Source organism: Sminthopsis crassicaudata, chromosome 4 (assembly GCF_048593235.1).
Source record: "Sminthopsis crassicaudata isolate SCR6 chromosome 4, ASM4859323v1, whole genome shotgun sequence".
Classification (NCBI taxonomy): domain Eukaryota; kingdom Metazoa; phylum Chordata; class Mammalia; order Dasyuromorphia; family Dasyuridae; genus Sminthopsis; species Sminthopsis crassicaudata.
In genome coordinates, this window is record NC_133620.1 from 253,451,604 (window position 1) to 253,595,782 (window position 144,179).

General features: G+C 33.1%; 1 protein-coding gene across 4 annotated transcripts; it reads right to left on the reverse strand.

Moving 5' to 3' along the window:
- Positions 1-4,062: 4,062 nt before the first annotated feature.
- On the reverse strand, positions 4,063-110,816 carry PHF3 (PHD finger protein 3). 4 transcript variants are annotated; one of them, XM_074310590.1, is made up of 16 exons: positions 110,421-110,816; positions 84,502-84,770; positions 55,712-55,873; positions 52,326-54,063; positions 45,476-45,785; positions 41,042-41,204; positions 31,535-31,685; positions 31,301-31,457; positions 19,645-19,761; positions 17,963-18,094; positions 17,305-17,434; positions 15,003-15,198; positions 14,407-14,554; positions 11,457-11,546; positions 7,145-7,340; positions 4,063-6,918 (listed from the first exon to the last, which is right to left on the reverse strand). In XM_074310590.1, the coding sequence occupies exons 2-16, from the start codon at positions 84,743-84,745 to the stop codon at positions 4,793-4,795; spliced, it is 6,060 nt and encodes a 2,019-aa protein (XP_074166691.1). In that variant the 5' UTR covers positions 84,746-84,770; positions 110,421-110,816; the 3' UTR covers positions 4,063-4,792. The 4 variants fall into 4 exon arrangements, with proteins under 4 accessions (XP_074166691.1, XP_074166690.1, XP_074166693.1 ...); XM_074310589.1 differs by having other exon boundaries at positions 41,021-41,204; XM_074310592.1 differs by lacking the exon at positions 84,502-84,770 and having other exon boundaries at positions 110,421-110,801.
- Positions 110,817-144,179: the final 33,363 nt, after the last annotated feature.

The window sequence follows — 144,179 nt, forward strand, 5'->3', positions numbered from 1 at the left end:
TGACACTAGCAATATTACTATAGGTAAGTTTCTTGAATTCTCTAGTCCTGATTATCCTTAAAAATGGCTAAGTTTCCACAATTTATCTTACTAAGTTTTATAATAAATTATACATTTTATAAATCTTAAAATGTTACATGTGAGATACCATTGCAATAATAGATCAGATTCCCAGGTGACAATGACATACAGTATTAAAATCTTGTTCAGGACACACAAATCTCTTGTTCCAGCTCTGGTGTAAATTCCAGCTGGAGTTTTCTGATAAACTTCTTACTTAACTCGCTTTAATATAATTATAATCCTATACTATTCCAAATTCAACTACAGTGGCCATTTCCTTGGCCTACAATCACTATCTATTTAGAAGATCTAATTGTAAAGGGAAATTCAATTGTAGAATTTCCAAGAAACTATTCTGAAAGGTTATAAATATCCAGATGTGAGAGCAGAAAATTCAGGGCTGTTAAATGGAAATCATTTTTAAGTGTATTTTGCCCCATTCAACTTTCAAAATTTGGTAAAAAGTACTACAGCCTCTTCTATGAAGCTATGCCAATGTACAGCTTGTTTCCCAACTCACTTTCCTGAAAATATGCCTGTATCTATAAGGATGCTTAGCTATCTATTTTTAGTTATATAATTAAACTAACTTTACTCTTTAGTCACTAGTACAAAATGAAATACAACCAGGAATACAGATATTCACTTCCCTTCTCTTAACAGAGATCTGCAACTATATGAACTGTATTCTTTCAAGCTACTTCACTTTGTCATTCACTTTACAAACCTATAAAATGGGAAGGTCAGATTCCTTCCAGCTCTAAATCTATGATCTCATGAGGTTCATTTATCTCTGTGATGCTATATAAAGTACAGATTTCATAGGGCCTTAAGTCTCTAGCTCTAGAGACCTAGAGATTTCCAAGTATTCTGTAGATAGTTTTGTTTTGCCAAAGTACAGTGCTTAAACACCTAACAGGCCCTCAATAAATATTAAGTGATTGTTGATGTTCCATTTCTTTTAACTCCATCCCCAATCAATTTCACCAGCACTGAATACTGGTTACAAGGGAGACAAGGGAGAGAACTCATGGCTAGATGAAAGAAAATTGGTCACTACACCTATGGAAAAATGCTCAATGTACTTTGCTTGATTAGCTACTCAATTTTTTCAGTGGTTTTAAATGATTTGTTGTCATTTTCTGAAAAGATTTTCTCTCTTCAATCTTACACAAGATTCATCAAGTGCCAGAAATAAAAAGCTGCATACAATTAATTACAAGGAAAAACTACAAGGGTCAAAAAGAAAAAGACCCCTACAGAAGGAAGACTTGAGCTGAAGTCATTCACATTCCCAGTTCTATCATTTTAAGTCATTTCAATTCTGAGCTTCTATCCTCAAATGCAAAAGTGGGGATAATAATGTATGTTGTGACCTACCTCACAGGGGTAGTAGAAAAGTGAACTTTTAAAAAGCATTGGAACTGGAGTCATGAAAATCCAAGTTCAAATTCAGCCTCAGGCAGTATTGCTATGACTCTGGAAGTCAAATGTTGCCTGTTTCTTCACCTAAGATGGGGGTGATAATATTAGCACCTACTTCACAAGAATTTTAGGAGATTAAAATGAGGTACTTGTAAAATGCTTTTCAAATATGTCTAGAAAGGACCTTAAAAATTATCTACTACAATCCTTTTATATTGTAATTGAGAATACAAAGACAAAAAGAAAAAGTGATAGGAAGTTTTTTCTCTCCCCAACCCCTTTATATTAGTGAGTTAGGGGATAAGAGCTGCACGATGCAGTATACACTGCAACTTGTCCAAAAAAGGGTTCATGACTATTAAGTTGTAGTGAAGTTCTGTTTCCAAATCCAGTGGTCTTTAAAGGCAAAATATAGCAAAAAAAAGAAAAAAAAATAGTAGCATAAGAAAATTATAAAAATCGGGAGCTTAATACTTTTTAAGACTCACAATAGGGCTCCTTTAAAGGGCAATTTCTCCTGGTCAATTTATATTTTTCAGCAGCACTCTTACTACTTAAGGCTTAGAAAAAATATCTTCTTAAGTATTTATGCCCAAATATATATTACAACACACAAATATTAAGTGAAATATTCAACTATGGTGGTTTTAATACCAAACAGAACCTTCTCTCCCTCCCCCAGGTACTTTGTACTGCCTTTTTTCTTTGGATATAATCCTTTTAATCTACATATAGAAGCATTTTCCTATCAAAAAATAAAAACAAAAATAAAAATAAACTCAACACAATTTACCCACTGATATTCCAACTTGCTGAACAAAATGATAATAGACATACTTGTTTGGATAGTTTTTGCTGCGGGAAAAAGTCACCACATAGAGGTCCCAAAAAAGGGGGTAATTTAAAGAAAATCCCAGTATAAGGAGTTGGCACTGAAAGCAGTTGAAGCAAGAATTAAAGTCCAAAATTAGAAGAAATCAGTGGAACTAGAATGGAGACATAGAAGTTAAAGGATACATTAAAGTTATGGGCAAAACGACCATGCCTCCTGTTCTACGAATGTAAAATGTTGAAAACAAAATGAGAACTTAAAAAAAAATACACACACACATACACAGAGTTCTTTCATTTAAAAAGTATAAGTGGTTACCAAAAATTAGCTTTCCTTCTCAATCATTTTGCCCAAGATTAGTCCTACATACTATCTTTCTTACATTAAAAATGAGTGAGGAAAAGGGGAAGTGAAGACAAGACCTGTCAAGAAGTTGCCACCCTTCCCATAAACTTCCAGATACCCATACACTAAAAGAGCTTAATGTCTTGTTTCAATTCCAACTCAAGAAATGGCTAGAAACCTGGCTTTTCTCCATCACTAAGTTTTACTTTTTTTGCCTAGACATCATAAAGGCCAAAAAACAAGAAATCTTTCTTGCAAACAATGAGATTATTGCCTGCTCAGTCAGCCAGAACCAGGTTAAGTCAAGCTATTCCTGATTTCAAATGGCTTCATTTGCTAGAGGTTTTTTTTAAAAAATGAGCTACTTACTCTTATTTGGGAGTGGCTATTTTTTTCAAGATGATAACACCAATTATTCCTCTTAATTAAATTACACAATTTAAATTATTTTTCTTAAAAGTTTAATTTTTTAAATGAGTCTTTTTCAAAGAAAAAAGTAAAGTTAAACCAAGTTTAAACATGTGAATGAGAACTGTTTTATTTCAGGTAATTTTCTGATGATTAATCTAAGAATAAACAGTGTTGTAGAGGTTCTTGTGGAAAAGGCAATCTCCTCCATTCGCCAAATTGAAATAATGAAATTCAAAAATGTTCTTTTACCCTGTCATCATTACCAGTGCTATTAAACAATTACACTGATGGCTTAAGTTTTATCTTTGTAATTTATTATAAAAAAATGAGGATGTCCCAGCCCTGTATCTATGCTCCTTTGTGTGCAACTGCTTTTAATTTATATTATTCTTGTGAACATAAACAAGTAAATTCCATTCTCTTTTAGCTTCAAATTCTGCATTATGTGTATCATGAAGAAACGTTCAATTATAGCAATCCCACAATGTGTATTTTAGATTCTGCATTTGTCAACAATGCTAAATAGTGTCACAGTTTATGTAGTACATCTGTGCACCTTATTAAGTCATTATATATTAAAATTCAGATTTACACTAAAAATGAATTGGGAGTAATTATTAATAAATATTCACTATGGAAGGAGTCACAATGATTCCTTTAAAGAGAAAGCTACTGTTGCGATTTAAAATTATTTAATTTACACAAATTTGATTTACACACAACTTTTTAGGAATACAAGTATTATGTAGAGTGAAGTATATCTATATACTGGTAATATACAACTCTGACATTCATTCAGGGAAATGCTGCTTTTTAAAATGTCAGTTGGGTATGAAAAAGGAAAAAAAAAAACTACTCCTGGTTTTCCTTCTCCTTAATCAATGGAGATGTATAATCAGCTCTATGTATCTGTTAAAAGTATGTTTTAAGTGTAATTAAAACCTAGAAAAACATCCTTTTACTGTTTTGAAATCAAACACACAAGATAAGTGAGAAAACTTTATCAGATTAAGAATCAAAATATCCCTTAAAATATTTACATTTTACAGTAAAAAGGATAGCAAAACACAAGATCATGTACAAGCTTAAGTATTCAAGTTTCTGAAGAGCCAAAAGGGAAAATAATGGTCTACTACAAAGCTGTAGTTTATGGCATTAAAAATGTCTTATTAAACAAGTGCAGTTTAAAGCAATAAATGTACTGCTTGGGCTTCCAAAGGCTTGTCAAAATGCTCAGCTAAATTATTAGTATCTGATTAATAAAATTCAGTTTGGACTTTTAAACTCTTCTACAATCTTCCTTTAAAAACAGTGCAATTTTAAAACAAACTTACAGTGAACTTTGCCCTAAAGAATTAATCATCTTGAAGGACATTCATATGAGGCAGTATATTCCATATATAACCAAATTTGCCAATTATGGAAAAAAACTAAAATTTCTAAGCCTTTATTGCATATTAATAAAAGAAATCTTTGAATATACAGCAATGTAAAACTTTTGAAAAATATTAAACTCCTACACTTAGGAACAGTTGGTATGCTGTAAAGGATGATAAGCATTGGTACATAGAGCTTGTACCAAAACACGGACATTTCTCCAAAACACCAACACTGAATTTTAAAAAGATGGCACAATCCTAGCAGGCATTCTTACAAAATCTTTAGACGAACCATACAACAGTTATTTAAATGCGATTTTGAAATAGCCTGCATCTTTTACCTTTTGCTTTTAGCTCTGTCAATGTGGTCCCTATCTTTGTGGTGTCTGTCCCTGTCTTTTTCACTATGCCTACTTTTCTCCCGTTCTTTGTCCTTTTCATGGTCTTCATTTTTAGGTTTATCTGGTTTCTTCTCTACATTCCTATTATCTCTATTTGATTTTCCATCTGATCCTCGATCTCCGTGTGATAACCGTGACCTCTCTTGGTCTTTGTGCCCTTCTTCCCTGCTTTTCCTGTCTCTCTCTTTATCTTGGTTTCTGTCTCTACGTCTGTGTCTTTCAGAGTCCTGTTCCCATTCTTTTTCATGTCTCTCTCTCTTTAGGTGGTGTGAGTCACCATAAAATCTCTGCTGGTCACCTTTTCCCCTGCTAAATGGTCTATCCAACTGCTGTTGATCTTGTCTGCCCCAGGGATCACTATGACGCCTCTCCGGTCTCCGACTATCTTTAACAGGGTAAAAGTTTTGTGGACCTGAAAACCTTGATGCTTGTGCATGAGGGCCCATGAAATGTTGAGGTTGACCTGGTAAATGAACAATAGGTGGCCAAGGCATCATAGGATTCTGAGCAAAACCAAAGCCTGGAGGAGGAAGCAATGGAGGTGGCAAATGTGGTGGATATCCAAACATACTTTGTGGAGGAAAAGCAGGAGGTCCTGGAAATGGAAAGCCAGGGGGACTAGATTTAGGATGAAAGTTGTGTTGCTGGAGCCTAACAGGTGAAAAGTTTCCACTTGATCCAGGGCTCATACTTTTTGAAGTGAAGTTGGTGGCTTTAGAATTAAATTCAGGTTGAGATGTGTTTCCTGCTTCAAAATGAGATGAAGCTGTTGCTGCTGGCCCCCTTCGAAATGTATGTACAGTTTCAATATTTTGCATTGAAGACTCATCCTGTAAATGTTTTGTGTCCTCTGCTTGAGTAGTATGTGCATTTTCTAATGAAGGTGTTATCTGCTGATCCTCACACTTTGAATCATTGCTCTGCTGAAAATGTGAGTCTTTTTCTACAGAAGTCTGTTTTTCCTCTAGATCTGTGGGCTGGATTAATATCATTCCAGTATGTTCTTTGTCATATGACTGACTAGGTATGTTTTTTTTTTCTTCATTTCTGCTACTATCCCCTTCTTTGTTGTCCAAAGTTATCTGCTGATTTCGTCCAGCTGCCTGTCTAGGATCCCTTTTAAGATTAATGAATTGTGGGGACCTGGATGTATTAGCAGTCATATTTTCAGGGCTTATACCAATGTTATCTCCATTTCCTTTTCCTCCATTAGATGCAGTGGGAGAACTGGTATTTAAAGTCTTGTTTTCTTGTAAAGCATTTTCTTGATCCTGTTTTTTTGATACTCGTTCTTTACCCTCTTCAGTTTCTTCAATCTGTGATTGAATAGATAAATTTGTTAAAAATGCTTCAGTAGAAACATCTGGTGGTTTTCCTTTAAGAGTGAGACCTGGCAAAGTTCCTGATAATTGCACAGAGGTTCCCACTACTGGCATATCTTCTACCATTACTGAATTTTCTGCAGATTTTGGTGGGTCATTCACTTTTATCTTTGTATCATCTACTTCACCAGCAGCTATGTCCAACCCATCTACTTTTTCTTCTTTTGAGCTCATTTGTTCAATCATTAAAGGTATTTCTTCAGAAGCACTTGGTTCCACTGCTGACTTAGTCTGTTCCTGTACTTGACTAGTGGTACCTAAAAGGCTTTGAAGTATGTCATCCACCGGTAGTGGTTTATTTGCTAAGTCAATAGTGGAAGGTTGATTTTCCCAGCCTATCAACACACCAGGAAGAAATCTTAGAGGTTTGGGAGGTTCTTGTTTAAGCAACTCTACTATAGGTTCCATTGTAGCTGGAATTTCTTCCTGAGAAGCCTGCTGAGGCTTGTTTCTCTGTTTATGTAATACAGTTGTAAAAGAATTAAAAAAATCATTTTCTTCCTCTGGCTCTTCCTCATTAGAAATTTCTATTTTAATTTTTTTATCAGGGGGCAAGGTCATTGGGATACTTTCAGGAGTCTCATCTACATGACTAGTACTACTACTAGCAGTAAACTGCCTCTTCATTTTCTGACGGATAATCAAGCCCAATAACAGATTAGGTCTATGTAGTTCAAGGCCTGTAAAAAAATGAAAACATAAATCAGTATAAACATTTTAATAAATATTTCATTTCAGATAAAAAATTAACACCTTGTTTGTTTTTGCATTTAATCTTTTTAAAACTTGTCTTAAGTTAGCTTTAGGTACAGAGATTTACAGAAAGAAAAGATACTATAAGAAAGTAGTCTGACCAAAAGATAACCTTAATTTTAATTATAACTAATTATTAATCTGTATACCTACCAGGTCCATCAAAAGGCACAAGAGGGTGTGGAATTTTATCAGAGGCACCCAAAGGAATAAGGTACATATCTTTAACCTGCTTCATGTTATTAGCAGCTACACCATAGCGCTTTCTGCTACTGAAGTATGCAAACAATAATGTGTAAGAAATTTGATCTTCTTCAGTCACTGGTGTAAAACGAACCACACAAATTTCCTGGTTAAAAAACAAAAACAAAAACAAAAAACAAATGTTTACCCCTATATAAAAGCAATATTTAAAACAATTTCATTTCATAAAGATTTTGTAAATCTCATTTATTCTTTAAACATATATTTTAACTAGTACAAATTCCTTCCATATCCCTGTAGAGAGTTAATGTTTAAGAATTATATTAATGTTTAATTTATCAAGCATTTGTCAAGGAATTAGGTGCTACACATAAATGAAATTTTCTAGATAATTAAAATGTATATACTTCAGCTACTTAGAAAACTTTAACACATTTTAATTAGGTAGAGATTATTTAAATGTGTTTATGCACATACTTTTCACATGTTCTATACTTTTTATAGGGCATAGTAAAGGAGAGAACTGGCTTCAGGATCAGAAAAATTTGGGGCAAATCACAATCACTTTAAGCTTCAATTTCTTTATCTGTAAAATGTGGATTTAAATGGCTTCTTGTGGTTCCTTCTAGCTCTAAATTTGTGATCTCAGTCCCACCTCAAATATATAAAGATTCTTTCTAGGTAGAAAAGTCGCAAAACAAAAATTAAATCACAGGTCCTGATCCCTTCAACTGACCAATGAAGCATATTTTACCTAATCCTGAAAACACAAAGTCATCACTATAAATCACAGTTTTAGTGGTGGAAAGAACTTTTTAGAAATCATCATACAGTCACACATTCAGAGACAAAAGGGACCTTTAGCTATTTATTCCAATACAACACCCTCAATTTTACAGATGAGTAAATTGAGACTCAAGAAGAACAAGTATGTCCAAGGCTATAAAAGTAGGATTCAAAATTGGTTTTTGTATGTATAATGAAGAAAAAACACTACAGTCCTAAGGAATCACTAAATTATAACGGGATTAATTCTTTTTGTACCACTAGTCAAGCTTTTGAATTCTTTGTAACTGACAGGTCTCAATGCATGGATAAGTTTCTTCTCTTTTGCCAAAAAACTGTACATATGTAAGAGATCTTATAAATTATCTAGGTCATTATCTTATACACATAAGCAAAATGACCCATAGAGATAAGGTTACTAAAATCAGAGGACAAGACTAAAATCCAAGTCACCTAAAGGCCAGTTTGGTAGGATTTCTGCATTGAAGGGATGCTAACTTAATACTATTCCTTACTTTTAGCTCTATCACAATGTGTTTTCATTATCTTTTTCCCTCCCCTACAACCAAATTAATTTGCTGGCTATAATCCATCATGATTTGTAAAGTTAGGCAAGCGCTATGAACATAGTATAATGACTGTGAAATCTATTCTGGCTACTCAGATTTCTTTCTTCCTAAGTTCTCAACCATGGTTCAGAAAGAGAAGTGTTACTTTGAATGGTAGTATAGTAATTATATGACAATTTCATATAGGTTCTTTTGCATATAATTTGTCATTACAATTTGGGAGAACCAAATTTAATATATGAATTATAATATATACCCAAAAGTTGTATGTTAAAATTTTTATACCAAATTATGAACACTTTCAAAGTTTAAGATTTGCAAGCAAGACACAACTGAGCCATCATTCAAATATTCATAGGAAAATAAGTATCATTAATCTGATTTATCAATTTATTAACTTAGAATCATAAATTCTGAGAGTCAACTAGTCCAAAATTTTGGGGGCTGCTAGATGGTGCAGTGGATAGAGGATCAGCCCTGAAGTCAGGAGGACCTAAATTTAAATGTGGCCTCAGACATTTAACATTTCCCAGATGTGTGACCCTGGGAAAGTCACTTATCTCCAATTGCCTCAGAAAAAAAAAGAAAAGAAAAGAAAAGCAGTAATTTTTTTCCTCGAGATAAAAAGTCATCTAGTATTTTTTAGAAGACATCAAAATAAGGGGACCCTAATATTTCATGATATGGACTCATTTTTATATACTACTTATTAGCAAGTTTATCTTATATCAACCCTAAATTCACTTCTTGATAAGACAATCCTTCAAAAACATGACAGTTATATCCCCAGAGTTCTTTTTTTTTTTTCTTTCAGGTTAAAACATCCCAAATGGCTTTAATTGATTGATACTCATTTATTATGTCCATAAGGAATCCTGGTTATCACTCTCCGGTTTAAACATGTGCTTTCTAAAATGTGGAAACAAAACATTCTAGATAATAAAAGAACACAAAATCATTCTCTCTAGCTTTGAATGCTATACCAATTTAGCTTTTTATTGGCTGTTCTAGTGTACTGTAACTAAAGATTTGTACCAAAAATCTCAAGATCTTTCTTTCATACCTTTATCATCATATACTTACAGATATGTTTTATAGAATCCAAGTTTAGGATTTTCATTTTCCTCCATTAAATTTCATGTGACCAGTTCAATATTCTCTTAGCTCTTGTTTCAAACTGCAATACTTTTCAAGACCTTTTATTTTTCTAATGTTATCAGAAGCCCATTTCAGCTAATTTATATTTTTCTCCATTAATAATACAACGTATTTATGATATTATCAATGTGGGTTCTTTCTCAAACTACGGAGATCATACCACCTCAATACTTTCTTATTCCATGTAACTTTAGCCCAATTCTTTCCATAAACTTTCCATTCTGGGAGGTGCTTCTTAATCTTTTGATAAACCAGATGGATTGTGTGGATAGTAATGGTGTTTATGGGCTTTCTCATGATAGATTATCAGCCCCTATTACAGTCATATACCTATCTGATAAAATCCTTCATAACTGTTTGCTGGTAATATTTTCATGCCTACCCAAGTCTACATGTACCCATGATTTTATATCTTCAGGGACAATGGAATTCCATGATGAAACCATTTTATGATAAATACAAATGATCAAAAAATAAGTCTGTTGCTTGGAGATGTGTGGTAGAGTTAGAAAAAAAATCCATGAATTCAACCCATCCTTATACAAATACTCCCATTCAGTTTCTCTTGGTACATAGTAAGACTAAATTCCTTTGAGTAATTATGGAACTCAACTAAGAGCCTCTGAAACATTCTTGATTTCAATGTGATCTCCATATCATCTAGCAACAGGAACATCTGGAAGACCCAAATATCTATAAGGAATTGCTCTTCCATCTTTACCAAGAGTTCTTAACCTTTTTTATATTTCAGGCACTTCTTTGGCAGTCTGGTCTCTATTGCCTCCTTAGGATAAAATTTTTAGTTGTTTTTTTTTTTTAATTTTTTAAATTAAATTTAAATTCAAATCAGAGGACAGCAAGTTTCATTAAGAAGTTAACAGAGATGTGTTTTTTATCTTCCAAGTTTACATATCTTTATAATAAACCTCTCATTTGAATATACCATGCCAAAAATTCTTGTGAGCATACATTTGCCAGTTTTACACCAGTAAATGTTGCTGACATATGTAAAAAATACCTTGATAGATAAGAGCACTTAAGGAACCATTTTGATAGACTGAATCAAAATCTTTTTTATCCTCTAGCCTTGTTTTCTTAAGTTCCATTTATATTTCCTTATGTAGTATCCAGAGGAATGTTAAGAATCCAAGCTGTTTTATAATTTAATGAAGTCATAAGAAGTTATGAAAAAATTTACAATAGGCATCAAGACAGGTGTTTTCTGGTTTTGTCTGTAAATGCCCTCAGAATAATTTGTTTTCAATGAGTATCTTGCCAGATTTGAACAAACTTTGTTTTTTTTCCCCTTTTATTGCTTATCACAGGTTTATAAAACATTCTACTCATAATCTTCCATTGCCGTTTTCTGTTAGATTATACAAATTTTATATTCTAAATTTGTGATACTTTGGCTGTCATCTCTCTCTACCTGACAAGGAAATGAAGTATTTGCTGGCTGAGGTGGTTTCTTGGCTCTTTTGGTCTCTTCACTGTGACAGCTTAACTCTTAACACATATCAAAAATTTGATGATATCTTTACAACAGCATTCTCTACTCAGCTGTTCGCCAAAATGGAGTGGTAGTATGGCTCTAGACAAGAGTAGAATTGCTGTTATTCATCTTTCAACCCCACAAATGCAGAGTCACTTTTTCACCTGACACATACATAGGTATCATGTAGTTCCATATTTTATTTCCATAGTTGACAACATTAAAATATATCTTACCTTAGTAAAGTATACCTTACCTTAGTTCCTGAGGCTTTTATTTTCTCCACATAATCCCAAACAGTTTGAGGTGATATCCTACCACCTACTTGAATACTATCTGGTAGATCCTGTTGTAAAGAAATCAGGTAATCAATTCTTCTTCCAATGAGATTTATTTGTGCAAAGCAAATTCTAAATCAAGATATTTACATGTATCTTAAATTATATATTAATCATATAATTAATTAGTATAATGGTAAATCTAGTTAATAGAAGTTCTCCCCTCTCCCAGTTGAAAGAAAGAGGAGTAATATAAAGCAACCACATGGAAATAATATCTCAGGAAAAAGGCAAAAAAAAAAAAAAAACTTTCCAAAATCAAAAGAGCCTTATAAATTAATCTGGAAAGGAAACCTATTTAATATGTCCTGGATTGAAGGTTAACTTTCTAATAAACACAACTTTCCTGAGAGATGCAGTAGGATGGCACATAGAATCTTTATTAATAAACATGAGGGCATTTAACCTGATATACAATTAATAGATATCCTTTCATACATAGAAAGTACAAAAAGCCATCAAAAAATTTTAATTTTCATATATCATATTCTGCAATGATTTGTTTCTTTCCTATACCCTTCATATATTTAATCTGATTGCCACAGCAACTGTAGTTTCTTTAGTGCATTTTATGTGACTGCTCTAGGTTGGGTATCCTCAACTCTCCAAGGTTTCTCCTTGTGAGTAAGGCAAATACAGCCCACAACACAAACTCAGTGTGCTCTAGATTTATATCTATCTAGGCAGATAACTAAATTAAACAAAGTAAATATGGAAAAAATGAAGTATTGAGGAATTAAGCAATATAATATACAAATTTTTAAAAGAGGTGAAAATGAAATCTGACAAATCTCACTTTCAATTCACAACTTTTAAATAACATACTTTTTGGGTAGTTCTAATGAAGAAAATAATCAGCTTCTCTTGTACTTATTCTCTTTTCAGTATCTGAAAAATAGAACTGCCATTTCCTTCCATTTGATCAATTCTAATAAATCTTGATTTTAAGTCCTTTTGCAATTTTAAATACTTTAAACTTTTAAGCAAAATCTTTCAACTAAATTTCTTTCCATGCCCCTCTTTGTTTCTGCCCATTATCTTCTCCTAATTCTGTGAAAACTAGCCTTGAGTTCTGTATATATGTAAAAGTCACAGCAGATATCAGATATTCAAAGAAAATCCCCAGTTCTCTTCACTTAGTACCAACTGAATATGAGAAAGAAAATTTGGCTTGTTGACACAGAATTTTTACTTAAATTTGAAGTTGAGCTATAATGCATTTCTAATTTTTTAAAAAAATTCTGTTCTAAAGAAAAGCACGTTATTTCAAACCAAAATCTGAGTGCCTTTAAAACTTGTGGCACTATCCTCTGAGATGTCAGAAATAGTTTCTTATTGCCAATGCCAAGTACTTTTAATCTCCCAGCACAATTAGTCTCTCTCTTCCTCTTTAATTTCTTGTTTTCTTTATACTCAACTCTATTTTTCCTACATTGAGGCTCAAGACTTCTTTTAGCCTAAAAACTATCTCCTTTGCCGTTCCACCTCCTTAAATTACTGCTCTTCACTACCAAAAACTCAAGAAAGAGTTACTTAATTTCTCTGGAGTCAATCTACAACATTTTAAACTGCCTTCTAATGTCCCTCCTCCAATTAATCCCATTTGTTTTTTTGTTGTGGTTTAGTCAGTTCATGTGCAACTTTCATGACCCCATTTGGGGTTTCCTTTGCAAAGATAATGGAATGGTTTTCCATTTCCTTCAAATCCAGCTGGGGTATTACCTCCCTCCAGAACCTTTTTTCCTATTTCTGTACCCAGCCTCCTCCTCCTCCTCAAAATTTTTGATAGAACTATATTTTACTTACTACATTATACATTTCATCATACTCAAATGCATTTCATATTCCCTGTCAGGCAGCTCCTTGAAGATTAGGTCTGTATCATTTTTCATCTTTTCTCCTTACTGTCTTGTACAATGTCTTCTGAACTGATTTGCTCCTCTACTAATGGAAATATTTTTTAAAAGCTATCCATTACTATCTCTTTTTGGTCTCAATCTAAGACATAAATAATGATGCTTTATTAATACATATATGTGTGTGTGTGTATATATATATATATATATATATATATATATGTATATATATATATATATATATATATATATATATATATATGTATATCTGAAGATATATTATGCATATAAACAAAAATTAAATCACAGGTTATGTAACTTTTGTTCACATGCACACACAAAAATCTGTATGATAATCTCAAGGACAAAAAAATGACTCAAGCAATATATTTTCTAGTTTCTTGAACAAACCTTTGAAAATATACCTAATTACGGGGCAGCTAGGTGGCACAGTGGATAGAGCACCAGCCTTGAATTCAGGAGGACCAGAGTTTAAATCCGGTCTCAGACACTTAACACTTCCTAGCTGTATGAACCTGGGCAAGTCACTTAACCCCAGCCTCAGGAAGAAAAAAAGAAAATATACTTAATTACAATTAATTTTTGCACAAGAAAATAAAGAGTTTCTCCAAATATGTTCTAGCAAGATCCCTAGTTTCTCAGACAATCAAGAGATACAGTGAAAACAGCAACCTGAATGACCTTGGACAAGTGGCTTCAATTTCCTTATCTTTAAAATGAGAAAAATAAATTAGGTGATGTCTAGACAAGTAAGTCTTTAGATTACTTTAATAGGAAAAAGTACTTCAGAATGATATGCATATTATATTAATGTTATTTTAATCTAACATTTTACCACACAGTATTTATTATAATTCTGCTCCATTTCTCTAAGTAATATTAAGTGTCCTACTTCCAAATTTGCAATATAATTAAGTTTTTTAAAAATGAATTTTGCTTTCCTTAAAATATATAGACTCTGAACAATAACATAACCCAAAATTTACAATACCTCTGTTAAATATTCAGGTGATCCAGACACAGGATAGGCTTTGATAACAAACTTTGCTACAGAAGGCATGTTGATAAAACCTTTCCAAATAAAGTTCAATCGAGCCAAGAAAGTAGATTCAACTTCAACAGCACCAGGCATCTCAGGACTAGGGGAGGGGGGGAGGGGGGAAAAAAAAAAATCACATCAAGAAAAGGAGTCCGATATTAAGCAAAATTTCTTTTTGATCATCTGAGATCATTATTTGAATACAGGGAAAAAAAGGTTATTTCTTTAATTCTTTATGTATCCTTTTGATTAAGCATTATAAATTTTCATTTTACAAACTGAGACCAGTAACACTTTAGTAATTTTCTTTTTTTACCTTTTATGACTCCAAGAAAGCAAGCAGCTTTTAAGTGACCTGTCACTTTTAGACCATCATGCAATTATTCATTTAAAATTTATGGCTCTGTTTACTCCTATATGCAAATATCTTCTCAAAGAGTGTTGTTTTCTCCCAATTGTGTTTATGGCCCAAAAAATTCTAAATTCATTTTCCTGTCTGCAAAACGACTTAAAACTTCATGATTCAGTTTTTCAACAAAGAAATTTACCGAGGAGCAGGAGAAAATGTTGATTTTGGGGATTCTTGCTTCTCTTCATCAAAGAATTCTGAACCCAAAATATTTGATGTTGAAGACAATGCATCAGCTATGTTTTCTGCTTCATTGTCTGAATGTTTCCTAGCTACACCAACAGCCACCTTCACCTTTTTGGGAGAAAGGTCATCAGCTGGTGGTGCCATTCGACCTAGAGAAATATAAAAAGTTAAAAATTTACTTCTGAAACAATTTTTATTAATTCTATTAATTAATTTTATTCATTCTGAAAAAAAAAAAAAGATAATTAAAGGATCGACACCTACTTCCTCAATGGGACATAATACTAAGAATAAAGAATAAATGCTACTATATGAAGAAGTGAGAGAGAAGGAAATGAGCCAATAGTCCTGGCAGGCTTCTTAAGAACTCAATCTTCCACTCTTTACAGCTGCTGAAAGCCTAAATATTTTAATACTGGAACATGCACTATTGCTACAGAGTCCTCACTACAATTGTCAAATTGTCAAATAAACACAATCTTGAGAAAATTTTAAAAAGAAATAGATCCTATAACCTTTATTATATTTTAAAGTGAATTGGCTTTATCATTAACATACTTTAAAAATAATTAACAATTTTATATCATAAATATTTTATATATGCAGAAAATTCAAGAAAGACAAGCAATGAATTCACTCATTCTGGGGACTATAGAACTATGTAACAAAATTGCATCACTTTTTGAAATAATTTTAAAGATATATTAGAAAGAATACATTTAAGATGTTCTGAGTTACAAGGGGGCTTGGAGATCAATGAGTCCAATTCCTTCATTTTATGAAAGGAAATTGAGAACCACAGAGGTTTAGAGATTAGTTCCAAAAAATGCAGTAAGTCGCTGAAGCCAATCCACTCTAGTACACTTTCCAATAGATCACAATGCCTATTAGATATAACAAAGATACCAAAAATAAAATTTTAAAAGTTATGAAAAGTATATTAATTTATGCTTCAATGTTAATTATTAAATATTGTCAAACTTGAAAATTATAATTCTCATCATTTTATTATTTGTCTTCTCATCTATTCACTTTTACTCTTTCTGAAATTCCAAGAATATTCTAAAATAGCAAATAAATTTTTTTCCATAAATTCCCCAAAACTATATTCCTACTATATGATTCTGAATAAAGCACTTTAAAAACTGTATTAACACAATACTAGCTATAATTACTGCTGCTTAAGAATTTTTCTAAATATCTAAAATACTAGGTAAGCCCTTCACCCATATTAGTTTTTCCATAGTCAAAAATCTACTCATTGCTTTAATACTAACAAAACAATAGTTTTCTTTGTATTTGTTCACAATTCCTAATGGCGCATTCAATCTGTAACAACTTTTTTATGTTCCCTAATAAAGCCCAAAATTATCAACAAACAAATTCAATATAGATAAGGCAAGGCTATCAAACAGATTATTTTTGCCTCAAATAAGATAGAAAATGTAAAGAAATAATACAATAATAATACAACATAGCATTAATAAACACACAAGCATCTCATTCTAATTTATTTAATCATGATGCTGATAACTGCCTACACTACCAGTTGTCTTAAGAGTGTGACAGCAATACTAAAGCCTTAAGATCAATTCTTATTTTAGTAATTAGTTGCCTCTCAAAAACTTTCTACAAATTACACTTTTAAGTCTATTTATAGATAGGCATTTGCCTCTGACCCCTAGGTAAGATTTCCAAATCTGCAATTTACTATTTGACTATGAAAAAGTTACAACCCCAGGTTCTGTTTTTCATCCATAAAATGAGAATAAAGCTGCTTAGCACTAAATCAATCAACAAATCTATTAAGCCAAGAAATATACTAGGTACTGGGGATAGCAAAGAGTTTACTTCTATGATGGGGGGAGGAGGAGAAGCGCATATTTAAAAGTATATATAGAGAATAAATACAAAAGTATATAGAGAACAAATATAAGTACATAGAGAATAAATATAAATAAATGCAGAGTAATTAAATTAAAAATTAGGAAACTAGCAAATATTTAATGTATACAGTGGTACTTGAGTTACATCTTGAAGGAAGAGAAAAACAAAGTTTAAGTTTCCAAAGAAAAGATGAATTTAAAGCATAATGTAAATTATAAGACACTATAAATAGTGGCTGTAAGTCATTTTTATTTTGTATGGCTCAGAGCAATGCAATACCAGCAAAGCAAGGACTCTACTATTCTTCCAACAGTGATTCAACATCATAATCTTCACATAGAGAAGACATTTCATATTTTCAAATTTACCTATACATATCTTGCAGTTAAGATCAAAAAGATGATTTTTATGTTGGCTTGTGGTATCTTTAGACAAAGAGTCAGCCTCTTCTTTTTCTAAATCTTCTACTTTCTCGACAGACTTCATAGTAGTGGATTCCTAAGAAAAGTGAAAGCAAAACCAGCTTCATTCCATACCACTGCCTTCAGATATTAAAATCATGCAGAACTTCTAACTCAGTACTTCTTCCTAAAAGATGTTTTCTTCTAGCCTTGTCCATGCTGCCCCAAATTTATAGAAATAGTCAAGGAACATTTTGAATATTTTATTCAGAAAATAAAAAGATTTTGTCATCCACAATTATAACTACAAAATATGACTTTAAAAAAATATAAATGAAGCAGAGTTCCTAATCTGAATTAGTAGAGGGAATTTTCTGAAGAAATACCAAATGTTGTGTGGGGGGGAAATGTAGCAAAAATCTAAACTTCTCTTGAAACTAACTTGAAGAAATTAAAAAAGAATCTATGTGCAAAAATAAATAAAAACACTAAGCTCTCAAAATGGCTCATATATTGTTGGAATATAAAAAGTTAGATTTCTTCCTATTCCAAATATAATCACATGATCTATTTTAAAATTAATTACTATGTCATATATTAGAAAGTATGATATATTTGTTATTACCTGCATTTCCAGCGTTTCTTCTTGTTCTTTCATTGGAGCATCACTTTCAATTTCTATTTCACCTTTGTGAGTAATTTTTGTGATTGGACGCCTTTCTACTTCCCTCTGTTCCTTTTCAATCATCTCAATGGTCTGCAAATTAAGTGTTTTTTCTATTTAAATACTATGCTATATAAATTCATGTATAAATTATGAAATTTATCAACTTAGACAAAATAGATAAAGGAAGATTAATGATGGAAATGATTTATTTGCTTTTCAAGGGTACATGGAAAGAGATTCCAGAACAAATGATTATTTTCTGTTATGCATCATTCAGAATTTTTAGAAGGAAAAAAACCCAGAAACTCAAATGTGAGTTCCATCATGTTTTTAAGTGAATGGCCAAGGAATAAGGCAGTATATATAATGATAATCAAACTGAAATGGTGATTTTAATTTAAGACTAGTTTTCAAGTTTCAAATTTGGGGCTAGAAGACATAGTAGATACAATTTCAGCTGAACATTATCAGTATCCCAGCAAAGTTAGAAATTCATTCAATTCTCAAAAATTGAACACATTTTCTCTAAATAAAACTGCTTAGTACAAGTCAAAATTAACTGTAGACCAAACTTGGATAGAGATGAAAAGGCATTAGAAGGGAGACAGAAGTCACTGAGAATCCCCAGCTATCAACATCCACTTCTCCCTGCCATGATATTACACAGGATGGGGAAAAGGAGATGAAAATTTAAAAAGTGAATGCCAACTTTGCTCTCTCCTCTCTCCTTTGACTATACCAAAGATCAAGTAATTCCACCTACCTGTTTCTTCCAATTTACATTTACTTTGATAAGTATAACATTATTTGAAGTTCCACCTACCTGTTTTTTTCAATTTACATTTATTTTGATAAGTATAACATATTTGACTTAAAGCAAAAAATAAACAAAGCAAGTACTGGATTAAACTGAAAGGCAAGTGGAAGCTACTTTCCTGTGTAGACTGCTCTCTACTTTAGAGTGAAAGGCTAATTTGTGATCTTAAAGCAATCAAAAGGCCATTACTAGTATTTCAATGTTAAAAAATATTTTATGTATGACTGTGGGTTATTTTGGGGAAAGGAGAAGATTGAGAAGATATTTAAGGTGGAACATTATTCCTGATTTTATGCTTCAAAGATGACAGAATAACAGACAAAAAGGAAAGTATGTATACAAGCATGATGTAACAAATTAAGGTATTTTACCCTTCAAAATCGGCCCTAGGTTTATTTCTTAATACCACTATACAGATGATGACTGGGAGGAACAGACATAAATCTTTACACATCTTTACAATTCTGTTTCTACAATATTTTAGTACTTCAAGGCTTTTGTCATGGAAACATAAGAAAATTAGTATATGGGTTACAGTTGGGCAGGATCATAAGAAGAGAACAGAGGTGAAAGTATCAGTAAATTTGGTAATTGAAGAATTGGAAGAAGAATGAAAAAAAGGCAGTTAAAACTCTGAAAATCAGGAAATGAGAATAGGTGCAGTTTCGAGATGGAAGGAAATCGTTTTTAAGTAAACAGGGAAGAAGGTGGAACAGTGAGTCAAAGAACAGGAAACAGAGTCCCGCCATATTTAGTAACTAAAAAGTATAGGTGTGTGCATATTTATATATATATATACACACAACTATGCACATAATCTTACATGTCTGTTTTCTCTTCGTCTCCAGGCAGCTAATTCTTTAGAAGCTAGTTCTTCGGGACTCATTCTGATGAGATGATCAGGTGTCACCTCTCCTTTCAGTACTTTTTTAAATAAAATCTGAAAGTATTAACAATGGGAAAAAAAAAATTGAAAAGGAAATAGCAACTCCAAAAGAGAAATTCATAATAACTATCTTGTTTAATTCAACATTTAATTCGTACTTCAAAGAACATCAAAGTCTTGGACTAAGGGAATTTTACAAATTATTATGTAAGTATATACCACAAATGTTTATTTAAAATATGTTTATTTAAAAGTTAGTATAACAGGGGCAGCTAGGTGGTGTAGTGGATAGAGCACTAGCCCTGAAGTCAGGAAGACCTGGGTCCAAATTTGGCCTCAGACACTTAACACTTTTTAGCTGTGGGACCCTGGGCAAGTCACACTTAATCCCCCAAGTGCCTAGGCAAAAAACCAAAAAAGTTAGTACAGCAGCATGATAAATATGGAAATGTATGTAGAAGAAATGCACATGTTTAGCATACACTGGATTACTTTGCTGTCTGGGTAAGGGATGAGGTAAGGGAAGGAAGAAGGTTTGAAACAAGGAGTTTGGCAGGGGTAAATGTTAAACTATCTTTGCATGTTTTTTTGTTTTGTTTTTTGCTGAGGCAATTGGGATTAAGTAACTTGCCCAGGGTCACATAGCTAGGAAGTGTTAAGTGAGACCAGATTTGAACTCGGGTTCTCCTGACTTCAGGGCTGGTGTTCTATTCACTGAAGCCACCTAGCTGCCTCCTTTGCATGTATTTAGAGAGTAAAAAGCAATTTTTAAAAAATTTAGCATTAGGGGGATAAAGTCATCATATGCTTTATAAATTTGTGCTTTAATTAAAATCACAACCAATACAAAAGACAGTTATTTCAATTTGTACTCCCAGCTCAACTTTCTTCTCAAACTGTTTCCACTTTCTGATCAGCAGTCCAGCTCTTCTTGAGATATTGCCATCTCAAAATCTACTCTCATTATTCTTCTCTGGCCAGGATCACCATTTTATGAGGACCCCCAACCAGATACCCTTAATTTTCAGCTCAATTTATATTTATACCTCTTTACCAGTGGTCTTGACCACCATCCCACTCATTCCACATACGTACCTACCCGTACAGCCTCCTTTTTTGTTTTTCTTTCTACTGAATGTAAAATCCATGCGAGTAGGGGTTGTTTTCTTGCATTTATATCCCCAGGATTTAGCAAAATGCATGGCACATGGTAAAAGCTTAATAAATTGTCTCTTTTCTTCATAACCAAATTTATTTTAATAGAAATAAGTGTAACATATAACACTTTTTAAAGTGTGTAGAGTATTTTAAAAGCATAATCTCATTTGTGTCTCACAATTCCTTGTTTTATAAATTAAAGTGAGTCTCAGATTAAATGACTTGCTCCAAATTCCTTAGCTACTAAGTAGAAATTGAACTCAGATCTTCTTAATTCCAAACTGACACTATGTTTAATTAATGTCTGACTAGAAAAAACAGCAAACAAGAAGGAAATAGAAGGACTTGATAAAACTACCAAAAGACACTTAAGGATAAAGTTGTAAGCCTCAAGACAGTGACTACTTGAGACACCCCAATCAGAAAAAGAAATGTATAGGAAAAACAATAGTTTTTTGAGGACTAGAGCCATAAGAAGGCACAGTTAAACAAAAATATAGCTGGTAGGATGATATTAAGTTGAAATGATACAGGAAGACTGAAAAGAGCCAGAAGGCTAAGAAGGACTTGGGCAAATGTCTCCATTAACGTTCTCTTTACCCTCAGTACCTTGAGCCTAGAGGGTCTCTCTTTGCCTGGAACCTCGGCCTCTTTGTAGGGGGCCTAACTAATCCCATAAAAAAGGGATTAAAAGCCAGAAAGGTCTCTTCTTGCTTCTACCCCCTTTTGCTTGTACCTGGAAAAGATACCAGAGGCTGGGGGTTCTGTTTTTGACTCATCATTCTTCCTTCCAAGAATAAGTAGAGGCTAAAAAAGTTTTTTTTTTTTATTTTTTTCCCCCTGGATGAGGCAGTTTGTCATAACTTTGTCCCCAAGATATTTGAAATTGTAAGCCTTTGTGTAAGAAGAGCATAAAATTAGTTTAGTGGAATTTAGCAGGGAGCCCTGGAGATTCCATGCCAACTGCTTTTAACATTCTTGTTGGTGATTTGTAACATTTTTACTCTCCTGAAATGCTTTTTAATTAATTTCAGAATTGCTTCTACTGAAGTATATATACACTATATTTTTACTAAAAAGGACTATTTGAACCTTGAGATCTGATTAATTGCAGCAGAAGGTACAGGATTCTTTTGAAGTCTTTTGGCTTGCATTTTCTGTTTCTATCCTTTGATTATTTATACCTGATAAAAATCCCAGAGGATAAATTCTATGCATCTGCTCTGGCTTCCTTTTAAAGACAGTTCTCTTTTTAGAGAAAGAAAAGGGGAAAAAAAGGTCCTAGAGATATGTGATACTACTACTATATTGATGGTCCTAAGTACGACTGAGGGACTAGAAGAAGCCTAGCATCTAAGGCCCTTTAGGATCTTAACTGTCCTCAGAACCCCAAGAGGTAGAGTACAAGCTGAATCTAATAGTTGGGGCCTTTTTAAGCTTTCAGTTTTATCTGAGAAAAAATAGCAGTAATAGCCCTGAAGTTCTTATCTTCCTTTGATCCTTTTCCTTTCTACATATTGATGAGTTTTGATTTAGGCATTCCCCGATTTTGCTTATTTATTTTTTTTGGTTCTCAGATTTATTCCAATTCTTCCCCTGCACAAGCATGGCTTCTAAAGCTAAAGAGTAAAAGTGAAAGTAAGTAACTCAATGGAGTTAAACAGAACAATGGATAAAGCTTTGTCTTCTATCACCATCCTAAGAAAGGAACAGCAAGCTAGGACTGTCTAGGCTTTCCAGTCTACAGGTTGATGAGCAAAGTAGAGCCCCCCCAAAAAAGAAAAGATTATCTATGGAAGACAACAACATATAACTAGTATTTGTTGAATTCAATTGTTCAACTGAATATATTATAAATAATGATGAAAACAAAACACAAGAATTATACAAATAATAGATGCCTAGCATAAGTAAAGCATGATGCTTTGCACTAAGAGAAACAAACAAAAAAAGATGTCACTTCTAGGATCTTGAGAGGAAGGGAAGGTAGGAGAAAGGATCTGCTCCAAAACTTTGTTTTAATGTTTTCTTGAAATCCATATTTGATCTCTTAATAACAAGGATTTAGCCAATTACAAGGATTCAGCCAAATGCTGTAAGAAAATTTCCTCATTCACCCCACCTAACTTTTATCATTCATGCTCCTTTAGCAGTTATACATTCATCATCCCCTTTCTAATTAATGTATATGACACTGGCATCACCATTCTCTCAAGCTTTGCAATTACCTTCAAGTTTCATCACTTTCTTATATCCCTTCTACATTTAAAGACAAAAATCTTACCGAATATATTGTTCACTGGTACATGTCAAAATCTTATCCTGTGTTAATTTCACCCGTGTCTTCCCAGGGATCCTCTACAAGAAACCTTGTAACAGAGTAAGGGGCTTTCCTTGAGGTCTCAACATTATATAGGTAGCAATGGACATGAATGTTCATTACCTGACACATTAAAAAGCCCTTCAACTTTTGTATTATATATCACTTTGCTTTTAAACACCTTTTCTTGTGTGCAGTTTATTATCATGATTGTGCAACTGTTTTAGACCCACATTATCACTCTATTGGCTTCTTGGAAAATCCAAGATTTTGAATCCTGGAAAATAGGGATGGTTCCAAAATTTAATGGTCTAGGACATCAAAGAAAGAATACTGGCAATGCAAAGATATTTCCCCTAGAGTAAGTCATCAAAAGCACTAAATAAATTTCCAAAGGGCATCCAGCCTGTTCACTTCTTATTCAATCCTGGCTCCAGTTTATTGTCCACCTGCAGGGTTTGTCTAGAATGTATACTGGGAGATGACATAGTACTGAATTAAAAACATTAGCTTCAAAAAGCTTCAAAACACTTACTATCCAAAGAATTTTGAGTATCCCTGAGCATCAATTTCTTATTTTATGAAATAAGATGATTAGATTCATGATATTTTTGACTAGGATTTCTCAGGTTTTTCTTTGTATAACACAACAGTATTCCATCATTATTATATAACCACAACTTATTCAGCCATATCCTAATTGATGGGTATCCTCTCAATTTCAATTCTTTGACCCCACAAAAAATCCCTATAAATACTTGTGTACATATAGTTTTTTCATTTTTAAAAATCACTTTGGGATACAGACTTAGTACTGTTATTGCTGGGTCAAAGGATATACAAAGTTTTATGGCCCTTTTGACATAATTCCAAATTGCTCCTCCTGAATGGATTAGTTCACAATTCTACCAAACAATAAATCAGTAGCCCAATTTTTCTGTATCACCTTCAGCAAGTCATTTTCCTTTTCTATCATATTAGCCAATATAAGAAGCGTGATGTGGTACCTCAGTGTTTTAATATGCATTTTTCTTATAATGATTTAAAATAATTTTTTCATCACTATAGATAATCTTTGATTTCTTCATATCAATTGGACAGTGACTTGTATTTATATAAATTTGCCTCATTTCTTTACACATTTGAAAAATAAGGCCTTTATCAGAAAGAACTTCTGGCAAAATTTTATCCACTTTTCTGTTTTCTTTCTAATCTTGGCCACATTAGTTTTGTTTATGCAAAAACTTTTAAATTTATTGTAATCAATATTATTTATATCCTGTAATGCTTTCTCTCTTCTTTGGTTACAAATTCTTTTATCCATAGTCCTGACACACTATTCTGTGTTTTTCTAAATGTCTACATCATATGTCCATTTTGACCATTACCTTAGCATACAGTGTTAGATGCTGATCTAGCCCTAGTTTCTGCCAAACTGCTTTTCAGTTTTCTGAGGAATTACTGTAAAATACTGAGTTCTTATCGCTCAAATGGGGATCTTTACATATTTAACCCAATCTATTCCACTGATCTTAACCAGTACTAAACTGTTTTGATGATTACCACTTTGTAATAGACAGATCTTTTTTTCATGCATTCCTTCCTTTAATGTTTTTATTCTTCCAGATGAATTATGATTTTTTAAAATACAAAATAGTACTTTGATTGACATGACACTGAATAAGTAAATTAGTTGAGGCAGAATTGTCAATTTTATTATATCGAGTTGGCCTATCCACGAGTAATATTTTTTCCATTGTTAGGTTGAACTTTATTTGTGTTTTGTAATTGTATTCATATAGTTCCTATGTTTGTCTTAGTAGGTAGGCTCCCAAGCATTTTATATTGTCTTATAGAAATTCCATTTAGAATAACCAATCTCTTACTGCTGAACTTTATTGGTTATATATAAAAATGATGGTTTATGTGCATTTATTTTACATTCTGTAATTTTGCTAGCTATTATTTTAACTACTTTCTTAGTTGATTCTCTAGGATTCTATACTTTCTGCAAAAAGTCGGGAGTTTTTTCCTTATTGCCTAAATAGCTTCAATTTATTTTTCTTCTCTTGTTGCTACAGGTAGCATTTCTATAGAAGTAAAATAATACTGAATTAACAGTAAATAAGGCATCCTGACTTTATCCTTGATATTATTTGCAAAGTTTTTAGCTTATGCCTAGTGCAGAAAATACTTGCTGATAGTTTTAAATAGATGTCACTATTTAGGCTTTCTAGAGTTTCCAAAGAAATGTTATTTTGTTAAAAGCTTTTTCTATGTCTATTTAGCTAATCATAAGATTTCTGTTGATTTTCCTATTGATACAGTGAATTAAATCCTACCTGGTCATAATTTGACTTTTGTGATAAATTGTTATTATTATACTGTAAATTTTTGCATTAAGATTCATTAAAGTGGTCTGTGCTTTACTTCTTGATTTATGAATTACATGAATGTCATATAAGAAATTTGGTAGGATTCTTTCCTTGCCTATTTTTCCTTTCCTAATAGTATTATATAGATAGATAGATAGATAGATAGATAGATAGATAGATAGATAGATAGATATAGATATACACACACACACACACATATGTATACATATATATACATATCATTTATGTAGTGTTGGGATTAAATGCTGTCCTTTTGTTCTGGGCAATATGGCATGGGGCAGCTAAATGCACAATGGATATGTCAGCTTGAAGTGAGTTATACTCATCTTTCTGAATTCAAATCTGGCCTAAGAGATTTACTAGCTATGTGATCCTGGCCAACTCACTTAACCCTGTTTGCTTGTTTCCTCATCTATAAAACCAATGAGAAAAGGAAATAGCAAACCACTCAAGTATCTTTGCAACTAAAACCCTAAATGAGGTCACAAAGAATTTGACATGACCAAAACAAATGAACAACAAAAATTCATCTATTTCACTTATATTATCATATATAGATTGGCATATATTTAGGCAAAATAGGTACTAATTCTTCTAATTTCATTGATGGTGAATTCATCCATTGTAAGGGGCCTTTAAATGGGTGCCACAGCCCATCGGGAGATTGAGGCCCCGGAAGTAATTTCTGTGGATATTAGGACTGCCCTTGGGCGGGATCCTGGCCATATTGAGATAGCTTCGTAATGGGTGACTCTCTCGCTGATTGGCTGTGTGTGACCTCACAGGCCCTATGTAAGCCCACTGCAGGCAGCAGGCAGTCCTCTTTAACCTCGTGCTCTTCACCCTGGCTCCCCAGCCTGGGTGGCCAAGCCAAGATGGATAGCCAAGAGAGGTAAGGGTTTTGGTAGTGAACACGTGGGTCTTCTGACCAGGTGTTCACTCAGGAACCAACAAGTCAGGGCATCAGTTAGGGCATTATGTGAGTAGGTATAATAAAGGCTTTTAAGATTACACGTGGTTGTTCTTGAGTGCGCTACCGGTTATTAAGCTAGTAATTGTAACTGCCAGGAGAGCACGTTACAATCCTTTTCATACCGGCAATATGGTTTTCTTTTATTAAAATCAAATTAAACCAATGATTTATCTATTAGCTGCTTTTTAAAAAATAATAAAATCTATTTCTATTTTTTCTTAATAAGTTCAATGGTATTTTTACTTGCAACAACTTTAATACTCTTGATTTTCAAGATTTCCAATTTGATATTTCATTGGGAATTTTAATATTATTCTTTTTAGTTTATTAGTTGTATGCCTAATTCACTGACCTGCTCTTTCCCTAAGTAATAAGTTGATTTTTGTGTAAGTCATGTAACACTAAAAAAAAAAAAAAAAAAAAAAAAAAAAAGATATTCTTTTTTCCATTCCCACCCAATTTTCTCTAGAGGTTTATCATACCTAACTTTCTCTTTAACTTCTTGTCTATTGTTTGGCTAAATTTTATCTAGTCCTGAGAGAAAACTGAGATTTCCCCACTAATGTAGTTTTACAATGTTTCCTCCTAAAATTTAACTTTTCCTTTAAAAATTTGAAGGCTATATTACTTTTTTGCATATGTTTAAGTAGGATTGTCTATGGTATCTTTTAGCAAGATGTAATTCCCTTGCTTCTCTAGATTAGATCTATTTTTGCTTTGTCTGAGTTCATAATTGTTACACCTGTTGTTTTTTGTTTTTTTTTAACTTCAGCTGAAACATGACATTCTGCTCTTGTCCTTTATCTTTACTTTGTGCATCTCTCTCTGCTTCAAGTGCGTTTTTTATAAATAAGATACTGTAGGATTCTGGAGTTTTTTTGCACTCTACTATCCACTTCCATTTTATGGGTGACTTCTTCCCATTCACATTCACATTTAAAATTACTATCTTTCCCTCAGCCTCCTGCTAGCTCTCTCCTTGCCTCACCTCTTATTTCCCTGAAAGGAAAGAAAGAGTTCTACATCCAAATGAGTTTGTGATTCCCTCTTTTACCCAATTCCAAAGTAACACTCAAGCATCGCCTGCCACAACCCCATAATCTGTCTGTCACACTGTAAAAGCTTTTTTCCCCCATTTTGTGTGTGATAATTTATTCTACTCCCTTTTTCTATGAATCCCCATTTTAACCCTTGTTATTTTGGGGTATTGTTTTAATTCATCCTATCACTCCTATCTGTGCCTTCTGTCTAAGTATATTCTTCTAAGTGCCCTAATAATGACAAGTTTTTAGGAGTTAACAAGTATCATTTACCCATGTAGCAATACAAATTGTTTAACTTTATTGAATTGTTTGATTTCTCTTTTCTGTTTATTTTTTATGTTTGAATATTATATTTGAAAATCAAATTTTCTGTTCAATTCTTGTCTTTTGATCAGTAATGCTTAAAAGTCCTCTATTTCACTAAATATAATATATTTCACTATATAAATGATTTTTGGTTGTAATCCTTGTTCCTTTACCCTCCAGAATACAAATTTAGAAAATCGTGTGTGTGTGTGTGTGTGTGTGTGTGTGTGTGTGTGTGTGTGTGTGTGTGTTTTCATGTAAAGCTGCTAAATCTTGTGTTATCCTGGCTATGACTTAATGGTGTATGAACTGTTTCCTTCTGGCTGCTGGCAGTATTTTTCCCTTGGTCTGGGAGCTTTGGAATTTGGCTATATTCCTGGGAGTTTTCATTTTTTTTTAATCTCTTTTAGGTAATCAGTGGATTCTTTCCATTTCTATTTTATTTTTATGCAGTGTTTCTTAATTTCTTGAGATTTGATGTCTAGGCTTTTTTTGTGATCGTGGTTTTCAGGTAGTCTAGTAATTCTTAAATTATCTCTTCTCAGTCTATTTTTCAGATCAGTTGCTTTTTTATGTTTTCTTCTACTTTTTCATTCGTTTGATATTATTTTATTGTTTCAATAAAAAGTTCCCAGTTGCCCACTCTTTCAATAAAGTCTTGTAATCCTTTTTATTTTGCCAATTTTACCTAAGTAGTTTTCTTCAGCTAATTTTGTATTTCTTTTTTTCATGATTCTCTTGCATCATTCTCATTTCTTTCCCCAGTTTTTCTTCTACCTTTTTTATTTTTAAAATTCTTTTTGAGCTCTTCCAAGTAATCTTTTGGGGTCTAAAATCAATTCACAATTTTCTTTGAGGTGTCACATCTGATCATTTTTACATTATCCTCTTCTAAGTTTGTGTTTTGAACTTACCTGTCACTATAGTAGCTTTCTATAAGTTTTTGCTGTTGTTGTTTATTCATTTTCCCAGCCTATTTCTTTTTTTTTCCCCCCTGAGACAATTGAGGTTAAGCAACTTGCCCAGGGTCACACAGTTAGGAAGTGTTAAGTGTCTTAAGACCAAATTTGAACTCAGGTCCTCCTGACTTCAGGGCTGGTGTTCTATCCACTGCGCCATCTAGCTGACCCAGCCTATTTCTTAACTTTTAATTTTATGTTTACTCTGCTCCCAGAATGGAGGGGACATTGTCCCAAGCATCAGGGTTTTTGTGCTGCTGTTTGCAGAGATAATTCTTGGAACCTATAAGTTTTTAGTTATTTCAAGATGATATGATCAAAGGAGAAGTGTGTTTACTAGTCTCCTGACCTGTGATATATTCTGTAAGCAACGACAAGTACACTTTTTCTGTCCAGAACTATGATTAGATGCATACTCTTAGTGAGCTAGTCTCCCTCTTCACTTTGGGGCTGTGATCCAAAACTCTGTATGGGCAATAGAGCAATATATCCTGAAACCATTGAAACTAGGGCTAGAAAAGTCAGTCTCTGACTAGTTGCTTGATTTCTTTACCATCTGTGAGCTGAGAGTTTCAGATGTTACCATTACTGATTCAGTGACCCCAAGGCCTATGCTGGCTTTCCAGGGTGCTCTCTATGCCAGACTGTATTCTACTTCCTTTGGGAGAAGCCTTTCCCATCCATATTCCAGAGGGAAAATAGAATGTCCCTTCAATTATTAATCTCCATCAAGGCATAAAGGTAGAATAACAAAGGCAGGGACTTGACTGAGCTCTTCCAAATTCCTTTCTAAACAACTTTAAAATAATGCCTTAAGATGAATTCTGGAGCTACAGAACCAATAGGATAATAGAATGAAACAGTCTTCTAACACAAAACACTTGGAATTCCAAGAAATGTTTTTTTACTATCAAATTCAAAACTACCTGTGTAACAGTCATATTCCTAAATGGAATACTACTCATTCTCATCTTAACTTCTCTTACTTTGCCATTTGCTTAAAAAAAAAAAAAAAAAAAAACCTTAATCTACTGTTAAGCCAACTAGCCAAGGGCTAAATCATATAATCTTCTAATAAGCCTTTTCTAACCTGTCACCCCAAGTGAAATGTTTTCTTCAACTTCTACTTTACCTATATAGCACTTTGAACGAACCAAATATATCTTAATTTCCTCAAAAGCAATACCAATACCTTATCTATCTTTATTTCTTTAAATATGATTATCTAAATTTGAACATTTTTAAAAACTAAAATCAATATATGTTGCATCATCATTTGAAGCACATTTTAAAACATCTTTTATAACATACTAATTTTTTAACTGTATTTTAAAACCATCTCAATTCAAACATAAAATTATGTCAGACAATTAAGCAAGCACCTGCTAAAAGAAACCATGCTTGTCAAAAGGAAAAAAAAAAAAAGCAAAATAATATATAAATTAGCAACAATCACATTTTTAAAATGTTATGATTCCATATTATTGTTCTGTAGGAAATGACCAACAGGATGATTTCAGAAAGGCTTGGAGAGACTTACATGAACTGATGCTGAGTGAAATGAGGAGGGCCAAGAGATCATTATATACTTCAACAACAATACTATATGATGATCAATTCTGATGGACGTGGCCATCTTCAAAAATGAGATGAACCAAAACAGTTCCAATAGAACAGTAATGAATTGAACCAGCTACACCCAAGTGAAAGAACTCTGGGAGATGACTATGAACCACTACATACAATTCCCAATCCCTCTATTTTTACCTGCCTACATTTTTTATTTCCTTCACAAGCTAACTGTACACCATTTCAAGTCCAATTCTTTTTGTACAGCAAAATAACTGTTTGGACATATCTACATATATTGTATTTAATTTATATTTTAACATATTTAATATGTATTGGTCAACCTGCCACCTGGGGGAGAGGATTGGGGGAAGGAGGGGAAAAATTGGAACAAAAGGTTTGGCAATTGCCAATGCTGAAAAATTACCCATGCATATATCTGGTGAATAAAAAGTATAATTTAAAAAAATATTATGAATTCCCTCAGTGCTTTAGTGTGAGGCAAATAATTTTCTATTGAAATATCTTTCAGTTTCAGCATCTCTCTTTGCAACTTATCCTGTGTAGTAAAACATTTTACACATTAATAAAATAAAGTTATTTGTTTAGGGACATTATTTAAAAGGAATTCATTTATTTACATCCATGTCACATTAAAAAATTCAGTATGACAGGTCAGTCTTAAATTTTAAACTACTCAAAGGACATCATTATAATGTGATATGATTTCATTACATGTTTCCATAATATGAATGGCAAAAAACAATATCATAAGAAGATTGCTACATGTTTACTTCAACCTGAAGCACCTTAAAGATTCTGAGTTGTCAAAAAATTCATTTTTGAACAAGTTAGTTGAATTTACTTACATTGTTTTTAGGATCTTTCAAATTGAACATCAAACTTCTATATTTATTCTTATATTTGGCATCAGTATCCCGAAAAAAAGAAAAAAGTTCCTTTTCAATTTTTGTTGCAACTTTGGATGCCCGTTCTTCTGGGATCTTCAAATTTGAATCTGTAAGTCTTAAAACGACAACAACATTTTTTTAAATTAACCACAGATTAGTCTATCTTCTACAATGCTACTATGACTATATTACCTTTTCATGAGAATGTCTTTGAGAGAATGTTTAACACTTTGTCTGATCTGGTCTGCAGAAGGTTTGGAAGCAGGAGTAGGGGGTACGTGTACATTAGGCAATCCCGTTTTCTCAGTTTTCTTCTTTTTAAACTCTTGCTTATCATGTATACCTTAATTGAAATAAAATGAAGAATTTATTTAAAAATAAAGTCTACATAAAGTTATTTAAGAAAAATTAATAAGTTAGGGTCTGTATGCTCATTTAAAAAAAAACAAATGTAAATTATTAAAAATAAAGTCTGAAATATGAGAACTGAATACATATATTCTCCCATCCAAATAATTATTTTCATAAATTAAGGAATACAAATGAGTCAAATAAAAGTTATATAGAAAATACATTCTCAAACACAGGTTAAGTAAGTAAATAGCTGACTGAGTTTCTTTTCCCATTATCTTTCTGTTGCACCAGAATACTCAAAGAATTAATAATGAAAAAGTTATTAATTTACCTGAAAATCAGGGTCACAATTTGGCAGCCATGAAATATAGCCTTATTTTACAGATGAGAAAATTGAGGCCTAGAGTTTAAACGGTTGATTATAGCCATAAAAATCATTAGTTATCATTAATTTATCTGAGCAATAAACTTCTCCAAAGGCCTAATTCCAAATGCATACATAATAGGCAGTATTAATAGATGACTTGTTAAAAATTCTATTTTAACTTCTAAATTTTTTTCCTCCCTTCTCCTCCAATCCATTGACAAGACAAGAAAAACGATATTCTTAAAAATATGAATAGTCAAAAGCAAAACAAATTCCCACATTAGCTATAGCTGAAGGTGGGGAAAATATGCTTCACTCTATACCCTGAGTTTATCAACTCTGCTACTTAGAGGGCAGATAACATGTGTTACCCATGTGTTTTCTGGAGCTGTGATTGATCACCAAGTTGATCTAAGTTCTTCCCATTCTTTTTTCAAAGCTGGTAATCCTTATATGCTGTATTCCTAATTCTACTCAGTACACTTTGCATGAGTTCATACTTCTTCCCAGATTTTGCTGAAATCATATCCCTTTAATTGTTTACAGCAAAACAGAGAAATGAAAACTTTATCAAAGAAACTTGCTAAGATTTTTTTTTTTTTGGGGGGGGGAAGGATCAATTTCCTGCTTGTCTTCTAATTTTGGTTTGGTTATGAAAAAATGATTAATTTTATATAATCAAATTGTCCATTTTATCTCCTGTAACCCTCTCTATCTCTTAATTGGTCATTAACTCTTCTCTTAAGACATATTTTTTCCATGCCCCTCTAATTTGCTTCACATATCAATCACCTTATGTCTAAATCATGTATCCATTTGAAGTTTGTCTTGCTACATAGTTTGAGATGAAAGTCTACACCTAACTTTGGCTAGACTATTTTACCATGTTCCCAATCATTTTTATTAACTAGTAAGTTTATGGTTCAAAGATGGGATCTTTAGGTTCATCCAAAAATGGTTACTGTAGTCATTTACTTCTGTACATTGTATATTGATTCAATGAATAACCTTGTTTTTATTCAGCAACAAAATTGTTTTGATAACAGCTTTATATTATAGTTTGAATAAATCCTATTCCTCCCCATTTTTTTCATTGATTCTCTTAATATTTTTAATCTTTTGTTCTCCTATGAATTGTTATTTTTTTCCTAGTTCTATAAAATAAGCTTTCAGAAGTTTGATTAATAGAACACTGAAATAAGTAAAGGTGCATAGTACTGCTATTTCTATCACATTGGCTCGGTCTACCACAATTAATATTTCTCCAATTATTTAGATATATATTTGAAGAATGTATTTAAATTGTTCTCATAATTTCTATGCATGTCTTGGAAAGGTAAACTTTATTCTGTCTGTTATTTTAAATAGAATTTCTGCTAGATTATATGAGTATTATATAGAAATATGGATGATTTCAGTTTATTTTATATTCTGCAACTTTGGGAAAGTTGTTGGATTAGTTTTTTAATTGACATTCTTTAATAAGCTAGATCATCTACAAATGTAATGTTTTAGTTCCTCTTAATCTGTGTTTATTCCCTTTTAGTGTTTTTACCAGGAATAAGTATTATATTTTGTCAAAAGCTTTTTCTTCATCTACTGAAATAATCATTTGATTTTTACAAAAAGTTAATTATATGACTAAATCAGTCTTGATTGCTGTTATAAATTCAGCCTGATCATAGGTCATAGAGAAACTTATCAATTTTTTTTTTGTTTTGACTGCCTAATTTTAAGTATCAAGATCATATTTAAATCATGAGAGAAAAACTGGCAGGACCCCTTTTCTATCAAATTAATAGTTCTTTAAGTGTTTGGTAGTATTTGCATAAATCCTGGGTTCTTACCCCTCACACCTTTTTGAAAATCATTTATGGCTTGTTCCAATTCTTTTTCTAAGGTAAGACTATTTTAAGTATTCTGTTTACTATTGATATTGATATGGAAAATTTTAATATATTTGTAAATATATATCATTACATTTAGATTTATCACTTTTACTGTGGTAAGAATTGAGTAAAATAGTGCCTAGTAATTGATTTTGTATCTTCTTCATCTGTTATAAGTTCACTTATTTTTAGTTTTTATGCTGAAAATTTTATCTTTCTCTTTTTAAAAATCAAATTAACTAATGGTTTGTTTATTTTATTATTTAAAAAAAAAGCTAGCTTGTTAGTTCAATTTTTCTTTACACTTATAATTTTGTTAATCTTTCCTTTCATTTTCAGGGTATCTATTTTGGGTTTTAATTTGTTGGATTTTTTTTTTTTGCATGCTTAATTCACTGATCTGTTCTCTTTTAATAATGAAAGAGTTTAAAAATGTAAAATTTCCCCTTGACTGTTTCTATAATTTATTCTTTGACCTACCTATTCTTCAGGACTGTTATTTAGTTTCCAATTAAATCTTTTACCTTCTTAAAAACACTTCTTTAAAAATATAACATATTGTATTAAGAGTGACAAAAATAAGTATTTAATACTTGTTTTCCTGCATAATTTGTCAAGGTTGTATGCCCTAATAATGGCCAATTTTTGTGATGATGTCATGCATGGTTGAGAAACAGATATACTCCTTTCTTGTCCCATTCAACATTCTCCAAGTTTATCATCACTAACATTTTTAAAAATTCTATTCTTCTAAAAATATTCTTTTTTTTTTTTTTTTTTTTAAGGACTGAAAGGGATTGAGGTGAGGTACCCACTCTTATAGTTTTAGTGTATTTACTCTTAAAACATTTGGTTGGTTGGTTGTCCTTTGTTCTTGAAGAGGACCAAAATGACACCACTATAAAGAGTCAAGTTATTCTATGTCCAACTATGCTGATCGTTTGATCAGTATATGATGAGCTCAGAATGCTCGTCCACAGGTCAGACACAAACAGAAATTAGTTTCTCTAATTTTGTGCATCTCATGTTTCTTCTTAATTAATTCATTTGTTTTGCTCATAGAGCACAGCATCTTCTCTAATGAGGGCATGCCATTCTGGGTAGGTCCTGTGCCAGTTATCTCCCATGTCACACAATCAATTCTAATGTTCTTAAGAGACACCTTAAAAGGGACTTCTACTGCTTTTTTTGACCACCTTGTGAGTGCTTGCCCCACGTTCTTCATAAAATAATCTTTTTGGCAAGTATTCATTTGGCATTTGAACAATGTGACCAGCCCTATAAAGATGCTCTCTGCAGCAGTTGGAATGCCTACAAGTTTAGTTCAAGAAAGGACCTCAGTTTCTGCTATCTTATCTTGCCAGGTGATCTTAAGAACCTTCCTAAGACAATTCAAGCATTTAACCATTCCTTTAAGAATTCAATTGCTATGCCATTAGGTGCTTATTTTAGTATCATTTCACTTTCTATTGTATCTTTTAACAAAATGGAGTTCCCCTCCCTGTTTCTCTCTTTTAATTGTCAACTTGTCTTTTGTCTAAGATTATGACGGCTAGCCCTGACTTTTAACTTCAGCTAAAGCATAATAGATCCTGCTTCAGCCCTTTAACATTATATAATTTTGCTTCTAGTATTTCTTACAAACAGACTGGATAGATTCTGGTTCCTACTAGATTGTGTTAACCTCTTCTTTCTCTCCTACCCAATAAGAGCCACTGAATTTTTTTGTTTTTATAAATAAAAAGGAAGTTCAGAAGGAAGCAAAGACAAGAATAATTTTGAAAACAATATATAGAATTATATAGTTTTCTAAAATGCAAGCATTATGAAGTAGAAATTGATTGTTTCATTTAGAATCCTTCAATAACTTGATATATATTTGGAAATACTCATTTTATTATTTAATTTTTAATATTATTTTTTTAAAAACAGTTAATAGCATAAAATTGAAATTAAGTTATTTATATGGGATAAGGTAGGGTGTATTAGCCCATTTTGACTTGAAATTCAACAAAAACTTAAGTCAACTTTCAATTACTCATGATAATAAGATATAAAAGATAATTTCAAATCACAAGTCATAAAAGTCCAACTATAGAATCATAAAGCATTTTAGACTGAATGAGGAATTATTTTGAATCAAAGAATAATATTGATTAAGCATCTATTATAAAGTCAGAAATTCCACCAGACACCTTGGGGGATGTAAGTACAAAATATGAAATAATCCTTATTTGGAATAGGCTTATTACATCCAAATGCTGACACAAGGATATAAGAAATATATAATATCCAATACCTCAACCCCTCCTAAACCTTTTTTTTTTTTGTTGTTCTTATCACAACCTCAAGTTCCTCTCTTCCTAATATCTAACCTATAGCTCAACTTTATTTTTCACATCCTTTGCCTTCTTATCCTAACATTGCCTATCTCTTATCAAAAGCCATTCTTGCACAATGCTCACCATATGCTACTTCCATCTCTCCTTGCCCGTTGGCTCAACAAAGTACACAAATTGTCTAGGCACACTACAAATTTGTCATCTAATCTCACCAGGTCCATCACTGCAGCAATTCTTTTCCAAACTCTAACTCCTCCATGGTACTCTTTTAGCCTCCCATAGCTCTTCAATCCTATCAGAGCAGAATTTTGCCTCTTACTTTCCTGAGATCACTTACTGTATTAATCACAAGGATTTTCTCTATCTAAAGTTCTGCTTATCAAAATTTATTGCATATTTTTAACTGGCAATTAAAAAATTCTATTTTCTGTTTATAAGACATTTTTAATATGCATAAGAGATTTCACACACATACACAAATTGTAGAACAGAATGCTAGAATAAGAATTAGGGAGATTTCTGCAAAGCATAGGAGTCATTTATTTGTATTTGTATTTAACTTCTTGGGGGAAAAAAACCCAAACAACTTTATCACACTCCTAAGTACACAAATTCAAAAACTGAGTATGGCATTCTTGACTTTTTCCTTTCTTTGTGGGGCCACCTAGCCCCAATTTGTTGCCAAGATCTGATGATTTTATCTTCATATTATCTCTTAAATAGTCCCTTTTCTCTCTCCTGACATAAGCATCACCTTAACATAGGCCCACATCACAAATGTAATTGAATTACTGCTAACAGCCTACTAGTTGGTGTGCCTGCCACAAATTACTCTCCAAGTCAGATATGATAAAATGCTATGGGATTCAAAGTTCTTCATAACCTTTTACAGTTTTCTTCTACCTCACCCCATTCATATACTTTGTGATCCAGTAATACTGCTTCTTTGCTATTCCCTGAACAAGACACTTCATCTTCTAACTCTGTATTTTCATTGGCTATTCCTAATACATACAATGCTGCTCTTTCCTCATTACCATGTTCTAGCTTTCTTAAAGTTCCAGCTAAAATTTTACCTTCAACAAGAAGCCTTTCCAAATCCCCTCTAATCATAGTGCCTTCCCTCTATTGATAAGTTTCAATTTACCTTGAATATAGCTTGTTTCTACAAAGTTGTGTCTCCTCCTTCAAAATGTGAACTCCTTAAGAGCAAGGTCTTTTCCTTGTCTAACTTAGCATGGCACATAAGCATTTCATAATTGTTTATTTACTGAGACATGTCAATTACCTCTTTCTGGCTACTTTGGAGATTTTCATGATGCTATGTTCTTCTAAGTGCTCTTTGTTAGTCTCCTTTGTCAGTTCTCCACCCATGTCATACCTACCCTGATTGTTCCCAAGGCACTGGAATTCTCTGGAGCTCCTTTTTCTTTTTTGTTCTATACTATATTACTTATTTGGTGATCTCATTAACTACCATGGGTTCAACTGTCAATTCCTACAGATATGAGATATAGCTTTGATTTCAATTAACTACAAAACATGTGGGTACACACATACACAGTTATATAAAATATATCTAATTAAAGGTTTCACTGTAGATGAAGTCCTTCAGAAGCACCTATTTACACAACACATTGTTCTGATTAAATTTGTCCTCAAAACTGCAAAGCCTTCTAAAGAGTACTCACAAATTCTCAAAAATCCATAAACCATTTATGTGTCAATCACTGGTAAAGGTTGGGAATATAAAGATAAAAATGTTAACAGTCCCAATCTCAATGAGTTTGCATTTTAATGGGATAGAAAACATATATATATATATATATATATATATATATATATATATATATATATATATACAAACTACAAATCAAATATAATGAAATCTTGGAGATGATTAAATTAGCATCAAGAGGTATCAGGAAAATAATCCTGTAATAAGTGGGTTAAGAGCTGAGATTTGAAGTAATCTATAGAAATAGAAGGAGAACATTCCAGAAATATGAGGAAAGAGTATTTTTTTTAAAAGTATAATCATAAGTTTAAAAAAATTAATGAGATTAAAAAATGCCTATCATCTATACCAGTATAGACAGTTGGACAATCAATGTAAAGTGCTGATTCATCAGAGTACATATCTTTAACAACTACATATATCCAATGACCAGAACTAAGTAAGAGAAGTTAACTAGACTGATTTGTTTTAATATTATGTTGAAATGGAGCTGAAAATCATGGCTTAGTAATCTCTAAAAAGTTAAAAGTTAAAGGATACTCAAAGGACAATGGAAATGGAAAGGGCATATGACATTTCTGAGTAGACTAAAATACATTAACAAAAAACTCAAGAAGAAAACTGGTATAATAGATGTCACATGAAATATATATATAACCAGAAAAGAAGATGGATCAATCACATAGTATAAATAAAACAATCTGTGCTCCACAGATAGATATCCACTCAATGACAAAGTGATCAAGAAGAAAGTACCCAAAACATAGAGTAGAGATCATTCACCTATTTCTTCCCTCTCAAAAGGATATACAAGAAGGCAAAATTGAAAATTATCACGACTGAGGGTATAGATAGATTATAATCTGCATCACTGGAAGGAATACCCATGACTACAACAAGGTTTAAAGACCAAACACTCTAGAGAAGGACAACTAGTAAATGTATAGATCAGATTTTTACTTATTGTTGATCTATTATTAAGGTTTCAATAGCCTGTTCATTTTAAACAGGATGTTTTAATTTCACTAAAAACATTTACATTGAAGAAAAATCACAAACATTTCTAAAGGTACATTTGCATTTTGCAAAAGATTCCTAGGTTAAGGCATCTTGTACAAAAACTTAAGGAATGTCATGGTCTAGCATCATTCCCTTTATACAAATATAAGCAAAAACCATGATAAATTTGCTAAAAATGTCTTGTCTCCTATAAACATTAACAGCTTGGCACCATAGTAGACAGACAACTGAACAAAATTAACCAAGAAGGTCTGGTTTCTAGGAAATTTTCTTCCATACATTAGTTGCATGATATAAAAAAATAGTTAACATCAAATGACATTGTCTACCATGAGGACTGTTAGATGTGCACACCAAAAATAGAACATTTTAATCACACTAATGAAATAATTCCTTTTTATACTAAAGATTTTAATAAACATTCTAGAACACAACCTAAATTCAAAGCAGGAGAACAAATACTTGTGGTTTTTTCTATTGTCTTAAAACAACACCTGACACTGGTGACCACCACCTTTCTGCATCTTTATAATATTGTTTTCTTGATTCTCCTACTTTTGAGAAAAATTTCTGCCTCAATTAACATCTGTATATCACTTCCCCAAACTGTGGACATATCCTGAAGCACTGGGCTCCTCTTGGGTATCCTTTCTCTTCTCTAGCTCCAATCTCTCTCTGGTGACCAGATAGCTTTAATTATCATCACAAATGGCCCCCATAACTACATATTCAGTATTAATATCATATACCCATTGGGAAAAAAAAAAAGCATGCCATTATTATCTCCACAATATCTATCATATTTATTTCCTTCTATTCAATTATACATCAAAGTTAAAGTTAAAGTCACCACCACATCTCATCTGGACCTTTGGAATAGATATCTAATTAGTCTTCCTGTCAATCTCACCCCATTCAATTTCTTTTCAAGACACCTATCAAAATGATATTCATAGAGTATAGGTTTGCCATGTCACTCTTCTTCTGAATAAACCCCAATAGTTTTATATTTTTCTCTAGGATTCAATATAAACTGCTTGGCATTTAAAATTCTTCATAATTTATCTTTCCAATCTTATTATATATTACTTCTTTTTAGGAACTCTACAATCTAATCATTTAGATATTCTTGCTAATCTTCAAAGGTAGCATTGCAATTCCCATCTCGGTATCTTTGCACTGGCTACCCTGGCTTTTACTTGTTGATTTCCTTCATCTATTCTCCATCTTTCAGAACTTAAGACTTTTTCCACCAATATACAGAAGTGATCTTCAACATGAAACCTTTCCCCCTCTTTATTCCATGCAATCCCATCTTCTAGTGCCTCAGTCACATTACTGTATCTACTTGCCCATATCAGGAATTTTTAACTTGGAAGCACATAAATGTGAATTTTTAAAATATTTTGATAATAATATTTCACCATAACTAGTTTCCTCTATAATCCTGAATTTTATGCATTAAAAACATTATTCTGAGTAAGGGTCTAGATGATGATCATGCAAGATCAGACTTGCCAAAAAAGTTCATGGCACAAAAAACTATGAATTCCTATAACATATGAATATGCCTATCCCAACAAAATAAATGTTCTTTTCAAAACAAGAACTATTTAAATTTTATCTTCATATCCTAAGCGTCTAGTACATGAAAAACAGTTAATAAATGTTTGGTGACTGAATGAAGAACAAATCTTGAGGCAAGATACCTAAAGGAGTATCAAATTTCCTTGGCTGTACTATTATTTCACAATAAATGAAGATAAGTAAACCATGAGTTAGAGCTTCAGAAAATCTTATTTAGGGGGAAAAAAAGATTTCTACTTTAACAGCTAGAGAAATACATTTCTTGTAATGGAAATGTATCGATATTTTTAAAACTAAAGAACTTCTCCAAAGGTTCTAGGCAGTAGAATATGCCATCAAATATAAATTCAACAGTAGAATAATTTCTGATACATTTCATACCCGATTTTGTAGTCTTTTCACCTGTGCAAAAAACAGTTGTAGACTCTTTTGTAATTTTTTCGTTTTTCTCTTCTGAGGATCTCCGGGGTAAAATTGTTTGTCCCATCTTTCGAAGAGGAGCCAGTTGCCATTTTTTTATCTCAGAATCTCTATATTCTGAAGGATTTTTACCATCACCAGATTCCTGAAAAAATATTTATTTTAATTAATTTAATTCCATACTATGAAAAATAAACTGAGGGCATCATAGCATAATGGATTGAGAGAGGATGTTGGAATTAGGAAATATCACTTCTAACAGGCAAGTCTCTTAAGACCATAAAGCCACATAAAAGGAAGAAAAAAAAAAAAAAAAAAAGAGTAAATTTATTCAGCAGGAGATAACTATACCAATATAAGCAATTCTAGCCAAAAAAGAAAAAAGAATTAATTTTTGAAAAGAACTACAAAGTGAAAAAGAACATTAAAATAGCAAATCTTCACCAAAAAGTTCAAGTAGTACAATCAGCTCTCTTTTCTCCATAAATAGATTTTGCTTTAAAACTTCTCATTTCTTGCGCATCCCACCCAAAATCAGCTCTCAGGTTTCACAATTTGTAAAAGAATAAAAACTATGCAGGGTGCTATGAATTGGCCTAGCAATTATGGAAAACAATTTGAAACCATCTCTCTAAAGTCAGACTGTGCACACCCTGTGATTTAACAATATCTTTGCTAGATCTAAAACCAACACAGAGCAGAAATAGAAGAAAAGGAAAAACAAAAAACAAAAAACCACCAGGTAGGTGGCAGAGTACCTAGAATACTAAGCTTGGAATCAGGAACATTCAACTTCCTAAGTTCAAATCTGCCTTCAAACACTATCATGTGACCCTGGGCAAGCCTCTTAACCCTGCTTGCCTTAGTTTTCCTATCTCTAAAGCATTGACCTGGAGGCAGAAATAAACTACTCCAATATCTTGCCAAGAAAACCCCAAATAATCATGAAGAGTCCACAAAAACAAAAAATTTTACAGTGGCAAGGAACTAGAAATTAAAGGGATACCCATAAATTGGAGAATGATTGAAGAGATTAGGAGATATGAATGTAATGGAATAATACTGAGTTGTAGAAAAGGTTGAAAGGGATGACTTCAGAGAAACTTAAAAAGCCTTATATAAAACTTTATATGAATAGTTGAAATGAGCAGCATCAGAACAATTTCAACAAGAAAAAACACAAAAACAAAAACACACTTAAGACAAATTATTCTCAGAAACTCAGAACTTTGATCAATTCAGGAGAACTGAATACAAATTATGCTTAGATTTCACAGACCTAATATGGAGAATGAGTAATACATTTCTGGACACAGACATGGTCTATTTTCATTGATTATCCATACTGATTACAAGATTTAAACAACAAAAAAAAATTCTATAGGAGAAGAGAGAAAAAAAATCCTTATTTATTGGGAAATAAAATAAAAAATAAAAAAATTTGGAAAAAATAAAAAATTACCTTAAAAAAAAATAACCACCAGGTAGAAAATTCAAACATCTATTCAATAAGGATTTGTTAAACCCCTACTGTAAGTAAAACAATGTACTAGTTATGGGGATCAAAAGGAGTCAAAGGCACTAATGTAGATAGCTTTCCTAACCCTGTAGGAGATATAGGTAACCTAACAAGTTGTATTGTGTTATCTTCTTTATAAAAACAAGCAAACTAAAACAAACATCTCGAAATTGAGCTAAAATAAGTAAAAAAATCAGTAACAAAATTCATTTGAATTTATTCATTTATTATTTTACTTGAAGGAATAAAAGTTCTAGAATTTCAATAGATATAGGGGGGAGCACAAAAGGTATACGGTATAATCGAACTTCAAAACTAGATCTTCTTTAAAAAAAAAAAAAAGAGGCACATCAAAAGACGTGATAGAAAACAAAGAAAATAAGCATAAAAATAAGATCAACCCAAGACCAAAAGTTAATGGAGGAATATATGTATATGTGTATACAGATAAAAAAAATAAGACAGATAGCATAGCAATTCAAATCTATGGAAGTGAAGGCTATAAATAAAGATTTAAGATACATTAAAATGTTTTGATAGCACTGCTTTTTGTAACAAGAAAAGTAGAAATAACTGGGTGTCCATCAATGGAGAAATAGCTCAAATAGCAAAGGGTTTATTTTAATGGAAAATTATTTTCCAATAAGAAATGCAAGGAAAATGAGATTTTTATGACTGCAAAAAAATAAATAAATAACAGCAGGCATCTCCCCATCAAAAAACATACATGCAATGACTACTACAAAAATGTAAATGAAAAGACTAAAAGAAAACTAACCTACTGAATAACTTTAAAACAAATGGTGATTCAAATGAATGATGAAAAACACCTCTTAAGACAGACACAGGCAGGGAACTACTTATACAGTATATGACATATACTAAGCACTAAATAAATGCTTACAGACTGAATGACTGGTGGGAAAACCTAGTATATGTGGTCATATAGGATCATTTTGGTCAGTTTTTGTTCGCTTTTTTTTTTTCCCATTTAAAAATTTGGGTGGGGAAAAGTGAAATAATTTATGAAGACAAAAGACATCACTAAAACAAAGAAAGGAACATCAAAGGGAATTTCATAATTACAAAATAATAATAATAAAAGGTAAATTCTCAGATAAAGGAGAAAACTTATTCTTAAAATGTAGCCACAAGGACAGAGAGGAGAAAAAAAAGGGAATTAAAACCAAGAGAGACTAAAGGATTTGCTATATTCCAGAAACAAACTTAATTATTTTCCCAGAAAAATGTGGGATTAAATTGGGAAAATACCATACAAGACTTTTTGTGCCATCACTTAAGATTTGCCATTTCTTTCTCTAGATCCTTTTATAGATGATGAAACTGAGGCAAATAGAGTTAAGTGTCATACCCAGATCACATTGCTATTAAGCGTCTGAGTGTCTTATCAAGATAAGTCTTCTAAACTCAAACCTCATGACATTATCTATTGTGCCACCTGGCTGTCCATACAATAGCACCATAGGAAAAAGACCTAAAAGCAACTTCAGACTATATATATATATATATATATATATATATATATATATATATATATATATATATATATATTCAGTGATGATGTGGAATAAAATAAAATAACAAACTTAAGTACTGAACAAGAAAATGGAGGAGGGGATTGTCAGAAATGTTTCGTACAGGATGGAAGAATCCTTTATTCAAGGATCTTTATTCAAGAGAATAAAATATAAAATACAGCATTTTAATAGGCTAAGAAGAGAGAAACAAGTCAACTAGAAACAAGAACACAAGTAAAAGTACAAAGATTATATTAATAAGTAGAATTTATACCACAGCATAAGGAGATATAATGGAAATTAACATTTCTAGAATCATAGATTTAGAAAGTGTCAACTAGTCCCCTTACATTTTGGAGATGGAGAAACTAAGAATCAAAGATGTAGAATAGTTTGCATAAATTCACACAGATATTAAGGGGCATAGCTGAGATTTGAACTGAAATCCTAACTCTAAATACACTCTCTATACACTACAGAATCTTACAAAACATAAGCCAAAACACCTCAAGTGCCACTCTTAATGTCCAGTGAGAAATATGGATTTAAACTAAGGAACTAAAATGAGTTTTTGTTGATTCTTGGTAAGGGAAGCCTTGTGATTTAAACTGTATTTTCAAAGATTAACCTGGTCATTTGTATATAATCTAGACTGAAGCAGGGAGGAGACTAGAAACAAAACCAGCCATTACAGTAGTATCCAGGTATAAGGGAAAAAATATAGACTAATTTAAGCTGATACACAAAGAGAAGAGAGAATGCCTAAGTGATATGTCAAAAGGACTATGTATATGATTGTGAGCAAAACTAAATGGACTGAAATGAATATAGGTCTTGAACCTCACTGATTTGATCCTCTAACCACACATAAAGTACATAAAACAGGCTAATTCAAAAGTTATCTGACTTTTCTTCCCTTTAGGAAGAATTTAAAAAATTGTTTTGTTTTGTTTTTTATTTTAGAGAAAATTTAACAATTAAGTCATATAGAAGGATAGGTAAGCTTAATTTAAAAATTTAATAAAAATTTTCAGGAAATGCTTTTACTCCCCATGTTTTCTATCACTAAAGTAAAATAAGAGTAGTAATCCCTTGACATTAAAAAAGTAGACATTTCTGCAAATATAAAATATCACAGTACAAAAAAAAAAAAACAATCTAAGACCAATAGTTTTAATAATTCCACTAGAGAAGCTGAAAAAATAGAATTACTTTTCCTAGGGTCACATAGCCAGGAAATATCACATTTAAACTCAGGGCCTCCTGACTTCAGTGCTCTTATCCAGTGCACCAACTAGTCCACCAAAATAAATGTTATTGAAAAAAAATGTTTTTCAATGAAATTTAAGAAAATCTTACCCGTCTTAAAATTTTGACTTTGTGCTTTGCTGTATCATCTACATGCTTGTTTTTTTCATTTGTAGGTGCTTGCTTTGATAAACCAAGTTTTTCACAATCCATTGCTTTATCTTCTCTATGAACTTCAATTTTAGCTTGGTTTTCCAAAATTTCTGAATCAACAGGTTCACTCTTTTTATCTTCTTCAGCACAACATTTCACACATACATATTCTTTGTCTTCTTCTCCCATTTGCTGGGCTTGTGAAAGGCTTAACCCTACACAATCTCCATGAAACCAGTCATCACATCTCCCACAGCCAACCATAAACCTGAAGAAAAAAAAAAATTCTTCCAATTAATAGGGTTTTAAATTTTTTCTTAAATAAATTTATAAGTTTCAAAATAATGTTACTCAAAAAAAATTATTTCCATTACATTTTATATACTATCTCAAAATTCCTTACAATGCAAAGCTCTTTACTCAAGTTGTTGGTCTACATAATTTTCTCATTTTAGAGAAATATAAAACTTAAAAATCAAATTTATAAACAGGAAGTCTACAAAGAAGTCATAATAGAACATTAATTAAAACATTAATATTGTCCCTATAAGTATGGGTGTATAACTCACTGGCATGATTAACTCACACAAAGGCATCCAAAGATCCAGACCTAAACTTAGCCACTCATCAAACTACAGGACAACCAAGTTCAAATTTATTAAGCCCCCAGATCACTCCAAAATGTAGGAAGTTTGGAAGGAGTGAAAATTCCATGATTAGTATCAAATTATCATCATGATTATAACATATTTTTGAAGCAGTAACAAGTTAAGTATTTATGATTTATTTAAAAATTATTTTGGCTTCAAAAAATGGTGCCTTTTTCCTACTTCTGAAGGCCTGAAAAAAACTGTTCCTTGATCAAGGTTCACTGTCAGAAAAAGCTGAATTCACTTAATCCACATAATAATCTGATTATCTATTTAATGAATTATATATCAGAATAATCCCAAAACTAATGGGACTAAACAAATTAAAATAATTTATTAAGTAGAATTTTTTTTTGGTGTAAACAATCTTTAGAAATTATTTGAAAATAGAATCTTTGTAGGTTTATGCACAATTGCTAATATTTTACATTATAGAAAATTTGTGCAGATATTTTTATTTTCTCCAGATCAGTAGTTAATTAGGGAAGATGTTACATGATAGTTTAGCCATATTTATTGTGGGCCTAAAATAATGCCTCTGAAATTCTCTTTGAACCTAAAGGCAGGCACTGTATTAGCAAACTGCTTACCCCTCAAAAACTTCTTTTAAGTTAGCTTACTAGCATAAAATCTTAATTAAGGATACACTAGATCCTGGGAAACCTTTCTGCTTCTAATAAACTAGACTCTGAAGTCACGTGTAGTTTAAAATGTTTTCCTCAGATATTCCTTCATCTACCAAAAGTTCCTTTCTACAATCCTGAATGCACTATCACTGTCATCCTTATTATCCAAAAGATAATCCAACCAAAACCACAATACCTTTAAGTTTAGCAATTATCTTGAAAAAGATGTATATTCAGGTGAATTTATTCTCACCTATGTAACAGTTTGTGTTGAATGGTATATTCACAAATTAAGCACATTATTTCATAACTTGTTGTAATAGCTCATCTTGAGTCTTCAGCTCACCTTCAAAGTTATTTCTCATTTGAAAACAAAGCGTGATATTCTATACAAATTAAAATTCCTTGAGATTCAGATCAAAAAGTGAAATCAGAAACTAAAAAAAATTTCCCTACATAAATTTTAGAGCATAATCCATAAAGCACTGGCTTTTCAAAAATACCAGTAAATGGATTCTAGTATTTCAATTATTTTTATCTACCACTGTATTTTGTTCTTTCAGGCCACCAAAAAAATCAAGCCAAGTAGTTTTTTGGGGGCAGTTTTTTCATTAAAGTATGTTTTCTGCCTCCAATACAGTGCCAAAAGAATTCTCACAATTTTTAGATGGATTTCTTAAAATTCTTTAACGCAATAAATTTTTGAAAGGGATCCATGAAGGTGGATCCTTTCAAATGATAAACCTATAACTAATTCATCAGTTGGTCAAAAAGATAAAATCTTTTTCCTGTCAAAAAGAAACTTATAGTCCTTAGACCAAAAATTAGATATCTAAAAAGATTTGTCATCCCTCCCCCCCAAAAAAAAAAAAATCCTTTAGCAACTACCTATCTGGATAAGATTCAAGTTCTTTGGTTCGTGGACAAGATTTCTGCTTTTCAAAATGGTTTTCAACGTAGATTATGGAAAAGAAACCTAATTGAATGGCAATGTTTCGGAAAGGTCCTGGGATCCCGCATCTTCCATGGACCTATTTATCTGTAAATTGTGTGGATTAGATTATCTCCAGTCTTTTTATGATAAAAATCCTTTAATTCAGTATTTAAAAAGATTCCATGATTTCATTGCTATGGGTATATGTCCTCTACTAGTTTAGATCACAACTCTACACCTTAGTAGATGGTTTCTTAAATAGCTGTGGGTGAAAATCTTCACTTTATGGTCAAGCCCCTGTTAATTTAGCTAAAATAATCCTTGAGTAAGTCCATCCTTAATCTTGTACTTAAAAACCTTTTATTTTCCTTATTAGGACCTACCATAAATATACTCTGCTGCCATATCCTTTGAGAATCCAGTCATTCCCATAGCATGAAGAGGACTTGAGTGTTCCATTGTGTGCTTAGTTTGAATAAGCCTTCATAACTAGGCAATTTATAAATTTGTCTTCCAGAATACTTCAGTTCTAGTTTATTTTGAAAATATTGCAAACTTGTATTTAAATAAAACAAGGATCTAGTGATCTCAATGGGAGCACCTAATTAACTTTTTTAACACTTTAGATTATGTGTAATACAGGACAGTGAGTTAGAGAACTGAAGAAAATAGACTAGCATTCTTATAGATATTTCTAAAATGTATGAGGAATTAAAGTGAAGCACATTATTCACTAACCTTAAAACTAAAATGATGGCAAATTGGATCCCATATTTAGGCCATGAATGTAGGTACAGATTTGCAATTAAAATTTAATACAAATTCATTATTGGATTAATAAAAATTCAAAGGAAAAAAGAATTTTAAGTCCATAAGCAATTTCTTTAGTCTTGTTTTCATTTTTCTCTTTTCATTGAAAATTTATGTAAGGGGCCCACATTCACTCACCTCCATCACTCCAACCCCCCCCAAATTCTTATGGTTTCAATTATCCCTCAAATCTATTCTTAAAGAGTAAATAGAAATGAATGAAATTGTTTGAAAAGGTAGCAAGGAAAACAATGAAAGAAACATAATCCATATGAAAATTATTCTTAATGTGTTGTAGAGTAAGATTCTATTTCCAAGTCAAAACACCTGGTTTACATGTACATTTTTCACTCTATTTACTGTAAGTTTAAAATGTGTACACAAAAGATAGAGTAAAGGTATACAAGGCCATTTCAAAACAAATTAAGAATCTGAATCTTAGCTTTGCTTTTTGAAATTAACTTCCTATATTACAAAGAATCAAATAAAAATTCACATTTCTTCAAAGTCCTGTATTTGAGGAATGGAGGGAGGAGTAAATTTATCATTATGCTGTCATCAAGTTCTTTTTATGTTCCAACTTTTTTTTTTAAAGGGGAAGAAGCAAAAAGAAGTGAAGAGAAGCATCTAGGATCATCATTCTAACAATAGTGCAAGTTTCACATTACAAGTTATGTCTAAGTTTAACATTAACATTGTTTTGGTACTTCTAATGCCTAATAATGCCAAATTCTGTGATATTCCAGTGTAGTCATTATTATATTCTGCACTATCTGAATTCAATTTTATAATATACTAATTTTAATATATAATGTTTACTTTTATAGAAGAAACAAAGCTTCTTTATTTTTGAAGTTACTTACTGCGCGACTCTCTAGAGAAAAATTAACTTAAGACTCTAAAAAGGAGTACTGTAAGTAATCAAAATTAACTGATTAATACCAAGTTTATCTTTTAGGTCTTAAAAAGTCTCAATTCAAAGAACTGGTTTTCCTGTTGATTTTCATAATATGACCTGAACTTTCTAAAGTACTCTCTGGATTTTATCTAATGTTCATCTTCAGCAAAAAGGGTCAAGAAATTGAAGGCAAATCATGGATAAAAAATTCTAGAAAAACAGAGGAAGAACAGGAACTAAATACAGTAAAATTTCTTTCTTCATAAACAGGCAATAATTTGTCTTAAAGATTCATGGATTACTCTAAACAAATTTGATTTTAAAATTATCTAAATTTTTCAAGATTAAACTATAATTACAAATTTAAAAACTATAAAAATGTTATATTTCAAAATAATTATGTCATGGTGTGCAAATTATGTTATTTCACTATTTTCAAATGACAAATATATGATTTGGTCAAGCTACTTACTTCACTCTTAAAAAACAAAATGTAAAAATATTTAAAATCAAATTTAAAAAAATCTCTGCTTGGGAACATTCTTCAAAAATTGTTAACTAGTACAAATTCATAATTCCATTTGTTTAACTACTATTAGATAAAATTTATCTCTAGAAGGAAGCTGTTCACCACTGCTAATGTAGGTAAAATGTTTCACATAAGCCATTCAACAGAACAAGGAATAGTAAGAAAGATTTGCCCAAACAAGGTCAATGGCTTAGATATCAATCAGAAGGGCAAGATTGATGTTGCACTAAAATTGCATTTTGATAAGTAAATTGATTATATACCAAGTAAATACATCAGAAGAGTTGATTTCTTGTGTAATCACAAAATATTAATCACCTGTTTTTTTTAATTAAAACCAAATGTTTGATATGTCCTTCCAAACTATGCTAACTCTTAGCTAACTTCTATAAATATTCATACCATAGCCTAAGTCTGTAAGTTCTTTTCACCTTTTGTAAGTCAATTTTAACACAGAGGAAATGGGAATTTGGTCATCCCATTAAAGGTGCATTTAGTTTTAATCAGCTCAACAAAATAACCAAAGAATAAAGAAGTTCCTTTTAGATGTTGTGATTATAGGTTTTACAAAAGCAAAAATTAAAATACTTAGATGCAAAATGCTAAAAACAAAACCAAAAAACCCCAAAAATAATGGAAATGATGACCTATTTTTAAAAAATTTACACTAATACTTACCATACTGTGGTAAGTTTTATTTAAGAAACTCAAAATAATATAACATTTCTAATACTCCATTCTCTAGGCAACTTTGAGGAGTTATTATGGAGAATATTTTTCCCCCTTAGACAAGAGGTTGAACAGGACTTTTAAAAGACCTTTCCAATTCTAAAGTTCTATAATAATAAAAAGTTCAAACAGTTTATTTTATCTTGTTACCCAGATATTTCAGTTCTATTTGTTTCTTTGTGACTCTATTTGGGGTTTTCTTGACAAAAGATTCTGGAGTGGTTTGCCATCTCCTTCTCCAGCTCATTTCACAGATGAAGAAATGGAGGCAAACAGTTTTAAGGAATAGGAAGTGTCTGAGGCCAGATTTGAACTTGGAAATTTAAGTTTTCCTGACACTAGGCCCAGCACACTATTCAGTGTGCCATCTAACTACCCATTAACTTATTTGCTATTATAATAAAATAAATTAGATGTGTATCACTCTTTATAGGAATCAAATTTGCCATAGTTTTCTATCAAGAGTTTCATTATACTAAGTTTCCTTTTTGGTAAAATTATATGTTGTTTAAAAGCAAAGCCTCACAAATAAAAAAGACCCAAAACAACTTGAGAAAAGTGAACAAATTTCCAACATTCTGGTATCACAAAACGAAGGTAAAAATACTGTCTTTAACATCCTTGTCACTGAATCCTGACTCTAAAAAAGGTTTACATCATGTTATTTGTGAAAACTAACTACATTACTTTAATTTCAAAGAACAGAATAATACAGAAGACTCAGAGTAGTTTCCTAGCTAAATATATAATAATTTTCTATAATGTGGTATTTGTATTAGTGTTGATGGATCTCCAAACTGCAACCTGAAATGATGAATATATTTTTCTTTCAACTTCATCCCTACCTTTTTTCTTTAAAAAAAAAAAAAAAAAAAAAAAAAAGGTTAAAGGGACAATTCTAGAAAACTGCAGAGTTCTGAATCCTAAGGATACAAGAGTATCAGTACTGTCTTAAAAGTTCAGAGAATTTACAAGAACACTTAAAATACTGCATTCAAATAAAAGTACACATTTGCCTTACTCCGTGTTACAAAGAAAATTAAGGTGACAATGAAAAGGTTGTCAAAACAGTTTTTAAGCTGCCAGGGTAATTCAAATTTTATTATAAAATTCAAATTTGGTGTTTATAAAACATGACAATTGTCCTAGGGAATAGTTATGTTTCACTTTACACAAACACTTTTTAACGATACATAATGTGTAGAATTTCCATTACATACTTTACTTTTTTGACTAGTGATTTTTGAGCCAACTAAAACAAAAATATATGTTAATGATGCCAAAAGTTGTATCATTCATATGGAGTGTCTTAAATTTGAATTTTCAGATGTCTAGAATCTAAAAAAAAAATTCCTAAGTGTTTATAAACAAAACAGTTATACATCAATTAATGTAGTAATTATTACTATTTCAAAAAACTCTCTAAAATGGCAAAACTATGTGCAATTTATACAATCAACTTGGTCTTTTTATTAACACACTCAGGTTAAATTTTTTGATTTGTCAGCAACTTCAATAATACTCCTTTGTACATAAAGGAATAAATTGTCACACAATGATTCCCCACCCAAAACATTTTTTAAATGTACACATCATACACACATACACACACACACACACACACACACACACCTGTTGCCATGTGGCTTTTTGCAAAAACCACACTGCTTGCTGGGAGCCCACATATATTTGTTTTCAGAAGAAGAGATGTGTTCTGAGCCTTCTCGTTTTACAGTAGATATGTTATCTGGAATGAACAATGGAGGTTCATCCAGAGAAAAACTTTTACTACTTCTTCTTTGGCGTGGCTGAAGGTTCTTCTCAGCTTTTTTTACTTTAAGTTTATCCTCCTCTTTGATATGTTCTAAACCTAAATAGTCTATATCTTCCTTTACATGACTATTAGTTTTCATTGTTGTTGATAACTGCTGTTGCTTATGGATTTGTTTCTGGTTGGAATGTTGCAAATGTCTAATATGGGTTGAAGTCATATGGTAAGATTCTTTAGAACAACCTGGATGACCATGCATTTTGTCACTCAAAGAATGAGCCAATAGTTTAGGGGTCGGTACTAAATTTTGAGCCTGTGACCCTTTTTTCAATGTTGTATGAGTTTGATTTTTCACAGATTTGATATTTGGACCACTACTTTGTGATTTCACATTTTTATCAACTTGTTTTTTTCTTACTTTAACTGGCTTATGAAAATTTTGCTGAGATTCCTCAGCATTCCTTTTCATACTTTTAACTCCAACTCTAGTTTTGCTATGAATTTCTTGTTTTGCTGAAACAAATTTTTTCTGAGTACTTGCAGCTATATTTTGCTTGGACTGAATCAGAGATTTAGTGTTCTTGGACTTAACATTCTTACAATCTAATGAAGAAGTATTACTAGTTTGACTGTTTCTGTCATCTTGAATTTCTGCTATTTCATGAGATACTATTTTAATATTTTCAGCATCCTGTTGTAGACTTTGGTCAGGAGGATCACAGATACTGTTTTCTAAAACACTACTTTCTGATTCATTAGCAGTAGCATCTTCACTCTTTAAATCATTTTCATTAAATTCTGTTGTATCTGAGTGTTCATCAGATACTTTAGTATCTCCTCCTTTAAGATTACTTAAAAGGTTTGTAGTTTCTTGAAGTAAGGGTACAGCTTTAACAGTAGTTTCCACAACATCCTGCAATTCTGTTTTACATTCAGAAATCTCATCCACAGAATTGGATAGAACTACATTGTTCTTTTCTGTATTGTTTGGAGTTGAACAAGTAGTAACATCAGATGAGGCAGTTGTAGTCTCTGCTATCTCCATTTGGTCAACCTCTCTGGAAAATGTTAAGGTTTCCTTTGATGTATGATCAATACTTCCATTAAAATCCTTTCCTTCAAGATTAGTTTCATCTGTTTTACTGTTAAGAGGATTATGTTCATGTTCTTCTTTATCTAAAAATACTGCATTGTCACTCTTGGTCTTATCTTCTTTTTCTTCAGGGCTACAAGTCTCTGATAGATGAGGAGCAGTTAATGAATGGGATGGTATAGCTGTTTCTCCCTTATGACATTTATGTTTAATATCTAATTTGGCTTCATCCTTAAGTTCATGACAAGGTGATGATGCTGAATGACTTGAAGAAACTGTTAACACTTCAGGTACCTCTTCTGTCAACCCAGTATGTCGACTACTTCTTCTAACTTCTGCTTTGGGTGTTGTATAAACACCTTCTTCCTTATTTTGACACCTGTCCAGTTGTCTGACGCTTGTTTTTTGTGCAGATGCATTCTTCACAGCTGTTCTCTTTGAATTAGTTAAAGGTGTTGTATTTGAACGCTTGGCTATAGTGCTTTGTCGCAAACTTCGTACTTGTTCTATCACAGGAAAAAAACAAAATAAGAATCACTTAGATATTTTAAAGTTTAATTTAATTTTTACTACAAACCTGCACTGTACATGGTACATCACTTTTCTAAATATTTGGATTTGTAATCACTTATTGATTTTCAAAACAAAAGTGTACTTTTTTGTCCTAGACAAAACAGTTTTTGTTGTGGTAGTATCATGCCTTGTTATAGGAAATTTTCCAATTTCAAAGTTCTCAGAATGACAGCTGTACAAAAATCCACAAGTTGGACTACAAGATCTGAAAACAAAGGATGGTTTTTACTCAACCTTCTATACCTTTGAAAGGTATGATAACAAGTATAACAAGTAAAATGGATATGTTACTTGACTTGAACAAAGAATCAGCAACATATTAAAAACATATTAAGTTTTAAAAAGCCATCATTTCAGTGTAAAAATTTTAAAAATTAAAACCACCAGTCAGAAGTAGACTGAGCTAACCTCTATAACCCAACTTCAATGAATTTCTATTAAATAATTAATGCATTTTTGCTTATCATTATATTAATATGTGATTTTCCCCAAGAGTTTATATCAGAAGTTTTAGAAAGGAACACATCAATAGGCAGGCTGGAATCTCCAGGGATCATATATAATGTGCAGCAATTAAAAATTGTCAAAAGAATTATGCCAGTTCTTCATGATCCATAATTGAAATGAGAAAACTACACTGAGTGAACATCAAAGATGATCTCCAAACCCAATCAAAACCTAAAGTTTCAATTTTTCCCAATATCAGAATTATTTTTTAACAAGAAAACTACATTTTCTTCCCTGCCCTCAATTGTCTTGTGTTGTAGTATAATAAACAGTGAAAAGTCCAGAAATCAGAAAAGCTTGAAAGAGGTAATTGTCAAGTTAAATATGTAGCTTTGGACAAGTACTATTTTATTGTTTATGAAGGTAAAGTTATCAAGTATATCAAGGTATAAGTTATATTACTTTTCTTTATGTTAGAAACTCATACCCCAAATTTCAGAATTTTATTTAATATTAAAATCAATAATTTGTTAATTTAAAAAATAAATTCAAAGATTTCAACTAAATAAATGAAAGTTCTATTAATTATATATACTGCAGATTTTTACTATCATGAAAATAATCCCTAATTGTTTTGTATACTTGATTTTACAAATCTAACCATATATGAAATTGTTCAATTGTTATACTAATATTATATATTGGAAACCGCATTAATTTGTTTACAGATATTAAGAAAATATTTTCAATGTTTTCACCGATTGAGTAGTTATTAAGCAAAGGTTAAAGCACGACCATTATCTTATTTTTTAACTATACTTTAACATTGCAAACCTAGACTAAGGAACTACATTATAATTGTCAGAGATTATCACTTCCCTCTTTTCTCAAAGTCACATATAGTAATTAAAATAATTTGTTTTCCTGCTCACTAAAATAAAATAAATAATTCTCATAATTGAAAAATATAAATAGGACTAAGTAAAACTAAAAACATAAGGTGACTTTATGAATTATGAGACACTGAGCAATCATTGATTCCCATAAAATTTACAACCTAATAAATTTCTCTCTTGGAAATTGTACCCATTTACTAATTCAGTCAGTCTTTGTCTCTGTCTCTCAGAAAATTACCTTGTGCCATTAAACGAGGCGATTTTCTTGGTGATCTGACTGAAGTTTCTTCCACTTTGTCCCTCAAATTTCTGTTTGGCAAAATAAGTTCTTCTTCATCAATGGTATCATTACCACTTTCTTTAACAACTCCTTCATCCATAATATCATCAAGACCAACAACTGAAAAAACAAAAACAAAAAACAAAAAAAAAAATCTCAACATGCGAATAAAATAAATATAAAAGGATTCCTAAAAAGAAATGAGGAATCAAAATAGAATTGAAAAGCATGTGAGAAAATTTAAATAAAACATTACCTCACCATAAAGTCTAAATGTATTCCCAATATGTAGAAAACATTATTTCCAAAACTGAGTTCCAAGGATCATAGCTTTGCTCTTACTTCATATATTGCAGAATGATAAATGGAATTAAATAATCAAAGAAAAATTCTAATTAACAGATCATCAACAACCACCTAATTTCTTTTTAAGCCAGACCAGCTGGTAATCAAATTCAGATCTAACAGGGCACAAATTTAAGTATTAAATTAATTTAATGGATTAAAGAAGTTGATCATTAGTCCACTAGAAATCACAGAGATGGCTTCAGCCTCATCAGAATCAAATCTGCCACAGGATTGGTGTAAGTGTCTGGTTCTGAAAAGGTACATATGGAAGTACAGGGAAGTGCTTAATATGTACATCTTGTTCTGAGAAATATTTATGAGTGGAAAAGATTGGTATCAAAAGTTAAGTTTGTTTCTTCCCAAGATGACAAGTGTTCCAAAGACTTTAATGAAAAGCTTAAAAGGATGGTCAAAACCAGCAATACTACATCATAAGTCCAAGGCCCCAAGTTCCAGAGGAATTCAGAGTAAAACTAATTTGGACTGAGATCAGCACAACATAGTAGCATTGAATTGTTCTCATTTAGTATTTATGGCAGACATACTATTTTGCCTTTATAACTAAACATATCATAAAATGCTAAAAATCAATTTTCTCTCAAACTTAAGAAAGAGGATTGCCATCCAAATGAGAAAGAAAAGGCAATAATATATGGAGCAAGCCACACTAAGAAATTAAAATACTGTGAGGCATTAAGCAAAAAGAATTGGGCAGATCAATTGAGGGAAAGGAAGAAAGGAGCTTGCTGGATGAAGAAGATTATTAATACAAGTCATTTTTTTAAAAATCACCTTTCTAAAACTTGGCTAAATGCTTGTGGAAAATATAACTTATTTATTAAGTAGCTACATTCTAAAGATTAGGAAGAGGCCTTAATAGTCATCTGGTATTGTGTTTTGTATACAAACAAAATAGGCTTATCTAGTTATTAAAACTTTTAAAGATATTGAGACCTTAAAATTCACTATGCAGTACTGGTTGTTTCCACATCTAATAAATAAGATGTGCTTCTTAACAGAGGTAAATTTTTGTATGATATTCTATTTTGCCAACTTTTGTTTTAAAATTTAAGAAATTCATTTCCTAAATTAAGCACCAACCTGAAATAAAAAAATATACAACCATAATGATCTACTTTAATAGAATATTTTTATAAATCAGTCTATATTCCCAACCTCCTAATAAGTTAATCTAATGCATAATTTTTATTATCTCTATAATTTTTCACAGCTCACATTAATACAGCTTAAAAGTACTTTATATATTACTTGACTCTTAAAATTATTAATTTCCACTTTGCAGATCAGATAAATAACTCAAAATAGTAAATGACTCTCAACAGTCAAACAGCTAGGGAAAATAAAATAAAATAACAAAAGCTTTTATTAAGTGCCTATTATGTGCCAGATTCTCTGCTAAATACTTTTTACAAATATTATCTAATTTAATCCTCACAATAACCTTACATTTGGGGAAATTGAAGCAAATTAATCACTTGCCTAGAGTCACAAAACTAGTTAAGTGTCTGGGGCCTCACCTAAACTCAGGGTTCCTAATACCAAGCCCCCATACTCTATCCAACACCTAGCTGCCTACTAAGCACTGGAAATGGATTTACAATTTTGAGTCTTTCCTGACTCCAATTTCAGAACTCTTCCTATTACACACCAAACTACCCACTTCCTGATAAGAGGTGATAGCTTCAAGGTTAAGAATGAGATACATTTCTTAGACATGGCTAATGCAGTAATTTGTTTAATTCCATTATCCATTTTTATTACCAAAGTAACATGCATGGTCATACTGAGAATGAAGTATACAGAGTATACATCTATAACAATGTTGTAGATGGAAAATCTCCCACTCCCCAAAATGAACCCTGTAGTTACAATGACCAAGAAACTTAGACCATGAGTAGAGTTGAAAAGCCGTTCCTCTTTCTTCTTTGAAGATGGTTGTACAGTATGACATATACTGTCAAACTTAGTTGACATGGTAGTTGGTTTTGCTGAACCACCTTTTATTTCTCTTTTTTTCAATACTTGCTACTCTCTGGCAGGGAAAGAAGGAAAGGATAATGGAAAGTAAATGTTCCTTCCCTTCCTTTAAAACACAATTCAAGTACCACTTTCAAAATAAAGTTGTTCCTTCCCCTTGTCCCCAGTTGCTAATGCCTTCTTCTAAAGTTGTTCCTTCCCCTTGTCCCCAGTTGCTAATGCCTTCTTCTAAATTACCTTTTTTTAAGATTTCTTTATGTACATTCCATATATATTTATACATGTGGTATCTCCCTCATTAGTTAGAATTTGTAATCCCAATTTTAGCAGCATCTAGCACACAGCATTTTAATATATGCTTGCAGATTTACTCTTTGATATAAAAACAAAAGCAATAAATAATGTTTAAGGCTATTATATGGGAAAAACCCAATCTTGACTCTTAAAAGGCAAAATTAAGAATGAATAGAGTTGTAGAATCAGATTTAAATTGAGATGGTCATACTTAGGAATGTGTTAGTGTTTTAAATCCTTCTATAGAAGGAAAAGACGTAGATATGGATTACAATTTTAAATAAACATCTAAATCCTAGAGATCAGTGGGTAAAAAGAAGCAAAATGAGTTAATAGTTTTGTAGCATAATTTTTTTCTCTCTCTTGCTCCCTTCCCCTTTACCCTCCCCCTATTCCTATCACTACTACTATGGTTGAACCATTTACTGGGTTAAAATTAACCCCTAGAAAGGTTTTGCAATTGTCAATGCTGAAAAATTACCCATGCATATATCTTGTAAATAAAAAGCTATAAAAAATTAACCCCTAGAGTTCCCATCAATCAACAAACATTTATTAAATATCAAGTTACTATTATGTTCCTAGGCCCTCTGCTAACTCCTAGATGTTAGAAATCTAAAGATAAATGGGTAATAAGTCAATGTTTTCAAGGAGCCTACATTCTTTAAAAAAAAAAAAAAAAAAAAAAAAAAAGGCAGAGGGAGTAGAGAACATTAACACAGGTATATTTCTATTAAAAAAAAATGTAGATTTAGAAGGGAAGAATTAGAAACTGAGAAAAATTCAGTTAAGCTAATCAGGAAAGGTTTCATGTAAAAAATAGTGCTTGTGCTAAGTTGTAAAGAAAAACTGGAACTCCAAAACGAGGGGAGGAGGAGAGGAAGAGGGGGAGTGGGGAGAGGGGAAATGGGGAGAAGGGGAGAGGGGGAGAGGGGGAGGGAGAATTCCAAGAACAGCCAGTGCCTTTAAAAGTTTAGGCTAGAAGACTGAATGTATGAGGAAATTCAAATAGGTTTCTACACTTGGACCACACAGTTCACAGAAGGGAGTAATAAAAGCACTAAACAAGATAGTGGCTGTGTGAGTGGAGAGAATGTGATATGCCTGAGACATGTGGAGATAGGAAGTGAAAAGATCTGGCAATAACTGAGTATAAAAGTTAAAAGTTGAGGATGACACCAATGACTAGGAGGATGGTGATTACCTCAATAATAATAACAAAATTTGAAAGAGGTAAGTTTGGGGGAAAAGACACCATTTCTGCTTTGGATATGCTGAATTTAAGATGCTATGGAACACGTACTGAAAAATGTCCCCTTATTGATTCAAGGCTCAAATTCAGGAAAGACATGGGCTACAAATATTAATTGGCATTATTGACTTAGGGAGGACAACAAAATGGAACTAAGCTAAGCCTATGCTTTTAAGAGAGCAACCTATTTAAAAATAGTCAACTAAAAATTCTTGGGCTCTGGGATTAGTGGGAATGTATATCCTAACTTGTATTACTGATGTTATTAAAGAATTCTTAGTCAGATGTGGGTTGGAATAACTGCAACTTCGTACAAAAATTCAACAAAAAAAAACCCCTGATAAACAGAAACAAGTTTATAGAAAACCTGTTAATCTTAAGGTCATTTAAAAATGAAAAAACCATGATCTTCATTACCCAAAATAAGTAGTTGGATAGTCTGGAGAGAGTGCTAAGTATGGAGTCAGATCTGAGTTCAAATTTGACAACAAAGATTTAACAACTGTGTGACCCTGGGTTAAGTTATTTAGCCTTTCATCTACCTCCATTTCTTCCATTTTAAGATGAGGATAAAAACATCACTTACCTCATAGGTGTGTTGTGAAGATTAAATAGGATATCATTTGTAAAGCATTTATAACACCTCATTCATGTGTTATATAAATGCTTATTAATTCCTTTTCATTTTCCTACTTATCTGTCCTTCACAGACACACACACAACACACTAAGAAAACAGCAGTACCAATTTATATGTCTAACCTCCCATTTCTAAACACTGTTATGAAAATCTACAAAAATACTTAATGAAGGCATGATAAAGTCCACAAAAAAAAAAAAAAAAAAAAAAAAAAAAAAAAAAAAAAAAAAAAAAAAAAAAAGGAGGCCACCTTTCATAAACCATATTCTATAGCAGATCACATTTTTACAGTCACACCATTAAGTTTCAGAGAGGGGGCAGCTAGATGGTGCAGTGGATAGGGCACCAGCCTCGAAGTCAGGAGGATCTGAGTTCAAATGTGGTCCCAGACACTTAATATTTCCTAGCTGTGTGACCCTGGGCAAGTCACTTAACCCCAAGTGCCGGGGGTGGGGGAGGGGAACTTTCAGAGAGAAGCAGTTAGATGGTGCAGTATATAGAGTACCAGCCCTAAAGTAAGAAAAACCAGAGTTCAGATTCAGCCTCAGACACTTAATACTTACTAGCTGTATGACTCTGGGCAAGTCCCTTAAACCCTATTGCAGGAGGGAGGGAGGAAGAAAAAAATTCTTTGCCCATAAGGAGTTTATATTCTACTGAGAGAAAATGGAATATAATAAAGTAAAAGACAAACTGAATGTCTTTTTGAGAAAGAGAAGATTAAAAAGAGTTTTTTTTAATGTATTGCATCTTTGGATCTTGAAAATCTGTATTTATGAATTATTAGCATAAGAACTTTTTTCTTTTTTAAATCTCTGAAACAGACAACTCACAAGGCCTCATAGATGAAATATTCCCTGAATATTTATCAGGTTATCAGATTTCTATTCCTAGGTCCTCTGCTAAGTTATTTAGTAATTTTAGACAAGTTGTTTAATATACCTCTCTTCTACTAAGTTTTTTTTTTTTTCTTTTAGCAAATCAACAAAGCATAGTAAGTAAGAAAGAATAACTGGCTCAGATTCAGACAACTTGAATTGATTGCTCTTTGTGATCTTGGCCAAACAAGTCACACTTGCCCTGAGCTTCTGTTTCTTCATTTGTAAGATAGGGGTTAAGAAATACTTCTAATACCACTTACCTCAAAATTTTTTGTAAATTTTATATATTTGTTTAGGGCTTTGTAAACTGGAAGTCTCTGTATTACTGTAAGCTATTATTACTTCCATCAGAATTCATTGTTTGGTAAAAATTGCTAGGAAAGCTAGAAGGCGGTCTGGCAGAAACTGGGCATAAACCAATCTTATACCATTTACCAAAATAAAGTTAAAATGGATACATGACCTAGATATAATGGGAGATTTCATTAAAAGTTAGGAGAGCATGAAACATGTTACTTATCAGACTTGTGGATAGGAGAACAATGATAAACAAGAGATACAAGGGCATTGTAGCGTATAAATTTTAATATTTAAAAAGCTTTAGGGGCAGCTAGATAGTACAGTGGCTAGAGCACCACAGCCCTGAAGTCAGGAGGACTTCAGAGTTATTCCAACCTCAGACACCTAAAACTAACTACCCTTGTGTGACCCTAGGAAAGTCACTTACCTCCCGACTGCCTCACCAAAAAATAAATTAATTAAAAGTTAAAATTAAAAGATTTTGTAAAACCCAATGTAACCAAGATTAAAAGGAAAACAAAAAATGGGAAGGAAGATAAAAGTTTCACATCTCAAACATAAAGAACTTTCTCAAATTTGGAAGAATACAAATAATTCCCCAATCAATAATGTCAAAGGCAGTTTTTTGATGAAGAAATCAAAACTACATAGTCATATAAAAAATGCTCTAAATCAATGAGGATTTTAAAATTGCAAAACAATTTTGAGGTATCTCATACCTATCAGTTTAGCTAAAATGATAGAAGGAGAAAAAAAAATGTTGGAGATATGGAAAAACCGGGACATTACTTCATCAGTGTTGGTAAAATTGTGATCTAATCCAACCATTCTGGAGAACAATTCAGAATTATGTCCAAAGAATTATAAAACTGTGTATATATCCTTTGACCCAGAAAGACTACTATTAGGTCTGTTTCCTAAGGAATATTAGGCGAAAAGGAAAAGAATTTACTTATCCTAAATTATTTATACAGTAGCTCTGTTTGTGGTAGTAAAGAACTATAAATTGAAATATCTGTCAACTGGGGAATGGCTCAACAGTAATACTGCACTAAAAGAAATGATGAGCTGCTTGATTTTAGAAAAACATAGACATGCAGGAAATAATGATGCGTGAAATGAGTATGACTAATAGAATGTTGTACACAGTAATAACAGCAATACTGTTCTAAGAAAAACTTTTGAATAACTGGAGTATTATGCTCAAAGATCTTTGAAGAGGCTATCCATGTCCAGAGAAAGAACTGATAAATAAATGTATATATAGTTCGGTTTTATACACACACAGTCTAATGGTCGCTGCTTCTCTAGTATGGGGAGGAAGAAAAAAAGTGCACAGCAGAAAACAAAAGAAAATTTAGGAAAAAAAAACTGAAAAGCTGGGTACTTTTGAAAATAACGTATAGTATTCAGGTTATTTTTTTTTAAGTAAACAGCATGAAATGAAAATTTCTTAACGCTTTTTTTTTGCTATTGTGCTGTATAAGTGGAAATATTTTTTTTTGTACTTAAGTTCAAAATTAATTTAAATTTTTTTTTTAAGTACAGTATTTAGGAGGTGAAAACATTACTTTAAAAGGCTCTCTCGACAAAATGTATATGTCAAAATCATACATTTCCTCAAAGGTATAGAACTTTACTTAATAAACTTGTTATTAATGTTAAATGAAGCTACAGTAGGGAGACATTTTACAGAATTTATCTAATCTATCTTCCACAGAACAGCCATTCAAATATTTGATGATTACAGGATTCCTGAAATTTATCTTCTCCAGAATAAGTATGTCCAGTTTCTTTTAAACCATATGATCTAAAGATTTTTTAATTACCCTAACCACCAATCTCACCAAGCTCTCTAGTTTAATCAAAATCTTCCCTAAAACTCATTATTATAATTTAAATTGGGAAGGGAGAATGGGGATGTGTGCTAACAATTACAATGTATTTAAAAAGAATTTGACAATGATTTATGTAAAATGTATAGAAAAAGAAATTCAGAGAGAGAGAATAAGACGTCTTTGAAACCAAAATGATGAATTTATGGTTATTATCTGAGTAAAGGAAACTTGTTTTCATGTGCAATCCTTTTTTCCTATGCATATATGGAAAATTATTTTATTCCATTAATTTTATCAAGTACAGAATAACAAAAGAAATAAAATTTAAAAACAAGGAGATGAGATTAAATAGAACAGGAGTTTTTAACCTGGGGACTATGAACTTTAAAAAAATGTTTTTGATAAATGCTTTTTATATAATTATAATTAAAGAGCTTCCTCTGTAATCTGACTTATTTTATTCATTTAACAATATTATCTAAATAGGCCTTATAGGCTTCACCAGATTGCTAATGGGATGTGTGACACAAAAAAAAAAAAAAAAAAAAAAAAGAGTTCCAGCTCTATATACTTAGAGATTTCCTCTGGCTCCTTTTTTACCTTCCAAATCCCTACCAAATTCCAATTTTCTTAAGAAAATATCAAGCAGTATATGATGAATAAAGAAGGGAATATGGAGAGTAAGAAAGGTAAAATTGCTGTTTGGTATTTAAAATCCTCCACAATAAAACCTGGAGTCAACTCCTCTCTCAGACACTTATTAGCTATGGGACCTTAGGTAAAAATTACTTAATTTTTCTGAGTCTCAATTTTCTTGGATTATTAATCATTCCTCCCTTTTATGTACACTATAGTTTAGTCAAATCATTCTTCTTGTTCTTTACACGAAAAATTCCATCTCCTAAAAATGATTATATTATACTAGCCCCATATGTGGAATGTGTTCCCTCCTCCTGACTTTTTCTATTCTTAGTTCCTTTTTCAAAAAAAAATTCCAATAGCAATTTAAATTAAAAAATTCCAATAGCAAATAAAAATTCCAATAGCAAAAATGTAGGAGGCTACAGGAGACTTCATCTGAATCCTCAAATCAGTATCCCCCAAATTACTTTGTTTTTACCTTGTATGTGCTTTGTTATTTAGTAGGATGTATGGATATGAACTTCCCCAAGAGAATGTAAGTTCTGAAGGAGGATTTCACTTTTTGTTTTGTAGTTCACAGTAATTAGGCCAGATATATGCTTATTGTCTTTAATACATGCTACTTGTCTAATTATACATTCGACTAGTACCTCTCAGAACTTCAGTTACATGTGTAAAATGAAGACAACACATCTGTAGAGTCTATTTCTGCTATTCCTTCAATCACCCCACCCCACCTTTCCCTCTTTCCACCAGGCATTTCAAATTAAACATGCTCAAACTATTTTTGCTTTTTTCCTCTAGAATGCTATGTAAATATCATAAAGTAAAGAAGGCTATTAAATTACATAATTAAGAAATTAAAAGGCATATCCCAAATGAATCCCCAAAAACAGGAATCATATTTCAAGAACAGACTGTTACTACCTACCTCCCACTACCAAACCCACCACTTCTACAAAACAGAAAAGAGTTCAATTCAAAAACTTGGCATCACATTTCTGGAAAGCATCTAGTTTCTGCTCTAGGTGTTCATTAAAAAGAGGTGTGGGTTTCCAAATATAGAAAGGTCTGCATTTTTCAGGATGTTCAGCTATGTCCTGATAAGTTACTGAATTAAGTAATACTTTCATTGTGAAAATGTTATCTTGAAAATGTCAATCCTGTGAAAAGGTCCCTTTGAGTTACCATTAATCTAAAATGCCATTTCAAGGAATGTGGGGAAAATCTGTATCTTGGTCTTTTTCAGTTTGCTAAACAGGACTTGTCTCACAAAACTTTGGAAAAACTCCATAGTTGATAAGAATGAAGTAACAAATTATATTTTTAATTTGGTGGAATAAAGGAAAAAAGAAATGAATCAACATTAATCTTCCCTTAACAAATTTAGCAAATTCAAATAACTTAGACATATAATGTTCACAATTCCAACAATTTGTATTATTCAACATAAAGAATATATTAAGTGCCTACTATGCACAAGCTACAATGTTAAGTTTCTGAGGCACAAAATTTAATAGATAATGAGTAATACATAATGAGGCAGGAGAATCAGATTAGTCTAACACATTTAAAATGTACAGAAGACAAACATAAAAAGCTATTATTCATAGTAAAAAAAAGCCATATTAGCTATGCAACTCAGAATACAGTCAAGTAATTTAAATATAGACAATTCTGATTTCTAACCCTATAACGGACCCCTGAGTATCAAGATTGAAGGAAAAAAGGGAACAAAATGCCTAATAATTTTTCAGAATAATTGTACATTAAAACTTAGTTCCCCCCCCCATACCCAAGTTACACATACCCTCCTAAAAAAAAAAAAAAAAAAAAAAAAAAAAAAAAAAAGATTTGAAATTCTAAAAAGTTTAAAGGCACATTTCTATCATTTATTATTTTTGTGACCTTGGAAAAATTATTTAACTCTCCGAGGCCTAAGTTCAGGGATAATTTTAGAATCATTAAATCACCTTATAAGATAAATGGCCTTTAACATTTAATTTAAAGTGCAATTTCTAAGTTTATTAGATTATTCCAGAAACTCTATATAAAGAGAGGCCTGAGGCCTCTCCTCTCATCATTTCCCACCAAGCAAAAAGATTGCCGAGGTATTGGTACCACCCTCCAGTTTCTAGCTTTCCTTTATGTGTTTGTCTTACCTACTTGAAGGAGGATCTGACAGTTAGACTTTTGCTAATCCTTTTATTTCTAAATTTAGTACAGCACCTGGCATACAGTAAGCATTTAATAACTGTTTATTGACTGATCTCAGGGACAAGTTATCAATACAACAAAACTAATTTGCCTGTTTTTTTAACTTTGATAGAATTTATATTATCATTTGTTAATTTTTTTATTGAACCTAAAATTCAGTTGCAAGCTTTTTAAAGGAAAGGAAATTGTTTATCATATCCACAAAGCATTTCAGTCTTAAAACAGATGAAACCTAAGTTTCAGTGAGGCTAATAAATTTGTAATTAGATTAATAGTAAGATGTAGTAAATAGCTAAACTATGAAACAAAAATGCTGTTGGGATCTAAGTAGAAGGCTGTCCTGAGCATGAGCATTAAAATGTGATCTATCATTTTAAAAAATATTTTAATAAAATAATAAAGCTTAAAATTTTGCTAAAATAGATTTCTTTATCAACAAAATCTTTAGTTTGGGAGGTACCAATAAGAGAAAAGTGAAATTCTGCTTAAGCTATCCATTTCCCTTCTTTTCAACTATACATTTCTGCAAACATACAGTTCTACAAATATGAAAATTTATCATCAGTCATCAAACCTTTCACAAATTGCTGTTTATGCCTTAAACATTTTCCTTCATCAGTAAGCAAACCACATGGACTAAAGCTTACCCACAAATCAGTTTTTGTACTACTAGAAGAAAATTTGAGTAATTTTCTTAATACAACAGAACTTTTAGCAACTGGATTTTGTCCTCCTATCTCTTCCAGAGGCCTTTCTTGTTGTACCCCAAGCTTCATTTGTTCCTCTATCCTGAGAAGAGGGCCACTGAGGTTGAGCCCTGAAGGAATCAATTTCAATGGAGTAGGGGGGAAAGGTGAAAAGGAAAAAGCCAAGTCTTACAATGCCAGCATGAGGGGACCACATGAGCAGAGTGAGAAAGGAGAAAGATTTGAGTCAGTTATCCTGTTTAGCTGGAACATTGGAATAAGAAGACAAAAGAGCTTCAGCCAAATCGGCCTTCCAATAGTTCCCTTTCCCCTTCACACATCTCCTGGTTCAAGGCCTTTGCACAGGCATATTAATTAGCCTTTCTCATAATCTAAGACACTTAGTAGTTGTATGATCCTGATGGAGACATTTAAACTGCTTCAGTTTCACCTCCCAGGGTTGTTGTGAAGATAAAATGAGATAACATTTGTAAAGTGCTTTGTGAATTTTATGAATGCTAACTAATATTATTATGCTCGCTCGGTCTTTTAGAAGCCTCGTTTCATTCAAAGCTGTATTTTCTCCTACAGATAGCTTTTGCTGATTCTCTTAGTAGTTAGTTCTCACACACTCTTCTCAAATTGTCATGAATATACAAAAACATAAGCTCACATAAGCTCCTTGAAGATAATGTTTTTGTTATTGTTTTTTGTTTTGTTTTGTTTTATCAATCTTTCACAATGCTTTAAATATAGAATCCAATTGGATTGGTTTGAGCAAGGCTGAGAGGGACCTTCAACATTAGACTAAGGAGTTTATATTTTATTTAATAAGCAATAAAAAGCAGCTTGTTATTGTAAAATACCAATCTCTGACATATATTAGCCAAATGACCCTAGGCAAATCCCTAAAGCTTTCAGTGTGCATTTCGACAACTTTCTAAGATTACAAATTGCAAAGAATGGAATGAACTAATCTGATAGAGGTGAATTACTATTCAAAAGTTCTCTTACATTAATAAAATTGCAGGTCTATTCCCTATTGCTAAAGGATAGGAAGGTAATAAAATTTGTTTTGTTTTTTAGTACTAGAAAAACGTTCCATTTGAACAAAGGGAAGCTATCTCTACTATATTTCTCTAATACAGAGTGGCAAAGTAATGTTGCTAAGAAAGAATTGGTCAAGGATTTCTTATTTCATAACAGATTTGTTTAGAACAGAATTTGCTTCAAAATTCAAGTAAATCTTAAGAGGGTTAAATTTTTTTCACCAGGGATAATCAATTGCTGTGTTATTATAATCATCTATTGTCTAATATGTTATATTCTCTATTGTCTAACTGTCATAAGATTTCTATTAAGTTTTGACTAAGGGGTAGAGCAAATAAGGGAAATTTTAAAATAGAAATCATTTCAGAGAAAGTAGGTCTTGACTGAATATGGAAGGGCTTTGGACAGACAAAAAGAAAGGCTGAAATCATGGAGTGGATTAGAGAAGATGCAGAAAAGAAAACAAAGCTTCACCCAAGGCCCTATACCAAATTTTTTTTTTCCCTAGATCTCCTTTATCACCAAACTACAGGTTGCCAATGACTACTAGCAGGATGGTAAAAGAGGGATCATCATCACCTGGGACCAAGATTCAGCTCTGGATTATTTCCAATATGCAATGACTTCTCTTCTTCACAAAATTTCGGAACGGGTCCTCTACAGTGATTCCTATGGTCTTCCATAAAGTTTTCCTGGCTTTCCCTCCACCAATTAATTCTCTTAGCTAAGAATCTTCTTGCTCCTATTTCACTGAAAAATTGAAGTTATCACTTGAGATCATGTCCATCCTGTCCCACAAGAAGAGTTAACCCTTGTTCTTAGAGAGAAAAACTTCTCTATATACACAAATGCTCACATGCTGTCTTCCCTAACAGATTCCCCTCTCTCTCTCTATTGTCCTCACTTTCTCACTTATCTTCACTCTTTCCTTTATTGGTTACATCCCTATTGCCTACATACTCACATCTCCCTCTCTGTATATCTCTCTTCTCAACTATCCACATCAATGTCTCCATATCCTTTCTTTTCATTCTCTTAGTCTGACTTTCCACATCATTCTTATCAAAATTACCAATAATCTTTTAAATTGCCAAGTCTTTAGACTTCTCAATTGTCATGCTCCTTGAGCTCTCTTCTGTCTTTAATCTGTGGGTAACTCTCTTCAACGTTTATACTCTTTTCTCACGGTTCCTTCTCAGCCTCCTAAATAATACCCAAAAACCACAGGGTATCTCCCAAGGTGCTCTTATCTTCTTCCTTAATACAATTTCTGTATGGTGAATTCTCAGACCCATTTATACAATCCTACTCTCTCACTTCACTTCCAGTCTTACATTTGCAAACTGCCTATTAGACATCTTCAATTAGATGCTGCATACACATCCTGAACTCATCTTTCCTCAACCTCCCTCCAAACTTCATTATTCCTCAAACATTAAAGCACACAATGTAGGATTTTTTTATTTTATTGCAGCGTCATCCTCAAAACTCTACTCTTTCACATGCCCCATCATATCCAAACATTGTTTCTACCTTGCAATATCTTTCATAAAAGTTCTTCTCAACACTGCCATAATCATGGCATTTGGTCCCATTACCTCAAGCTTGGATTAAAAGTAATTACCTCTGGTTGGTGTGCCTACTACAAGTCTCCCTTATACTAATCCTTTCTCTTATAAGTTATCAAAATAATCTTCCTAATGAACAAAGGTCTTCCTAAAGATCTATGTCACACCTGTCCCCACTTAAATTATAAGGACTCCCTATTACCTTCATAATCAAATCACAATAAAATTCTGTAGCATTCAGAGACCTTTATAACCTGCTCCTTCCTACTCCAACATACACCTTTCTAGTCTTCTAACATTCTTTTCTTCCCCCTCCACAAATTCTGATTCAGTGACACTGACCTCCTTGCTGCTCCTATAATAAAGTACTGCATCTCCCAATTGTATATTTTCATTAGCTGTCTCCCACACTTAGAATTCTCTCCATCCTCATCTCTATCTCCTAACTTCTTTGTCACAAGTAAAAGCCCACATTCAACAAAATGACTTTCTCCAGCATTCTCCTTTAATAATTAATGCTTTCTCTTTGAGATTATTATGTGTATTACATGTTTGTACAAAGCTGTTTACATGTTATCTCCTATATTTGACTGTGAATTCCTTCAAAAGGGCTGTCTTTTGCCTTTTTGTATCTCTAGTACTTATATTACTACCTGACATTTAACTTAGTAAATGTATGCTTACATGACTTTTTGATTTGATAAGGTACATTTAAGAACAGTATCTACACAAAAGATTTATTATCATATGCTCACAGATTTGAAACTAGAATGGACCATAAAGACCATCTAATCCATTAATTTAATTTAATTGAAGGAGAAACCAAGACAGAGAAAGGTTGTCACTAGCCTACACTCACAGAGGTATTATAAACCATAAACCAACTAAAACTGTTTTGAGCTCATGACAGGGCAAAAGCATATGAAAAATCCCTTACTCCTTCAGAATGATTACTATAACATAAAATGATAGTTCCTATCTAGATCCAAACCAATTTTTGTCCACTTCATCTCAACACACACACACACACACACACACACACACACACACACACACACACACACAGTAATTAAATCAAAATTCAATTAGATATTTACTAGCATAAGTAATTAATGCAAACTATAAAATTAGAAAAGGTGGGTGTATACTCATTTTTAACCAAAAACTGATTTATAAACAGGATAAAGTTTTTTACATGATAAATTTCTATAAAATTTTTACTAGAAAATTAAAAAGCTCTATATTGAATTCCCAACTTAGAATAATTTGACTAATAATAATAATCATATTTAATAATCCTAATATTAACTTCAAGAGGCATCATTATAAATGGCAAATTCTATTAAATTCTTTTTTGGAACTCTCGCAGAAAGTAATTTCCATGTCTTTTGAGTATATACTGGAACTGACATTTAAAAGATTCACTGGTTTCAACCTCTTAAATGTTATATTTAGTAGCACCAGATAAAATACCCATATGAAGATGGTTCCACAACAATGATAACCCATTCAATAACAATGATAGCCTGTACTTATGAAACTGTACTCATTAAATGCTCAATATGATAATAAAAAAAAACTAATACTAAATTAATAAAAGTCACACCTAACTCATTAGGTATATAACTTTTATCAATCTTCCTTAGACTTTCAGTATACATGTCATTTAAGCATAGCTACAAATTTTCAAAACAGGATAAGTCTACACAGGCCAATCCTCAACTTTAATAATAAATATAGAGATCATGCTGTTAAACAAATGGGTAATGAACATCTAAAATTTAAGACAGCATTGCTTTACCAAGATCAGGTCAAACCCGCTAAGAGCAACTGTTTTCAGTAAATAAATAAAAATTGGAGTGGTGATGGGTAGAATTCTTTGGATATATGCAGAAGTGCCTATTGTGAGTGGGTTTTTTTATTTGTTTTTAAAGAACAAGTTATGTTACACTATTCTTGCTTTCATTTTTAACAGGGTTTCTTACTATAGATTGCAACATAATAGATAAATATGCTACTTTGAGGAGGAAGAGCATTGCCAATTAAGGAAAGGCTTCACTGAGTAAATAATTAGAACTGGAATAAAGCTCTGAATCCAATTCTTCCTGTGCAACAAAAAATTCGGTTCTACACACATATATTGTATCTAAATTATACTGTAATATATTTAACATATATAAGACTGCTTGCCATCTGGGGGAGGGGGTTGGGGGAGGAAGGGAAAAAATCTGAATAGAAGTAAGTGCAAGCGATAATGTTGTAAAAAATTACCCATGCATATGTACTGTCAAAAAATGTTATAATTATAAAATAAAATTAAAAATTAAAAAAAAAAAAAAGAACTGGAATAAAGCTCTATAGCAACAGCTATCATGCATACAGTGCTTTAAAATTTGCAAATTCTATATTTTTATCATTTGACACAAAGTAAATCTGTAAAATAATCTTAAAATATTGCTATCTCCACTTTTACCAATAACTTAATAATTTAAGTTTTACCAATAACTTAATTATAGGGATTAAATAATCAACTTCATAAATTCAGAACAGAAGAGGCATAAACTTTGGGTATTTTAGTGGATTATAAACAATGAATTCAGTGTGATTACAGCAGCCAGAAAGATTAGTTGAATCATAAAGAGTTTCATTTAGAGGCATACTGTCTAAGACAATCTTGATTACAATCTTTCTGAGCTTGGCCTTGTTCAGATCATACTTGTTCTGCGTTCATTTATGGTTACCACATTTTAAAAAGATCTTATCTAAACTAGAATATATCCAGAAAAGGACAAGTTGTTAAAAGAATTCAAGGGGACTATCTTTAAGTATGTGGAACTATGTATATGGAAGAGTAACTAAGACATTTTGCATTAGCCAGGGATAACAAAATTAGTAGGAAAAATACATGACAGCTTTATGTTGTAAAGAGTCAGATTTAGGTTTGATATTAGGGAATTTTGTACTTAAGAGCAGAATTTTTCAAAAGCAGAAAAAGCTACCTGCAGAGGGAATTCTTCTTCAGGGAAAGACAGGCCATAACGAACTGAGTTACTTCCAACTCTGAAATTCTGAGATTTAAAAAATAAATATCTCTAAGTACTAAATAATTTTGCAGACAGAATGTCCACTTCAAATTTTATCAAGAAATTTATGGCACTTTTTAAATTTCTCAATAGAATAAAAGCTGGCAAACAAAACAATTTGTATTGCAAATAAATTTATAAAACTCATAGCCATATTAACAAAATGTTTTTATATGTCTGATTTGATTTCTCACAAGTGCTCTTATTTGTTCTTTTACAGGTGAGGAAATTGGGGCTGAGGCTTAAGAGAGTTGGCTAGGATTTCAGGTAAAAAGAGTCTGAGGCAGGAATTAAATTTAGGTATACGTTACTCCAAGATTAGTAATCTATTCAACACATTACCTAGCTGCCAATTATTATTTTGTTTGTCTATATATGTAAAGATAGACAACTAGACTTGTAACTTTATTAGTATAGGTGAAGCTCCAAATAAGAAAACACCCTCTACAGGTTAGCACCTTCATAGTGAGTTCCCTAAACAAAGCAAATAAAAATGACTTGCCTCTAGAGTCAGTAGTGGTAGAAGCAAGATTTGAATCTGTGTCATTCTAGTTAGTGTTGGGGACAGGTGTTAGAGCAAATTGGTCCCAATTTGGTCCCAAAGGACCTACTCAAATTCATAAAAACATCAAATACACTTTGAATAGGATGTAAGTATATATATACCTACCTTCACTCATAAAAAATAAAATAAATTCATGGAAAGTTTCTAAGAAATCCTAAATTAGCATAAATCAGTAATAATTATCCCAAAAATTTTTAATGGACTTAAACATTCCATTAATTATAGAGATACTAAAAGGCAGCATGAATATTGGAATAAAGCAATAGAATCAGGCATCAGGTAAAACCCAGGCTCACATCCTAGCTCCTGGCATTTAGCATGTTCTATCACCCCAGCCAAATTACTTCACTCTCTGAAGGGGTATCTCACTATGTAAAATGGGGATAAATCATAAGTTAGAATATCTAACATCTTCACAAGGCAACATTAATATCTAGAACATCTTCTCAAGGTGGCAATATGAAAAGTACTTTATGATTGAATTATCATCCAATATGCTTTTCTGGCAGAATGGCCAACTTGAAAGTTACAGCTTCTGTTTATGTATCTTTATATATACACATACACAAACATACTTACATAATTACCTCTCCCTTTCTCTTCTATCACTACCATCTAAGTATACCTTTAAAATATGGGTAAAATTTTTGAATTAATATTTGAAGGCCAGGAAACCCTTTAACCAAGTCCCAAAAGCTTTGTATGGTATCTACTATATATACAGTACTCTGATTTACCCAAGTGAGTTTCCTGGAAAAGAAATTTATATCAAGAAAGTAAAAATTAACCTAACAATTATCTTCTAGAAAAGAAGCCTATTTTACTGCTTTTTGAGCCCTTACCTACACTACAAAGAATGACAGAGTTTCTTACTTTCATTTTATCTATCTGGATTAAACTACCCACTAGAACTATTTCTCTGAAATTCATTCATGAACTATTTAATCAGAAAAAGGAAACCATTCATAAAAACATTAGTCAAGGTTTACCCAGCAATGCAGAACGGATGTTAAAATTAAAATAAGTTATATAAGGTGTCAAGGAATGCCCCCCTAAAAAAGAGGAAAAAAATCTAGTAAATAAAGCACCTCCTTCTAGTACTATAGCTACCACCAAAATAAATTATTTTCTGAAGATTGGGAGGGGAAGGAAGAGAGGAAGGGAGAGAAGGAGGAAGGGGAAGGAGAAAGGGAGCGGGGGAGGAGAGGAAAGGGAAGGGAGGGAGGAAGAAAGGAAGAAAGGAAGAAAGAGAGAAAAAGAAAGAAAACAGTTCCTACAATTTATCAAATTCTTACTAGGCAATGATCTTACTTCCCACCAATTTTGTTCTCCTTCAATTCTGGTCATTATTTAGCTTTAGGTATTTTATTTTCCCCAACAATTGCCAGTCATTATCATAAGGAGTAGAAGACTTTATAACTCTTTTTAAGTTTTATTTCATAAAAAGGAAACCGAAGCAGCCAGATGGCGCAGTAGATAGAGCAGCAGGCCTGAAGTTAGGAGGACTGGAGTTCAAATTTGACCTCAGACTTTTGACACTTCCTAGCTATGTGACCTTGAGCAAGTCACTTAACTAACCCCAATTGTCTAAGCCCTTCCTCTCCCCTCCCCCCAAAAAGGAAATCAATGTAAAGATTTACATTCTCACCCTATTAAAAAATATATACCCTTCATCTACTCTTGAAAATCAAGACTAGGCAACTAGATGGCACAGTAGATAGAGTATCAGGCTTGAAGTTAGGAGGACCAGAGTTCAAATCTGGACACTTAACACTTCCTAGCTATGTGACTCTAAGGGAAGTCATCCAACCTCAATTGCCTCAGTAAAAAAAAAAAGAAAAAAAAAGTCCAGACTAAGAGAGTTCAGCTTTTATCCTATAGGCTATGAATGAGAAGCAAAAAGTTGAAGAAAAAACACTAAAATTTTATTTTAGCAGGATTAATATAGCAATGATATGAAGAAATGACCCAAAGAAGGAAGACCAGAAAAAAAAAAAAAGATCAATGAAAAAGCCACTTGAAAATAAGATATATTTTATAAGCATTTTTTAAAAATAAAAAAAAAATTGTCCTAAATGTACTAAAAAAAATGTGGGGAAAAAAAATTCTGGGTGGGAGGGGAAGATAGAAAGGGAAGGGTATTGTATAAAGCTGAGCTTCTGAGCCAAGAGAATAGGGAAGTCAAAAGATAAGTAGTTTGACAGAGAGAGAAAGACATAGATTCTCCATATATTGAGTTTGATTCACAGATGAATTCTACGTGACCAGGTAGAAATGTCCAGAAGCTATCTGGCAATGCAAAACAAAGTTGGAGAGCATAAATAAGTAAAAGATAATAGTTTGCATAGTAGTAATAGTCGAAGTGTGGCAGTGAATAATATTTAATAAAAGAAAATAAAGATGAGAAACAAGAGGAAGGGATCTTGGAGAAAATTCAATTAAAATAGAACCAGCAAAGATACAGAGCACAATCAAAGAAGGAGAAATGAAATGAGGTGATCATGAGAGACAAGGAAGGAAAGAATTTTGAGGAGGAAAGGGCCCCCAGAGTCATATGCTGAGATCCAGAGTTAAGTAACGAAACCTCCCAGGAAGCTTTGCGAAAAACGGGGCAGAATAAATAAATGGTAAGGAATAGCAATTAAAAAGAATGAAAGGAGAAAAATAGCTAAAATGAGTAGCAGGTTGCAGAAAAAGCATTTTTCACAATATAAAGAGAACAAAAAATCATGAAGAAAGAAAACATAAAAGAGAAAATGACAGAGAGAAAAGGACATTTGCCCATCAATTGGGTAAATTAAATTATATTTGTATTTCTAAAGACTTTACAAATTATCTTCAATATAGCAAAACAACAATCAGGATAATATCTTTAATAGGTAAGAAGTCCCAGATGTATCAGCACCAAGAATATAAGGGAGGTCTTGTAATACTGTGATATCCCTCAAAGTTCTTACTAATATTGTATATGTTGTGAATAATTAACCATGATTCATGACAATAAAATCAAAGTGTGGGTGCAAGAATACTCCAAGATGATACATGATTTTAAAAATTTAGCTTAAAACAACAAGGAATAAAAGGATAGTACATTTCTAAAAGTATCAAGTAAGAGTTATCCTAGGAATCTGTAGTTTATTAAATAAAAATTATGTACCTGCCATTTAGGTAAGGTGTAGCATCTTCCCTCTCACTGAACTTACAATTATGCACAAACATTATGCCATAAATCATATAAAAGGTTATGATGATGTTTGTCAAGGAGAAAAGGGATCCTACTGTCATATGCTGAACAAATGATATGTAAGGCACAAAGGATAAAGGGTCACTATTAACCAGAAAAAGGTTGAGGTGTCACCATGGCAAATTTCCTAAAGAAGGCAGCATCTCGGCATATAAAGGTACTTTGAGGAATATAGGTGAAGTCATTTCAAATACTGAAATGTGCTTTGTGAAAAAGTGTGAAGCATCTAAAAACAGTGAAAAAATCTAATTTGGTTAGAGTACAGGGTAAGGAGTAATATACAATAATATGAGGAAGGGGTGTGGCACTAAATTGTAGAATGTCTTCAATGTCAAGAAATATAAAATTTACTTGGGAAACCTTTGGCCCAATTCATCTAGTTTCAAGAATTTTCCAAGAAAATTGAACAGGAATAGAGGAAAACAGGAAGTAAACATGGAGACGACATCTCAGTTCAGCTTCATCCCTTAAACATGAATTTCAACAGCCCATAACTAAGACTAACGAGAATGAAAATCTAGAGTATTAAAGCATCCTTTGAAAAACATCCATGTCATTTTGATCTGTCTCATATGCTTTATTCTATACTCCTCCCCCCTCCCCTGTAAGTTGTGAGAAGAATTAACAAGATTAACAAGCAAACTGAAGAAATCAGTGTTAATACTATATTATCAAGATTAAAACATATCATTTCTGTTAAGAATATAACTCCAAAAGTATAAAGTGTTCTGTGCAAGTCATAATCAGAGTTTGGCTTAAACATTTTCTGGCAGCTAACTTTGGGGGTTGACTGAGAAGTGTCTGCTGCATCAAAATAAAATGTATCAAGAGCATATATGTATTCACAAGCATACACCCACTTTAATTTAACATATATATATAGATTTATCTAGAGTTTAAAACATATAAATATGTTTAAAAGAATTGGAATGGGAAAAAAATTTAATTTTTTAAAAAATAAAAGAACAAAAGAAACAACCACTTAAATATAAACGTTAAATGTTCTTACAAAAGCTGAAATGTATTTCTATGCATTAATGAATTCGTTACCATACTTTAGTGAATTCTAATCCTCTTAAAACACTCTAGTGTTTTAATATTAGTTAATTATTATTAATTAATTAATAATTAGTTAATTAATATTAGTGTTTTAGTATTAACACTCTATCTTCTTTCACAAAATAACCTGTCAAATGCTTTAAATAATATTATTGGTAAATTCAGTCACAAATCTGGGTTCTCCTCCTCTATAACTTACTGATTGATCCAAAACAAATGACAACCTCACTTGGCTAAAATTTCCTTTAAATGAAGGTCACTGGAGATAGTACCTTTCAGCTATAAAATTATGAGATCAAAGATTTAGAGCAAGAAGGGATTATGGGTCATCTAATCCAATAGTTATTTTATAGATAGTGAACATATATCTGAGTTTCAGTTTCCTAGCCCAATGTTCCAGAAGGAGTAAGTAGCTGGGGCAGAAGTCTTCAATTCTATATCGAATCTTGTACTTTACCATTATATTGCATTAAATTACCTCTCACAAATCTATGTCCTCCATTACTTTCTTTCCTACTCTGGTTAAACACCCCCAGCTCCCTCATTTCATAAAAATAAGATCATAGCATCTAGTTGAGGCAAAATAAGAAAAAGTTAAATATATACTTTAACATAATATTGTTCAAATTAATGGGCCTTACTTCAATACTTCAGAAGCAGGAAAGCTATTTCAAAATTATTAAAGATTAATTTTCTATGAAGTCACTTTAAAGTATTTCAGAACTTCCCCAAAGTCCTACTCTAAAGCTTCATTATATCATGGGATGTGACTAATGTTATGACAAAAGCACCACTAGTAGATGCAGACAATCATACTGAAAAGGCTTTAAGAATTGCCCTAGTTGCTTTCCCAAAACAAGCCTATTATCAACAGGCAAATCACTTCAAGATTCAATCCTTGGGAAAGAAGGGAAACTTTGAAGGAAAAAGAATATAAAATGCCAGCTGACGCAGTTCTCTAAGTCTCTGCTCAGAAACTAGATTCTAATTGTAGCTGTGTCTAATGAGAAACCTCCTATCATGACATCCAAGGTGCATTCCTAGATTAAAAATTATTGGACCAGGACTAGGGACAAATCAATCTGAGAACTGATTCAAAAAGAATCCAAACTAAGTTCATCTCAGTAGATACCTTCAAGGCATTGAAATGGATAATTTACAAGTACTTACTTTGCACTGTTACTGACCAAGTACTTTACACTCCTGTAGTCATCAAGATACCCCCCAGAACTTTCAGAATCCCTTCCTAGACATCAGTTTCCTCTGCCAACTTCTCTTCACTTATCTATTGTTGTTCATCATCTGTGATAACTTTAGTTCCTCTAATGATCAATTACCAATTAGAAAACTTGATCATGCCTATCTAAACTATGGATTATTTATGACCAATATGATCTAAAAGAAATAAAGCCAGATAAAATCATTTGCTTGTGTGGATTGTAATTGTCCAACTTATAAAAAAGACACTGAGACAGAGTTTTGAGGTACTTAAAGAGTCCCTTCTACTAAAGTGACCCTCAAAAAAAAATTAATAATAAATCCTTGACTATAACAAATCATGAATCAAAGAAAATATAAAAAGATCGTCAATCATAGAGATTGATAGTCAGAAAAAGGGGCAATAAAGAATCACATAATTTTAGACTGTTTATAAACATTAATTCACCTATTCAAGTAAATCTGAGATCCCTGTCAAGTGAATATATTCCCTCAATCACTAGAGAATTAACCCAGAAAGTAGCTGCAACTAAATGAAAAGAAGCTCAAGGTTATTACCTGAATAGGCATTCACAACATTGGGTTTTATCACATATCTAAAAGAAACGCTATTTAATGGGACATTAGTCAACTTCTATGCTGGTATTCATAAACTTTCCTTAAAGCTTTTTATAAAAATATCACAGGGAAAACAATTATGGGTTATTAGTTTTCAACACCTGTTATGGAATGAGGAAGGAGAGTAATTCCATCAAACTTTCCAAATTAAACCATACACCTCATACTCAGTGACTGCAATGTAAAAATGAGGAAGAGTGAAAATGTTTGAAAACATGATTCAGAGTTAGAAAAAAGAAAAGTTAAAAGACTTTTGATGATAAACACTAAATATCTGACATGAAAAATGTAACATTTAGGTAAGTTACAGATTCTGACCTTAATTATACCTCATAATTACAGAGTACAATTCTTCAAGAATAAAGTTGGAAGGCATTGAACACTTAACCAAAAAAACTGAATTCCTTATATTTCAGTAAATGAAAAATAAAGGATTAAGAAAATGGGAATCACTTCCCAAATCAAGTATCTATCTACAGTCAATTCTGGCTTGACTTAAGCAAGAATCAAAATTATTATTAAATTAGAAAAGGATAACAAAATGTAGCATGCAATTAAGATAACTAAAGAAGCCAAAGAGTCCTAGATTATATATCACAACCAACAGCCTTCCCAAAGAATAAATATTTTCTTCTTTAAAAGAATCAAAAGGCAGCTAGGTGGCACAGTGGATAAAGCACCAGGAAAAAAAAAAAAAAAATCAAATGCTGAATATGTTGAGCATCAACTAATACTACAAATAGCTAAGAAGATTATATTTGACAGGAAAAAAATTGTCAATAATATGGGATTTAAGTATGAGTCAACTGTGTACTGTGAATTTACTTGTTCTTAGTTTTATTTAAAAAAAATAACAGAGACTATAGAAGGAATTCTGTCCTGAACAAGTAACTGAAAATCAATAAAAATGACATCACTAATGATTGTAATAATTTTATCCAGAAGTTTAACCAATACAGAAATTGCCAAAGCAATGAGATTTAACAAAAACCCAGAAATTGCCTTAGTCAGCAAATATCTGATTCACTTGTCAGACAAAAAGAGAAGACTATCAACAAGCAACACCAAGTTAGTGTATAAATTTGCTTGTAAAACCTTACAAGGATGATGAATGACTCGTTATAAATCATAAAGAAGAGGGAAGTAGTCCAGGGCAAAACCAATGTAAAGACAGACAAGTTATCCAAACCAAACAAAGATATTTTGAGGGTATTCGAGGGTGAAAACCAAAGGGCAACAAATAAAAGAAAAATGAAAAAATTATTATAAGTATTATAAGTATTTTCTCTACTGAAGAGAATGGAATCACTTTATTTGGAATCTAAATGGATGCCTGGCACATAGTAAGTACTCAATAAATATTCTGATATCACAAACTTAGAAAGCTTATAAAGATAGCAATACAGAACAGAGATAGGGGAAAATGTTCATATTTGACCATAGAAGTTACATAAAGATTATTTAGAGATGTGCCCCAAAAAGGTGGTGATACAGTCATGTAATGAGAAGGCTCAACTATGGACATCCTGTGTATTATTCCACTGGTACTTCATTATCATGACAGCTATAAAGGAAGTCTCACAGCATGAGTGGAAAGCCTATGAAGGAGTACAAAGATGAGTTGCAAAAGGATCATGATCAGTAACTAAGGATAATATGTAATCAGATATCAAAAGTGTTATATGGTAAGTGATTCTGGAACCTGTTTTAATTTTTTTTTAATTAAGCTAATACAATAAATTTTTAAATTAAGCCTAAACCACTTACTTAACTCCATTAAATGGTTACACAAAAACATAAAAGTTGAAATTATGACAGTGAGGCCCTTTGTCCTATAGGAATGGAATTACTGTGGAAGTATCTTAAGCAATTAAAATCCAAGCTATAAAAGTTTAATTTAGGTCTTTTCAAAATTTTGAATAATATAGTCTTTTAAAAAATATAAAGGAAATCCTTACTCTCCATACTGCATCCCTTTTTACTAAAGAAGAAAATAACACCTCTTCCTAAGATCTTGCATAGCTCTGTTACTTCTCTGTAGGGACTTACTTTCATGTAAATCTTTTATGGATGATTCCACTTAACATATTGAAAGTCTTCCCCTAATTCATCTATCTCCATTCCTTTCTCTCAAAGCATGAAAAATGTCCATGTTTTTTATGTCTCTGATGATCTATTATGCCATTCTTTTATACAAACATTTTTGGTTAAATTTTACACTTTTCTTATAACAATTCTCTATATTTCTAGTATTCTTAGGAGTCAAGTGTAAACCTGATTCTTCTAAAATGGCGGTAGTTCCATGCTTCACAGACTGGGGTAACTAAAAGCACCACGCATTTTTCCAGGACAAGAAATTGGTCTTATTTGTCTTTGTGTATAGTAGACAATACAATAGTTGATGAATGTCTGCCAAAACTACACTAAGCAAACACTAAAAAAAAAAAAAAAAATTAATGATTAAATTAAGACCCACCAGCAGTAAATACTTAAGAAACAAAAATCCAAACTTTCATTTATGCTGTTCCATTATTAAATACGACCTTAATTATTACAAAACTTACAAAATGCAGAAAAACTTCACACATAAAGGAATAAACCCTATTATTTACATGGTATAACTTTTAAAAATTATATGGAGTGGCATTATGCCAAAAGTCTTTTTCAACTACATTACTGCTTTTACAAAAAGATCAGTAAGAAAACATCACATATATCACTACCAATAGAAAATTAATTAGGATTACACATTCTATGAGATATTTTCACAAATGTTGAGTTCAGGCCTCATCTGCAGTGAATAAAAAAGTAAGCAATATATGACCCACAATAATTTAATAACAGTACCTGATTTTTTTTGCGTTTTCCCCTTTATGCTTTACAATTACAATCTTTTAATCTCTACAACTGAAAAATAAATTATTATGAGTTGTTCAAGCATTTCAGCAAAATCAATGGCGTCTAGGACTTAACAACAACAGCAAACTTCCCTAGTTCAGCACAATTGAGAAGCAGAATCACCATTTATATTCTTCTAAAAGTGAACAGCTATATTATTGAGCTTATCTTCAACTACTCCAAATAAAAATGAAGTTGTAGACTCAGAAAGAGAAAATATTTTTAAAGTCATATCCTTTTTTCATAGCAACACAGAAACAAATAGTTTGTGAGCCACTTAAAGCTTTAAAACATTTGTCAAAGATTTTTCATTAAAGAGGAATACTTATCAAGTTTCCCAACTATCACTTGAAAACATAAATAACCAAAAATCTCAAGACTCTAGGTCACTTAGTTTAAGAACCTTCTCCTCTTCCTCCTCCTCCTCCTCCTTTTTCTCCTCCTCCTCCTCCTCCCCATATTCATAATTACACAAAGCAATATAGACATTAATTTTTAATGCAGCTACATATTAAGAACTGATCTATAAAGAAATATTAAAATACAAACTGTTCAGAGAGCTATAAAAAGTAAATACCTCAAAACAACTTTAATGTAAAAAATTCTGAAAATAATACAACTTGATTCACTAAAACTGTATTTTTACTGTATTTTACATTTACTAAAAAGTAAAATTCTAAAAAATAACTTTAAGCATCATAAATAATTGTGAGTAGTAGGATTTTTTGAATGGGGAAGGAGGGAATAATTATAAATTAAATGAACACCAGTCCTAAAACTTTTAAAGTTTTTAACAATTTAATTTTTTTTAGTCCCAACTTTTTATCTTTTTATCAAAATATAACATATCAAAGGGGAGAAAAGTACAAAACAATGAAAGGTTTGGAATTTCATAAGTAAAGATAAATGGATGCATCAAGTGCAACTGTGACTACAATTAAATTAGTTGACAAAGGAAAAAAATTTTAACTGCAATACATATATAATAAGTACAAAACACAAATCAGAAATACTGCATTAACATTACGTACCAAAATAAAAATCTTGAAAAACAAAAGATTTTAAAAACTGGAAAAACTCCAAGACATTTAGAAAACAATAAAAATATTTTACCGTAAAATTAAGTAACATCAAGGAAATGTTTTGTTATTTAGAGCTATAAAAACTCCAAATAGTTCAAGACCCTTGAATTACTAGACTTTCAAACAGAAAGAACTTCAAATTCTAGTAGAAATGATGTAAACAATCAAATGTGAAACAAGTTCAATGTACAAAGGTGGAACTGGGTCACCTAAATCTAAGTTATGACATATATTTTACAGAAGAAAATTAACTAGACAGAAAATTTTTCACATTGAAAAGTATTCAATTGAAAAGTCCTGCAAAAAAAAGAAGTCAGTTATTGAAAAACAGTCCAACACACATATTTGAGAAATTACTATAATGGAAAGGATAAAAGGAAAAAATATGATAGAACTTTTCAAAGCTAATAAGACTTTTTGCCTTTACTTTGATTAAGCTTAATGATCTATATGACTATCAGAAAATTTGTACTTTTTGGCTTTAAAGTGTTATTTTTTTTATTATTTAAAGAAAGCCTATGGCTTTCCCCAAACATAAAATACTTTAATATTTTTAAGTTTATACAAAAAAAAAAGTAAATGTCCTTCAAGTTACTGCCAGTCCAACTAGCTTGTCATTTCAATTTTTAAATTCTTTTAAAAATATTTTGATAACATACCACACTGCCTTTTCTATTCCAAAAGTACACTTTCTATGTCTAAATTAAAGTACTTTTAATTACAATTCTTCTATCATACTTCTTTGAAAGAATGTACTAGTAAGCCATTCTACCATAGAGTATCAAATAGAAAATCTATCATTTAAAAACACCTTAACACCATCATTAAGATATGAGAAAGTATGGCAAAAGTTATTATATTGTGCCCCATAAAATGCTCTCATATTCTGATTTCAATGCTACAAATTTTGATTCATTTTTTTCTAGCTGTGAGGAGAGTGTGCCTACACAAAGCACATCAAAGATACAAATTGGGATAAATAATAGAGAGGACTGGAAGTGACATTGAGAGATTCTTTAGTCCTTCCCCTGTAGCTCCAGATAGAACTACAATTTAAAGCATCCCAGAAGAAAATTCAACAACCTTCCAGAGAGAATAGCCAGGAAGGATCTATTTAATATAAGTTTTTATTCTGATGCCTGAGAAGCTCTAAGCTATAAAGGATAGAATCCTAAATTCACTTTCTTCATCATCAAAAAGGATGCTGCTAAAAATTACTTTATTTTAATTGCAGACTTTAAAAAAAAAAAAAAGATCATAAGAGTTACCTGTTGAACAAGGCATCTGGAAATTGGGATCATTGCTATCCAAAACAGGCAAACAGAACTGGTTACTCGCAGATCCTAGCATAGGATCCTTATCGCTGAGCATGTTCTTCAGCGAGTCCTCTAAGACATTCTGACTTGTACTAAAATCCTCACAGACTTCATTCTCCAGGTTGGATCCTAGAAATAGGGCATCATCTAAGTGTTCAGTAGGAATTAAATGATTAAATGTATCAACTATATCCATGAAGACTTCTGTGTGTCTTTCAGCCCTATAGAAAGACAAAAAAAATATCATAAGAAATAAAGCTATCGAATGAAAATCACCTAAAACCAAATTATTTTCTTTTTCCTGTTTTGAGTCTAAAAGAACACTTAAGGTATTTTTGAATTGTTTCTTTAAAAAAAAATTTTTTTTCACTGTCAAAAACTATGCATTTGGAAATTCAAAACCAATTTTTATTAAGTAATATTGATTCACCATGCATGTAGAATGGCATATTACTAGTTTATCTGTTGACAGGGTACAATAAATTGATATTTTTTAAAAGAAAAAATTGTCAAATCTCAAAGAATTACATAACTAAATACAATAACCCATGTTGTCTTGTTTTAAATAAATTAAATTTAAATTCTCTTCTACAATAACATCTAAAATATGCAGAGTAAATTTTAAAGTTAATTATACTCTTAAAAATCATTTTATGCCATTGTGAAAATCATACAAGTCTCATTTTATTTGAAAAGCACTCTGAACTTTAAAAATATAATATATACAAGGCATTCCAGAAAATCAAAGCTTAATAAAACTACACTAAGATTTTTAGCACACAACATAAAAATCCAATTTCCTCTCCATTTACTTTCAAGAAAAAGAGGCAACCAATAACAGCAACATTGTTATTTTTTTAAATTATTTAATGAGTCTCTGTGTGTGTGTGTGTGTGTGTATTTACACACACACACATATCCAGGAATTGGTATAAGTTCCCCTCAATCTCCAATTCTACATCTGTATCAATCAAATAATTTCAGAATGAAGTCTCTCAAGTACTGAAAGATCAATCACCAAAGAATCACTGATTTCAGTATCCTAACTTATTATGGGCATAAAAGTGAATAGCATGTAGAATTTTTCAACAGAAAAAGAAAAAGAAGCCTTGATTTAGGTTAATAGTTACTTCAGACATATCAAATATCAGATTAATAAGAAAATTCTATAAATCAGAAAACTAAATTCATAGGCATTCCAATGAACTGTTCTACTACTATAAATGCTAAGCCATAATCAAATTAGGTGTATTTACTAGCCACGTAATCCTAAATCTTCTATAATCACTAATGACAAGTATTAAAAAAAATGTTGCTATCCACCCTAAACAAAAACTTTCTTAAATGATATATACTATTTTCTCCATGAGAATAAAGTATCTAGAACAATAGAAAGGGCTGAGATAAATTTAATAATTTCCTTGCTCAAGTAACTTATGGCAAACTATTTGTAATTTTATTAACTATGCCAATAAGTTAATTATCAAAACTTGAAGAATTTAACTTTAAAATGCAAATTTTTTTTCCAATTGCTGAGTTTGATAGCATACCTTAATTTGTATTTTCTAGCAGAAATAAATCACATAGCAAGTATTCTTCCCTGAAATGAGTTCTATCTACAATCTGGGCCTGGTCTCCTTGTGATAACTTACAGAAAAAGGTAGTTTGAGACATGTTCCCTCCTCACCCCACCCCAAGCAAAGCAAACAAATATATAACCAAAAACAAAGAAATTGCAGCTAAATCAAAAAACAGCTCAGGGATTTCACTTTGGGATATACCATACCTTAAAGGCAATAAAGATATTTATATTTCATGTGATATCTGACCAACTCACCTTGCAATAAAAATGTATTAAAAAAAAACAAAAACTGAAAATTAGTTGGAGCTTATGAGTCAGAAACTGTTGAAAACAAAGAAACAAAGAAATTCTATGAAAAATTTAATAAGATTCTCCCAAATTAAGTCAGCACATATTTCAATGTTTAGTGACTTCAATGTGGAGAGATTTATCAAAATAATAAAAGTATATCAGAAAAATACTTTGGAAATCAAGAAATAAAATATCATTTCACTTACGTACTAGTCCCTAGAACAATGCTTGATGTATATTAGACATCAAAGAAATGTATTAGATATTAGAGGTACAAAGAAAAAAAATGAAGCCTTGAAGAAGCTTACATTCTAACTAGGAGCTTATAACATGACTAACATAAAAGCTTCCCAAAAGAAATATCCTGAGTCTTAAAGGAAGCCAGTGATTCTAAAAAACCAGAGTTGAGGAGGAATTATATTCTAGGCAGTCTGGACAAAAACACAGATGTATAGAATGCAGTTCAAGAATAGCAAGTATACCAATATTTACAAAGGACAGTAACATGCAATAAATCTGGATAGTAGGCTAGAATCAAAATGGGAAGGCTTTAAAAGCTACCCTGAGGCATTTTATCCTAGAGAAAACAAACTTAGAATTCTGCTTTAGGGAGATTACTTCAGCAACTGAGTAAAAGATATACCAAAGAAAGGAAAAATGGACGTCATGAGTATAAATTAAGAGGCTGTAGCAATAGTCTAAGCCACAGCTCATGAAGATCGAGCATAGATGGCTTTTTGAGTAGAAAGAATATGCAAGGAGCAGCTAGGTAGCACAGTGGATAAAGCACCAACAACCCTGAAGTCAGGAGGCCCTAAGTTCAAATCTGGCCTCAGACATTACTAGCTGTGTGACAGTGGATAAGTCCAGAAAGATGGATAGCAAGCAAGAAAGCAAGAATATGGAAGACGTAGAATTAGAAAGATCTGTCTACTGATTAGATGGAGCATGAATAAGAATGAGTATGAGTTTGGGAATAAAGATGGTCATTCATCTTATGAAAAATAAATCTGAAAAGGTATTGTTGGAAAGAGAGATAATGAGGTTTTAGAAATGTTTTTAAGATGCCCACAGAGCATCCAGATGGAAGCGGAGTATTGAAACTAGGGAAAGGAATTAAGGCTGAATATATAGATCTGATTATCATCGGCACAGGGATGATAATAGAACTCATGAGATCCCTAATTTAAAAAAAAAAAAAAAAATCCAAGTCTTCTGTTTGTCATTAAATGTTTCCAGACTGATCATATCACAAGTCTCCTTTATATATGTTACTATCCACACAAATTGGACTATTGGTGGTGGTGGTGGTATAGTACATTCCAATTCCTACACCTTTGCATATGTTGTTCTCCTTTCTTCCACCTCCTGAAATTTCCATCTCCTTTTAAGACTTAGCTCAAAGTGCCACTTCCTAATTTGGAGGCATTCTTTGTTTGCCCAGTAGTTGACACTCTCCTTGCTCCTCATTTTATATTTCCTTATGTGACTACCAATGTTCCAAATGTTCCCCAAGTAGAGTGAAATAATGTTAAAAACAGAATCAGAATTTCCTTTTTTGGGGGGGAGGGGTTGGGCTTTAAGGACAATCGTATTTTAATCACTTACTAAAAATGTACTACAATGTTCAATAAATGCTTTTTGAAAATTTTAGAGAAAAGCTGCAAAAAGAAGAGGTCTCAGGACATAGTCTTCTGCAGTATGCCAGATTAAGGGACAGAATAATGGAATATTCCACCAAGGGAAAATGAGTAGTCAGACAGAGAAGGAAACCAATGTCACAAATGCTCAAGAGGCTAAGGAAAAGATGATCAACAGTACTGAATGCAGCAAAGACCAAGAAAGAGTAGTACTGATAACAGCATAAGAGTTATCAAAATGAGATAACTGATAACCCCAGAGAGAACAATTTCAAAGGCTAAATAACAAATGATAAGAGATAAAAATACACTATCTGCACTTATCACACTTTTCAATCTACCTCTTTAAATAGACTGAATTAAAAAAAAAAAAAAAAAAGACAAGATATAATATTTATTCTCACTATTCCTTAGAGGAATTTAAGCAATGCAGAAGATTTTGGCTTTTTTAAGCTAAGATCTTTAACACATCTCTGACTAATACAGTATCCATTCATGATGAAGACTAGGCAAAAAATGGCCTTTTACTTAGTCCAAAAAAAAAAAAAAAAAAAAAAAAAAATCCAAGCAGGAAAGCAAAGGACTCTCAGGGTTTCCATGAAAACAGAAACAACTGCTATTTACATGCACTCAATCAATTAGAGTCAATCAGGGCACAAATACTGGTCAATTGGGGCATAGCAGGTGATCTAAAATTGGCCAATCAACAAGACAGTGATTGGGTTTAAGGCCAAAGTCTACCAACTGTATCCAGGGCCATCTCCAGGTTGTCCTGATCTGTCTTATCATTGGGTTCAGATGACTCTAGAAGAGAAAGTGAAGCAGGCAAGAGAAAGTGAGGTAGGCATCCTAGCCCCGCCCTCTCCCTCACTTAAATCCAATTCATTTGCATGTCATAGCATCATCTCTCTGATATCATAGTCCTTTGAAAAAGGAAGGACAAAGTACAATAAGCAAAGTACAACAAGCATGAAAGTTAAGACCAAAAATGCAATTAAAATAATGAAACACTAGCATGCCTTAATATAAGGTATTTTTAATTTTAAATTTAAGGGTTTTAAATTTTAAGGGTTTTAAATTTAAGGGATTTAAGGGTTTCAAAAAAAAAAAAAAAACAAGGAAGGCTTGCCTGCAGTTAGCAGAACTGATGCCCAATGAGAAGAACCAGGGAAATAATTTACACAATAAAAACTTTAAAACAAGAAATGCCTTTGAAAAACTTAAAAACTCTGAGTAATGCGATCCTAATTCTAAAGGATCAACAAAGAAGCATGCTATTCACCTGTAAAAGGTGGTAGACCCAATATATAGAATGAAATATAAATATAAATGAAATATAAGTATAAAATAATTCATGTAGGATTATTTTGCTTGATTAAACATACTAGTCACAACGGCTTGGTTTTTCCTTTTTTATTTGAAGGGGGGGCCTTAGGAGCAAACAAATGCTTGTTAATTTTTTTGGGGGGGGTAGGGGAAATGCACTTTTAAAAAAAGGCAGTTGAAGGGAAAATAAATGTGTAATAAAGTCAGAAAAATAAAATTAAGAATCCAAGTTTGAAGGAATCTCTGAAGTCATCCAAACAATATTTGAATAATCTATAACATCCCTAAAAAATAATACTGATAGCCTCTAGTAGGAGAGAGCCCACTACCTCTAAATCACTGCAATAATACTTGTAGATAAAACAGGGATGGGGGTAGGAGAGAAAAAGGATGTTTGGGAAACAATATATTTTCTGGTTTCCATAAAGACTATAATAATCTATTCCCATTAGCTACTTTAATGGAAAACAACATTTCTGGTCTGTACTGTGTCAGAAATACATTTTATTATTTTGATCTAAATCTCATACAGACTTAAATTTCCTAAGTGAAAAAGAAACAATTTTCCTTAAAAACAAAAAATTGGGAAGACCAGCTCAACCTGACCAACTTTAGACAAAAGAAATCCATGCTGTGGAAGCAATAGTTTTTTAAAAAATCAGTAATTATTTTCAGGATCATTCTCCAATTGATAAATGGTCAAAGGATATGAATAGACAATTTTCAGATGATAAAATTGAAACTATTTCCATTCATATGAGTGTTCCAAATCACTATTGATCAGAGAAATGCAAATTAAGGCAATTCTGAGATACCACTACACACCTGTCAAATTGGCTAAGATGACAGGAACAAATAATGATGAATGTTGGAGGGGATGTGGGAAAACTGGGACACTGATACATTGTTGGTGGAGTTGTGAAAGAATCCAACCATTCTGGAGAGCAATTTGGAACTATACCCAAAAAAAAAGTTATCAAAATGTGCATACCCTTTGACCCAGCAGTGCTACTACTGGGCTTATATACCAAAGAAATAATAAAGAAGGGAAAGGCACCTGTATGTGCCAAAATGTTTGTGGCAGCCCTTTTTGTATTGGTTAGAAACTGGAAACTGAATGGATGCCCATCAATTGGAGAACGGTTGGGTAAATTATGATATATGAATGTTATGGAATATTATTGCTCTGTAAGAAATGGCCAGCAGATGAATACAGAGAGGCTTGGAGAGACTTACATCAACTGATGCTGAGTGAAATGAGCAGAATCAGGAGATCATTATATACTTCAATGACAATACGGTATGAGGATGTATTCTAATAGAAGTGAATATCTTCAACATAGAGAAGATCTGATAGACAGAAACAGCTACACCCAGAGAAGGAACACTGGGAATTGAGTGTAAACTGTTTGCACTATTGTCTTTCTACCCAGGTTACTTTTACCTTCGGAATCCCAATTCTTAGCATGCAACAAGAAATTTGGTTTTACACACATATATTGTATCTAGGATATACTGTAACACATTTAACATGAATGGGATTGCCAGTCATCTAGGGGAGGGAGTAGAGGGAGGGAGAGGAAAATCTGGAAAAGAAGTGAATACAAAGGATAATGTTGTAAAAAAAAAAAAAAAAAAAAAAAAAATTACCCATGCATATGTGCTGTCAAAAAATATATATAATTATAAACTTAATTTTAAAAAAAAAGAAGAAAAAGAAAAAAGGAAAAATAAATTTTTTCAGGATCTCAAAGAATAGAAGATTCAACAACAATGAAAAGACCTGAGAATACTTTTATCCCAAAATGGTAAGCAAGGCAATTTCATTAATTTTAATGAAACATCTATTCTTATCATTTCTGTAATATGTCTGGGCAAAATATGTTAATATATGTGCATGCAGGACATTCTTGATGAAAATATAGTATGATGTATTTAACATATATAAGACTGCTTGCCATCTAGAGGAGGGGGTGGAGGGAGGGAATGGAAAAGTCAGAACAGATGTGAGTGAAAGGGATAATGTAAAAAATTACGCAGCATATTTCTGTCAACAAAAAATTATAATAAGGGGGCAGCTAAGTGGTGCAGCAGATAGAGCACCGGTCCTGAATTCAGGAGGACCAGATATCAAATCTAGTTTTAACACTTCCTAGCTGTGTGACCCTGGGCAAGTCACTTAACCCCAGCCTCAGAAAAAGAAATAAATAATAATAATAATAAATAAGTAAATAAAATAAAAGAAAGAAAATATAGTATGATGTTTTTCAGAATTGAAAGAGATCCTAAGAGCTCAAATCCCTAATTTTATAGATAAGGAAATAGATTTGAGAGCTTTAGGAACTAACATATATTAGTAGGACTGGGATTCCAAACTAGGGTCCAATTCCAGTGAGTGATAATGTATACCATATAAAAACAGGCTGACTATTGACTATTTTCTGCACTTGACAAGGACATTTCACCTAGATAACTAAAAGGTATAGAAACTCTTAAGGTTCAGTTGTGTCTAATGTGAGTGGATTATTAACATGTATTGGTCAACCTGCCATCTGGGGGAAAGAATGGGGGGAAAGAGAGGAAAAGTTGGAACAAAAGGTTTTGCAACTGTCAAAGCTGAAAAATTACCCATGTATATATCTTATAAATAAAAAGCTATTTAAAAAAAAAGAAAGAAAAAAAGAAAAGAAAACATTAGGAGCTCGAATCAGGAGAACAATGGGGGGAAAAAAAGCAATTGAACTCACTACAATACTATAGAATCTTAAATAACTTCAAATAAAATCTCAAACAAGATGTTCCCCATGAGAATATTTAAGTCCTACAAAGAAACTCTATGAAGATGTTACCATAAAGATACAACAAGCAAGGGCCATGTAAAAGAGTGACATCTAATTTATCTACCAGTGATATAATATTTGAGGTTGAAGCCAAACAGAAGAATTCTCTACTAATGGAGTTTCTCCAAGAGCTTTTCAAAGCTATCAGGAATCGTTCAAAAGAGATTGGCTTAAGGGGAGAAAAAACATGCATTTTATTTAGATTAAGAAATATAGTTCAACAGGAATTAGATGTATGTATTTTACACATATATTATTTTGAACAAGGCAGAATCACAACACTATCAATTATTCAAAACAGTTTAGTGAATCTAAATGATCCCTCAAAAATCTGCTGCATGTGATAAAACAGAGAAATGGAGAGGGGGGGGAGGGAGAAGGCATATGTACATAATATCAATAACGATTGCACATTAGAAGTTGAGAAAGACATCAAGTACAAAAGTTGAACCAGTTATATTGCAAGAGTCACGAATAAGGAGATGAATAGGTCAACAATATTCACAATTATTTTGGGGGGCAAAGGGAGTAACAGGACTGGAGTGTATTACATACACACAGATTAAAAAGCAAAACTTGCAAAGGTAGTGAGGAATATTGGAAAAAACCACTAGATGTGGACTATATTGAAACTCTAGCTCTACTTTGTGATTCATTGACTCAGTTCTTTGGGTAAGAAACCAAAGTTACATATGGCCTTAAGAAAAAATGCTAAGATAGCAAAAAGAAAATGACAAATGCTGGAGAAGTGGGGAAAATAGGTACACTGATGCACTCTTGGCAAAAATGTGAACTAGTCAGCTCATTGTGGAGAGCATTGTGGAACTATGCATCCAATTGTGTCTAGTGTGTGTGAATTATTTTTAAAAGCAATTGAATGCAATACAATAATAAAACCTTAAAGAACCTTAACTAGAACGTCAAACAAGATGTTCCCTAAGAAAATGCTAAAGTCCCACAAAGAAACTCTATACACATGCTACCATAAAGATAACTTTATTTTGATGATCCTTAAAGTACTAACAGCAAGGCAATAACATCTAATTTATCCACCAGTGAAAAACCTATTAAAATTGTGCTTATACTCGTCGAGAAGTGATAGCACTGTTAGGCATATCAAGTAAATTATTCCTATACCATAAAGAAATCAAAGTAATAGGAAAAGGATTCAAATCTACAAAAAACATTATAACAGCTCTTTTTGTGGGGCAAAAAGAATGGAACACAAGGGTATATACCTAAGAAGTGGAGAATGGCTAAACAGATGAAGAATATATGCATACAATGGAATACTATTATTCTATGTTAATGTCCTCACAATATTTATAGAGACTGAAGCAAAGTGAAGCAATCAGAATTAAGATAATATTTTAGACAGTAGGAGCAATATTTGTAAATATAATCGTATTTGAAAAGACTTGGTAATTAAATGATCAACAAACACAATAACCAACAATTCTAAAAGACTCATGATGAAATGTTATCCATCTCCACATAGAGAATGGACTCAGCATAGATTTAAACAGGTCTTTTTTCCTTGCCTTTTAAAAAAGAAATTGGCTAATGTGGAAACTTATTTTGATTAAGTATACATATTTGTAATTTTTTTCTTGCTTTTTCAATGGATAGAGAAGAAAAAGGGGGAAATTTGGATCTAAATATAAAATTGAATTAAAAAAAAATCTTTCTGAGCTGTTTTCTGCATCTATAAAATGAGGAGGATTTAGAAAAGATAATCAACTTTAAAAACTCATTCTGGAGCTGTGAAAAGTTTTTTACAGTGTTTCTAAAAAAGGACTCATTTCTTTTCTTTCTTTCCCTTTTCCTTCCCCCCTCCCCTGCAATTGGGGTTAAGTGACTTGCCCAGGGTCACACAGTTAGAAAGAAGTGTTAAGTGACTGAGACCACATTTGAATTCAGGTCCTCCTGACTTCAGGGCTGGTGCTTTATCCACTGCGCCACCTCGCTGCCCCCTCATTTCTAAAATATATAGAGAATTGATTCAAATTTATAAATGCAGGCCATTCTCTAATTGATAGTCTAAGCATATGAATAATTTTCAAATGAAGAGATTAAAACTATTACTAGTTATATGAAAAAATACCACTACAAGATGGCAAGAAAAGAATTTTAATGATAAATGTTGGAGAGATGTGGGAAAACTGGTTCACTAATGCATTGTTGGTGGAGTTACAAAATAATCAAACCAGTCTGGACAACAACTATGCCCAGAGAGCTATAAAATCGTGCATACACTTTGATCCAGCAGTGTCAGGTCTATATCCCAAAGATCGTGAAAGAGGAGAAAGGACCCACACATACAAAAAATGTTTGTAGTTCTTTCATAGTGACAAAGAACTGGAAATGGAATGGCTGTCCATCAGTTGAGAATGGAATTATAACATAGGAATGTAATGGAATATTATTGTTCCATAAGAAATGATGACAGGCTGATTTCAGAAAAGCCTGGAAAGACTTACAGGAACCTTATATATGATAAAAACAAGATTATGTGATGTTCAACTGCGATAGACTTGGCTCTTTAAACAGTAAGGTAATTCAAGGCAATTCTAATAGACTTGGAATAAAAAGTGCCATTTGCATCCAGAGAGAATTGAAGAGATTGAAGCTGGATCAAAGCATAATATTTTCATCTTTTTTGTTGTGGTGATGGTTAGTTGTTTTTTCTTTTTTTGTATTTTTTTCCCCTTTTGATCTGATTTTTCTTACACAGCATGATAGGGAAATATGTTTAGAATAATACTGGATTGCTTGATGTCTTGAGGAGGAGGAAAGGAGAAAATTTTGGAACATAATATTTTGCAAGAATGAATGTTAAAACTATCTTTGTATGCATTTGGAAAAATAAAATACTATTAATAAAAATAAACAAACAAAACAAAAAACCCACTCTGAGGATACAACCTCTACCAGTGAAAGGAGTATCCATGTCCCTACTCTTATATAAATGAGTACTTCATTGAAAGCAATGAAATATTTTTTAAAAATCCTTTAACAGCACATTGAAAAATGTCTATGAATACTGGACAATTATGACCAGACTTAATTCGAGGGAAAAATACAATGCTAATCTCAACTACCTCAAGTTATTACCATGTTTTGGTTCCCCTCCCCTTTTTTTTCATTTAAAAATTGTATTTTTTTTGGGGGGGGGGGAATGGAGGGACTAATTATCTTAAAAGAACTCCAGATTCATACAGTACAAATTTCATTTAGGTATTTCCCAGACTTGACCCAAGGGTAGCAAGGTGAAATAATAAATAAAGATAAAGTGCCTAAAGTCAGGAAGACTCAATCTGTACAACCCTGGAGGCAAGTTAGTTTTAACCTTTTTTGTCTGTTTTGTCATCAATAAAATGAGCTTAAAAAGGATTTTGACCAACTATACCAGTATCTTTGCAAAGAAAACCCCAAATGGCCTCACTAAGAATCATTCACGATTCAAAATAACCAAACAACAAAAAACTTAATCTTTAATTACACTTTAATTACAAAAAACTTAATCTTTAATTACACTTTAATTACACTCCCAGCTTATTTCTTGTATTCTTATCCCCTCCTAAACAAGTATCTATCTGGTAGGTGTTCAAAAAAATGTTTTTTGAAAATAAGTATATAACATATACTGTATTTAACATATACTTTTTAACATATTTAACATGTATTGGTCTACCTGCCATCTTGGGGAGGAGACAGGGGGAAGGAGGGAAAAATTGGAACAAAAGGTTTTGCAATTGTCAATGCTAAAAAATTATGCATGCATATATCTTATAAATAAAAAGCTATAATTTTAAAAAAAGAAAATAAGTATATGTAATATTAGAACAATTTAAATGAATGACTATACAAAGAAAAAAGCACTGACTCTGGAATCAAAAAACCTGGGTTCAAATATTGCTTCTCTGATGCTTCTGCCTATCTATGTGACTAACCTATCACAGCCTCTTTGGACTTCAAGTTCCTTAACTATAAAATGAAGGAATTAATTTGAATTAAGTGGACACCAAGAGCTCCTTTTCAGTTCCAAATCTATCATCTATTTTTAATATAAATGCTTTATTTCATATACTTAAAATGGCTTTAATCCTGGTCTTATTTCATTAAAACTATCTTCCAATTCTTACATAGAGGAGACATTGGGTTCTTAAAAGGTTTTATCAACATGACAATCTTTTCCATTAAAATTATCTTCCAATTCTTACATAGAAAAGACATTGGGTTCTTAAAAGGTTTTATCAACATGACAATCTTTTAGTAGATATAAGCTTGAGTCCAATAACTATGTTTGTCATTCAATAACCAATCTAGATAAATTAGAGAGGTTTATTATCAGAAGATTTGTAACAAGTGACATTGGAGGAAAGAGAGGGGCGTCACCTCAAGGAGACATACAAGGAGGATGACAGTTACTGATTAATAAAACTTTGGATACTAAAATATTGCCAAGTACTAATTTACATAAGCTTAATCACATGCACAAATTCAAATTAGTGATATACTAATGTTTATAATCTTAAAACTGGTTTTCAATTTCAGGGCTGAAAGATCTTTTATATCCAAATAGATAGTATTCACTTGGTTTCCAGCAATTAAACTAATTAACAAGTGCTTATTAACCAGCCAGTAAATTTTAACTACTTGATTAGGCACTATGAAAACAAAGACAGATCTACAGAGGTCCTATTCTCTACAATATATATTATCATTGTGGCAAGGGCCACTACTTTTCCAATATTCTATACTCTCTCAAAATCATTCCCAATACTATCTATTTCAATTCAGATACTAGATGATCTTTGTGAAGGCACTCTCTTCATACCCAGAAAAAATAAATTAACCAACCAATATTTGCAGCAATGAAGTAATAGCAAATGAATTTGGGTGTTTAATGTTGCATATAAATAATCATGGCACAAAGCAGAAGGAACTAAGTGTATGGAAATCGAGTATTTGGGTTAACCCAACTTTCCTAGAATTATGGTTCATCAACTTAAAAAAAATCATAATAAAAAGCACTTATATTAATTAAAACTATGCTGAGCACAAGTTATTTTTTCAGGAGCTTCTAAGTTATTCAGTTAGAGGGCAAGAAGGAGCCTTAAGGATCGCCTAATCCAAAAAACTCACTTTATAGTTAAAAAGACTGATGTCTAGAGAGGTTAAGTCCCAAAGCCAGCCAATGGAAGGGCTCAAAACTACAAATCTCCTGATTTCCATTCCAGTTTCCTATTACAAAACTTCAAGTGTTTTAAATTAATCAACTCCAACTAAACAGAAATGCTAATTAACAGAGTTCACAATTACAGAACTAAGATATTGGCATATACGGCAACGGTTTCTTATATGAACATACAAAAAAAAGAGGCAAACTTTTAAAAGTTTAACAACCAACCTCCATTAAACACTACTTTAAACTAAAGCCAAATAGTTTTCCTATGTTGATCTATTCTGTAAATATATTCTACACTAGAACAGCCTTTAAATTTAAATTGATTTTAAAAATAGGGAACATAAAATCCATAATGAATTGAGAAATACTAAAGAAAAAACTCAAAATTTCAATATTTTAAATGTGAGTATATTTAAAATACGCCCAAATATTTGTAAAAATTACCTACCTTCATTACATTTTCTTTAAAAAATACCAAGAGTTGACTTTTATTGTTTCTTAAATATTTTTTGTCATTAAGATTTAAATAATTTATTCCATAAGCAAATTCTACTTCTGAATTCTATCAAATAAAAATCAAATTTAAAATCATAACTAATTTTCTTCTCTAAAAATTAAAGACAATTCATCATAAAAGTATGATGATAGTTAAGACTTTCAACCTCTGCATACTCCATTTATTCTGATATTAGACAGTTAAAAAGAATGTTGTGACCAAAAAAAAAAAAAAAAAGTCATGGGACTGGTTTGTGTAAAGTACAGAAACACTGGCACACAACACTCTGTATTCAGTTTTCAATTTCTTTTCAGTGTACTACAAACTAATTTCTCTATAGATGGATTTACCTATAAATTTCAATACATTTTTAAAAAACCTGCAATATAAATGGCAAAATCAGATTTCATAAAAATATCTTAGGAACCCAACTACTACATAAAAACTCAGATCTAAGAAGATGGCAGCTCCATATCTGCAAAGAATGAATTTCCATAACTACTTCAGTTCATTAATTTTGACTAACCAAAGATCTATGTCTCTGGAGACTTGTTCAGTCAATTGCCAAACTAGAAAGAATAGAATCAAATAAATAAATTGTAAAGCAAGCACAAAGGCTTAAGTATTTCTTGACATGCTTTAGAAAGCATTACTTTAAAAAATAATTGCCAGAGCCCTCTTTGTAGTGGCCAGAACCTGAAAACTGAGTGGATGTCCCTCAATTGGAGAATGGCTAAATAAATTGTTGTATATGAATGTTATGGAATATTATTGTTCTGTAAGAAATGACCAGCAGGATGATTTCAGAAAGGCTTGGAGAGACTTATATGAACTGATGTTGAGTGAAATGAGCAGGATTATATACTTCAACACTACTATATGATGATCAATTCTGATGGATGGCCGTTTCCAACAATGAGATGAACCAAAACAGTAATGAATTGAACCAGCTACACTCAGTGAGAGAACTCTGGGAGATGTGTGAACCACTACATAGAATTCCCTATTTTTGTCTGCTTGCATTTTTGATTTCCTTCACAGCTTAATTGTACACTATTTCAAAGTCCAATTCTTCTTGTGCAGCAAAATAACTGTATGGACATGTATATATATTTTGTATTTAACATATACTTTAACATAGTTAACATGTTTTGGTCTACCTACCATCTGGGGGAGGGGGTGGGAGTGAAGGAGGGAAAAAAATTGGAACAAAAGGTTTTGCACCTGTCAATGCTGAAAAATTACCCATGCACATATCTTGTAAATAAAAAGCTATAATAATTTTTTTAAATAATTGCCAGTTTGGGGCTAATATAGTTATGGTAAAATAACTGAAAAAACTATCAAATACACATAGCTAAAAATCAATCATAGGATGGCTCTGTCATGCTTTAATCATGTAAAGGTTTCTGCAGCATGGAAAAACACAAGAAAATTGAAAGGAATAAAAAAAGACTATTGATAAAAGACTATTTAAGCAACGAGTGCCTTGTCTTTGGTGAAATAAATGTTTGATATCAGACAGTAGGAGCTATTTTTTAAGGTTAGGTACAAAAAAATTTAGCAGAATTAGTTACACACTGATGACAGAGTTAATCAAGAAAATTTCCTCTCATCCACTCTCCTTTGCAAAAGCAAGAGAGAACTGAGAAATTTCCAATTATTCTAAAACTATTTTACAAAACTAGACTTCAACTGAAAAGCTAATGTTAGGACTTATCAAATCTTGTGATTTGACTTCCTTCAACATGTTTCTACTAAAGACCTTGAAACAAATATGCTAGAAGAAAAGCAAACCTTAGAATATATACTAAGCGAGGTTGTATACCAGAGATAATTTGCGAAGGTAAGCAATAAGTACCCAAACTACAGACACCAAAGTCAATAGCATCAGGAAAACTTTTAAATAAAACAAAATTTTTAATAGGCATAGAAACTTGAACTCTGAATCCTATTTTTTCTGACAGGATGTAATCAAAACAGCTTGCAAATTTATTCAGAGATGTACTACATTGGGTCTTTTAGCAGATTAACATTTAAGGTACATATAGTATATTAAGATTTCAGTCTATATCAAGTGTCCTACCTAATCAAGAAAACAAAAAGACCTGTTTATACATTTTATATTCTGATCCACCTTTACATTATGAGACTCAAAAGTGATGTTCAGCAAAGTATTCAGTCCATCAGAGGCATAGAAATGATAATTGTTTTGCAGTTAAGAGAAATATCCATGGCATGCACTAGATGGCAAGCACCAGTTAGTTATCTTTAGTTATTCCACACAGTATTACATTGCAAAGAATAATGGATTGATGTAGAGAAGCATCCTCAGACAGTTACTTACTTTGTGACCCTAAACAAGTCACTTGAACCTCTGAGTCTCAGTTTCCTAACCTGCAAAAATACAAGTAATAATAGCATCTATCCTCAGGAATGTTGTTAAGGAGCAAATGAGAATTTATATAAGGCTTGATACAAAAATGCGCAAAATTATTCACACAATAAGTTCTGCCACTTCCCTAATGTGTTTGCCATTCAAAATTTGTCAATTTTTAAAACTGGAAAGACTCTTAGAAATAATCTAGTTTAATCTTCACATTCTGTAGATTGGGACACTGCAAGCAAGAGATGTTCAATGATTTGGCTAATGTAGCAGAATTGTAGCCTAAAACTTAAATTTTCACCTAATCCAAACTTCTTTCTATATCAACTTCCTTCTGAATAAAAATAAATAAGCAGAAGAACCAAAAAGAGTAATTTTTCTAACTATGCCACTGAAGTTAAAGCAATAGTATTGGAAAATAACAGTAGTAAATGGAGCACACCCATTAAAAACTCAAAGAAAGCGGTGACTAAAAAGTTTAGCCCGTATATTGTTTTGTCAATAAGGAATATCAAAAGCCTTATGTAAACTCTGGGAGCAATAGAAATATTTACTAGTTTGTTTTACACATAGCATCAATCTTTTAATACTCAAGATAACACTGTTTATCCTTCAAAAAACAATCAACCAACCAAAAAAAAAAAAAAAAAAAAAAAAAAAAAAAAAACCATATTTTAACCCAATGAGTTATATGCAAAATTAAAATAACTTCCTACAAAGGTGAAATGTGCACAAAATGCAATTACAAATTATTAAGTAGAAAACCTGCCATTGTTACTTCTACTTTTTTACAAAAGGCTTATACAAATTATAAATGAATGAAAGCATCAATACTATTATTAGCCCAAAATCTTACACCATATAAAATAAGCGTCAAAGAATAGGTGACCTATATATAAAGTCACTTAAAAAAAAAAAAAATCAAGGAAAAATGAAATAGCTAAATGGTGGATAGGTCTTAACCAAAATGTAAAGATGATGTGTGAAAGATAAAACAAACAATTTTGATTACACACAAGTTTACAGATTTTGCATGAACATCAATACAGCCAGAAATTATTGACTTGGAAGTAAAAGACTTCATAAAAATCTACGATAAAAGTTCTTGTACAAATATATAACAAGTGGGGGGCAGCCCACTGTCTATTTTGAAAAATAGAAAACTTTTATAAATTTTTTAAATTTAAAAAAAGAGGGGGCAGCTAGGTGGCACAGTGGATAGAGCATCAGCCCTGAATTCAGGAGCACCAGAGTTCAAATCTGATCTCAGACACCTAGCACTTCCTAGCTGTGTGACCCTGGGCAAGTCACTTAACCCCAGCCTTAAAGGGGGGGGGGGGGAATATATATATATATAAAACAAGCTATTACCCAACAGAAAAGGGAAAGAATAGAAACAGGCAGTTTTCAAAAGATATACAAACTACCATATTAAAAAATGTCCAAGATGCTAATGAAAAATGTTAATTAAAATAAATTTGAGTCTTTCTTATATACAAAGAGAAACAGAAGTGGGAAGAAAAACATGAATGTATTAGCTAGTAGAGCTGTGAACTTGGTCCAAAGGTTCTGAAAAGCAATACAGAAATCACAGAAGATAGCTCTGTCACCAGATAGAAAAGTCCCTGAAACTCTGAAGATCAAAGACTGATATAAGATTCACTTTTTTATGGTAGTAAAAAGCTGGAAGTAGGTACCCATTAATTGAGGAATAACTTAAAACTATAGCATATAAATGCAATAGATTTACTGTGTAATCCAAACTGATAAATATGAGGAAATAAGAAAAAGTTTTAAGATATACAAAACTAAGCAAATAAAACCAAGAAAATTTACACAATAGTCAATGCAGTGAAAAAAATCTTCATCTTGTGGATTGATATTGAAGCATGCCTCCCCTACTTTTGGCAGAGATGTGATAAACTGAAGTTTACTAAATGCATGATTTTTTTGTTACACAAGAGAGTTCTCTTGGTAGAGATGGGAGTCATTGAAAACTTATGATGATACAAAAAAATCAATAAAGTTTTATTGAATTTTAGTTGCACAATTACCTCTGACAATTGTACTCACAAGCTAAAGCTTTATCTAAACTTGTTTTAGACAAGTCTGATAAACAGCAAATTTTCTAATATTTTTAGAATTTTACTGCACTATTTTTAACCATTCCTCAGTTTTGTAAGTGTAATCTTTATAGCTATGCTATGTAAGTACACATATATGTGTATATGTATATGTATATACATACCTACATTTTTCATCTTCAGAATTTAAGAAATTATTAACATTCATATGTAGTGTTTTTGTCTATATACTAGTATTGATCTTTCAAGAAAGACCCTTTCAGGAAATCCCCAAAGTCAGACTCATTTTAATTAATAGTCTTCTTAAGATATTTTAAATTTTGATATAGTAAATAGTAACAGATATAACTCAAATAAACAAAAAAAGTCTTTTTTGCTCTCAATTTTTAAGAATGTAAAGGTGTCCTAAGACCAAAAAGTTTGAGAATCCCTGATTTGTATGATTCATTTGCACAATACTGAAATGTTTGATTCTTCTACAATTATTTAAACACTTGTCAAATATGCCTTATAAACTATTTGTAAAAGCCTATATACCAAAAAAGTATCCTTTCTTCTTTGCATTCCACACAACCAGTACAAACAAAATCTTACAAAGAAATACTTAAGAGCTCTAAATTTGATTTGTTTTAGATACCTTTCTAGTTTACTAAATGAAAATACCAAGATGTCAATGGATACCTTTCTGGTTTACTAAATGAAAATACCAAGATGTCAATGATAAAAAAAGAAGTCCCACAAAAAAACAAAATATTTTTTAGCAGTACCAAAGAATTAAAACAAAGTAGATAACCACTGACTGGGGTACAGTTAAACAATTATACATTATCTTAATAAAATATTGCAATGATGTTTAAAAAATGATAGAGATGTAAAGACAGAATTGATGAAGAGTTAATGAGGATGTATGCTATATAACAAATTTATGATGCAGAATAGGCACATATTTTGGACATAATGTGGGATTTTGTTTTGCTTTATTATGGATATTTGTAACAAGTCTTTTGTCTCCCACCAAATTGGAAGGTACAAAAAGAAAATAATTTTTGTTAATTGAAAAAAGTATCAATTTTTAAAAAAGCAAAACAGAATGGGAAAATAATATACACATATGTAATTTGAAACAATGTAAACAAAAACAGTAAAACAATTAAAACTGTAAAATTATAATAACCTAGTTGTGTTCCAAAGTACAGATGAGAAGACATACCCAGTTTTGCAGATGGAAGGTCATAGGTGTAGAATATTGTGTAACATCAGATTTTTTTTCAATATGTTGTTAAGTTTTGCTACTTTCCCCCTCTTTTTTTAGATTTAGAAATAGCTCTCTGAGAGGGAATTGAGAGGAGTTCTCTCAAGTGTTCTCTGGCTGATTAATCCTTGCAATCAGAGAAGGGAAAAAAAAAAAAAAAAAAAAGATTTAGGGCTCTAGTTGCCCAATCCCTTAGTTAGGTGTTACTTTAAAGCTCCCTCACCACTAGTATCCAGTTGCCAAGTCACCAATTCTATTTCCATACCCTCCTTAATACTGCTACCATCTTGGTAGAAAATCTCACATGCATATTTCTTCAACAGCCTTATTCTCATCATGTGGTTTTTCTCCTCCCCACAATTCGCCAGATAAAGTCCAAATCCCTCAAGAATATGGGCCACTCTACTTTCTTACACTTCCCTAAAACACAGAATAGGCAAAATGGACTGACCTATTTGCTAAACCCTTCATTCATATCCATTGCTTTCCTACTTTCATGCCTTTACTCATTCTTTCAATGTCTGCAATGCCTTTTCCCTTGCTCCTTTATTGCCATTGTTGAAACCTTATCCACCTTTTAAGGGTGCCCAAATGACACTTCCTCCATGAAGTGTTACCAATTATTAGCCCCAGTCAGAAATTGTTTTCTCCATTCTAAATCTTTCATAATATTATTTGTTTACTTATAGAAGGTAGTGTTCTTTATGAGTTTAATGATGACCTTTGTATTAGGTTGAACAATTCTGATTTAAGGTAAAAAGAACAAGTTCTTTTCGCCTAGTTCATAATTCCTTCTTTGTATTTTGTAATGGAACCAATAAATAATATAGAAAAACCATGTGGGCAAAATTAGACTTCATTTTACCTAGATGAGATGACAGTAATTTGTGGGATTCCAGCCTAGCCAAGAAGCAATATGGATAGCCAGGCTAGATCACTGGAAACTTATGATAGGACAATTTGAGTTGAGGATCAGGCAGATTTCTTTTATATAATTCTAATTACTTGAATTTGTAAATTATCTTTTCTCTTGCAAAATAGGTAAATAAATAAACCTTTAAAAATTGTAACTTGAGGCACAGACTAGAGAAAGGAACAAGGGAAGTGACTGTGAAAGGAACTGACAGCAAAAAGTACCCAGGGGCAGTGGCAGTAAACAGGTGACAGATAATTAGGACTTGGGGTGCTACAGATGACTGAATTCAAGGTCTCAAACTGGCTCAAAGCTCAAGAAAGTTTATGCCTCTGATAAAGGATCAGGAAATTTTTGTGAAAAAGCAAGGATTCTTTCCTAAATCCAAAAGGAGAAACTGGTACTCAAATGTAGATGGAAAAACTGGTTTTCAGCTAAAGGACTAATACTCTTTTTACAGGGGGCATGTATTTAATATTTTATTTATTATAGTTGCACCTTAAGATATATATCCTCACTTATCATTGAGGAAAAACAATTTGGCCTGACTCCTAGCAGGAAGAAGAAACAAAAGGGATGACTGTACTGAATCCTTTTCCAGATCTGGAAGATCCTACAAACTAACATACTAGTATGTTAGGTAAATCCACCTGGAAGCTTATTTATCAAAAGACAAGCCCCCAAAAAAGATAGAGGGGGTACAATCTGCACAGGTAGCCAGCAAGACAGATTTTACAGGACTAAGATCACAGATTTTAGTTATATCCTATAAATTCTAGTAGCACTCTTTTCCCCTCCCCAAAGCACACTTCTCTGTACATCCAATATGTTGTCAAGACCTGTAGCAGACATTATCCTTGTAAAGCTTTTCATTGCCCCTTTCTCTCTGTGACACTGCAATTACCCTGGTGTAAGGCCTCTTATCACCTCACATCTGGACTATTACAATAGAATGTTGATCAGCCTGTCTGATACAAGTCTCTCTTCACTATAGTGGATCTTTCACTCAGCTGTCAAAAGTGATCTTGGGTGCAGCAGAGAAAGCATCAGTCAGTAGGACCTGAATTCAAATGTGATCTGACATTTAACTCTTCACACTTCCTAGCTGTGTGACCCTGAGCAAGTCACTTAATCCCTCAACAACAACAAAAATGATGTTGCTTAATTGTTAAGTCTGACCAGGTCACTGCTCTATTCAAACCCCAGTGGCTCCAATCATCTCTATGATAAAATATGAAATCATCTATTTGGCATTCAAAGTTTTTTATACCCTTCTCCTCTCCCTCAAAAATTCTTTCCAGATTCTTACATTTTATAGCAGCTGTATAATTTTTGATCTAATGACACTGGCCTGGCTTCTTTGTAGTTCCTTGAACAAGACATTCTACCTTGGCGCTGGGCATTTTCACTGGTCTTCCTCAGTGCAAAGAGTTCTCTCCCTCCTCCTCTCCATCCCCCGGCTGCCTTCAAATTTTACACAAAATCCTACCTTTTCCAAGAAGCTCTTATTCCTGTGCCTTCTGTTGATTATTTTCCATTTATCATATGTGTTTTTATTACAATATGGAGAGGAACAAAAAAAAGCAAGAGTTTATTTGCACCTAATGTTGTCTCCATTAGACTGCAAGTTTCTTGACAATAGGGACTCCTTGTACTTTTTTTTTTTTTGTAACATCAAGGCTTAGCACACAGTGCCTAGTACATACTAAGTGGGTGCCTGATAAATGTTTACCAACCTATTTTGCTGAACTGACTGAAGTTTCTACAAAATCTGGTTTAGTAATCAGTGGTCTAGATATAAAACACTAGCTGGAAGTGAGAGGTCACTTATAAGCAGGGGAATAAACCATTAGTTTTCAATCAACAACTTCCTTATTTGTAAATAAAATGGGAAAAAATTTATAGCTATTTTTTTTTAAGTCTGTGGAAGGGGGGGGGGAGGGAAGCAAATACATGCCAGACATCTCTAAATATCTCTCTTTAGGATTACTAAGTGAGAACTGAGGTTGTCTGGATAGTTACAAGGTGAGAACTCAGGTTGACTTGATAGAGGGGGCAAGCTCATTGGCTGGGGTGGTTCTTCCCAGAAGCCCTTGCATTATCCCACGCCCATTCTCTGGGAGGATAAAAAAAGAGGACTCTCAGAGAAAGAGAAGACTCTGAATTGCATCAAGCTTGACGGGGCTCTCTGCAGGAAGGGAAGTCACTTCTAAGGACAAGAGTTAACAGCAACTGCCTGGAGACAACGGTTCACTACAGGAAGAAGAATCTGTCTGAAAGATTTGAGTAGACACAGCAGATCTCTTCCCAGAGAGCGATCCGGCAGCTTCTGGAGACGACAGCTCGCTACAGCCACCTATGAGAGTATATCTTATTACTGTGTCAAAATGGATGATCCTGATCTATTTTATTACATTAAAAATTTTTAATTTATTCATAATTTAGACTGATTACTTCCTGGTGCATTCTGAATAACTCCCTATTTAAAATCTGAAATTATGACTACCTCAATCTGTGTTTTCCAAATTTTTCTCCAACACTTAATCCCCCATATGAAGACAAGAGATGCTTGCTAATGTTCAATTTACTGACTCATATTCCATTTACTATTAACAAGATATTCCAAAAGCTAAAAAATTATCAATCTTTGCTAGAAAAATTAACTGACTCAACTGTTCTTTAAATTCTTTATACAACTTTTGATTCAACTATTGAAATACACTGCTTTACTAGCTGAATGTACTTTGGTTTTGACACATAATTGGCTTTTTTAATCTTGAACATGGCCTATTTATGTTTCACATTTTTCTTTTTAACCGCCAATTTCATATACTTGGTATTCTATAAACAAATCTTTCGTGCTAAGCTTCTACTTGGCAGAACTTGATCAATTTCACTTTGTAGAGAGCTTTAAGGTTTGGAAATTCTTTCCTCAACAATTTTGTACAATCATTTAACCATTATTGCCTCTATTCTACAGATGAAAATACTGAGATTAAGGGGGTAAATGGCTTATCCTTGGTAACTGAGCTAGTAAGAAGTATCACATATTGGATTCAAAAAAGATGAACAATTCAGGGGCACCTAGGGCCCTGTGAATAGGGCACCAGCCCTGAAGTCAGGAGGACCTGAGTTCAAATATGATCTCAGACACTTAACACTACCTAGCTGTGTGACCCTGGGCAAGTCACTTAATCCCAAATGCCTCTGCAAAAAGCAAAAAGAAAAGAGTAACAATACCACAGTGTTCCTGTGGAAAAAGTTGTATGAGGTTTATTTTAACAATCTGGAAAGTATTACTAATTCAGTTTCCAAACTGCAAAGCTGTGGCAAAGTACCATGTCAATGAAAATGACGAATCAGCAATGTACAGGGTCTAAAGCAGCCTATAGATTAGCCCAAAAGTTTTCCAATGTCTCCCAAAATACAAAAGTGTTAAGAAAAGAAACATTGTAACTCTAGAGAAAGTTTAACATACAGGATAGAGTCGATTCCAGTATCAATCAAGAAGATCTGGATTCAAGTCTTGCCTAAGACTATGACCCTTAGCAAGTTATTTAACTTGGTAGTGCCCTGAGAAATTCTCTAAGGTTATAAATTGCAAAACAGCTGCCAAAATTTGTTAGTGGGCTAAGTTTCCTCAAAAGATGTTTCTTCGTCAAGAATATACAAGTCTCAACAACAATAAAAAATCCTAGTGCAGAAATACTATCAAACTTACAAAGCTGGAAAGCATATACTGAAATACTTAAGAACTCGATGCAGTCTTACTTCCATATTAATTCACAATTTAGAGCATGTGTAAGTCACAATTCATCAGCCTACAGATGAGCTTCCTCATCTGTAAAAGATGCATATTTTAGAAGCTGCTTTCTAAAAGCACCTAGGGCAAATCTCCAAGAATGAAAATGCAACTCTACTTTCAGCAAGTTCCCGGTTTCAGAGCTAGTTTCAATACTAACTGATGTAAAGTAATTCTGGTAGGTATGATTCAAAATAAAAATTCATTTACAAAAAGTTTTGTAATTTAGTAAGGAGCAAGATATTCTATCTTATTACCATAGGAGAGAAAATGGGGTTAACAGATTGTAAAAAGAGCAAAATTAGAAGAGGAATGGAATATAAAATAAAACCTTACCATAGAAGTGAGGGAAAAAATCCAAGACAGAAAAGTGTCACTGCATCAATTTGAAAACTAGAATAAATCATGGAGATGATCTTCTCAACTACTTTGTTTTAGGGATGTCTAGGAACTTGCCTCAAAGTCAAATAAGAAAGACAGTATTTCAACCCAGCATGTCCCTCTCCAACTCTTAATATAGTACTTTACAGATTATATCACACTGGCTCACATAAGAAAGGAAAAAAAAAAATGAAGTAAATGTAATTATTGATAACCCATGTGAGCATGTAAAGTCAGTAAGCTTTTTATGACAGTTTTTGTGCATTAGAAAAGCAATGTAAATTCCAAGTGTTCACCTTTTCCAGTTCTTGATTTGTATCCTTTACACTACCGGTCCCAGGCATCCTAAATCTAACTGCCAAAGTAGATGTCACTTTATGAATCAAAATGAGATAACCCCTTAAACTTTAGTTTTACATAAGTGCTACTAAAAAAAAAAAGGGGGGGGGATTAAGTCAAGCAATGAAGAAAGGCATTTTTTTACACATTTGAAAAATTTCTTATATCAGTTTTAAAAATAAGAGGTGTTAACTCATCTTTAGCACCTAACACAGTACCTGGAAGATACGAATGCTTACTGAATTAAAACATAACTGAAGGAAAAAACCTGCTGTTGTGATGTATTTTACGGTTTACATCCTTAAAAGTAAAATTATGTTTAATTTGTTATCTAAGTCTCACACGGGAAAGATCATATAAATTTTGCCAAAGGAAATGAAAAGAATGCTTTTCTCTCAGTGTTAACCTATCTATAAACGGTTCACTTAAAACTATAGTTGATATGTAATTAATACTTAACTACACAGTATTATGTAAAATGGAAGTTCTAAGATCACATTTTTGAGGGTTTCCTTCCTAAAAATACTGATTAAGTCACTGGCTCCTTAGGGGCAGTACATCATTTTAAAAGCCAATGAAGGCATGGTTTGGGTTATGTGTCCCTCCATTTATTCCCCCGGACCCCTCCCCCTTAGGTCAGAGGATCAGTTACTAAGCACCATTAAAACACCAACCACGAGTGGCTCGTTAAATTACATGGTGTCTCAGCAGGCAAGATGAGTGGGCTTTCCGCCTCAGCCTGAGCCGACGGGAAGGCCAGTGTTAAGCATACACACGCACACACGAGGTGGCAGGAAGGGATGAAGCTCAGGTAACTCCTCCGGCCACACGCGCGCCAGGACGCGGCAGTGTAGGCCGATGCCAATCCCCGGCGCCCGGCCACTCCCACGCCCTCTCCACCGGGTCCGAGCCAGGGCCACGCTTAGGCCCAAGCTGTCCCTATCGGCCCGGCTGCCGGAGGCGAAACCCCCGCCAGCCTGCCTTCCCCCGGGGCCCCACGCACATAAGAGGCCCGCGGGCTGGGGAAGAAGTCACGGCCGGACGCGCCTCCGGAGGAGGAAAGGAAAGGGGGCAGCAGAGAGAGTGGGGTTCCCGAGGGGCAGAGGCCGCCGCTCCCCCCCCACGACCGCCGCCTTACAAACGGTCTCGCAGGGCCCGGGAGGGAGGACGTTGCGCAGGAGGCCGGGGTGGCGCTGTCTCCACCCTAGGGGAGAGCGGGGCGTCCACCGTCCCCACTGCCCTGGGTACGGGGTAGGGGAAGCAGAAGCGGGAGGAGGTGTGTTTGGGAGAGGAATGGGGGAGGGGACGGGAGCCTGTCTCCCAGGACGCGGCCGCGGCCGCAACTCACCCAGCTCCGCCCGACGAGCGCTACCACTGGCAGCAGGAGGAAGATGGTGGCCACAGCAGCCGCCGCCGCCGCCGCGGAGGAGGGGGGAATCGTGGGTGCCGCCGAGAGGGGGTATGCGCAGGACGTCGTCGTCGCTGCTGCCGCAGCCACTGCCTCCTATCTTCCAGGAGCTTAGGCTGTCAATGCGACTGCTACCACCACTGCCGCGGTCGTGGTCGTCCTCGCCCTCGTCTTCCTAATCGTCGTCGTCTTCGTCTCCGTCCGCCGGCCCCGGGCCCAGGGGTCGCTCGCCTCGTGCTGTCTCCGCCGCTGCGCAAGACCCCGCAGCCATCTGCGTGAAGCGGCGCGAGGGCAGAGAGCAGGGCCGCCTCACGTGACCCCACTGTTTACCGTTCCGTGGGCAAGCGGCCTGGGCGGCTGCGCCTGCGCGCTACGAAGACGCCAACACCAACACCAATACCACCACCCCCACGTTAAATTTTATATATTTTTTTTCCAGCTTCGGGTTCCTTCGGGCGATTCCCCTGCTGCCTCCTCCTCCCTCCTTTTTCCCTTTACAAAATGGCTACTTCTCAACCTCTCCCCTTCTTCCCCCAAACAGAGACAATTTAATGAAAAAATTAACTCGGCCTCTATTAGAAGTATTTAACACTCTGGACCAATAATAATAATTGCAACTAGTTTTTATATAACATTTAAGGTTTTTAACAACTATTATACAAATATCTAATTTTAATCTCCCAACCACCTCCGGAAGATAGGTGCTATCAATGACCCTATTTTACAAATAAGGAAATTGAGGAGGAGAAACCTTAAGTGACTTACCCAGGACCACACAGCGAGTCTGAGGCAGAATTTTAACTCGGGACTATATAATCCACGGCCACCCAGTTTCAGGATCTGGCCCAGACCCAGGCCTGGAGAATGTCCCCAAGCAAACATTTGCTCAAAAATAACGAATAAATAGGTCATCTGCCTCATAATCCATTAACAGGACCCAAAAGAGTATAGGAGCATAGATTTAGTATTGGAGGGACATCTAACCCAAAACTTTTTTTTTTTAATCGAATAGAAATCAGAGATGAAAAATATGGAGCAAACATAGGACTTGAACGCAAGTTTCTAGGAGGAAGCCTCTCTCACCATTTCCACTATCACACTGTCCTTACCCTTAAATGTAATCTCCAGTTAATTTGTTAAGAGAAAAAAAAAAAAAAAAGTCCTAATTAGTAACAACGAGATGTACTGGAAATAGCCAAGTATTTGGATGCCGACGACGTCCATTAGAATCTAGCCTCCACTATTTACTACCTGTGCAACCTTAAACAAGTAACAACCTTTCTGGGCTTCAGGGAATGTCATCTGTCAAATGAGGGAGTTGAATCCCAAGGATCGTTAAGACCCTTTTCAGCTCATATGCTATGGCCACGTTTCTTTCCAGAAGATGCCTTCCTTCATCCTTTTTCTACAAACTTGGTTGTGGTTAGGTTCGAAGTGGTGAGTGGAGTAGAAATTAACAAAATCTGACGATTTAAATCACCTTGAGACAGCGCTCCCAAACTTCCTTCAGTCCTTCCTACTTTTAGATTTTTCACCTCTTAGCAACCTCCGCCTTCTCCTAACACACACTCCTCAAGCAGTCGGTATTCAGTAAAAAGGGAGAAATAATAGCACCTACTTAGCAGCGCTGTAGCGAGGATATATTTGCAAAGTGCTTTTGTTTTTGTGTTCCCTAGCACCTATCTCGACCTTGTACTTAGAGGCTTAAAGTTGAATTGAATTGAGATAATTATGACCAGACTGCCTACAGATCCCTGAAGAAATGAGAAATTAAATAGGAGTAGAAAAACAAAAAAACTTCGCAGGGAAAAGGGAATAGGTAGGTAAGAGTTTGAAACTGAAGGGTTTGCCTTTTTAATGCTGAACTTCTGAACCCCTTTGGGTAGGTGCAAAATGAGAGAAGGACTGGAGAGGCAATTAGTTCAGGGGCTGCTGGAGACAATTAAAACTTAACAATAACAATGTTACCTAATCTTTTAAAACTGTTTTTAAATTAATATTAAGGCAACAATACACTGATTATTTTTAGATTTTTATACCAAAATGGCAAAATTTTAATTTAATTGCTACCAGAACGCAATTCTTGGAACTATTTGGTGCCATGGGTCACAGCCAAAGTGCCTCACAATCATATTTCATTTTAATTAACTAGCATTGCACTTTTGTTATTGTTGTTCAGTCGTGTCAGACTTTATGTGACCTCATAGACAAAGATACTAGAGTGTTTTTTCATTCTTTCTGGTGTCCTATTTTATAGATAAGTAAGAGGCAAATAGGAGTTTAGCTACTTATCCAGGGTCACACCACTAGTAAATGTTTGAGGTCAATTTTGAACTTAGATCTTCCTGACTAGAGGCTCAGCATGCAATCCATTTAGGTACTTAGCTGCCCTAGCACTGTACTATTAGAAATTATTAAGGTTAAAAAAATAAAAAGACAATCCCAACTTTTAAGAAAATTGCATTTTATCACAAGAAGTATACAAATGCAAAAATTTATGCAGAATAAATAAATAAGGAAATGTTCAGCATCCCCACCTCATTCAGACTTTGACCCAGGCCATAGCAGGCCACTGCTTTTATTGAATTTGAATATTTAGTTTGGAGAGGATAAGGAATCTTCACACCTACCCTTCTCCTGCAAGTTTTCTTTTTGGCTTATATTGTATCCTCATTGCTTAGCACAGTACCTGGCATATATAGTAAGCACTTAATAAATGCTTCTGGCCTTGCCTTACCTCAATCAACAAAGCTGCAAAGAGGCATAGTATATACTTTTTCTATATTCAAGTGGAAATGTATGGATAAGCCCTCAATGGTTTGAAAAGACCATGAGACTTTGGGCCATTGGATGAAAGGTAGATGATACCAAATAGCAAACAACTTGTGAATGATTGGCTGAGAAAATCAATAGCAAACAACTTATGAATGATCGACTGAAAATCAAGTCATCTTTTTGGGCTACATTTAAAAATAGTAAGTCTTGTCAACTAGGAAACCAAACCACTCGTGGAAGACTCCAAAATTAGAAATTGTGTATTCTAGTATCCTGAGAGGAAAAGATAGGTAGGGAGAAAATTTCTCCCTCTCTCCCCTAATTCCTCCCACATAATACATTTTTATTTTGAGAGACTGGAACACTAGGAGACACAATATCCAGCCAAAGGCAAAGAGATATGCTGAGAACAAATGCAAACAATCATATATTCAGAAAGATAATGTCTACAACTGAGCCTGATTCAGGCAACGCTCTGGTAGTTTAGATCCAAAACTGGAATTAAATTAAATGTTCAGAATGTCATTCAACATTTTATAAAAGATTTATTTAACAAGCAATGGAAGAATATTCAACATGTTACTTACTCAATAAGGACATTTCATCAATTCTACTAGGCACACTTTATAGGTGTTGGTTAACCCATAGTGAGAAACCTCAAAAAGGGAACTGAGCCTCTTTAATGAAACAGGTTGTAGTCCCTTTAAGAAACTATTTCTTTTTGATCTGTGATCCCTTTCAGAGTCTCAACCATTCCTGGGGAAGGCATATCTCCGTCGCCCTCCCCCCTCCCCCATAAGTTATCTTTCCAGGATGCCAGGGCCTTTGATTCAATCCTGATCAAAAAGCACTCCTTTGAAGTGTTGTTAATTCCAAAAGGAGATCCAGCGTGTCCCAGCCCCTACTAAAGATACCCAATATAACAGCTTTCCTCCACTAAGGTCTTTGCAGATGGACCTAGGTAGCTCACTCAGCCACCAGGACCTTCTGTCCATTGAGAAAGCATTCTCAGTGCAAAACTCCATTTTCCAATAAATCTGCCACTATAGAAGTCAGTCTCTTGGTAAACTGATTTCTATCCAACAATAAACTTTCATTTTGCAACTAATAATTCGGGAATAAGTGAATTCTTTCACTCCTAAAACCTGTGGCCAGTTTAAAGGGGATTCTTAACAACTCTCTTATTGCCACTACAGGACCACCAGGAATTGAGACCACTCAAACCTCATCACTTAAGAAGTCATCATATCTGAGCTAATTCTTTAAATCAATCAAATCTTGAAGATAGTCTCTCTACTTTTTAAGAAAAATTACCCAAACTTTTGTGAAACAAGAAATTGAGAAAAGTTAGTCCAGCCTATACAGCAGGACCCTAAGAAATATGGTTGACCAGTAAAATCAGCTTCAAAGAACCTGATTGCCTCAGGACAGACAAGTACTGGCTCTGGATTCAACCTGATATTATAGATCCTTTGGGGGTCCATCTGGGTGCATCAGCAGAGTTATTCCTAAATGGGATTTCATGAGAATTCTACAAAGTTAACAAGGGATTTAGACTAACTAGGAATTTTTCTAAACAAGTCTCTCATTACTTTTGTACTTTTTTATTTGAGCCTACTCTCTCTAGGAATTTTTTATATGTAAGAGGAGAGTGGATCTCTGATTTGGGTGTGGGATGAAGATATTTTTGTTACTTTTCTTGCTTTGTCTTAGTAAACATCTTTTTTAGAAGCTCATTAATTCTGACTGGCTAATTGCCTATGGAAAGCACTATGATGGGGAGTTTTAGATAGCAATACTAGAAATCCAGCCACTCAAGTTTACTTCTAGAAACTTGGGTAGTATTCATAATAAAAAAGTAAATCTCCTGAGGACCCAACTGGTCAGTATGAGCATGAGTTGGGGAAGTTGCCCCAGAAAAATGCTATTCCTACGTAGACTATTTGGAGATGTAGAAGCAGTGTTCAGTTCATGTTTTTCTTAAAAATCCTAAAATTTTTTCTCTAAAAGACTTTCTAGTTTTGCCAGAATCATGAAAAACCTGGTCACTGGGGAATCAGGAACAAACCGAAATTGATGATTGTTTTTATCTTATTTGGAGAATGAGCATGGCATAGTGGATAAAGAACTGGCAGCAGAATCAGGAAAGGCTTGGGTTAAATTCAGCCCCAACACATAGTGGCTGAGAGATTGTAGGACTTAACTTTGCACTGGAGTTACAAGCACAGCAAGATGACAGTGAATAGGCTTGGAGTCAGGAAGATATCTTCCTGAGTTCAGATCTAACCTCAGACACTTCCTAGCCCTGGACAAGTCACTTAACCCTGTTTTCCTCAGTTTCCTCATCTGTAAAATGATCTAAAGAAGGATATGGACAATCACTGCTATATCTTTGCCAAGGAAACCCCAAATGGGGTCACAAAGATTCAAACTTGAAAGAACAATAGTTGCAGATCTATATTATTAGAGGGAGTTTCATCACCACCTTATATGAATTAAAACAAAGATCTAGACAAAATAAACCATATTTTTGTTCCCTTTGTACTTGAAACTTGGCATAAAAACCAAGTTTTGAATTTTTCATCACTAATAGTAATTAACACTTTTGCTTGCCTGTCCTTTCAAACTCCCTGATGTCATATAATTCACCACTAAGGGAGTTGATATAGTAAATATATAAATGATGTGATTGAAGTAATATGAATACTCTTTTTCGATGAAAAAATTTAACAAGCATTTATTATGCTTTTTATATATCACATATGTGACTATATGTCATATACTATAATAGGCTGGAGCCCTTTTATAACTTAGTAGATAAGTTTTAGAAACTGATCTGAATCTCAGAGAGACAAAATAAACTGTCCATGGTCACACAGCTACTAAGTGTCATGGGTAAATTGAAACAAAAATCTTTCTGCATCCAAAACAATCCATATCAATATAATAAATATTTATAGTAAGAAAAAGAATTGAATTAGTGAATACCAATTATGTTAAACATAATTTACTAAGAAACAACCAACTTGTATTAGACCTGGATGTCCTTTGTTCTTGAAAAGGACTAAAATGATATCACTATGTTAGAGTCATTATAGTATATCAGACTATGTCAGATTAGACCAATATGAGCTCAGAATGCTCTACCAGAGGTTGGACACAAAAAGTCCATGTGAATATTTAGGGTGGATTCTCTAACTTTGCATGTCTGCTATTTCTTTTGAGCTACTTTGATTCTGCTTTGTTCATAGAACAGAGCACCTTCTCTGATGAGGACACACCATCAAGTGCAGTCCTGTGCCAGGTTCCCCCTACCAGGTGATTTTCAGAATCTTTCCCAAAACAATTCAAATGGAAGCAATTCAGTTTTTTGGCATAGTATTTATATACTATATATATACACTATATGGATGAACTATTCTACTGGCAAACCCTGTATAGTTTTCATCTTTCATTTAGCAGTTTCTGAATTTCCCAATTATTTTCATTAAACCAGTCTTGTTATTTGTGAGTGTTCTGACCTTAATGAACAAATACAGGCTGTACATCCAGTCTTTGAAAGCTACCCACTTCTTTTCTGTTCCTCTTCTCCTCCAAATAAACAACAAACTATTCCTTCTCATAAAACTGCTCTGATCCGTTGACATTAATTCTTCTTGTAGTTTTATTGCCTTGGGACCATGCTTTTGAAAGAATTTGAATATTTATTTGGAGAGGATAAGTCTATGATCAGTCCAGCACTCTGCACCACATAGCGCCTTCATCACTCTTACATCCTGTCTCTTCTCTCTTTATCACATAGTCTATTAAATCCCATTGTTTTCAGCAAGGTTTCATCCATGAAGTTTTATTGCACTCAAGTAAATGGAAGACAGTGTTGATGATGAGATGCAGTTGCTGTTTCTAACTCCACTCCTCCCAAGGATTCTCTGTTATATTTGGTCATCTGAGCCTACTCTAGCATTAAAGTCATCCAGAATTATAGCTTGTCCTCTTTTGGCACATTGATAATATGGGTCTCTTAAGTCTTCATAAAGTTTTTCTTTCATCATGGTGGGAGCAAAGGCATTGCTCAGGATGGCATGGCATTTTCATGCAAGTGGCATTCACATTTTTATGAGTCTGTCTCTCACTCTGTTTGATAGGCATAGATACCTGTTAAGGAGCTTAATCTTATTTTCAAAATTACACCAGCTTCAAAAAGTGCTCCCCCTATCACTGTGATCATTCCAAAAAAGATCCATATCCAACTCTGACTTTAGCAAACTGGCCTTCATTTGCTAGTCTTATTTCACTCAGGACTTTTATCACTCAGGGCTGTGACTGCAGTCTCAGGGTCTCTACACCTCCTGCTTCATCACTTTCCTGTCATCACAGTACTTTGAGATAAATAAAAATGACAAATTGGTATGGGTGATTTCTTTGGATTCATGCATAAATTAGATATAAGACAGAATTGCACAAAGTCCTCAGCCAAGGTCATCACAGTTCCACAGCAAAACATAGTCACATAATTTGTGTGCACAAAACAGTTTGTGATAGCTCAAGATGCAGTGGATGACCTTGGTGTCTTCAATGTCTACCAAGCTCTGAACCTTTCACAATACCTGCTTTAATTGCTTTATAGCTACTGGAACACATTATTCTTATCTGCCCATTCTACCAGAGGAAACCTTCACATGCTTGAGGTAAATTTCCCCCTAACTCACCTTAGGATTTGAGACCCCTAGTTGCACTCAACCTGCTTTAACCTATCTATCAAAATGGTTTACTGAGGTGTAACTTCTCCATGCTACAGTTTCTTAGAGCTACAGGTGAGATCTGGGTGAATTGGGTGGATACCAAAGGTGAAAAGCAGTCCTGAAAAGGACTCAGCAGCTTTCATACCAGAAGTACTAGATTTCCTTGAACTCGCCCTACGTCCTTTCAGTAGGACTGTATTATAGTATTAGTATATTCATATATATCATTAATGTAAAGAAGGTACAAAGGAATTATGAAGTTTATACATCTTTGCTCCTTTAGAAAGTATGAAGAGGCTGCTCAGTTGTCCCTGATCAGCTATGGCCCTGGTGGCCTTTCAAAGCAAGTTTGCTAGCTCCAGAGTCAATAAAACTACAAGTAACTCTAAGAAATTCATATATGGCAGTGAGAAGAGAATCAATTATAAAGGAAAAACCCAGATCTCTAAAGGGAATCATTTCCCCTCCAGTGCAGTATGGGGGTAAGGGTGAATGGTTCTGGTATGAGGATATTTCTCTTTCTCTTCCCTCACCTCTTTTAGCCACAGTGGTATCCTGCAAACAGGCCTAGGAGAGAATAGTTCCAGACAGTTTTGCTTTGGATAGAGACGGGTGCAGATTTGAATCAGCATGAGCCTAAGAAAAGACAAGGGAAAGAAATATGTGAAGCCTTGAAGATATATTGATGGTATCTCCATTTAAATGCATTTCTACTAGATTATTTTATATGAGCTCTCACACTTCACACTGTTACTCATTATTAGTGGAAGTGTTACTTAGTGCTATTGGTAGTTGGATGGTGCAATAGCTAGAGCTGGGCCGGGAGTCAGAAAGACTCTTCTTCCTAAATTCTATATCTAGCCTCAAACACTTTCTAGCTGTATGACCCTGGGCAAGTCTCTTAACAACATTTGTCTTAGTTTCCTCATCTGTAAAGTGAGCAGGAAAACAAAATGGCAACCACTCCAGTTTCTTCCCAAGAAAACTCCAAATAGGGTCAGAAAGAGTTGGACATGACTAAACAACAAGCTACTCTGGATTTGGGGTAGGATGGGGGAAGTGGGGCATAGAAGCAGGAAAATATTTTGTGCCATTCTATTTCAGTTTTTGTTTCAAACTAATAGCAGTACCATATTGATTATTTTTATTTAATATTTTTATTGTTTCCCAATTACATGTAAAACAATTTTAAAAACATTTTTCTGGTTATACATGTACATTAATTTTAATACATATTTATGAATCATGTTGGGAGAGAAAAATCAGAACAAAAGGGAAAAACCATGAGAGAAAAAAAGAGAAGAAAAAGGGGAGGAAGTGAACATAGCATGTGTTGATTTACATTCAGTCTCTATAGTTCTCTTTCTGGATACAGATGGCATTTTCTATCCAAAGTTTATTGGGATTGCCTTGGATCACCCAAACCTCTAAGAAGAACCAAGTCTTTCACAATTAATGCATAATCTTACTGTTACTGCATACAATGTGTTTCTGGTACTGCTTGTTTTGCTCAGCAACAGTTTGTGAAAATCTTTCCAGGCCTTGTTAAAATCAGCTTGTTCATCATTTTTTATAGAACAATAATATTTCATTACTTTCATATACCATAATTTATTCAACCATTCCCCAATTGATGGGCATTTACTCACTTTCCAGTTCTTTGCTACCATAAAAAGAGCTGCTACAAACATTTTTGCACATGTAGGTCCTTTTCTCTCCTTTATGATTTCCTTGGGATACAGACCCAGTAATGGCACTGCTGGGTCAAAGAGCATGCACAGTTTTATACCCCTTTGGGCATAGTTCCAAATTGCTCTTCAGAACATTTATCATTCTCTTTTCCTGTCATCTAAGCAAATCTGAGAGGTATGCTTTGGTACCTCACAATTATTTTAATTTGCATTTCTCTGATAAATAGTGATTCCTATTTTTTCATATGGCTATAGATGGCTATAATATCATCATCTGAAAATTGCTTGTTCATATCCTTTAACCACTTATTAATTGCGGTACAATACTCATTATTAAAGGTTAATATACCAGTGGAACACAGAGACTATAGTTTTAAGATACACACCCACAAGAATATCTTGAATCTAGAGTAATAATCCCCCTAGAGGAACTTGTATGAGAGAGTTGAGTTGAAAGAGTAGCCCAAGCTATTGAAATCCTGGATTTAGACCAAGATTGAACTTTCAAAATCATCTACCTCAACATTATCATTTTAAAGGTAAGAAAAATGAGGCCTAGAGAGGTAATATGTCTTTGAAAGGCTAATATAATTAGAATTGAGAGGGACTTTGAAGACCATAAAGTCTAACAGAGGCTCAAATTAATTGATTTATTCAGTTATTGCTGGGGGTAGTGGCTAGTCAGTTCTGAAGTGAGATTTGAACCAAGATCTCCTGACTCTAAACTCTTTGTCCAATATCACACAAGTAATAAACAGTAGGATCAGAATTCAAATATAGATCCACCCCAAATCTAACAATTTATTTTAAAAAAGGCTTTTATTAATAATTGATTATAGACAAATAAAAAGTAAATTCTCAATTGTATAGTTTCCCTCTGATGGTTCTTATTAACTAAACATATGTATAGCTGACATAGATGATAAGCTGTATATGTTTGTTCTAAATGTTAATTTATATTCAACTTAAAAGTTATTTCTGAAGCTTCCCCATTCACTTACCCAAAGCCAGACAGTTGTTAAACTGACATGACTTTGGCTGAATTTGAAGTTAAAAGATCCATATTCTGCCAGTTACTACCTGTGTGACCTTAGGTAAATCACTTAACTCTTCTAGGATTCAGTTTCCTCATATGAAGGATTAGATTATTCCTCAGGTTCCTTTTAGCTCTGTATAAGTTATCCTGTGAGTTCTCTGAGTGGGCATAAAAATTAAATAGCATAATTTCAATTAAAGCAATTTAAAAGAATAAAAATCCATATAGATACAAAGTAATGTGTCATTAGTTTCAGACTTTCAAGGATTATCGATTTAGAACTGGAAAGAATCTTAGAGATCATCTAGCTCCTACCTCAAAAATTTTACAGGCAAGAGGATTAGTAATTCCAGCATAGATTATGTATCTAATGCTATTCCTTTCCCCATTTCATCTGACTAACTCTTATTTATCTGTATAGTCCCTCCTGCACCTAATAAAGTACAGTGTGCATAGATGGAATACATGAAAGAGAAATGTCATCTCAGATTCAAACTCAGTTTCCTTTCTCAGATTCTGCTGCTTCCCCTGGGGATTTGCTTCCCACCATTTCTTAACTCTCTATTTGTTAAGAGTCCACTGCCGACTTTGTCTTGACTACCAAAACTACCACATGACCATGCCAGTTCTCACCTACAACTTGTAGGATCTGGCCCCCAAACCTGTTCTCCCTCCTCTTCCTGCCACCTCAACTTCTCATCCTTGACACAATCCTTCATTTATTTTCTTAATCACCGAGCTCTAGCCTCAAGACCTAAATCCAGAATAATCCCTGTACTCATATAGCCAGAACCCAATCCCTACACACCTTCATATCTTACTGAGAACTCCTGTTCTTCTTCCTTACCTCCACTAAAACTTCCCTTTAATTCTCCTTCTTACTCCCTCCAATTTTCACCGCTTCATTCTACAAGAGACTGGATAGCCTCTCCTCTTTGCTTCCTGACTCTTGTCCTTATCCTTTGCTCCCCAGTTTTCCCCTCATCCCTTCCTGGGCCTCTGACTTATTATGCTGTAATGCCAGAGAAACCGAGGCAGGATAGAGATTAGAGAGTTTTTTTTTTTTTTTAATTTTATATATATATATATATATATATATATTATAATATTATCCCTTGTATTCATTTTTCCAAATTACCCTCCCTCTCTCTATTCCCTCCCCCCGACGACAGGCAATACCATACATTTTACATGTGTTACAATATAATCTAGGTACAATACATGTGTGCGAATATCGTTTTCTTGTTGCACAATAAACATTAGAATCCGAAGGTACATGCAACCTGGGCAGACAGATATTAGTGCTAACAATTTTCATTCCCCTCCCAGTGTTTCTTCTCTGAGTGTAGCTACCTCTGTCCATCATTGATCAACTGGAAGTGAGTTGGATCTTCTTTATGTTGAAGATTTCCACTTCCATCAGAATACATCCTCATACAGTATTGTTGTTGAAGTGTACAGTGATCTTCTGGTTCTGCTCATTTCACTCAGCATCAGTTGATTTAAGTCTCTCCAGGCCTCTCTATATTCCTCCTGCTGGTCATTTCTTACCGAGCAATAATATTCCATAACCTTCATATACCACAATTTACCCAACCATTCTCCAACTGATGGACATCCATTCATCTTCCAGTTTCTAGCTACAACAAAAAGAGCTGCCACAAACATTTTGGCACATATATGTCTCTTTCCGCTCTTTAGTATTTCTTTGGGATATAAGCCCAGTAGTAGCGCTGCTGGGTCAAAGGGTATGCACAGTTTGATAACTTTTTGGGCATAATTCCAGATTGCTCTCCAGAATGGCTGGATTCTTTCACAACTCCACCAGCAATGTATTAGTGTCCCAATTTCCCCACATCCCCTCCAACATTTGTCATTATTTGTTCCTGTCATCTTAGCCAATCTGACAGGTGTGTAGTGGTATCTCAGAGTGGTCTTAATTTGCATTTCTCTGATCAGTAGTGATTTGGAACACTCTTTCATGTGAGTGGATATAGTTTCAATTTCTTCCTCTGAGAATTGTCTGTTCATATCCTTTGACCATTTATCAATTGGAGAATGGTTCGGTTTCTTATAAATTATGGTCAGTTCTCTATATATTTTGGAAATGAGACCTTTGTCAGAACCTTTGTTTTTAAAAATATTTTCCCAATTTGTTACTTCCCTTCTAATCTTGTTTGCATTAGTATTATTGGTACAGAAACTTTTTAGTTTGATGTAATCAAAATCTTCTATTTTGTGATCAATAATGATCTCTAGTTCTCCTCTGGTCATAAATTCCTTCCTCCTCCACAAGTCTGAGAGGTAGATTATCCTCTGTTCCTCTAATCTATTTATTATCTCCGATTAGAGAGTTTTTAATATTTTATTTAAAAGGGAGAGATTTACTGGGACCAAATGGATCCATGGTTTGGTCTCAGGGCTGAATGAGACTATCATCTCCAAGAATCCCGCATCTAACAGCCAATGTGAGTTCTCCATGACATATTTATACACAGTAGGTAAACAAAGGCAGGGGGTAGAGTCCAAACTCTGATGAGTGGGAATCTCTAGGCAGGAACCATCAACTCAGCTCTGACAGGATGGGGGGTAGGACCATAAATTCTAACAAACTGGGAGATAAGAAAGTGTCTGGCTACAGACAGAAAATCTGGATTCCCCCTTTTGAGTTTACACATTGACAATATATAACCTCTGAGTTATACCAGTCTTAATGCACTGGAGAGGTGAGGGTTTGAAAGTAAGGGGATTGAGGCAGAACAATTAAGGAAACTGAGTCAGGACAATAAAAGAGAATTGTGGCACAACAATGCCTTAGCTCTCCAACTGTTACTCAATCTAGCCTCCACCAGTGATTGACAAATAGAAATTATGGCAAGGATTACTGACTAAATACTCAGGGTAATTCCTGCTCCAACTAACAGGTATTCCATGTGGAATTTTGAACTCTTTCTTTTACTATAAAAAACCTTCTTATGCAAAGTGTTAGATTCTATAAATTATTTAGGTATATTGTGAGTTAAATGGGTCTTGTGGGCTGGCCTAGGCACCTAATTGTAAGGGTTGGGTCTCGTTCAGTGCACCAGGAAGTAAACAGGCTTTGCCTGAGACCCCTGGAAGTGATTTGCTGTGAGCATATAGGGACCGACTTGTGAGCGGGAAATCTGGCCACATTGAGATGAGATGAGACAGTGACAGGAGATTTCTCTGAGGGCCTGGGAATTAGGAGAGATTGGCAATAGTAAATTCAGAGTGGTACAAGGGTATTTACAAATGAAGTAAATGCCCAGAGTTAAGCATTTACACCTAATTACTCTTTAGAACATTGTTTTCAGTGGATAAATTTATTCTGAGTTTAGAACAACCAACTGACAAAATTGAAACAAAACATAAGTTGAAGAATGTTTGCACTCTTCATTCAATAAATATATACTAAAAAAAAGGGCAATGAATTTGGAGTTCCAATCTCAGCTTCACTTACTATTTCTATGACCATGGACCAGTTACTCTACTCCTCAGACATTTACTTCCTGTGTCCATTTATAAAATGAACATGTTAAGTTAGGTAGCCATTAAGATTTCTTCCAGTTCCATATCTTTACTTCTGTAATCCTTATATGAAATGTATCAGAGGCCCTGTGCTAAATGTTGTAGAGTTTGTCTTTGCAAAGCACTTAGCATAGTGTCTGGAATATAGTAAATGCTATATTTGTATTAGCTATTATATTTGAAGTTGTACTAAGATGCTAGTAAGGTCATGATCTTGGAATTGTGATCAAGGCTTACATTGTGATAGTATACTTACAAAAGGATGATAACTTTAGATGTGTAGCTATCCATTGAAACTTCAGTACTAATTCAAAGTCACTAAGATTGAGGCACTTCATTTTTATTTTATTTTGCTGAGGCAATTGGGGTTAAGTGACTTGCCCAGGGTCACACAGTTAGGAAGTGTTAAGTATCTGAGGCCAGATTTAAACTCAGGTCCTCCTGACATCAGGGCTGGTGCTCTATCCACTGCCAACTAGTTGCCCCTGAAGTACTTCATTTTTAAAGAGAAGAGATTTCCAAATATGACATTTCTAAGGCTTGGCTAAGAGATAAACACAGGGCCTAGATGACTATTCTTTTCTAAGTTTCTGCAGTAGCCAGTGATATTGGAGAGTAAATTTCTATACTTTGTACCAAAGACTAAACTATAAATTCTTCCATTGTCTTAATAAAAATAATAATATTAACTTTTTTTTTTTTGCAGGCTTTAAGTGGCTTACCCAAGGTCACACAGTTAGTAACTGTTAAGTGTCTAAGGTCAAATTTGAATTCAGGTCCTCCTCATTCCAGGGCCAATGCACTATCTACTGTGCCATCTAGTTGCCCCCCAAAATAATGATAACTAGCATTTATATAGTAAGCTTTGCAAATAGATAGGCACTTTACAAATGTAATCTCATAATCATTTTGGGTAAAAAGTAGTATTTTCTCTACTTTACAGATGCGAAAACTTTTACAGATAAAACAAACAAGTTAAGTGACTTGCCCAGGATCACACAGCTAGTAAGTATCTGAGTTCAGATTTGAACTAGGTTTTTTGACTCACCCTAATATTATATTTACTGTGCTATCCATTGGGAGAAAATGCTTTACACCTCACTATCAATTGCACTTTTAACTTATAATTTCAGTTGTCCTCTACAACGTAGTCTGTAAAATAGATTATGCCAAAACTTTTTTGATTTTATTTTGGAGTCAAAATACCTGAGACTGAATCCTACCTCTGCCACTTATTCCTATGTGTTCTAGGACAAGTAATTTTGCATCTGTTTCCTCATTTGTAAAATGAGGGTATTAGATTGATCCTAGAGTCCTTCTGGCTGAAATTGATGACTCCATCACCATATATAACTTAAATGTTATTTGTTGGTATTCACACAGCTCTAATTTTGGGAGAATGTCCCAAAAGTCTAAGTGCAGATTTAAGCTCTAATAGCTTACATGACAGAATAATCATATTCACTAATAAAAAAGGATCTGTGAATTCTTTACCACAAAGGAATTCCCACTGTAGAAATTCCCTCTGCCAGATTGCCAGATTGCTATGAGATAAATCCTATGAAATACATAGAAATCAAGTGACTTGCTTAGAGTTACACTGCTAGTAAACATCAGAGGTAGTATTTAAAGCCAGGTCTTTTTGACTTCTATACTATCTACTATACTACTAGCCTCTAGCATAAATATATTGTCTTTAATAAATATATATTGTCTTTAAAATATGACAGAATCCATTTTCAAAAATCATGCACTGCTAAACAGAGAGAAATAACTTATAAGTTTTAGTATAGTTACCAACAGAACTCCACACACATTAAACACATTAGCATGTTAAGATTTTTTTAAAAACCATTTCACATACTATCTTATCTAAACATCATACTAATCCTGTATATCTGGCATTAATAGTCACATTTTTCAGATGAAGAAATTGATGTATAGAGATGTGACTTGCCTATGTTCACAGATACTATGCTACCTGTCAGAGGATGGCTAATCAGATCTATTTTTGTTTCATATATTTATTTCATAGAATAAAAAAAATTGCCTACCAGAATGTTTTGATCTTAAGTAAAAATAATACTTAATGCTGTCCACAGGGAGCTTTTCCTTGGTAACACCTTCTGGGAACAGCAAAGAAAGAACCTGCTTATTCAGGACTGTAAGTGACTAAGAATCTATGTGGAGTTTCCTGAAAGGTTTAATCATTGAAGGATACCTATTAGATTTTTAAGAATTAGGTTTTCATTTCAATTCTGTTTTCTTTGCTCTTTCGGGGTGGAGGGGGGAGACTTGTCTAATTTATAATGCTCACAATGGCAATTAGTGTCATTGTTTGAAATTATTGTATTAGCACTATTTTCTAGGTGCATATGATAGTTTTTGAAATATAAAGTAAGGGTAATCAATAGCTCCTATCCATATTATTTATTACACTTAGCAGCAAATGTCTCTCAAAGCAAGTAATGTATTAAATTAGCATCCATACTAGGAAAGGAAGAAGAAACTTTCATATAATTATATATTCATATGATATTTATTGAGGATGATCGAGGATGATCTTTATAGCAAAGTAAGACCTCAGGATTATTACACAACATGAAGTTTCAAATCTGAATCAAATAGAAACTTCAGGGGTTGAATCAATATGGCAGAGTAGCAGGAAACTTTTCTCCAAATCCCCTCCAAACAGATATAAATCAATGTACCAGACTGAATCCTGATGGTAAAATCCAAGAAAAAAAGTCACAGTGGATCATTTTTTTCTAGCCAAGATCAGCATAGGAAGGCAGACAGAGAAATCTACTATTTAAACTGGGGACAAACTGGTATACAGCACAGGATAGCAGGAGGTACCAAACCCGTAGTTGGCCATTCTCAGACCCACAGTGAAACACTTTAATGGGGACACATATGAAGTGGCAGCTTTATTGCCTGTTGCCCAGTTCTAGGACACAGATCCATTGCAATCTAAGAAAAACACCAGCCTTTCCCAGCTATCTCAGCCCTAGATGAGGCTTTCAGTACCAACATGTTGAAAGAGGAGCATATTTAGAAGCAAGCAGTACAGTGGGGCAAAGATCCCAGGATCCAAAAACAGTCTCATTTCCAGCCTCCCGCTCTATCTGACGCCTGTAAGCATATAATCAGGGCACAAATCCCAAACCAAAGGGGAATTCACAATTCTGTAATTACCAGCAGAGTTCCTAGCTAGCTTACAGTAGCTGGGTCCAGCAATGGTCTGCTACTGCTCAGATCCAAATCTAAGATAAAAAGCTTGCAGAACTCCTACCAGAGGGATAGCAGACTTTTCTCTAGAGCAGAATACTTTGGAAGCACTAAAGAATTGCAGGGCCAGAGCATCAGCTATTCCTGAGATCCTGAAATAACACAATACTCAATAACCCAAGAAAACAACAATAGGAGCAATACAGACTTTCCCTCTAAAAGTAAAAGACTAGCCCTAATGTCAAGTCTGAAGTCAACAAGACTAGAAAAATGAGGAAAAAAAAAAAATCCTACCATAAAATTTATTATAGTAATAATGTCACTCAAGAAAGAATGGAGAATGCAGAAGAAGAGAATGACTCAAAAATATTTATAAGCATAAACCAATTCAACTAGAATTCTAGGAAGAAATGAAGCAAGAATTGAAAAAAGTTTTAAAATATTTTTTGTCAATGAAATGGGAGTACAAAAATTTAAAAATGGAAGGAAGATTTAACAATTTAGCACAATTTTGTTGTGAAAGCTTGATAATTAAAATAGACCAAAAAGGAATGAATGATTCCATGAGATAAGAAACATTAATAAATTAAATAATAGATGAAATTTTATTAAATAAATTAAATATTAAAGCAAAGTAAAAAAGCTATCTCATAGGAAAAAACATATGGAGGGAAAGAGAAACAGATCAAAGAGAAAATAATTAAGAATCATTGGACTACTGAATATCATTACCAAAATAAAAACCTAGACATCACATTTTTTTTAAATTAAAGCTTTTTTTATTTTCAAAACACATGCATGGACAATTTTTAAATACTGAAATTTGCAAAACCTTGTGTTCCAATTATTCCATTCCATTCCCCCACCCCCTCTCCCAGATGGCAAGTAATCCAATATATAGACATCACAATTTAAGAAATTTTAAAAGAAAACTGTCAAGATCTTTTAGAACCAGAAAGTAAAGAGGAATGAGAAGGAATCTGCCAGTCACTTCCAGAAAGAAAACTCATGATGAAAACTTTCAGGAACATTATAGCCCAAATCAAGAGTTTCCAGGTCCAAAAAAAAAAAACAAAACTGCAAGCATCTAGAAAAAAGAAACTCAAATATTAAGGAGCCACAGTAAGAGTCACATGTGATTTAGCAGCTACTACCATAAAAGAGTAGAGATTGGAATACCATATTCTGGCAGGCTTACAGCAAAGAATTACTTAATTTACAAAACTAAAGTATAGTGCTACAAAGGGAAAATCTGACTGATAAAATAGAGGACTTCCAAGCATTCCTTCTGAAAAGACTAGAGGTGTATAGAATTTGAAGTTCAAACACTTAAGAGAAACAAAAAGTAATCACAGATAGGAGCAGCTAGGTGGGGCAGTGGATAAAGCACCAGCCCTGAAGTCAGGAGACCGGAGTTCAGATTTGGTCTCAGATACTTAATACTTCCTATCTATGTAACCCTGGGCAAGTCACTTAACCCCAATTGTCACAGGGAAAAAAAAGTAATCATGAATGTTAAGGATAAATTGCTTACATTCTAATGTGGGGAGATTACATGTCTTTCCCTTTTTGAATTCTATTAACATCAAAAGTCAGAAAGGGAATATGCAGAAGATCTGAAAGTAGTTCTGTTATATTTTGATGGCATTAAAAGAAAAATGGAAAGGGAGGAGGTAAAGAATATATAAAGTAGGGAAGAGGAAAAAAAATTTTTTCCAGAAATTATCTCATATAATTGAGGGGTACAAGTAGACATTTATACAAACACAAGAAGGGAAAAACTCATTTGAACTGGTCAAAGGAAGGAAGAATATATGCACATACAATCAGGTACGAAAATATATTTCACTAAATAGAGAAATAGAAAAGAAAGGGAGAAGAGAGACTTAGATGGAAAGATTATTCAGAGAGCCAAATTCTAAACACAACAAATTCTAAAGATATATGAAAATGTGTGACATTTTCAGGTATCAAAGAATGAGATTATGAAGGAGTGCCCATAAATTGGTATATGACTGAAGAAACTAAAAATATGATGGAATATTGTTGGAAATGATGAACAGGATAGCTTCAGAGAAATTTAGAAAGACATATAATGTGATGCAGAAGGAAGTGAACAGAACCAGGAATTTATTTGATGGCAACAACATGGTAAAGACAAACAACTTTTAAAGAATTAGGAACTCTGATTAGCATAAAAAACAAATATGATACTACAGGACTCATGATAAAATATGCTATCCATCTCCTGATAGAGCTACACAAAGGACTCGCAGTATGGAATTTCATATAGGCAATTTATGTGGGCAATGAAGAACTTATTTCGCTTGAATATATGTTTGTAACAAGGGATTTGTTTTTCTTTCATTCTTAAAAGAAACATTGAGAAGAAGAATATACAGATTTTTGCTGATTCAAAAAATATGATTTATTTTTTAAAAATCTGAATCAAATTAACACATGGGGGGTGAAGAATTGGTAGCAACATCAAATATAACTTCCTATTTTTATGCAGAAGTGGTTCCATCTGACATATGAAAGTTATGTTTCATTAGTATTCCTCAGTTCCTAGGGATTTTGGAGCAATGAAAAAAGGGGAATCTTTTCTCTTTCCTCTCTGAACCTGGGATTTTTGTCCATTCTAAGGGATGAATGAAGCGGGGGGGGGGGGGGGGGGGGGGGGGGGGGGCGGGGAGAGATGGAAAGAGAGAAACTGTCATCAGATAGCTGATTTTGTAAGTTCATTGGTTCTAGTCTGATGTCCTTGACTCAACTTAGTGAAACATTTATCTATTAAGCTTCCTAGAACTCATCCTCATCATATGTGACCACTGGGGCAAAATGGGTCTGAAGAACAAATCAAAATAGATAGCATTAAGTTTGTTTGTGGCCTGAATTTCTGATTTTCTGCTCCTGAATAAGTTTTCAGACATTAAAGCATGCTATAAAAGTATTAAGAATTTTTTATTCAACAATTCATGTAGCATCTCACATCTATAAGATATGAGCATGTACAAATGCTCACTAAAAAATGTATATATGCATAATGTAAATTCATCTACTTTCATGAAAGAAACAATGATATTTTTAGTTTACCAAAAAAGCAAACATATCCTAAAAAGCAAATATATCCAATATATAAAAACATCATGGCAATAGTCATAGCAACCATACCAGCAATTAATCAAATATAGTACCACCCTTAAACTCAAAAAGATAGGATTCCCTACTCTGGGCCCCTGAGCTTTAGAGTGCCCTATCCTTTAGAACAGGGATCCTCAAACTACAGCCCTCGGGCCAGATGCGACCTAAATTGCTGTAATGACAATGTAACGGCTTCCTCTCTAGTGTATGTTGCAGATCTGACTGCTATTGTCACCCAGAGTGAGGCTCTTGGTACCAGGCCATGGCCCTGTCTCCATAGTGAGCTCATGTGTGGCTATTGTGGTCATGGAGTTTTATCATTGTGTGTATGCTCTGTAGTTTCATAAAGAGATGGAATATTGCTAACATGTCATCACCTTATAATCACTGGGGGTCTGACCTTAGTGCCCCCCACTTATCCTGAATATGAGGGGTGCAGAGCTGGTGTACTGCTTCATCCTCTCCAGATTCTTAAGGTCCCCATACACTTGTGCAGCTTCAAGTCACATGATAGCCTCCCGGGAAGCCCCAATATACGATTTGTCACTGAAGCTCATTCTGTACATACAATATATTGCGCAGTTATATATGCACAGTCTTGCCTGTGATTATGATAAATTAAGAGTGCAGCACGTATGACCATGCAGCGCTGGATCATGAGGATTGATCCCAGGATTCAGAGGAAGCCAGGGCATTTGGGAGGGCTGCCTGAGTGGTGACTTGTATGTAGTGAAAGTCTGAAGTGGAGTCATCACAGCACAGAGGCAGCTTGGAGGAAGTTGGGCATTGCAGTCAGTATGTCTCTGTGTGGGCAAAGTTATTGCTGGTATATTGTTTTTGTAGCACTGTATATATATATATATATATATATATATATATATATATATATATATATATATATATATATATATTCCAAATTGCTATTAGTAAAATACCAATTTTACTAAATACCAATATAATTGGTATTTTACTAATAGCAATTTGGAATCCCTTAGAAATAATGATGTCAAAAAAAAAGAAACATTGACTTGGAGTGTAGGATATTCAAAGAACAGTGGACTTATGATTACTTTTCATGCAGTACAAAGAAAGAGCTGTATGTCTGAGATGCCAGAATATAGTGTCTGTGTTCAAAGAATATAATTTGCATCGACACTATGAAACTCAACATAAAGATAATTGTTTGGTTGGAGAAGTGAGAAAAGATAAAATATTAAAACTGAAAAATACGTTGACAACTCAGCAAAATATTTTTGTGAAGCAGAAGCAGCTAAATATTTCATCACTGCGAGCAAGTTTGGCTTGCTTGGTTAGCTTGTCAACTATCAGGCACTGGCAGACCATTTGTGGAGGAAGAATTTGTTAAAAAATGCCTTCTTTCTGTTGCCAAAGAGATGTGTCCAGAGAAGGCTATTTATTTAGTACAGTAAATATTTCAGGACCCACAATTACATGGAGGATTGAAGAAATGGGAGACAATTTGCATCAGCATTTGCAAAACTCCACAAAAAAAATTTCATATTTTTCCTTGGCACTAGACGAAAGCAATGATGTTCATGATTCTGCACAACTTCTAATTTTTATTCGTGGGATGCATGATTATTTTGAAGTCATAGAAGAGCTTGCTGCACTGCAAAACATCAAAGGAACAACTACAGGAGAGGATATCTATGAAAAGGTTTGACAAACTATGAATGGTTTGGAGCTGGACTGGGCTAAACTAGCCAGCGTGACAACTGATGGTGCCCCTAGCATGGTGGGGCCTAAGAAAGGAGTAATTGCTCCCATTAACCAAGAGATGGACAAACATAACCATTCTCATCCAATAGCCATACACTGCCTCGTCCACCAACAAGCGCTGTGTAGTAAATCACTGAAGTGGGACTCTTATGAAAATTGTGGTATCTTGTGTTAACTTCATTAGAGCTAATGCAATAAATCACAGACCTATAAATAACAATTTTTTTAGCCTTTATTGGCTTAATTTGATTTAGTAGTTAACCAAACACATAGTTTTATGGAGAGTTTTTTGTCTATTTTTTGAGCTACTTATCTGAAAGATACACAGGATAACAATCAATATGTCATGAGACAGTGAACATTTCAACGTTAATCACTTTTGGGATAGGTACTAAATCAATGTACTCATTTGTACTGATTATCCATGATGAAGAAATCCCTTCTATCCATGTACGACTGGATCTTATCTAGAGCAAATCTTAAACTGTGGGTTACAACCCCATATGGGTTTGTGTAATTGAATGTGGGAGTTGTGAAAAATTCGGAAACAATCAAAGATTTTTGAATGCAATGACAAAAAATTAAATCAAGCTCAAATGCATAAGGAATCCAAAGTGTTTGTAGTATTTCTCTGCAACCTTGATTTTAAATATACAATATACTCACTTTACAATTCACATGCCAGAAACAACTTAGTTTAGATTCGAGGTGGGATCACGTAAAAAATGGGAGTTTGAGTAGAAAAAATTTAAGTAACCCTATCTAGAGCATAAAAGGTTTTGATTTGTTCAGGATCATGAAGGCTGTGTCAAAAACAAGAATTGAAACCCAAGTTTTCCAGGCTCTAAAGCCAACTATCTATTTAATATGCCACACTACATTTCATAATTTTAAATGCTTTTTATATAGTGGAGTTATTTCATTCCAGCCTTTATTTGAATTTGTTACTACCACATTGCTTACATAATTAGTTTTATACAATTATATTCTAGTCAGATAGGACTAGAAATTATTCTCTGAAGTCCATCTTCTTTTTCCTGTCTCTTTTCATTTACTTGTGTAGTTTATCTCCAGTAAGCCAGGAATAAACTTCCTCTCTATCTCAAGCCTAACAAAAGGCTTCTCTCCCACCAAGGTTAAGCTCAGGTGTTATATTTTTCATGATCCTCCATTTGTAATTTCTCTCCCATCTAAATTTTTCTTTATTTCTTTGTTATCTCAATCCTGAATCATATAACTAGTCATCATTTAGTTATTTGTGTGCATCCTAACTTTTAAACCTCATTTGAAAATGACAACAAGTTGTGTATATGATTGTGATGGAATATACTGTTATAAAAAATGATGAGCTCATTGGTCTTAGAAAAACATGGATAGACTTGCACAAAATAAGTAAGAATGAAATGAGTAGAACAAAGAGAACATAGTATATAGTAACCACAATATTGTTTTAAGAACAACTTTGAGAGAATGTCATTACATTTCTGGAAGGGGAAGACCCTCAGGGTTTCTAGCCACGACAAACAGAAATGATTGCTGAGTTATTTGCCTAATCAACAAGCAGGTATGAAGAGCTAGCTTTGTAGTCGTCAGTCAGGTAGGACATTCTTTTAAAAATAGATTTTAATATTAATTAAAGTTATAACTATATTAAATGCAAATTAAAAATTAATCCATGTAAGGAAAAGGAAAATTAATAGTTGCCATCAGATTCATAGTATATGATCACTAATTTATATTATGAATGATATTAATGATCATGTCCTCTTAATTGTCACATTGTATAGTATGATGTCTGTTAGAAGCTAGATTGTATATGTACCTTTTATTTTTGTGTTTTAATTGTCATAAATAATAGGGTAATCCCTCAGCCCAAAATTTAGTATAATTTTAATATGAAAATATCATTATAAGCTTCTATCCACAACTGAACTTGAGTTTATTTTCCTAAATATGTGGTATTTTGCATATTTAATACAAGATAGTTATTTTGATTTATCTGAGTTTAAAAAAAAATAGGACACTGATATATAAAGATTGTATCAATATTCCCTTCTCTGGTTTATTTTTACTGTTAATGTAGAAAAAATATTTTAAAGTAACAACTTAAACTTTAATATAACAATACAAATTCTTATTATCATAAACAATACCAAAAAAAAAAAACTCCAAGGTATAGTGCAATTAATATAAAAATATTATTATAAGTTTCTATCCACAACTAAAAAATAAATTGCACTTGACTTCATTTTCTTAAATGATAATTTTTATATATTTTGTATATTTAGTATAATATGGTTAGTATCTTGATTTAGAAAAAGATAGGTATTTTATCTGAAGTTTCAAAAGAATGGGGCTACACACACATATACATATATAATATTACAGGTATATATTGCATATATACATATCATCAATATTCCATTCTCTTGTTTACTTATACTGCCAATATAACAAATAATGTTTTAAAATCATTTATTTATTTGTTTTTGCTGAGGCAATTGGGGTTAAGTGACTTGCCTAGGGTCATACAGCTTGGAAGTATTAAGTGTCTGAGGCCAAATTTGAACTCAGGTCCTCCTGACTATAGGGCCCATTGGGCCATCTATTTAGCTGCCTCTTGTTTTAAAATAATTTAAACTTTAATGTAATAAAAATTATCTATTTCATGAAAATACATATCATTATCAGGCTTTCTATATAGGATTTTTAAAACTCCACACAAAACACACTGAAACAGAGTTCTAATCTATGATTAAATTTTTATTCACTCTTAAACATCTTTGACATATGCTATAGCAAAAAAGACATTTTCAGTTTTTCTTGCAATGTTTATTATCAGGCAGTAGTAGTGGGCTAGTCAATATATTCTAAATCCTAAGAATCGACTATAAAATGGTACTAAAGACACTTTCTGAAAAAAAAAAAGACTTGGATATTTGTGACATATTGAGGCACTCCAGGGGAATTATAGGAGTAAAGTAAGCAGTCATGATGTAAACTGTTTTACTGAAATACACTCTCCTGAATAATGTTCGGAATAGTCAGGAGGATCTGTAAGGGAAACTAATTTTTAAATCATTAATGGTCCCTCATACTTCACAGAATTGTAATACAGGTGATTATGCCAACTATAGTAGTAATCCATATTTAGAAAGTCATTTCAGCTCTGTACAATTCAATGTTTTTAATCAAAATACCTTTTGTGAAAAGATGAATGTTGGAGGCTAATTATTCTAATCTTCCTTGATAAATCATATGGACTCATGAATTTTGAAATATATTGTAATCAAATTGTTTGGACCCTTCCAAACAATAATTTTGCCCAGGATTCTGCACATCCCAGGAGCATCCCTGATAAAATGCACTGCCACATATGGTGTTATCAGAGTCGAGTAATGATTTTTGCCAGATTTTTAGATAAGGATTAAAAGGAGATTGGTAAAAGCCATAGAAATGAGAATTGTCCCTAGATTCCAGAGCTTGATCCCTTTTTATTACAAGTTGCTATCATAAGTTTTACATGTATTAAGTATACAGAAGAAGGAAGAAGATCTAGAGGAGAAATAATCAGTGAAGGTGTAAGATACTCAAAAGAGAATAAAAAACAAACAACAAGCCAAAAACAAAAAAATACCCCAGTAACCCACAAGCAAACAAAAACCAGAAGCTAAAGGAGAAAAGATTTTTTTTCAGGAGAGATGGTCTGGAATTAAATACTGAAGAGATCAAAGAGAACTAAGGTCAAGAAATTATCATTAGAATTGTCAATAAAGTGTTTACTGAAGGCTTGAAGAAAACAGTGTGAACTTAATGCAGAATGGAAGCCAATCAATTGGACTGAAAGATACAAAGACTCAAGGAGGGAGTAGGCAGAAATTGGAAGCATCTTATTCTTTCAATAAATTTGACTAGGAAAGGAAAAAGGGGAGGCAAAAGCTTAAAGGGGTAATAAAAATTAAAGGGAAGGTGAATTTTTAGGATAGGGATGACTAGAGAACTTTGGAGGTAAAAGCAGTTGAACTACTAATGTCTGAATCCTCAGTATGCTTTCCCAAAAAAGTAGGAATGGAAATGGTGATAGTATCTGAAATCCTAGAATCTTATCCCTGACTTATTCTTATGTATCCTTCATGATTTATTTTAGTATCTGCTTTCCACAAAGAGAAAATGAATTTATTTAAAAATCATATAATTTGGTGTGGGTTTGGATGCTATTCTGTTCTTTATAAATTTTTGTGGGTAAGTAATAAAGAATTCCAGTGCCCTTTTACCTTTCTTTTTAACCACACAAGAATTCAAATTCAAATTCAAGAGGGACTCTGGTATCAAAATAAAATATATCCACTTGTCAGGTTTCTGATGCAAAAACATGTACTTTATACCAAATCTATGTTGTAGTATCTGGGAGAGTGATAAAACATGGCTTCAAGTTTCACTTCTACCATGTGTGATTTTAGCCAAATTATAAAACAAAATTAAAGAATATTAGACCTGATAGGATTTTCACAATCAACTCATTTAACCTATTCTTTTTTTCAAGATAGGAAACTAAGGTTAAGAGAGATATAAAGTGATTTTTTCCTAAGGTATGTAGGTAGTAAATTGTGGTGTTGGTACTCAAAGTTGGATCTTCTGATTCTTTGTTCTTTGCTCATTACACAAATCAGTTTGTTGTTTTTTCTTTATATCTTAATTTATCATTTTTTACTACCCAAGGGATAATTTCTTAAAAAAGAAAAAAGAAAAGTAGGCAACTTAACTCCAGTATATAGGAAGCCTTCTTCCTATGTAGGGCCCCAGAACAGATATCCCAGACTTGTGGTATCTCAGATTGTGGGTCCATGTCCACTCTAAATTATATATTCACAAACCCACATTAATATGCTTACTTTCTCCCCTTCTGTCAGCCAAAGAACATGACTAGATCAAAGCTAAAGAATTTAATATAACAATATTACAATAACAAATCTTGATTGACTTATTTTTTTGGTCCCTGAAGCACTTCATCCTCCCAACATGATTAGAAATTTTAAATTAAGTGCAAAGAATATTTCAAATTCAAAAGTTGGCAACACTTTTTCTCATAATGGTATGAAACTATCTTAAATCTATCTGACATACCCCTAAAGAATGTAGTTAGGGAACAGGAATTGGGAATGAATTTGCCAAATATAAATCTAATGAGAAATGATAGTCTAGACCTGATTTTACATCATTTCTTGCATTCATACTGGTTCATATTATGTGGAAATAATAAAGTAGGTACTCCACAAAACCTAAAACCAACAGCCATGAACACTCCCACATTACAACTAAGGCAAAAAATAAATTAAATCCAAAATAAAGCTATGGCAGAGGGGTTAATTCTCTTAACTCCTCTCATTCCTTTGTCTCAAGAACTTAATATATTCTTATATCAAATAATATCCTACTCCTATACATCTTGTGACTCAAGCCTGCCCACCCCACTCATTCTCCACATTGTCTACCCTTTGCCACATAACAGCTCTCTGTCAGTCTTCTCAAACTACTAGATGGAACTATTATCAAGTCCTACTTTTCCCTTCTTACCTGTTTTTACAGTGACAGTTGTGGAGAGAATTTTCCTACTTAAAAGATTATCACTTGGGCTATTCCTCAAATTCCTGTCCCAGTTTTCTAACTTAACTACTTGAATGATTGTGCAACAGTAGAGAAAGGAAAATGACTTGGACTCTGATTTCATTAGATTCTATGACTTCTCTGTTCTTTATATATATTTTTGTGAGAAAATTCCTTCAAAGGAATTAGAATTATGGCAAATCAGCATCATCTCTGCAGATTATAATCTTTCATGTTATGTAGAGGAGCAGTGTCAAACTGAAATAGAAAGGAGCCCCTGAACTACATATGTAAGGATCCTTGCATGCACATATTGACTTAGAAAAATCACACATTTATATGGTTTGCATTTTGTTGTGTTTTTATTTATATTGTTAAATATTTTCCAATTACATTTTAGTCTGATTCAGACTGGCTAGTATTGTGGGGACAAGTTTCCTTTGACCTTGTATTTGACACTTCTGGCCTAGTGCATTGAGAGTTAAGTGATTTGGTAAGGGTCATACAACCAGTCTGTGTCCAGGACTGGAACCTAGGTCTTCCTGTTCTAAAGCTAAATTTCTATCTACGTTTCTATGGACAACAATGTTATTACAAAATGAACCTTTAGGAAACAACAAAAATAATTTTCAACAGTCAATTGCAAATCAGTTAAGGCAACAAGAAACATGTACTTAGAATGATAGCAGACTAGTAATTGCATAAAAAAAATAATGCTTTAAAAGGAAAGGGACTCACGTGCAAAAATTTTATGGCAGCCCTTTTCATAGTGGCAAGAACCTGGAAAATGAGTGGATACCCATCAATTGGAGAATGGATGAATAAGTTAATGGTATATGAATGTTAAGGAATATTATTGTTCTATAAGAAACGAAGAGCAGGAGGATTTCAGAAAGGCCTGGAGAGATTTATATGAACTGATGCTAAGTGAAATGAGCAGGACCAGGAGATCATGGTACACAGCAACAAGAATACTATATGATGATCAATTCTAATGGAGGTGGCTCTCTTCAACAGTGAGGTGATTAATGCCAGTTCCAATGATCTTGTGATGAAGAGAGCCATCTACACCCAGAGAGAGGATTGAGGGAACTGAATGTGGATCACAACATAACATTCTCACTCTTTTTGTTGTTGTTCACTTGCATTTTGTTTTCTTACTCATTTACTTTCTTTTTTTGATCTGATTTTTCTTGTGCAGCAAGAAAACTGTATAAATAGGCTTATACATATTAGATTTAACATATTTTAACATGTTTAACATATATTGGATTGATTGCCTGCCATCTAGGGGAGGAAGTAGGGGGTAAGGAGGAGAAAATCTGAAACAAAAGGCTATGCAAGGTCAATGTTGTCAAATTATCCATGCATATGTTTTGAAAATAAAAAGCTTTATAAAAATAAATAATTTAAATAATGCTTTAGAATAGCTGTAGAAGAATATAACTATAATCACCTTTACTTATTTGATTTTGAGTTTAATTCAAATTGTTTTTTAAGTCCTATATCCCTTAGACTCAGAGATTTCCCTTCTCTTGGAAAAATGGAAAGCACTGAGTTTTTCTTTTAGGAACTTTTATCTTGGGGATTTCAAGGCTTTCATTTATCTACATGCTCTCTTTCTGTGGACCCAAAGGAGAAATAACATGCTAATTTTTTCAGAACTAAAACAATATTTTTTAATTCATGATTTCAAATAGAGCAAGAGTAAAGGGTGTCAGCAGTTGCATGAAAAAAGAAGATGGATTGGTTATGTGGCAAGAATGACAGATGACCAGAGTGCTTCACTAGCACCTTCTCAATGTCAGAAAATGAAAAAGGCTGTGATATGTTAAGTGGCCTCCTGTAGAGAATTTTTGGGAGGACAGGAGTGAGAGTAGAACAAGAAGGGCATGTATTTATTTTAATTTCATTTCAATGGATAGAACTCAGAAATTCACGAGATCACAGATCTATTTGAGTATTTTAATGTGGATACTTTGAATTCTGTTTTGAATTTTTTATTTTGTTTAATCTCTCCTAATCTGATTTACAATATCTCCCCTTTCTTTCAGATGTATGCAAGCACAATCAGAAACTTTATACATATGCAAAACATTGTTCTATGCTGCAACTTGCTCAGACTCCTCCCTTTGTCATTGCTTTGTCAATATCTTGGATCCAGATGTTAACTTCTCTCCAAAATACACACACACACACACACACACACACACACACACACACACACACACACACAGACACACACACACACACACACACACACACACACACACACACACACCCCTCCCTTTTCCAAGAATTAGCAACAAGGTGGACAATTAGCAAAACAGATTTCTCTCCACAGCCACCAACTAAACTTTGTTCATATAGGCAGTCTTCAAAGCTTGTTGATCAAGTATCATATTGACATCTTACATACTATGATCGTTTACTCACAACTTTAAAGAATCAGAGAAAACACTTAGGATGTGTTAAGTGTCTGAGACCAGATTTCAACTCGGGTGCTTCTGAATTCAAGGCTGGTGCTCTGTCCATTGCGCCACCTAGCTGCCCCTATTTGAAACTTTTCAATGATGATGGGTCTTGCTCACTTACCATGAACCTGTTCCTATTTGCTATACTCATCTTTAGTTTTTGGCAATGATATTCCAGATCTCATGATCATATAGCAATACAAGAAAATGTTTATATTGAAAAGATAAACCTTTCCACTTATAAGAAAATTGGTGTTGATATTGTATTTTGCAATTTCCTGAAGAAAATCTAGCCCATTTCCCTCCTCCTGTTTCATTTTGGCCCAGCTCACTGTCTATCTGTACTATTAATTGTGCCAGATATATGATATTGGATAAATATTAAAACTGAATAAAATGGAAATGATTTCATAAAATAAAAATCCAACTAAAATGTGATTTTTTTTTTAATTCAGAAAATAAGTGCAAAAAAATTTCAAATATGAAGATCTGGAAGGGGGGAGAAAAGGGTAAAAAGAAAAGAAAAAATTTTCTCTTCCCTCCCTCAATCTAGAAATACTTGAATAATCATGAATTAAAAAATATTGTTTTAGTTCTGAAAAAATTAGCATGTTATTTCTCCTTTGGGTCCACAGAAAGAGAGCATGTAGATAAATGAAAGCCTTGAAATCCCCAAGATAAAAGTTCCTAAAAGAAAAACTCAGTGCTTTCCATTTTTCCAAGAGAAGGGAAATCTCTGAGTCTAAGGGATATAGGACTTAAAAAACAATTTGAATTAAACTCAAAATCAAATAAGTAAAGGTGATTATAGTTATATTCTTCTACAGCTATTCTAAAGCATTATTTAAATTATTTATTTTTATAAAGCTTTTTATTTTCAAAACATATGCATGGATAATTTGACAACATTGACCCTTGCATAGCCTTTTGTTTCAGATTTTCTCCTCCTTACCCCCTACTTCCTCCCCTAGATGGCAGGCAATCAATCCAATATATGTTAAACATGTTAAAATATGTTAAATCTAATATGTATAAGCCTATTTATACAGTTTTCTTGCTGCACAAGAAAAACATTGATGAGAAAAATCAGTTTAAGTTGATTAAAAAAAAAAGAAATACAACTTGAAGAAGTGAAAAAAATTGCCTTAACAAGAAGGAGAAAATCAAGAATAATGCTTCACATTTTAAAAATTTATCCCTTGTCTTTGTAAGGAATTTTACCATGTAATGTATTCATGCATTTTAGTCCTAGAATATTAATCCTCTTTTAATTAAATCACTATAAGTATTTTAGTTTCTATTTAGCCTTAGCCCCCAAAATAAGACTTAATGGGGCTAAATGACAAAATGGGTTATTTTGTTTAATAAAACCATTTAACATTTTTATAGAGCTGCTCTTTACCTTTACTGAAGCATTTTGATCATGCTGTTTTTCCATTTCCATTTCATGCAATGAAAAATTAATTTAAAGTATTCTTCTTTAGTATGAGTTCTCTTTTTAAGTTCTTTGGATTATTTCAACAGAAATAGGAAAAATTTTCTCTTTTTTTTTTTTTTCCAGATTGTTTCTTTACATCTTCATAGTACTCTAAATCTTGAACATATTCAAATTAATAGAGCCAATATTGTTTAATGGAAAAGTCAGAATATTTAGTTTCATTTTGGCTTTCAATATTTTGTAATGGTATGTTCAATACAACTATGGCTATTCCATTTAGTCTCTCTAAGACTTTTATGTATCTCAAGGTTGTTCACATGAAATGATATATGTAAAACACTTCATATACCTTAAATCATTACATAAGTACAGCTATTATTGCAGTAGGAGATAGCTATTAATGTCTTCCCCTAGATATTTTGCATATGGTTTCTTTTAAATAGAAAAGTATCACTTCTTTTTTTAATTGGGGTCAAAGCCTAAGTCAAGTCACTAAAGGACTAAGCATAAAACTAAATTATCTCCACAGAGGGAAGAGTCTAACCTTAGCTAAAACTTCTAGGACTAAGCTGAGCCTGACCATACCATTCATTCACAAGTACTGAAGGAAGCAATCTGCCTCATGCATGAAGTCCCAACTAAGAAACTGAAGCGAAGATATTAGTTAAATACAAACAAAAATGCCCAAAGTAATGAAAAAATACTATGGATTAAGAGAAATTTAAACAGTAACTCCTCCCATCCCAAAGACAAGAATAACTTCAGAAGTCCACGTGGATCCTCAGGGAAAAAAAAAAAAGAAAAAAAAAAAGGCATAACTGCCAGAACTACAGAATACTTTTTTGGGGGAGAGGGGGAAGAACCAAGAGATATACAAAATATAATTTTGAGTGAAATGAAAGCCATAAAATGAAGAATGGGAAGGATTATTTAGAATAGAAATTGGTAAAATTTATCACCAAAATGGACTCCCTGAAAATTAGACTGGGATTTAAAAAAAAAAAAAAAAAAAAGGCAATAATTCTAGAAGACAAGAAAAAATATTAGAACAAAATCAAAATTTATAAAAAAGTTGCGCAAAACTAACCAACTGGATTACTAAAAAATATGACAAGAAAATAGTGACAAGGAGAGAAAAGATTAGTAAGGACCCATGCTCTTGTTCTAAACTAAGTGAAGAGCTATGGAGTAGAAATAGGACACGCTTTGAGATCAGTAGTGTTACACATACTTTACTAAGGTCACTGACAAAAAGAAAATGTTCAATATATCAAAATATTGATATCAATACTTTCTGTGGTGGCAAAGAATTGAAGACAAAGTGAATGACCACTGATTAAGGAATGGTGAAACAAACAATTGTACATAGATGTAAAGGAATGTTATAATATTATAAGGAATAATAAGTGTGAATACAGAGAATCACGATAGGGTTATAATAATTCCTTTTTATTTCTCCTGATTTTCTTATGATTTTTACTAATTTACTATATATATTATTTATATGAATTTTACTCATTCTAGTAAAAGCTAGAACTAGCTTTTACTTTTATCATTCTATAGTTGACTTCTAATTTATCTATTTCTTTATAAAAGAATTTATAAATGTATAAATATATATAATTTATAAAAAATAAAAATATAAAATTTCAATATCTCTTTCTTTGCACTTAATTTGGATTTCCTATTTTCTGTCTTAAAATTTTTTAAGACTGAATTTTCAGCAAGATGGCAGAGAAAAAGCAAGGACTCACCTGTACTTTCCTAAATTCCCTTCCATACAACTTTAAAAAATGCTGCAAAACAAATTCTGGAGTGGCAGAACCCACAAAAGCATGGGATCAAACAATTTTCCAGTCCAAGACAACTTAGAAAGTTGGCAAGAAAGGCCTATTACACCAAAGAGAGAGAGTGGCGCGCAGTGCAATAAAAGCTATGCCAGCATAGATCACCCCATAGAAAACTGGTGGCAGGCCTTGGGGGCTATTCAATTTCTGGATGAAATAATAGCTTTTGGAGCTTCCAGCCCACAAAGGATGAGAGGGTCAGAGAATTGATCAGAAAATTACAAGAGTTTCTTTGCTGGCATTGGGGACAAGGGCTCTGTAACATTGCCCATACATGGATCAGGTAGCAGTCCTGGGTGGCAATCCTAGGATGAGGAGGAGCACTAGAATACCAGAGTTTGCAACAGGAGGGAGTGGGACCCCTGGTCACAATTCTAAGGCAGAAAAGAATGCTTGTGATTGGTCATAGTCCAGAGAACACAGATCCT

Excerpts from the sequence above, each read along its gene's own strand:
- PHF3 (XM_074310589.1), bottom strand. The coding sequence starts at position 84,745 with ATGGATATAGTTGATACATTTAATCATTTAATTCCTACTGAACACTTA. Across the intron at positions 15,199-17,304 it reads TAACTGCAAGATATGTATAG|GTCGAATGGCACCACCAGCT; the intron begins GTAAATTTGAAA and ends ATATTTCTCTAG. Across the intron at positions 6,919-7,144 it reads TGTGCCTTTTGATGGACCTG|GCCTTGAACTACATAGACCT; the intron begins GTAGGTATACAG and ends ATTTTTTTACAG.